At 49.5% G+C, this 128234-nt stretch overlaps 6 protein-coding genes, 1 non-coding gene and 1 pseudogene across 13 annotated transcripts; 5 read left to right on the plus strand and 3 right to left on the minus strand.

The window, feature by feature from the left end:
• Positions 1-28740: 28740 nt before the first annotated feature.
• On the plus strand, positions 28741-31259 carry B3GNT3 (UDP-GlcNAc:betaGal beta-1,3-N-acetylglucosaminyltransferase 3). The gene is given in 3 exon segments (XM_066361071.1): positions 28741-29307; positions 30718-30757; positions 30760-31259. Coding segments are annotated over 3 exon segments (1107 nt in total).
• A 3436-nt stretch (positions 31260-34695) lies between these two features.
• Positions 34696-36582, minus strand: INSL3 (insulin like 3). Its single transcript, XM_066361072.1, has 2 exons — positions 36393-36582; positions 34696-34901 (listed from the first exon to the last, which is right to left on the minus strand). The coding sequence occupies exons 1-2, from the start codon at positions 36580-36582 to the stop codon at positions 34696-34698; spliced, it is 396 nt and encodes a 131-aa protein (XP_066217169.1).
• Positions 36583-39205: 2623 nt separating this feature from the next.
• Positions 39206-55213, minus strand: JAK3 (Janus kinase 3). Of its 4 annotated transcripts, XM_066349658.1 has the most exons (25): positions 55119-55209; positions 53556-53688; positions 52595-52791; positions 52037-52160; positions 51588-51699; positions 51272-51417; positions 50559-50853; positions 49854-49976; positions 49615-49772; positions 49080-49191; positions 48301-48487; positions 47616-47743; positions 47256-47387; positions 46605-46689; positions 45801-45928; positions 44980-45112; positions 44748-44899; positions 44480-44630; positions 43412-43551; positions 43151-43340; positions 42644-42768; positions 42216-42388; positions 41624-41741; positions 41001-41111; positions 39206-39802 (listed from the first exon to the last, which is right to left on the minus strand). In XM_066349658.1, exons 3-25 carry the CDS (start codon positions 52776-52778, stop codon positions 39695-39697), a joined length of 3315 nt encoding a protein of 1104 aa, XP_066205755.1. In that variant the 5' UTR covers positions 52779-52791; positions 53556-53688; positions 55119-55209; the 3' UTR covers positions 39206-39694. The 4 variants fall into 4 exon arrangements, with proteins under 4 accessions (XP_066205755.1, XP_066205782.1, XP_066205765.1 ...); XM_066349685.1 differs by lacking the exon at positions 53556-53688 and having other exon boundaries at positions 52069-52160; positions 55119-55213; XM_066349668.1 differs by lacking the exon at positions 53556-53688 and having other exon boundaries at positions 55119-55207.
• Positions 55214-69335: 14122 nt separating this feature from the next.
• RPL18A (ribosomal protein L18a) lies at positions 69336-72578 on the plus strand. 2 transcript variants are annotated; one of them, XM_066349697.1, is made up of 5 exons: positions 69336-69472; positions 70705-70884; positions 71452-71581; positions 72156-72265; positions 72421-72578. In XM_066349697.1, the coding sequence occupies exons 1-5, from the start codon at positions 69455-69457 to the stop codon at positions 72511-72513; spliced, it is 531 nt and encodes a 176-aa protein (XP_066205794.1). In that variant the 5' UTR covers positions 69336-69454; the 3' UTR covers positions 72514-72578. The 2 variants fall into 2 exon arrangements, with proteins under 2 accessions (XP_066205794.1, XP_066205802.1); XM_066349705.1 differs by lacking the exon at positions 69336-69472 and adding an exon at positions 69481-69605.
• On the plus strand, positions 71919-72050 carry LOC136389790 (small nucleolar RNA SNORA68). The gene has a single exon (XR_010748362.1). It is a non-coding gene; the product is annotated as a small nucleolar RNA SNORA68 (small nucleolar RNA).
• Positions 72579-79351: 6773 nt separating the features above from the next.
• Positions 79352-95298, plus strand: SLC5A5 (solute carrier family 5 member 5). 3 transcript variants are annotated; one of them, XM_066350226.1, is made up of 15 exons: positions 79352-80033; positions 80824-80889; positions 81212-81263; positions 81437-81504; positions 84088-84242; positions 84682-84822; positions 84902-85031; positions 85870-86054; positions 86790-86902; positions 86980-87050; positions 87465-87551; positions 87630-87823; positions 91807-91937; positions 92606-92721; positions 94281-95298. In XM_066350226.1, exons 1-15 carry the CDS (start codon positions 79677-79679, stop codon positions 94449-94451), a joined length of 2037 nt encoding a protein of 678 aa, XP_066206323.1. In that variant the 5' UTR covers positions 79352-79676; the 3' UTR covers positions 94452-95298. The 3 variants fall into 3 exon arrangements, with proteins under 3 accessions (XP_066206323.1, XP_066206325.1, XP_066206329.1); XM_066350228.1 differs by having other exon boundaries at positions 85966-86054; XM_066350232.1 differs by lacking the exon at positions 84682-84822.
• Positions 95299-106986: 11688 nt separating this feature from the next.
• On the minus strand, positions 106987-108647 carry LOC136389267 (heterogeneous nuclear ribonucleoprotein A3 pseudogene; annotated as a pseudogene).
• Positions 108648-115151: 6504 nt separating this feature from the next.
• CCDC124 (coiled-coil domain containing 124) lies at positions 115152-126721 on the plus strand. Its single transcript, XM_066361073.1, has 5 exons — positions 115152-115221; positions 123031-123200; positions 125440-125629; positions 126079-126193; positions 126285-126721. Exons 2-5 carry the CDS (start codon positions 123042-123044, stop codon positions 126490-126492), a joined length of 672 nt encoding a protein of 223 aa, XP_066217170.1. The 5' UTR covers positions 115152-115221; positions 123031-123041; the 3' UTR covers positions 126493-126721.
• Positions 126722-128234: the final 1513 nt, after the last annotated feature.

A 128234-nucleotide genomic window follows, 5' to 3' on the forward strand; every position in this document is an offset into this window, starting at 1 on the left:
GAGCACCTACTATGTGCCAGGCAGTAAGGACCCAACTGTGAGCATGTGGAAGCCCATGGAAGCCGTGGGTTTAGAGCCTGCTTAGTGGCTGTGTGACTTGGAGCAAGTGACTTGACCTCCCTGAGCCTCAGTTTCCTCATCTGTAACCTACCTCACTGGGTGGCTTAGGGAGGTCACACACTTTGATAAGAACCTGGTGCAGAGGAAGCGCCTCAACAGTGCTGTTAGCTTTCTTTGATGGGAACTAGGGGTAGGGGTGGGCTTCAGTGTGGGTAGCTAAGAAGCAGCCTGATGGGGACCCACAAAGGCATGGTGACCAGCATACAGTAGTGAGGAGCACATCTGAGCTCAGTGGAAAGTCCTGGGTCCTGCTGGGCATGGGAGGACCCTGTGTGCATGACCCTGCAGCTAGGCAGATCCCAGGGACAAGCTGGGGCCAAATGGAGCTCTGGAAGCAGGAAGCAGGGTTTGGCCTGTACTCTCTGATCTCCTACCCTGTCTTCCAAAGAGAGAAGGGTGTTCTGGCTGTGCCTCAGTTTCCTCATCTGTGAAGTAGGGGGAAGTCCTCTGATTGGAAGAGGTCCAGGAGGTGTCCTCAGTTCAGTGCAGTCACCACTGCTTGTGTGGAGGGCAGATACACCAGTCATTGCATTAAATGGGGCGGTTCAGTCAATGACTGCTTTAGCACACACACTTTTCCTGCCTAGACCAGCATGTTGGAGCCTTCCCCTTTGCAGGGTCTTAGCCCCATCGAGGAACTAGAATAAAAAATCTGATCCTGGCCCTGGCTGGTTGACTCAGTGGTAGAGCATCAGCCCAGTATGTGGATGTCCCGGGTTCAGTTCCCAGTCAGGACACACAGGATAAGCAACCATCTGCTTCTCCACCTCTCCTCGTCTCCCTTTTTTCTCTTTCTCTCTCACTTCTCCTATGGCTCGATTGGTTTGAGCACTACAGCCCAGGAGTTGTGGATGACTCTGTGGAGCCTCTGCCTCAGGCACTAAAAATAGCTCAGTTGCAAGAATGGCTCCAGATAGGCAGAACATTGGCCCCAGACCAGGGTTGACAGGTGGATCCCTGTCAGGGCACATGCAGGAGTCTGTCTCTCTATCTCCCCTCCTCTCACTTGGAAGAGAAGAAAATAAAATAAAGTCTGATCCTATGGGTGTTTTCCCTCCATCCCAAGTCGGCACACGTGTGTGTGTGTGTGTGTGTGTGTGTGTGTGTGTGTGTGTGTCTGCTCAGTGGCTTCAATCCTACAAAATGGTTCCTTTGCTGGTCCTGTGTGGCTGAGTGGCTGGAGTGCCATCTCCATATCACAGGCTCCTGCATGAGGGGACACTCAGTCACCACCTCCTAATGGCTTTAATTTGCTTTCTTTAGGTCACAAGAGAGGTTGTTAGGTTAGGTAGCTAATTAGACATGAGCTGGGACAGGCGAAGCAGGGAAGGGAATTGCCCCCATGCATTCCCGCACATCTGCAGGGTCTAGGTGAACCTTGAAGTCGGAACAGGCCTCACCACACCTAGACTGGTGGTTCCGAGATTCCTGAAATGGTATCAGCCACATAGCAGTACAATGAAGACAAGTAAATGAAAGGGAGAAGCTGGAAAGGGAAAAAAAGAAAAAGGGGGAAAAAACGGGAATGGAAAAATTCAGGAAGTAAAAGCCTATAAACACCTAAATTCTATAACTAATCAAGGCACTCATTCTTGCGAGTGAGTTGCCTGCTAAGGCCTTTCTGAATATATTCCTGCACGGTTCATAAACCCTTGCTTTGCTTGCTATACTTTATCTCCTAATTGAATTCTTTTTCTCAGGTGAGAAAAGAATTGAGATTCGTCATTTCACCAGTAACAGTAGGTATCATTTAAAACAAGGCATTTCCCAAGTGTGGCCTTTTAACCGCCTGGCCATCCAAAGCTGGAGTGACATGGGCCTTGGGATGCCCATTTAACTTGCCAACCCAAGGCGGGTAGGCTAGCATTTTATGATACCCTGGTCTCCCATGGCCAAGAAGTTCAAAACCTCACAATGGGGCACAAAGTCACTGCCAGGGGCCACCCCAGTTAGTGAGTGGCCTAGTTGGGACTTTTTTTTTTTAGAGAGAGAGAGAGAGAGACACACACACACACAAGAAGGGAGAGTGCTACAACTCGTAGTTGTAGCACTTTAGTTGTTCTTTTTTTTTTTTTTTTTTTTCTGATGCTGGAAACGGGGAGGCAGTCAGACAGACTCCCGCATGCGCCCGACCGGGATCCACCCAGCACGCCCACCAGGGGGCGATGCTCTGCCCATCCGGGGCATCGCTCTGTCCTGACCAGAGCCACTCTAGCGCCTGGGGCAGAGGCCAAGGAGCCATCCCCAGTGCCCCGGCCATCTTCTGCTCCAATGGAGCCTCGGCTGCAGGAAGGGAAGAGAGAGACAGAGGAAGGAGAGGGGGAAGGGTGGAGAAGCAGATAGGCGCCTCTCCTGTGTGCCCTGGCCGGGAATCGAACCCCAGACTTCCGCACGCCAGGCTGACGCTCTACCACTGAGCCAACCGGCCAGGGCCTTTAGTTGTTCATTGATTGCTTCTCATATGTGCCTTGACTGGGGAGCTCCAGCTGAGCCAGTGACCCCTTGCTCAGGCCCGTGACCTTGGTCTCAAGCCAGCAACCTTGGGCTTCAAGCCAGCAACTATGGTGTCATGTCTGTGATCCCAAGCTCAAGCCGGAGACCCCACACTCAAACCCTTAATCAAGTCAGCAACCTTAGGGTTTCAGGCCTGGGTCCTCAGTGTCCCAAGTCAATGCTCTATCCACTGCCTGGTCAGACAGGACTTTTGTTTTTATTTTCATTAAGGTGAAATTTACATAACAAAATCATTTTCAATGAACAATTCCATAGCATTTATCACATTCACAATACTGTGCAGCCATCACCTTGATAAAGACTAACTGGAACTTTAAGCAAACAATCAATCTGAGGAGTCTATGGGAGGAGCTAGGTCTTCTGGAAGTTCTTGTACTCTATGTAATCACGAGAATCCTCCATGCTAGAACCCTACAGGAAGAACTCTGTTTATAATCAAGCTTTATGGTTCTAACTTCCCCTTCTCTTAACTTCCTTTTCCCTTATATAAATATTCTGCCATCCTGGCACAAAAGCCAGAATATGCACTTGGTTTGCCATGCCTGTATGCTTTGGGTTACAACCCTTTTCTTTTCCCCAAATAAATACTTTGGTGATTAAATACCTGGTGTGTTTGAGCCATGTTTTGTTCATCATTCGTCAGTTGATGGATACTTGGGTTTCTTCTACCTTTTAGTGATGGTGATAGCATTGCTATGAACATGTGGTAAGGTGCCAAAGAACTGTAAAACTTAGTATTGGCAACGCCATTTTAAAGAGGAAAAATCAGGTTTCTTGCCCCTTTTTTTCTGTGGAGAATGGAGAGAGAAGAATGTGGGAGCTTCCTGGCTTATAAGGACAACTGGGTCATCTAGTCATAGTTTAACTATAGTTCTCTGGAAGGATAAAACTTACCTGAAAACTTCCTCTTCCCCATCCTTAAGATCCTTTAGGAGACAATGTTTACATATCTTAATTAAAAATTCCTACACCATTCTAACTCTTCCTCCCCTCCTGGAGTCCTGAGAGTGACGTATACCTCTAGACAAAGGGATCACGAGACCACTCCCCTTGCTTGAAAAGCCTTCATTCTGTAACATTTTATAGGCTTTCTAAAATCATCCCTCTTGAAATCCTTTGTATGTATAAAAACTTGTAAACTAAACAAGCAGAGACTAGCTTATGAGGCTTCCTAATAAGCTAGCCCCAACACTTTTAGCAAAGGTAATTTCATTTAGCCTCTCTCCTTACCCTAAGCTAACCATTTCATTGTGGCAACAAGGATGGGTGGTAGATACTAGATTTGCCGGGTATGTAAAACAATTATCACTACTGTGTTATCTTGTGGTCTTGATGTAAGGATGCTTTTTCCTTTTAATAGATCCTATTGTTATAAAGTACTGACCTTAATCCACAGGTTACATAAAAACACCAAGTCCAAATGAATTTTTGAGGAATTATTAATTAGCTGGCTAGCTACACGGGGCACGATCCCAAATCATGTAGGTCCTCTTATCATTCTAGACCTTCTTTTATTCAAAATCAAGTACTGGTTGGGGTGGGTAAGGGGGGAGCATGGTACAATAGTCAATTACTAACAAGCTTACAACATCTGTCTATAGGATCTATTAAAAGCAAAAAGCATTCTTACACATCAAGATAACACAGTAGTGATAATTGTTTTACATACTCGGCAAAGACATTCCCAAATCTTCTAGTGTCTACCCCCCCATTCCCTGTCGCCACAATGAAATGGTTAGCTTAGGATAAGGAGAGAGGCCAAATGAAAATACCTTTGCTAAAAGCTAAAAATACCCACTTGTTTAGTTTACAAGTTTTTATACATATAAAGGATTTCAAAAGGAATGATTATTAGAAAGCATATAAAATGTTACAGAATGCAGGTTTTTCAAGCAAGGGGAGTGGGTTCGTGATCCCTTTGTCTAGAGGTAAACATCACTCTCAGGACTCCAGGAGGGGAGGATGAGTCAGAGTGTAGGAATTCTTAATTAAGGTACATATGTTATAAAGTATATTGCCTTAATTCCATGGGTTACATAGAGACACCAAGGCAGGATACAGAAAAAATTTTAGGAGGAGCTTTATTAATAAGCCAGCTACATATGACTTACATGGGGTATAGCTAACCCAAATAGTGCAGCCTCGAATATAGCTCTGAGGCTAGTTATATAGACTTGATCACATAACAGTTTAGAGGAAAAGGAGGCATAGCATGACACAATAGTCAATTACTAACAAGCTTACAACATTTAGCTAAAAGATCTATTAAAAGGAAAACATTTCTACATATCAAAACTTACAAGGTAACACAATAGTGATAAGTTGTTTTACATATTAACACAGTAGAGAGATAAATGTTGTTTTACATATCAAAGACATTTCCAAATCTTCTAGGGTCGTTGCCACAACAGTGAAAAGTTTTAGCTTAGGATAGAAAAAAGGAAGTCACCTTTGCTAAAAGTATTGAGGCTAGCTTTAGTTTACAAGTTTTATACTGTAAAGCCAGTAGCCACGGCCACCATCACAGCCACCTGACCTATTCAGGTTCACATTTGGTTTGGACAGATGGTAATGAAACAACGGAGCCAAGAACTGGTGGGCCATTATCTTTAATCCTAGCTTGCACTCGGTGGGCAAGAAATACACACAGTGGGAAAACACTTCCCTTTCCATTCAGGGCTCCCAAAGCCACTGACGTTGTTATAAAGTATTGCACCCCAGATTCTGAAAGGCACAGTACCTCATTTCATTGAGTTCACATAGAGACACCCAGTACAGATAAGTTTTTGGGTTTTTTTTTTTTTTATTTCTTACAGAGACAGAGAGTGAGTCAGAGAGAGGGATAGACAGGGACAGACAGACAGGAATGGAGAGAGATAAGAAGCATCAATCATTAGTTTTTCATTGCGCATTGCAACACCTTAGTTGTTCATTGATTGCTTTCTCATATGTGCCTTGACCGCGGGCCTTCAGCAGACCGAGTAACACCTTGCTGGAGCCAGTGACCTTGGGTTCAAGCTGGTGGGCTTTTCCTCAAACCAGATGAGCCCGCACTCAAGATGGCGACCTCAGGGTCTCGAACCCGGGTCCTCTGCATCCCAGTCCGACGCTCTATCCACTGCGCCACTGCCTGGTCAGGCTAGGCAAGTTTTGAAGAGTTTTATTAAAAGAGGAAATTTAGGCCTGACCTGTGGTGGCACAGTGGATAAAGCGTCGATCTGGAAATGCTGAGGTCGCCGGTTCAAAACCCTGGGCTTGCCTGGTCAAAGCACATATGGGAGTTGATGCTTCCAGCTCCTCCCCCCTTCTCTCTCTGTCTCTCTTGTCTGTCTCTCTCTCTCCCTCTCTCTCTCCTCTCTAAAAATGAATTTAAAAAAATAAAATAAAAAACTTAAAAAAAAAAAGAGGAAATTTATTAAATATGCCAGCCGCATATAGCTTACACAGGACAGCAGTCCCAAATTGTGTGTCTCTATAATAGTCTAGGGGCTGGTTATATACCCTTAATTATACATGGGCAGGGAAAAAGTCTGGCATCACAGCATAAGTTTATAACCTTTGTTTTCACCTACACAGGTTTGGGAAAAGGATGAAAGGGGGGATGGGACACAATTTATTAGCAAGTCCATAACATTTGTCTATAGGATTGGCAAAAAGACATTTCTACACATTAAAACTTACAAGGTGGCCCTGGCTGGTTGGCTCAGTGGTAGAGTGTCAGCCTGGTGTGCAAGAGTCCCGGGTTCGATTCCCAGCCAGGGCACACAGGAGAAGCGCCCATCTGCTTCTCCACCCCTCCCCCTCTCCTTCCTTCCTGTCTCTCTCTTCCTCTCCCGCAGCCAAGGCTCCATTGGAACAAAGTTGGCCCGGGCGCTGAGGATGGCTCTGTGGCCTCTGCCTCAGGCACTAGAATGGCTCTGGTTGCAGCAGAGCAACGCCTCAGATGGGCAGAGCATCGCCCTCTGGTGGGTGTGCCAGGTGGATCAGGAGTCAGGCGCATGCAGGAGTCTGTCTGACTGCCTCCCCATTTCCATAAAAATAAAAAAAACTTACAAGGTGTAAAGCCAGCAGCCAGGGCCACTATCACAGCAGCCTCCTGGCCCATGCAGGTTCGCATTGGATTCGGACAGTCGGTAAAGAAACAACGGAGCCACAAACTGGTGGGCCATCATTTTTAATTCTAGCTTGCACCCGGCGGGCAAGTAAAAAATACACACTGGGCTCCAAAACCCACTCACATTCATTGCTCACAAAGCTACTGACTTATCCGAGTTTCCTAGAATCAAAGGTTTCTAGCTCACCAGACTTATTCACCTCTGTTCCCCAACTCCTTCCTTCTCCCCGCACAAACTCTGTATAAACTGGCTTCTCACTTAACACTCCGCCATCTTGGCTGCTTCTCCTGGCCTCCTCCACGTGGCCTTCCTCTGCTCTCTGCTCTGCTCTCTCCTCTAATGTTAATCTCAGGAGCCAAGAGCACAAGCTCCCATTCTGCCCCTGCTTTATAGTGTAGATTCAAAACCTTTAATCCAATATACAAAATAGGGAAGTCTCTAATACAAAGTCACTTCTCTGAGGCATGATGGGATTGTACCACCCCACATCAAAAAGGGTGGGAAAGGCTTAATCCCAAAACCAAGCCCCAAACTACAAAGATCCTGCCTGCCCACAGAGTCACACATTAATATCACCTGGACAACGGCCTCCACGTGGGCAGCGTCATCTTTAACAAAGTGAGCATAATATATTTTATCTGCCCAACACAAGGTAACACAATGGTAAAAATGTCACTTTACGTATTAAAAGACATTCCTATATTTTCTAATGTTCATTTGTTATTCCTTTGTTCAGAGATACATACATAACTACATGCTTTTGGGAGGGGAGAGGTAGTTTCCATGGGAACAAATGCCTGTAAATTGCCTATCAATATAAGAAAAGCTTTAATTTAATCTTTCTCTTCCTGCACCTGGCTATTCACTCGCTTCCTTATAGGTGTGTGTGTGGGACGGAAGTCAGAGAATTCAAATCTCCTTCCCCTCTGCATTTACAATACAATGCTATCGGCCATCTTGTTTTTATTCTAATCACACAAGTACAAAGATCATTTGTAAAAATCTCTCTGCACGCCTAGCCCAAATTAATAAAATGTTCTTTAAGCTTCCTAAAATATTAATATTAATTTTACAGCTTTTGGTTACTTACAACAACTTATCCAAACTTCCTAGAATCAAAAGTTTGTACCTCACCAGCCCTGTTCACCTCTGTAAAGCCAGTAGGCACAGCCACCATCACAGCAGCCTGGCCCATGCAGGTTTACATTGGATCCAGACAGTCGGTAAAGAAACAACGGAGCCAAAAACTGATGGGCCATCATCTTTAATCCTAGCTTGCACCCGGCAGGCAAGTAAAAACACACACTGGGCTCCAAAACCCACTCACATTCAGTGCTCACTAAGCTACTGACTTATCCGAGTTTCCTAGAATCAAAGGTTTCTAGCTCACCAGACTTATTCACCTCTGTACCTGTTGGGCAGATAAAATGTATTATGCTCACTTTGTTAAAGATGGTGCTGCCCACGTGAGGCCGTCGCCCAGGTGATATTAATGTGTGACTCTGTGGGCAGGCAGGATCTTTGTAGTTTGGGGCTTGGTTTTGGGATTAAGCCTTTCCCACCCTGTTTGATGTGGGGTGGTACAATCCAATCATGCCTCAGAGAAGTGACTTTGTATTAGAGACTTCCCTGTTTTGTATATTGGATTAAGGGTTTGAATCTACACTATAAAATGGGATGGAGCGGGAGCTTGTGCTCTTGGTTCCTGAGATTATCATTAGAAGAGGGAGCAGAGGAGAGCAGAGGAAGGCCACGTGGAGTAGGCCAGGAGAAGCAGCCAAGATGGCGGAGTGCTGAGTGAGATGCCAGTTTGTGTAGAGTTTGTATCTGGGATAAGGAAGGAGATGGAGAACTGAGGAGAATAAGGCTGGTGAGCTAGAAACCTTTGATTCTAGAAAACTCGGATAAGTCAGTGGCTTTGTGAGCACTGAGTGTGACTGGGTTTTGGAGCCCAGTGTGTATTTTTACTTGCCCGCCGGGTGCAAGCTAGGATTAAAGGCTATGGCCCACCAGTTTTTGGCTCCATGGTTTCTTTACCGACTGTCCGAATCCAATGCGAACCTGCATAGGCCAGGCGGCTGCTGTGATAGTGGCCCTGGCCGTGGCTTCTGGCTTTACAGTACCCCATCTCCTTCCTTCTCCCTGCAAAAACTGGCCTCTCACTCAACACTCCGCCATCTTGGCTGCTTCTCCTGGCCTCCTCCACGTGGCCTCTCTCTGCTCTCTGCTGCTAATCTCAGGAACCAAGAGAGCAAGCTCCCGTTCTACACCCATTTTATAGTGTAGAAATCAAAACCTTTAATCCAATATACAAAATAAGGAAGTCGCCTGACCTGTGGTGGCGCAGTGGATAAAGTGTCGACCTGGAAATGCTGAGGTCGCCGGTTCGAAACCCTGGGCTTGCCTGGTCAAGGCACATATGGGAGTTGATGCTTCCAGCTCCTCCCCCCGTCTCTTTCTCCTCTCTCTCTGTCTCTCCCTCTCTCTCTCCTCTCTAAAATGAATAAGAAAATAAATAAATAAAAATAAAATAAAAACAAAATAAGGAAGTCTCTGATACAAAGTCACTTATCTGAGGCATAATTGGATTGTACCACCCCACATCAAAAAGGGTGGGAAAGGCTTGGTCCTAAAACCAAGCTCCAGGCTACAAGGATTCTGCCTGCCCACAACACATATTAATATCACCTGGGTGACGGGCCTCTACGTGGGCAGTGCCATCTTTAACAAAGTGAGCATAATATATTTTATCTGCCCAACAATCTCTGTTCCCCATCTCCTTCTCTCTGCACAAACTGGCTTCTCCTTCAGCACTCTGACATCTTGGCTGCTTCTCCTCTTCTCCATGTGGCCTTTCTCTGCTCTCCTCCAGCATGGGCCCCTCTGCCTCATTTTATAGTGTAGAAATTGAAATCTTTAATCCAATATACAAACAAGGAAGTCTCTGATACAAAGTCATTTATCTGAGGCATAATGGGATTCCTCATGAGAGTGCACCACCCCCTATCATGCAGCAGTCAAGGGTGTGAGGAAAAGCTTAGTCTTAAAACTAAGCCTTAGACTGTAACAACCCTGCCTGCTTACAGCCTGTCCCCCATACCCAATGCAAACTATAAGCAAGCAAACATATATATTATATTTACAAACTTATTTGACCAACAGGAGTGGCCTCATGATCCCTTTGTCTAGAGGTATACGTCACTCTCAGGGCTCAAGGAGGGGAGGAAGAGCTGGAATCAGTGTAGGATATGTAAACATTGTCTCCTAAAGGATCTTATTGAAGGGGAAGAGGAGGTTTTCAGATAACATTTATCTTCTTTGTTGTCTAGCAAGTAGTGGCCTTAGTCCTTCCAGAGAACTATAGTTAAATTATGACTAGATGACTCAATTGTCCTTGTAAGCCAGGAAGCTCCTGCATTCTTCTTCCTCCATTCTCCACAGAAAGGAAGGGGCAAGAAGCCTGACTTTTCTTCTGTAAAATGGCGTTGCCAATACTAAGTTTTGCAGTTCTTTGGCACATTATCACACATAAACATTCTTTTCTAAAGGCTTTTAAGAAAAGAGAAGTGGAAAAAAAAGAAAAGAAAAGAGAAGTGAAGGGATTCTTAGATAAGTTCTATCTTCCTTGCTCTGTAGTTAATTTATGACTTATCTTGTGGTAAGGTGCCAAAGAACTGTAAAACTTAGTATTGGCAATGCCATTTTAAAGAGGAAAAGTCTGGCCGAACAGGCAGTGTTGCAGTGGATTGAGCATTAGCCTGGGATGCTGAGGACCCAGGTTCGAAACCCTGATGTCACTAGCTTCAGTGCAGGCTCATTCGGCTTGAGCATAGGCTCACCAGCTTGAGTGCAGGGTCACCACTTGAGCGTGGGATCATAGACATGACCTCATGATCACTGGCTTAGGCCCAAGTTCGCTGGCTTGAGCAAGGGGTTACTCAGTCTGCTGTAGCCCGCTGGCCAAGGCACATATGAGAAAGCAATCAATGAACAACTAAGGTGCTGCAACAAAGAATTATTGCTAAAAAAAAAAGAAAAAAAAGAATTATTGCTTCTCACCTGACCAGGTGGTGGCGCAGTGGATAGAGCATTGTACTGGAATGCAGAGGACCCAGGTTCAAGACCCCAAGGTTGCCAGCTTGAGTGCAGGCTCATCTGGTTTGAGAAAAGCTCACTAGCTTAGACCCAAAGTCGCTGACTCGAGCAAGGGGTTACTCAGTCTGCTGAAGGCCCGTGGTCAAGGCACATATGAGAAAGCAATCAGTGAACAACTAAGGTTTAACAACAAAAAACTGATGATTGATGCTTCTCATCTCTCTTCGTTCCTGTCTGTCTGTCCCTATCTATCCCTCTCTCTGACTCTGTCTCTGTAAAAAATAAAAATAAATAACAGCCCTGGCCGGTTGACTCAGCAGTAGAGCGTTGGCCTGGCGTGCAGGAGTCCCAGGTTCGATTCCCGGCCAGGGCACACAGGAGAAGTGCCCATCTGCTTCTCCACCTCTCCCTCTCTCCTTCCTCTCTGTCTCTCTCTTCCTCTCCCACAGCCGAGGCTCCATTGGAGCAAAGATGGCCCGGGCGCTGAGGATGGTTCTGAAGCCTCTGCCTCAGGTGCTAGAATGACCCTGGATGCAACAGAGCAACGCCCCAGAGGGGCAGAGCATCGCCCCCTGGTGGGTGTGCTGGGTGGATCCCGGTTGAGTGCATGCGGAGTCTGTCTGACTGCCTCCCCGTTGCTGGCTTCGGAAAAATACAGAAAAAAAAAAAAAAAACAGACAAAATTTACATACCACCCTACACTGATTTTAACTCTCCCTCCCTTCCTGAAATCCTGAGATTACTTATACCTCTTGGCAAAGGAGGGGAGATACACACTAAAAAGTTTATGAATGTCTTTGATATATAAAACAACACACTATTGTGTTACCTTGAAAGTTTTAACGTTTTTTGTTTGTTTGTTTGTTTTAATTTTATTTATTTATTTTTTTTACAGAAACAGAGAGTGAGTCAGAGAGAGGGATAGACAGGGACAGACAGACAGGAACAGAGAGAGATGAGAAGCATCAATCATTAGTTTTTCATTGCGCGTTGCAACACCCTAGCTGTTCATCGACTGCTCTCTCATACGTGCCTTGACCGTGGGCCTCCAGCAGACCGAGCAACCCCCTGCTGGAGCCAGTGACATTGGGTTCAAGCTGATGGGCTCTTGCTCAAACCAGATGAGCCAACGCTAAAGCTGGCGACCTTGGAGTCTCGAACCTGGGTCCTCTGCATCCCAGTCCGACGCTCTATCCACTGCACCACCGCCTGGTCAGGCAGTTTTAACGTTTTTTATAGATTCCCTAGACAAATGTTATAATTGTGTCAGAATTTCATGCTCCCCCTCAACCCCAACCTGTATGTGGTCAAGGGTATATAACCAGTCTCAGAGTTTTATTCGGCACTGCATGATTTGGGTCAGCTATACCCCATGTTAGTCATATGCAGCTGGCTTAATAAATCTCCTCCTAAAAATTCATTTGGCCTTGATGTCTCTAAGTAAACCCGCAGAAGTAAGGTACAGTACTTTACAACAATCTGACCCAGTTGTTCCTGCAATCCAGGAAGCTCCTGCATTCTTCTCCCTTCATTCTCCACAAAAAGGAGGGGGCAAGAAGCCTGATCTTTCCTCATTAAAATGGTGTTGCCAATACTAAGTTTTACAGTTCTTTGGCACCTTATCACTGTGATAGGGGTTTAGGGTTGTGTATGGGACCTCAGTATTGTGTATAGAGAGTTGGACATAAAGAGGAACTTTAAACTTGCTTTTGGTAGCTGCTTAGAGTAGAAAATTCCCAATAGTCTGTACAAGGAAGTTAAGCATTAAACGGAGCTTGCCTGTGGCAGTAGCTTAGTGTGAAAAATTTTTACAAGCCCAACTAGTTAGATATCTTGACTTACATCTTGCCTACAGAAGCAGGATATAGTTTTATGCTTAAGCCTTGCAGCAATTGCAGCTTTAGAACAAAGAATGCTTTCTACCGAAATGTCAAGAATGTTGTGCAGGCCCTGGCCGGTTGGCTCAGTGGTAGAGCGTCGGCCTGGCGTGCAGGAGTCCTGGGTTCGATTCCCGGCCAGGGCACACAGGAGAAGCACCCATCTGCTTCTCCATCCCTCTCCCTCTCCTTCCTCTCTGTCTCTCTCTTTCCCTTCTGCAGCCAGGGGTCCATTGGAGCAAAGGTGGCTCGGGCGCTGGAGGTGGCTCTATGGCCTCTGCCTCAAGCACTAGAATGGCTTTGGTTGCAACAGAGCAACGCCCCAGATGGGCAGAGCATTGCCCCCTGGTGGGTATGCCAGGTGGATCCCGGTTGGGCACAGTGGGAATCTGTCTGACTGCCTCCCCGTTTCCAACTTAAGAAAAATACCAAAAAAAAAACCACCCCAAAACAAACAAACAAACAAAAAAGAATGTTGTGCATACATGTTGTAATAACTATGACTTTGTGATTTATCCCCTTAAATACTGCTCTCTCCCTAGGCTCGGGGCTGTTAGCTGTTTCCCTGTGTGAATTCTCAGCTAGCAGTCACTGGCCAGCTAATAAAGGCTGTTGGTCAAATAAGTTTGTAAATATGATATATAGCCCTGGCCGGTTGGCTCAGCAGTAGAGCATCGGCCTGGCGTGCGGGGGACCCAGGTTCGATTCCCGGCCAGGGCACATAGGAGAAGCGCCCATTTGCTTCTCCACACCCCCCCTCCTTCCTCTCTGTCTCTCTCTTCCCCTCCCGCAGCCAAGGCTCCATTGGAGCAAAGATGGCCCGGGCGCTGGGGATGGCTCCTTGGCCTCTGCCCCAGGTGCTAGAGTGGCTCTGGTCGCGGCAGAGCGACGCCCCGGAGGGGCAGAGCATCGCCCCCTGGTGGGCAGAGCGTCGCCCCTGGTGGGCATGCCGGGTGGATCCCGGTCGGGCGCATGCGGGAGTCTGTCTGACTGTCTCTCCCCGTTTCCAGCTTCAGAAAAATACAGAAAAAAAAATGATATATATGTTTGCTCGCTTATAGTTTGCATTGGGATTTTGGGACATAGGAATGGATGTCATCATGCTCTCGGAGCAGAGATGGAAATGTTGACTGCCATTGCCACATGCTTGGGACAGTGTAATACCTGCCAGGATGGCAGGGATGAGGGGGGTGGCTAGGCCCCATGTGTGTGGACTGATTCCTGGACTAAGACCAGAGTGGGCACTGGCTCTTTTGTTGGATGAACTTACAGATTTTGGACAATGTGAAATACCCTGATGGGGGTAAGAGGTGGCTTTGCTGGAGGCCCTCCCCCTGCCCCCAGGAAGCTTTTCAAACTGCTAGAAAGAAGGCTGAGGACATTTTGTGCTTTTGGCAAAGTGCTCAGAAACTGGTGAAATGTACCTTTGTAACGGACAGTCTGTAAGCAGGCAGGGTTGTTATACCCTAAGGCTTAGTTTTAAGACTAAGCCTTCCCCACCCTAAGTGACTTTGTATCAGAGACTTCCTTGTTTGTATATTGGATTAAAGGTTTTGATTTCTACACTATAAAATGGAGCAGACCAGGAGCTTGCTCTCTCTCAGTTCCTGAGATTAGCATTAGAGGAGAGAGTAGAGAAAGAAGAGCAGAGAAAGGCCATGTAGAGGAGAAGAGAAGCAGCCAAGATCACGGAGTGCTAAAGGAGAAGCCAGTTTGTGCAGAGAGAAGCAGTTGGGGAACAGAGGTAAGGCTGGTGAGGTAGAAACCTTTGATTCTAGGAAACTCGAGTAAGTCATTGGCTTTGGGAGCCCTGAATGGAAAGGGAAGTGTTTTCCCACTGTGTGTATTTCTTGCCTGCCAGGTACAAACTAGGATTAAAGCTAATGGCCCACCAGTTCTTGGCTCCATTGTTTCATTACCGTCTGTCCGAATCTAATGTGAACCTGCATGGGCCAGGTAGCTGTGATGGTGGCTGTGGCCACTGGCTTTACATTTGGCATAGTCTGTGGTAGGATTCGGAATTCGGTATGGAGCCACCACCGCCTTTGAGCGGTGGAGTAGAGGACTAGCTGCTGTTATGGTTCCCCATGGCTGTCCTTTTGGGGGCCGTACGTTGGCTGACTTTTACAGCCATGTGTGAGGAAACTGAGAGCTCTGTGGAAGAGGCTTCCCAGGACCTGCAAACCGAGCAGTGGAAGGAGCTGGAGCAAACGTGGGAGAAACAGATGCCAACCCTGGAGCTGGAGCAAGCACCGGAGAAGGAGGCCAACCAGGTTCATGAAATTCGCCTGGAAATGGAACAGCCATTGGAGAAGGAATCACAGGTTCATGAGTTGCAATTTGCCCTGGATATTGTGGGAAGCCAGCAGTGGCAGGAGGCTGGGGCTGAGGCCAAGGCTGAGGCCGGGCCTGGGGATGCAAGGCCAGCAGCAGGAGCTGATATTTTCAGTTCCTCTTTGGAGGATGAGGAGAATCAAGCTGGAGTTGCAATCTGCAGTCTCCAGAACATGAGAGCCCAGCAGCAAGGAGTACCTGCTATGCCCCTGGTAGGTCTGCAATTTTGGGACATAGGGATGAATGCCATCATGCTCTCCGGAGCAGAGATGGAAATGCTGACTGCCATTGCCACGTGCTCCTCCTTGGGACCGTGTAAGACCTGCCAGGACGGCAGGGATGAGGAGGGTGGCTGAGGCCCCAATGTGCGTGGACTGATTCCTGGATGTAGTGGAATAACCCATTGCATGGCCTTGGATGGGAACACAGCCAACAAGAAAAGAATGTTTTGGCCCTGGTGTGCAGAGGTCCCAGGTTCGATTCCCGGCCAGGGCACACAGGAGAGGCGCCCATCTGCTTCTCCACCCCTCCCCCTCTCCTTCCCCTCTGTCTCTCTCTTCCCCTCCCGCAGCGAGGCTCCACTGGAGCAAAGATGGTCCGGGCGCTGGGGATGGCTCCTTGGCCTCTGCCTCAGGCGCTAGAGTGGCTCTGGTCGCAACAGAGCGACGCCCCAGAGGGGCAGAGCATCGACCCCTGGTGGGCAGAGCGTCGCCCCCTGGTGGGCGTGCCGGGTGGATCCCGGTCGGGTGCATGAGGGAGTCTGTCTGACTGTCTCTCCCTGTTCCAGCTTTGGAAAAATACAAACAAACAAAAAAAAAAGTAAAAAAAAAGAAAAAAGAAAAGAATGTTTTGCCAAGAGAATTGTTTTGTGACTTGAAGGCGGGTCACTGAAACAGGTCTATGTGACTGAAGGCAGTTGCTGGGCTTTTCTCAGTAAAACATTCTCATAAGATTTCTGTACTTTCCAAGGTTATCCCTTTAAGATAAGGAGAGGAATGTTATGGGATCCATAGAAGCAATGGCAATTAATGCCTTCTGATATTGTGTTGTTACTAAGCTATCTTGCAGGTGCACTCCATGTATCTTTAAGTAAATGTTACACTTGATGTTATATCAATTTCTTAGTAAACAAGCTTTTTGAAGTCTTGTGAATAAAATTAGGACACAGTGTGAACTTGGGGCCATTTGCCTGAGCGAGCGGTGGTCCTTTGCTAGTCCTTGATGATTTCGTCTGCTGATCTCTCTCTCTGCGCCCCGACTCACAACAACACCTGGACTATGACCAGAGTGAACACTGGCTTCTTTGTTGGATGGACTTATGGATTTTGGACAATGTGAAATATCCTGATGGGGGTTAGGGGGCGGCTTTGCTGGAAGCACTCCCCTGCTCCAGGAAGCTTTTCCCATGGCTAGAAAGAAGTCAGAAGATATTTTGTGCTTCTGGCAAAGTGCTCAGAGACTGGTGAAGTGTATCTTTGTAATTGTTGAAATTGTATGATTTGTCATGTTGTTGTAATTTGTGTAATGTGCCTAATTTCCTTGTGCAGGAATACCTGTGCTTTAGATTGTGAAGCAAACAAAAGGGGTGGACTGTGGCTCAAATAAGTTTGTAAATATGATATATAGGTTTGCTCGCTTATAGTTTGCATTGGGTATGGGGACAGGCTGTAAACAGGCAGGGTTGATATACCCTAAGGCTTAGTTTTAAGACTAAGCCTTTCCCACCCTAAGTGACTTTGTATCAGAGACTTCCTTGTTTGTATATTGGATTAAAGGTTTTGATTTCTACACTATAAAATGGGGCAGATTGGGAACTTGCTCTCTCTCGGTACCTGAGATTAGTATTAGAGGAGAGAGAAGAGAAAGGAGAGCAGAGAAAGGCCATGTGGAGGGGAGGAGAAGCAGCCAAGATGGAGTAGTGCTGAAGAAGAAGCCAGTTTGTGCAGAGTTTGTGCAGAGAGGAGATGGGTAACAGAGGTGAATGAGACTGGTGAGGTTAGAAACCTTTGATTCTAGGAAACTCGAATAAGACAGTGGCTCTGGGAGCACTGAATGGAAAGGGAAGTGTTTTCCCACTGTGTGTATTTCTTGCCCGCTGGGTGCAAGCTAAGATTAAAGCTAATGGGGATAAAGTGTCGACCTGGAACGCTGAGGTTGCCGGTTCGAAACCCTGGGCTTGCCTGGTCAAGGCACATATGGGAGTTGATGCTTCCTGCTCCTCCCCCCTTCTCTCTCTGTCTCTCTCCTCTCTCTCTCTCTCTTCCTCTCTCCTTTCTAAAATGAATAAATAAAATTTTTAAAAAATAAATAAATTGTTTTAAAGAGGAAAAGTCAGCCTGACCATCCGGTGGCACAGTGGATAGAGCATCGGACTGGGGTGCAGAGGAACCAGGTTCGAGACCTTGAGGTTGCCAGCTTGAGCATGGGCTCATCTGGTTTAAGCAAAGCTCACCAGCTTGGACCCAAGGTCGCTGGCTCGAGCAAGGGGTTACTCGGTCTGCTGAAGGCCCATGGTTAAGGCACATATGAGAAAGCAATCAATGAATAACTAAGATGTCGCAACCACGAGCCTACAGCAGGCCTTGGGTCCACTGCGCCACCGCAGGTCAGGTCCTGACTTTTCCTCTTTAAAATGGCATTGCAAATACTAAGTTTTACAGTTCTTTGATACCTTATCACAATATCATATTTACAAACTTATTTGACCAACATTCCACCCCTTTGCTTGCTTCACAATCTGAAGCACAGATATTTGTAAAGCCGGTAGCCCTTGCTCGAGCCAGCAACCTTGGGTCCAAGGTGGTGAGCTTTTGCTCAAACCAGATAGACCCGTGTTCAAGCTGGCTACCTCAGGGTCTCGAACCTGGGTCCTTCGCATCCCAGTCTGATGCTCTATCCACTGCACCACCGCCTGGTCAGGCTAGTCTGATTTCTTATTTGGTAACTGTCTTTTCCATCCTTGGAGCTCTGGGATCTTGCAGGTTTGCCCAGAGGGTTCCTTTTTGATCACCTACCTAAATTTAGGCCATGCTGCAGCTCAGGAAGGTGTTGTAGAGGCTTTCTATTCCTTTTTTTTTTTCATTCCTTTTTTTTTTTAGTGAGAGAGAGAAGACAGACAGGAAGAGAGAGAAATGAGAAGCATCAATTCTTTGATGCATCACCTTAGTTGTTCATTGATTGCTCTCTCATATGTGCCTTGACTCGGGGGCTCTAGCTGAGCCGGTGACCCCTTGCTCAAGCCAGTGACCTTGGGCTCAAGCCAGCAACCTTGAGCTTCAAGCCAGTGACTTTTGGGCACAAGCCAGTGATCATGGATGGGGTCATATCTATGATCCTGCACTCAATCCAGCGACCCCTCACTCAAGCTGGCAAACTTGGGGTTTCAAACCTGGGACCTCAGCATCCCAGGTCAATGCTCTATCCACCATGCCACCCATGGTCAAGCATCAGTTCATTTTTTTTTAATGTCCACACAAAGATTTTGTACATTTGTACACAAATGTTCATAACCACATTACGTATTAACAACAGGCCCAAATGGGAAATAATCCAAATGTCTATCAGTGGATGAATGAATAAAAAATATTGTATATTCATACAATGGAATATAGTCCAGCAATCAAAAGAAACTACTGATACATGTGTGGATGGATCTCCATGCATTATATACTAAGTGAAGGAAACCAAGTTCAATTGGTTTACATACTGCTTAATTCCATTAAATTTCATTTTGGAAAGGTAAAACTAGAGTAACAGAAAATAGATCAATGACTGCTGTTGAAGATGAGGCTGAGCACAAAGAGCCTTGAGAAATGTTAAGGGGGGGGTGATAGACTCGTTCTGTGTCATGGTAGTGGTTACACCATGGATTAGTCAATACAAATAGAACTGCCTACGACGCATAAAATTCATTGTGCAGTGTGGAGAGAAAGTAGGTCTACAGCTGTGAGCAGGCAAAACACAGGTTTTTCTTTTTAAATTTTTTTAAAGAATTTTTATTTATTGATTTTAGAGAGTATGAGAGAGAAAGGGGGGAGAAGTGGGAAGCATCAACTCACAGTTGCTTCTCATATGTGCCTTGACCAGGCAAGCGAAGGGGTTTGAATGAGCAACCCCAGTGTTCCAGGTTGGTGCCCTATCCACTGCACCACTATACTCAGGCTCTTTTTTTTTTTTTTTTTTTTTACAGAGACAGAGAGAGGGATAGACAGGGATGGAGAGATAAGAAGCATCAATCATTAGTTTTTTGTAGCGCATTGTAACACCTTAGTTGTTCATTGATTGCTTTCTCATATGTGCCTTGACCGCGGGCCTTCAGCAGACCGAGTAACCCCTTGCTAGAGCCAGTGACCAAGGTGGTGAGGTTTCTTTTTTTAATTAATTTTAATGGCGTGACATTGATAAACCAGGGTACATATATGTTCAGAGAAAACATGTCTAGGTTATTTTGACATTTAATTATGCTGCATTCCCATCACCCAAAGTCCAATTGTCTTCCATCACCTTCTAACTGGTTTTCTTTGTGCCCTCCCTCCCCAACCCCCTCCCTCTCCTCGCCCCCCACCCCATAAACCCCACATTCTTGTCTATGTCTCTGAGTCTCATTTTTATGTCCCACCTATGTATGGAATCATATAGTTCTTAGTTTTTTCTAATTTACTTATTTTGCTCAGTATAATGTTATCAAGTTCCATCCATTTTGTTGTAAATGATCTGATGTCATCATTTCTTATGGCTGAGTAGTATTCCATAGTATATATGTACCAAAGCTTTTTATTCCACTCGTCCACTAACGGACACTTGGGCTGTTTCCAGATCTTCGCTATTGTGAACAATGCTGCCATAAACATGGGGGTGCATTTCTTCTTTTCAAACAGTGCTATGGTGTTCTTGGGGTATAGTCCTAAAAGTGGGATAGCTGGGTCAAAAGGCAATTCAATTTTTAATTTTTTGAGGAATCTCCATACTGTTTTCCACAGTGGTTGCACCAGTCTGCATTCCCACCAACAGTGCAGGAGGGTTCCTTTTTCTCCACATCCTCGCCAGCACTTATTCTGTGTTGTTTTGTTGATGAGCACCATTCTGACTGGTGTAAGGTGGTATCTCATTGTGGTTTTAATTTGCATTTCTCTAATGATTAGTGATGTTGAGCATTTTTTCATATGCCTATTGGCCATCTGTATGTCCTCTTTGAAGAAGTGTCTATTCATTTCTTTCGCCCATTTTTTGATTGGATTGTTTGTCTTCCTGGTATTGAGTTTTACAAGTTCTTTATAAATTTTGGTTATTAACCCCTTATCAGACGTATTGTCAAATATAGTCTTCCATTGCCTGACCAGGTGGTGGCGCAATGGATAGAGCGTCGGACTGGGATGTCGAGGACCCAGGTTTGAGACCCCGAGGTCGCCAGCTTGAGTGCGGGCTCATCTGGTTTGAGCAAAAGCTCACCAGCTTGGACCCAAGGTCACTGGCTCGAGCAAGGGGTTACTCGGTCTGCTGAAGGCCTGCGATCAAGGCATATATGAGAGAGCAATCAATGAACAGCTAATGTGTCGCAGTGCACAATGAAAAACTGATTGATTCTTCTCATCTCTCTGTTCCTGTCTGTCTGCCCCTGTCTATCCCTCTCTCTGACTCTCTGTCTCTGTAAAAAAAAAAAAAAAAAGTCTCCCATTGTGTAGTTTGTCTTTTTATTCTGTTCTTATTGTCTTTAGCTGCACAAAAGCTTTTTAGTTTGATATAGTCCCATTTGTTTATCCTGTCTTTTATTTCACTTGCTGCGGAGATAAATTGGCAAATATATTGCTGTGAGAGATCTCAGAGAGCTTACTGCCTGTCTTTTCTTCTAAGATGCTTATGGTTTCACGGCTTACATTTAAGTCTTTTATCCATTTTGAGTTTATTTTTGTGAATGGTATAAGTTGGTGGTCTAGTTTCATTTTTTTGCAGGTAGCTGTCCAATTTTCCCAACACCATTTGTTGAAGAGGCTGTCTTTACTCCAATGTATCCTCTTACCTCCTTTGTCAAGTATCAGTTGTCCATAAAAGTGTGCATTTATTTCTGGGTTCTCAGTTCTGTTCCATTGATCTATATGCCTGTTCTTATGCCAGTACCAGGCTTTTTGGAGTACAATGGCCTTGTAGTATAACTTGATATCTGGAAGTGTGATATCTCCCACTTTCTTCTTCCTTTTCAAGATTGCTGAGGCTATTCGTGGTCCCTTTTGGTTCCATATAAATTTTTGGAATATGTGTTCTATATCGTTGAAGTAAGTCATTGGTATTTTAATCAGTATTGCATTGAATTTATAAATTACTTTGGGTAATATAGACATTTTAATGATGTTTATTCTTCCTAACCATGAGCACGGTATATGCTTCCACTTGTTTGTATCTTCCCTGATTTCTTTTGTCACTGTTTTATAATTTTCCGAGTACAAGTCTTTAATCTTCCTGGTTAAATTTATTCCTAGGTACTTTATTTTTTTTGGTTGCAATGGTGAAGGGGATTGCTTCCTTAATTTCTCTTTCTGACAGTTCATTGTTAGTGTATAAAAATGCCTCTGATTTCTGAGTATTAATTTTATATCCTGCCACCTTGCTGAATTCATTTAACAGGTCCAATAGTTTTTTGACTGAGACTTTAGGGTTTTCTATATACAATATCATATCATCTGCAAATAATGATAGTTTTACTTCTTCTTTTCCAATTTGGTTGCCTTTTATTTCTTTTTCTAGGTGATGAGGTGGTTTTTTTTTGTTGTTGTTGTTGTTTGTATTTTTCTGAAGCTGGAAACGGGGAGAGACAGTCAGACAGACTCCCGTATGCGCCCGACCGGGATCCACCCGGCACGCCCACCAGGGGCGAAGCTCTGCCCACCAGGGGGCGATGCTCTGCCCCTCTGGGGTGTCGCTCTGCTGCGACCAGAGCCACTCTAGCGCCTGGGGCAGAGGCCAAGGAGCCATCCCCAGCGCCCGGGCCATCTTTGCTCCAATGGAGCCTCGGCTGCGGGAGGGGAAGAGAGAGACAGAGAGGAAGGAGGGGGGGGGTGGAGAAGCAAATGGGCGCTTCTCCTATGTGCCCTGGCCGGGAATCAAACCCGGTTCCCCCGCACGCCAGGCCGACGCTCTACCACTGAGCCAACTGGCCAGGGCCTCTAGGTGATGAGTTTTTGCTCAAACCAGATGAGCCTGCGCTCAAGCTGAAGACCTCAGGGTCTCGAACCTGGGTCCTCGGCATCCCAGTCTGACACTCTATCTATTGCGCCACCACCTGATCAGGCTTTTGTATTTTTTTGAAGTTAGAAGTGGGGAGGCAGTCAAACAGACTGACTGGGATCCACCCGGCATGCCCACCAGGGGGCGATGCTCTGCCCATCTGGGGCATTGCTCTGATGCGACCAGAACCATGAGGTGGTTCTAGCACCTGAGGTGGAAGCCATGGAGCCAACTTTGCTCCAATGGAGCCTTGGCTGCAGGAGGGGAAGAGAGAAATAGACAGAAATGAGAAGGGGAGGGGAGAGAGGGGGGAGAAGCAGATGGGCACTTCTTCTATATGCCCTAGCCGGGAATCGAACCTGGGACTTCCACACACCAGGTCAATGCTCTACCACTGAGCCAATTGACCAGAGCCTAGATCAGGCTCTTTTCTTTTTATTTTACAGAGACAGAGAGTCAGAGAGAGGGATAGATAGGGACAGACTGACAGGAACGGAGAGATATAAGCATCAATCATTAGTTTTTCATTGCAACACCTTAGTTGTTCATTGATTGCTTTCTCATATGTGCCTTGACCGCAGGCCTTCAGCAGACCGAGTAACCCCTTGCACAAGCCAGAGACCTTGGGTCCAAGCTGGTGAGCTTTACTCAAACCAGATGAGCCCGCGCTCAAGCTGGTGACTCAAGGTCTCGAACCTGGGTCCTCTGCATCCCAGCCCGACACTCTATTCGTTGCGCCACCACCTGGTCAAGCTGATTGCTTTCTCATATGTGCCTTGACTGCAGGCCTTCAGCAGACCGAGTGACCCCTTGCTCGAGCCAGCAACCTTGGGCTCAAGCTGGTGAGCTTTGCTCAAACCAGATGAGCCCGCACTCAAGCTGGCGACTTTGGGGTCTCGAACCTGGGTCCTCCGCATCCCAGTCCTATGCTCTATCCACTGCACAAGCACCTGGTCAGGCTCGGTCAGGCTCATTTTTAATTTTTATTTATTAACTTTACAGAGAGAGAGAAGGGAAAGAGAGAGAGAGACATTGAATTGTTTTTCCACTTATTTATGCATTTATTGGTTGATTCTTGTATGTGCCCTGACCGGGGATTGAACCTGCAACCTTGGCATATCGGGATGAAACTCTAACCTGTTTACTACTTATTTACTGTTGTATTATTTTCTATATGAACAACTGTGAACCTACTCCTGCCCCACCTTTAGATAAAGTATATCCCAAGTTTTTTAGAAAAACTTTTTAGTATACTGTAAATTATACTTTAGTGTGTGAAAAGTGTGCTGTAATCAAAAGGCTAGTAAAATGATGGAATAAAACAGATTCTGGAAACAGACCCAGTATGTAAGGATTCCTAACATAATAAGTATTTAAAGCTTGACCTGTGGTGGCACAGTGGATAAAGCGTCGACCTGGAATGCTGAGGTCCCCGGTTCAGAACCCGGGGCTTGCCCAGTCAAGGCACATATGGAAGTTGATGCTTCCTGCTCTTCCCCCCTTCTCTCTCTCTCCCCTCTCTCTAAAAATGAATAAATAAAAATCTAAAAAAAATTTTTTTAATCATTAAAGAACATATAAATTTTTGTATAACTGGTTCATTCATTTAACCAAACTCATTGAGTGCCAAGCCATGGTACTGTTTTAGGAACTGGAGATACAAGCTAACAAAATGGAGAAAATTTCCTTCCTTCATAATGCTTGTATTCTTGTTGTGAAGAGACCATGAATACAATAAATAAATAAATAATATAGTAACTTATGAAATGGTAAATTCAATAGAAATCATTAAAAACAGAGTAAGGACAGTAGAGGATGCAATTTTGATATTGGGAAAACTAGGTTGGGAGATAAAATACCTTTCTACAGTTTAAATCTTAATACAAAATAAAATCTGGTCTGATCAGGTGGTGGCACGGTGGATAGGGCATCAACCTGGGACACTGAGTACCCAGGTTCAAAACCTCAAAATCATTGACTTGAGTGCGGGCTCACCAGCTTGAGTGCGGGCTCTTTGGCTTGAGCATGGAATCATAGACATGACCCCAAGGTCGCTGGCTTGAGCCCAAGGTCACTGGCTCACTGGCTCAGCTGAAACCCCCTGGTCAAGGCACATATGAGAAGCAATCAAAATGAACAACTAAAGTGCTACAACAAGTTGATGCTTCTCATCTCTCTCTCTTCCTGCCTGTCCCCCCATCTCTCTCTCTCACTAAATAATAATAATAAATTCTGAACAGATGTTTTATTTAAATGTAAAAATATATTCAAAACATAGAAGAGGAAATTTTGGTAAATACATTAAAATCACAAGTAGAGAAAGACTTTCTACATATGACACAAAAGACAAATCAAACACAAAAATATAAACATTTGATTGCATAAAGATTATTAACTTCTATATAGTGAAAAGCTAGACAACCTGAAAAATAATTATACTATATGTAATACAAAAGGATCAATATATTTAACTTTTCAATCCAATGACAGATATAAACATCCCAATTTGAAATGGGCATAGGTGGTTTGTAAATGATGAAATACAAGTGCTGTGAAAAAATATAAGCAAAAGTATGTCAATATGCATTAGAACAAATATATTTGTTAATATTAAAACTATCAGTGAGAGCTAGCATAGGAGAGAAAAAATGTATGCTTTTGCATCTTGATGTGGAGAGGGATATCGATATTGATAGCCTCACTAGCATTCCTTTTGACACAGAATTTCCATTTTTTAGAATTTATCATAAGGAAATAGTAATATATAGATATTTGGTCTTAAAGGTGTTCATCATTTCTTATTGAACTTATTGGGGTGACATTGATTAATAAAATTATTTAGATTTCAGGTGTACAATTCTATAGTACATCATCTATATATTGTCTTATGTGTTCACTACCCCTCATCAAGTCCCCTTCCATCACCATTTATCACCCCTTCACCCTCCAGTTTATTCTTTTGACACATTTGGAAGTTCATAGCCTCATCCCAAAATAATTTGCCTTTTTAGATCTCCCAGACCTGCCTCTTAGAAGTGGAATCTCTGGGACTGGGAGCCATGCCAGGGTTGCCACAGCAACAAGACAAGCTCTGTGCCACCTGCAGGCGGGTCCACAACTGCTCAGGCTCCACCAGCTCATATCTACCTCAGGGCCTTTGCATCTGTTGTTCCCTCCCCTGGGACACCTTCCCCCAAACCTTAGCCATGCTGGCTCCTCCACATATCACACCCCAGCTTAAATGCCATCCAGTCTGACCTGTGGTGTTGCAGTGGATAAAGCAACGACCTGGAATGCTGAGGTCGCTGGTTTGAAACCCTGCACTTGCCTGGTCAAGGCACATATGGGAGTTGATGCTTCCTGCTCCTCCCCATTCTCTCTCTCTCCTCTCTACAATGAATAAATTAAGAAAAATGTTTTAATGTCATCCAGACCTCAAAATCCAAACCTGCCACCAGACTCCATTTTCTCCCTTGGCTTTTGTCACCTCGTATCATTTCATTGAGGGTTTTTGTTTTGTTTTGTTTTGGTTTAGTTTGGTTTTAGAGAAAGAGAGAGAGGAAGTGGAGGAGAGAGATGAAAAGCATCAACTCATAATTACTTCACTTAAGTTGTCCATTGATTGCTTCTCATATGTGCCTTGGCCTGAGGAGGGGGAGAGGCTCCGGTTTAGCCAGTGACCTTAAGATCATGTCAACGATCCTATGCTCAAGCTAGAGACCTCAGGGTTTTCGAACCAGGACCTCAGCGTCCCTGATCGATTCTCTATTCACTGTGTCACCACTAGTCAGGCTCCTTAAGGTTTTTTTTTTTGTTTTTGTTTTTGTTTTGTTTTGGTGGGTTTTTTTTACAGAGATTGAGAGAGAGTCAGACAGGGACAGACAGACAGAAATGGAGAGATGAGAAGCATCGATCATTAGTTTTTCGTTGCGCATTGCGACACCTTATTTGTTTATTGATTGCTTTCTCATATGTGCCTTGACCGCAGGCCTTCAGCAGACCGAGTAACCCCTTGCTCGAGCCAGCGACCTTGGGTCCAAGCTGGTGAGCTATTGCTCAAACCAGATGAGCCTGTGCTCAAGCTGGCAACCTCAGGGTCTCGAACCTGGGTCCTCTGCATCCCAGTCCGAGGCTCTATCCATTGTGCCACTGCCTGGTCAGGCTCCTTGAGGTTTTTATCAGTGTTTGTCTCCCCTCTTGAAGGTGTGGATTCTGTAGTGGCAGAAACATTTAGGTACCCTGTGCAATTCACCATTATGTTCCCAGCTCCCAGGAGATGGTGTAGAGGCACACAATTAATATTGGTTTCAATGAATGAATATATAAATTCATCCTGAAAGTCAGTATTTTTTCAGACGCTGAGGCAGCATTCATTCATTCATCATCTACTCCATATACTTTTTCTGAACACCCACTGTATATAACAAGCACTGTTCTGGGAGCTGGGAATAAAACGGTCAGCATGACAAGTCACTTGGAGCTAAAGTTCTGGAAAAGGAGATAGATAAGAAACAGTACATTTAAAACATTTTATTATATAATTTAGGAGGTGGAAAGTGCTGTGGAAGAAAGAAAAGGTAGAATGGGTGGGAATCAGTGAGATGGTGTGGAGGTCTCTCTGAGAAGGGGACATCTGAACAAAGACAGGAAGAAAGAGAGCTGTATACGAATCTCGGAAAAGCAGGCCAGGCAGAGGGGATGCCTCTGCGGTGGTCCTGAGGCAGGACAGTGCCCATCAATTTTGAGGTCAAAATCCCTAAAACACTTTTCGATGGGGTTCATTCCCCTCATTTTAGATGGAGACTCAAGAGGTCCAATTTCTTTCCCAAGGTCACAGAACAAGACCTGTGGGGTGGGAACTGAGACCCATTTCTGAGAGACCTCTAGTCCTTAGCTGGGCAGGGTGCAGAGACAGCGATGGGCACACTGGGGAAATGGCCTCGTGGATTGAGGAGGCAGACCTGTCCCCAGCACGGCACCAATTTGCAGCTCTGGATGGAAAAAGGAAGCCTCTTCCTTGCTTGCTCCCAGGCAATAGCTGGGTGGGGTTACTTGGGGCAGGAGGAGTCCACCAGAACCCCTGGTTACCCCACACTGTTCCAGGCCCCAGTGGGGAGAACGAGGTGACCCCAGACCAGCACGGACATCCTGAGGCAGGCTAAGGTAAGTGCTGAGATTCACACATTCATTCAGCACTCATTGAATGCCTGGTGCTGAGAGCTTCCTTCACACCTGCACAGCCCTGTGAGTTGGGAACTGTTCACATGCCCCCTTTATAGCTGAGGAGACCGAGGCCCGGGGTGTATAAGGCACACAGCCAGGAAGTGATGGAGTCGGTATTTAAATCCAGAAGTTGGGCTCCAGAGTCTTCACTCCTCTGGGGTTAGCCTATAAGTGTTTGCTGAATGAGTAAATCCTGTCTTGTGCCTACTCCAACCCTTCATGGTTCACTGGAAAAATAGATCCTCAAATTTAAAGCTAAAAACAGCACAGACACCACCTTCAGAGACAAAAGGACATCAAGGGAGTCCAGGGAAGCCTGGGAAAGGGATCTAGAAGAGAGAACAAGGGCTCTGCCTAGATATGAGGAGGGAAAGCTTCCAGGAGGAAAAGACATTAGAGCTGGGGTTCTAAAGTTTGAATAAGAGTTTGCAAGAGAGAAACTTAATAAAAATATTATTCATAAATGTATTCATTCAAACACTCCCTGCTTCCCCTATGTGTCTGCCTCATGCTGGTTGATACCTGGATCCCCAGTCTTGGGAAGGGAAAGCCAGACACAGACATACCTATGGGATCAAGACTGAGCCAGAGTGGGAGATAGGGCTAGAGGTACCAGACAGGGAACCAGGATTCTTCCTGAGAGGTCAAAGGGAGCTTCCTAGAAAATAGCTTCTTTGAGGTGAGTTTAAAGGAGGAATAGGAGTTTGCCAAAGAAGATAGCTCTGTTTGATACATGCTGGGCCTGAGGAGTCTAGAAGGAGCCAGGGGCCATGCTCAAGTCATAGGATCATAAAAAATAAGAATGGGTGATGGTTTTATTAGAATCCTATATCTCAGAGCTTCCTAAGGGGCAGGTGAGAAGGAAAGCAGGCAGGACCCCAGCAACTTTTGGCTGATAAAAAGGGGGTTCTCTGCCTCTTTCTGGAAGGCTCCTGGGCAGGGACATAAGGAGGACCAGGTTGGATATGGGGTTGGGGGCTCTGGTTGGCATTTCCGTGCCTCAGTTTCCTTTGTAAATATCTGTCAGAGTCAGCCTGGGTGGGGTGCTGGAGGAGGTGGGATGTAGGGGACTAGCTGGGGGTGAATTTCAATATGTTACCAACCTGAGCATCTGTATGCTGCAACAAGCTGTTGGGGTCCACAGGTGGCTAAGGAAAAATGCTTGGTCCATCTGGGCTCTTCAGTGAGTGTTATTCTCCCCAGGAGCCAACCCCTTGGACCAATCCCAAACCCAGGAGACCAGGATGAGGTGTCCCTGGTCCTTGTGGACAACGGTGGGCTTGGCTATGGTCCTCTGTACCTTCACTCTCCTCTTCCTTAGTGTGTACATGTCACCACCACCCTGCAGGGGCCTGAAAGAGCTGCTGGGCACCCCCACGTCTCTGACCTGGCCCCCTCCACCCACCCTCCCCTCCCCCACCCCCTGCCTGGCAAGCACTTCAGTGACCAAGCTGCCAGACTTCACACGGCAGCCACCGCATGTGCGCAACTTCCTGATGCACAAACACTGCCGCGACTTCCCGCTGCTGCAGGACGTGCCCCTGAGCAAGTGCACCCAGCTGGTCTTTCTGCCCCTGGTCATCAAGTCGTCACCCCGCAATTACGAGCGCCGGGAGATTGTGCGGCGCACTTGGGGCCACCAACGGAAGGTGCGGGGCGTCCACCTGCGCCGTCTTCTCCTGGTGGGGACAGCCCCAGAACCGCAGGAGGCCCAAAAGGTCAACCAGCTGCTGGCGATGGAGGCGAGGGTTCATGGTGACATCCTACAGTGGGACTTCCATGACTCCTTCTTCAATCTCAGGCTCAAGCAGGTGGGTTGGCGGGGAATTACCCGATCAAGGCCACCTGTCCTTCCTGCCTAGATCTCCACTATCTCTTCTGAGGGTCCCAAGGGGACCAGCAGACCCCCCCCCCTCACCCCACCCCACCTCCTTCTACTGTCTTTATGGGGTCTGAAGTCCTTTTTCTCTAGGGGAAGAAGGGAGAAAACGTAGGCTGGACAGAGGTCACAGGCCTGACTATAGGGGCCTGATGACCTAGGTTGAAATTCAGTCTCTGTGTTGCCCTTGATGATGGTTCACCTCTCTGTGCCTCAGCTTCCTCATCAGGGAGCTGGATGTTAATTGAATTCACCCATCTCTGAGGGTGAAGGATTCCATGAGAAGATATTTAGAAGGCACCTAGACCAATTCCAGGTGCTCACATAACATTGGCAATAGGGTGGGGGAGGGGGGCCCTGAACAGAACACATTCTGCTTATTTGGTCTGGTTCTGTCTTCTCATGAGGCCCAGTCTATGAGGTGAGTACTCGATAAAGATGTTTTTGATGGACAAGAACCTGTGAGAGGCAGAGAAAATCCACAAGCAGAGGAGAAATTGGAGGCTCCTAAGACCCATCCAGGTCGAGGGGTAGGTAAAGCAAGCTGCGTAGAGACCCAGTGGGGTGCCTGCTTCTAGTAGGTACTGACAGGTCTAGGTTCAAGACCTCAAGGGGCTACTTTTGTGTTATCTGACCTTGCTTAAGGCACGGACTCTGGACAGCCTCCATTTCCTCATCTGTGAATGGGATTAAAGACCATGCCTGCCTCCTCTGTTTGCATTAGAGATTCAAAAAGCAGGGCAGGCCCTGAGAACAGTACCTGGCAGGTAGCAAAGGTTATTATGGAGAAACTGAAGCCAAAGCAAGCAGAGAGCCAGGACCCTTTAACATGCCACATTCTTAGCGCAAAACACCAAAGCACATGGTAAATATCAATGACAAAAGTGAGTCTAGTCCCTATGAGGCATTAAGCCCACGATGGATGCTGGGAACATGACACAGGTAGGAGACACAGGCCCCACCCAGGGGGAGCCCAGAGTCTGGCGGAGGAGGTAGATGTGCAATGACAACCACACAAGTAATTATATAACAGCAGTGTTCGGCCGGACAGAGTGGGAAGGAACAGCAATAAGTGTAAATGAGACAACATTCTTGGCACTTTACAAAACATCATCTCTAAATCTCCAATAATCCTGCAAACAGGCCGAGAAATAATGCATGAATGGGAAGTTGGACTCTGAGGCACAGAGAGGAATGGTTGGTTGCTGAGGGCCTTGATCCCAGGCTCAGTTGACTGGGGGACATATCCACACCTGGGCTCAATGGGCTGGGGGGACCAACAGGGACCTGAGGCTGATCGTCCTACCCCTTAAGCCCACATGCTCTGTCCACCCACCTGCAGATGCTCCTCCTACAGTGGCAGGAAACTCGGTGCACCAATGCATCAACAGGGATGATGATGTCTTTGCACACACAGACAACATGGTCTCCTACCTGCAGGGCCACAACCCTGACCACCACCTCTTTGTGGGGCACCTGATCCACAATGTGGGCCCCATCCGTGTCTCCTGGAGCAAGTACTATGTGCCAAAGATAGTGACACAGGATGAGCACTGCCCTCCCTACTGTGGAGGTGGTGGCTTCCTGCTGTCTCGCTTCCCGGCTGCTGCCCTGCGCCGGGCTGCTCACACCCAAGACCTCTTCCCCATCGATGAGGTCTTTCTGGGCATGTGCCTGAAGCAGGAGGGCCTGAAGCCCAGCTTGCACACTGGTATCCGCACCGCTGGCATTTGGGCTCCCTCAGCTCGTTTGTCCTCTTTTGACCCCTGCTTCTACCGGGAGCTGCTGCTGGTGCACCGCTTCTTACCATATGAGATGTTGCTCATGTGGGATTCACTAAGCCGGCCCAACCTCATCTGTGGCAAGCAGATGCAGACCTTCTGAGTTGGTGTCAGGGCCCCTAGCCTCTAAGCTCCTGTCTCCACTCCCCCATAGAAAGGGGTAAGTAACATCTTCCTCCCTGGAAGCTGAGACCTTTGTCCTCCTAGAACACAGGGGATTGCCAAGGAGGGTTTGAGGAGTGAATATTTTGTGGCAAATACCAACATATCCTTCAAAACTTCCCCCAGTGCTGCTTAGACCATGTCCATCATCCTCCCTAGACTCTCACTGGAGGGCCTATCTCTTTCTGCAGCAGCTACTGACAAAAGCACTTCTACTAGGCTTCCAGCTGCTGCTGCTGCTTCCAGCCCATTTGAGTCAATGTCCCATATCCCAACTCCAGCCTTGATCATGGGCTGAACCCTAACCAATGGCCATCTTCTCATTAGCAGTGGACCTGCAGTGATTTAATCGTAGGTGAGTTCTGGCCATGGTTCAAGACCAATTGGGGGCCCTGGCCGGTTGGCCCAGTGGTAGAGTGTCGGCCTGGCGTGCAGGAGTCCCAGGTTCGATTCCCGGCCAGGGCACACAGGAGAAGCGCCCATCTGCTTCTCCACCCCTCCCCCTTTCCTTCCTCTCTGTCTCTCTCTTCCCCTCCCGCATCCAAGGCTCCATTGGAGCAAAAGATGGCCCACCCCAGGAGCTAGAGTGGCTCTGGTCGTGACAGAGCGACGCCCCAGATGGGCAGAGCATCGCCCCCTGGTGGGCGTGCCGGGTGGATCCCAGTCGGGCGCATGCGGGAGTCTGTCTGACTGCCTCCCCGTTTCCAGCTTCAGAAAAATACAAAAAAAAAAAAAAAAAAAAAAAAAAAAAAAAAAAAAAAAAGACCAATTGGAAATTCCTATGTTCACATGCAGCTAAAGCAAGAAGCATTTTTCAGCCAGGGAAAGGGGTTTAGTTACTGACCCCTTCTGGGTCTTTTTTTTTCTTTTTTAAAAATTTGTATTTATTGATTTCAAGAGAGATAGGAGGGAGAGAGAGAAATAAGAAAGCACTAATTTGTTGTTCCACTTGTTTATGTACTCCTTGGTTGATTCTTGTATGTGTCCTGACCAGGGATCAAACCCACAATTTTGCCATATTGGAACAATGCTGTAAAGAACTGAGCTACCACGCCAGGACTCCCTCAGATGGTCTTGGACCCCTCAGATGGTAGGAAGGCCAGAGAAGCCCCCTTCCTGCCTATAGTATTAAGGGCTCTAATGGTGGGAACATTGGGCTGAGGAAGGAGGCAGCTGCCAGGGGTCTCAAACTCAACTCAGCATGTGGGCCACAGAGCAAGATCACAGCCGTTAGGCGGCCGCACTAGGTCTACAAAAGGCAACTGTTACGCAACACCTTTCAGTGTCACAAAACGACCAGAAACTGTAGTTCGTGGATTAGTCTGCGGGCCGCAAAAAATTGTTCGGCAGGCCGCATGCGGCCCACGGGCCGCAAGTTTGAGAACTCTGTAAGTTAGACCATGCAGACTCGGTGTCTGGAGTCCCAGGCAGGACCTAGCCCCCACACCTAGGGATCCTCAAGAACTCAGGGAACCATATTGGAACTAGCAAGTCTTCCCTGGGCCCAAGGCCAATACACACACACACACACACCCCAGTACCCAGAGAAGGAGGAGGTTCAGGTTCCTGGGTGGCCCTGAGCTGTGGGGATCCAGGATTGGCCCCACCTTGTGTGTCTGATTAGGGAGATCCTAGCAAACTGATGAACCCAGCCCTGCTGTCCCTGAATGGGTGCCTGGGATCTGGGCCTCATAGGCACTGGGGTAGAGGCAGGGGCACCTCAGGCAGCAGAGTGCAGGCTGGGAAGTGGGTCCTCATGGAATAAAATGTTTTGTGAAGAACTGGATTTCTTTCCTTTTTTTTAATAAGTTTTAACTCAAACTAATCTACATTGATTTGTAAAAGTCTCATTTCCAGTAGAAAATATACACCAGAAGACAAAGTAAGGCTGCAGGAGTCTTGATCATGACAATCTGACTTTACCCCATCCCTGTTCATACGCCATGGCTCCCAGTTGCCCTCAGCGTAAACCCCCAAGACTGGTTCTCACTGCCAGCTTGAGGGCAGGCACAGGAGAGAGGGGCACAAGATGAGTCTGCTCCTGTATGCATGGGACACTGTGTCCACCTCAGCCTCCTGCTTCTGGCAAGTCTCCCAACACCACCCAACCTCCTCTCCTCCCTGGCTCACTTCTTCGCACTAGGACTGTGGCTCTGGTGTCCTCTGTCCTGCCTCCTCTTCCTTCTTTAAGCATTTATTGTTACCTATAGGTGTGCTGCACACCTTGCCCTATACTCTTTCCCAGCCCCATGGGAAGGGTCAGCAGATATGGGCCCACCTTATAGGAAGGAGGTTATATCATACAAGTCCCATCTTGTTATTGTTGTTGTTGTTTGTTTGTTTGTTTTTTACAGAGAGAGAGAGAGTCAGAGAGAGGGACAGACAGACAGGAACAGAGTGAGATGAGAAGCATCAATTATTAGTTTTTTGTTGCAACACCTTAGTTGTTCATTGATTGCTTTCTCATATGTGCCTTGACTGCGGGCCTTCAGCAGACCGAGTGACCCCTTGCTCAAGCCAGCGACCTTGGATCCAAGCTGGTGAGCTTTTGCTCAGACCAGATGAGCCTGCGCTCAAGCTGGCGACCTCGGGATCTCAAACCTGGGTCTTCCGCATCCCAGTCCGACGCTCCATCCACTGTGCCACCGCCTGGTCAGGCACAAGTCCCATCTCAAGATGAAGGGAGGATGCAAGTGAAAAGTATAGTCAAAGTTGGATCAATAAGCATCCACTGTGACTTGTTCAGATATTTGTGTGTGTGTATGTGCACCATTAAGTGGCATTAAACAACATTAAGGCCCTTCAAGGGGTCTTAACTTGGATCTGAATCCTGCATTTGACCATTCCCTCCCTGTCTGACCTTGGCAAGCAGCCATCTCCCTAGGCCTCAGTTTCTCCACTTTGTATTGTGATAACTCAAATTGTTATCAAGCTCCTAGAAGTGGTGAGTCCGTGAGTGCCAGGGGCCAAGCCAACACAAGGGTTTACCAAGCTTATCCCTTTTTCTTGAGAAAATGCAAAAAGCTGCTTTGAATTCTGCAGGAGTTTTATTTATTTACTACTGGGGAGACAAGACAAGGTGTCACAAATGCAGAGAAGGTGACGATGGTGCCTGGGGCTCCCTGGAGGTGAGACATTTGGCCCTTAGTATCTGGTGTTGCCACAAAACCAAGGGTCCTCCAAGCAAGAGTGTGGGTTTTTTTCCCCAAGTTGGCTCCACAAAAGACAAATGACCTGGGATAGGTGGTGAGTTCCTGTCCCAGGAGGTAACCAACAGTGTCCTCCTAGATATGGGTTTGATGCTGCTGTGTGGCGTCAGGAGTACACCAGACCAGACCTTCTGTCTTTGGCTCCTCCAGGCCATACCCCAGGAGGGCTCAGTGGGGACAAAAGGTCAGCAGGTCTTGCCATGTGCAGCCACTGAGGCAGCAGTGGCGGGCAGGGTTGGTGGCAGTTGCCCGGCGGTGATGGTGATGATGAGAGGCCTGGGGCAGGAGCTGTGGGTCAAGTACCAGCATGGGGTCCCCGTTGGCCACCAGATCATGGAGGAGATGTCGTCCTTCCAGCCATTGCAGCAGCTCACCTGGAGATAGAGTTCAGCATAGATGGGGGACCCCAGAATACCCCCATTCTGTGAGCCCACCCCTACATGCTCACATCCCACTGAATGCCCCACCAAACACTCTTCATTCACACATAAAGTGAGTACTTATTGAGTGCCTACTGTATACTGGGCACATTTAATCACCCATCCAGGTGTGTACACTTTTTAAAAATTTTATTTATTTATTTATTTTTAGATTTTATTTATTCATTTTGGAGAAGAGAAAGAGAGAGAGAGAGAAGGGGGAAGGAGCAGAAAGCATAAACTCCCATACGTGCCTTGACCAGGCAAGAGTGGGGTTTCGAACTGGTGACCTCAGCATTCCAGGTTGACAATTTATCCACTGCGCCACCACAGGTCAGCCCAGGTGTGTGCACTTTTTTTTTTTAATTAATTTTTTTTTTTTTTTGTATTTTTCTGAAGTTGGAAACGGGGAGGCAGTCAGACAGACTCCCGCATGCGCCCGACCGGGATCCATCCAGCATGCCCACCAGGGGGCGATGCTCTGCCCATCCGGGGTGTCACTCTGCCGCAATCAGAGCCATTCTAGCGCCTGAGGCAGAGGCCACAGAGCCATCCTCAGCACCCGGGCAAACTTTGCTCCAATGGAGCCTTGGCTGCAGGAGGGGAAGAGAGAGACAGAGAGGAAGGAGAGGGGGAGGGGTGGAGAAGCAGATGGGCGCTTCTCCTGTGTGCCCTGGCCGGGAATCGAACCTGGGACTTCTGCACGCCAGGCCGACACTCTACCACTGAGCCAACCAGCCAGGGCCTAGGTGTGTGCACTCTTAATCCACACCCACACTCAAGTCCTTAGCAGTGCACATTCCCATGTGCCACCTCTCACATGGACACATGGACACTTCACAGAGCAGACGACAGCAAAAGTGACATATGCCATTTTCATGTGCATGAATATGTACACAGTGGGTTCACATGGACACATACACACATCCCCGGATGAGCAAACATAGGTACATGCCCTCAAACCCTCTCCCAGTCCCCCCTCACCTGCCATGCTTGCCTCTGCACACCTATCTGCACCAAGGTCACACAGATGCATGAATGCAGGACACACGTGTGACATATGTGCACACAAACCTGTTTCGTCCCCTCGGCACCAGGGAGGAGGAGAGAGAGCACTGGCCTCCCGGAGCACAATTTAAGGGAGCACCAAAACTCAACAATCAAAATCAATCTATTTTAATGCAGTACTTTAAAAAATCCAAATTAATGCAAAACTGCATGAAGATCAATGTACCGAAACGGTAAAGGCAGCAAGACTGCCTCCTTGCGCTAGGTCTTGCATGGGTTCCTACAGGGCAGGGAAGGCATCCTCTATGTACTTGCACACAGCATGCAGCTGGCAGGTGGATCCCTGGCAAAACGCCCGCGGCCTGGACGCCCACCTGCTCCCTGTGCACCCGTCCCACTTAGAGACCCAGGAACACAGTTCCAGCCTGCCCCACTCACGGTCGCTGCCAGCCACTGGCCTCCTGGTCTCGGGGGACCAGCGTGGGCCCCCACACACTCGCACCAGTGCTCGAACAAAGTGGTGGCCACACAGCTTCTCTGGCACCTCCAGGGTGGGGGCGCGGCCCAGCGCTAGTCCCAGGGCAGAGCCCAGCAGCACCAGTGCCCAGGGGAAATGGCGGGGGTCCATGGTGGCAGAAGGTGCTGGAACCCAAAGGGCATCCCCCTTATAGGCTCTCAGCCCGCCGCAGCTGGGGACCTTGGAAGAAGGAGGAAGCACGTGAGAGGGCCCAAGGAGAGGGTCGAGGGCAGGGTCAGGGCCAGTTCAGTGTAAGCCTGATGCTGTTTTCATAATGACTTAATTAAGCTTTGATTATGGAGGCAACCACCTCACTGATAGCAATTTCCAAAAACATATGTTTGCCCAGCAACAGGATGAGTGCCAGGCGACCTTCCCCCATGAGGCTTTCTATGTTTTAGAGATCTTGGTTGATTTTGTAACTGATCATTTGGGCCACTTGCTTTTTCTCTTTCACTCTTTAAATTACCACTCTCACGTTTTAAATCTACCAATAAAGGATGAGTCTGCAAAACCCAAGGCCTCCAATCCTCAATGCCAATCAAAGCAGAACCCCAGACTTGAGCACGTTCTCTCTACCCCCACCTCACTGTGTGGCCTCAAGTACGCTGTGTCATTTACAGATGCTAAAAGAAATCAACTTTTATTTTTTTTCAACGTTCCCTGGTACTTATTGTGTCTTGTAATCACAATAAGAAACATAGGGGCTGGCGCAGCCACAACTTTGGTTATTGATAGGCTAAGATGGACGCAGTAAGGGTCTCTCTCAATGGGCCAGGGCTTTGGATGCACTTCCCTCAGGTAGACCACTGGCTAAGGAGTCTTTATTATTAACCTTTTAAAAGAAGTGAAATAGGTAAACTGAGAACTAATAATTTCACAGGGTGTTGGGGAGTGGCATTTAGCCAACGGAGACCAGGGACTTCCAGAATCTTGTTGTTATTAATGTACCCATGAGGAAACTGGGGCTCAGAGAGGGAACCCCACACTTGCTCAAGGCTGGACCCAGGGGCTGGGGGTACTGACCAGTTCTGCCTCTCTCACATTAGGGCCCCCTTGAGCTGGGCAGAGACTGGGAGACCCAGAACAAAGGTGACTATTTGCTCACCACCTACTGGGTGCCAGCCAGGTGTCCAGGAGGCCTTATGACCATGTTTTATCAAGAATGAAAACTAAGGCAGAGAGTCTGAACTGAAAAACTGGTCTTGCTCAAGCTTAGAGTAACCCTTCACCAAAGCAGGCAGCTTTTCCTGGGCTGAGAGATCTCTTTGTCTCTCTCTCCTGCTCTCTTTTCCTCCCTTCCTGCATAACTTTGTCACTTTCTCTGTCACTCTCCATCTTTCCAGCAGCCCTGAGGAGCACACAGGGGACCAGCTTGGCCCTTCTGATGTTGAACCCCTCCCCATAGCCTATCCCTCCCAACGGGACCTTGCTCTCTAACCCCTGCAGAACAGCCTGTTCCATCCACCCACCAAAAGCCTGTAATCAGCTCCCCAGGACAGAGCCAAGGCCAGCAGCTGGGACTGGGGAGAGGGCTTCTGTCCTTCGTTGTCCCAATCAATGCCCCATCCTGCTGCCTCTCCTCCTGTGGCTTGTCTTGAGGCCCCCACTGTGCCCACCAGGGGTCTCTATCCCCCAGCCCTAAGCACATTTCTCCCCAGCTTGCTCTCCTCACAAGGTTCCCCATCACTGAAGTACAGCAACAAACCATCCCTTCTACTGAACTCTTTATTCAACAAACAGCCCAGAGTCCCCTCTGTGCTCACCCTAGTCCAGCCCCCATGGAGCCTCCATGTCAGAGGAGGCAGAGCTGGACAGTCACCACCCCAGCCCTATGGTCAGAAGGACGTACAGGGCTTGCTGGGAGTGGTGAGAGCACACCAAGGAATGCTGCAGACGTAATAGCTGGGGTTTTGAGTGATGAATGTTTTCCAGGACAACTAAATGGCAGAAAAGTCTTGCAGGCAGGTGAGGTGTGATGGGGCTTAAACTGCATGAGCCTCCAGAAGATGGCTGCACAGCCACGGGGATAGCACTATGGAACTGGGACCCAGAGAGTGGAATCAACTTGCCTACTGTCACACACAAATAAGTGGCAGAACCATGACTCCAATAAACTCTGTACTCTGAGCCTCCTTACTCTCGCTATGCCATTCCCTCTACCAAGAATGCCTTTCCCTCCCTCAACTGATGAAAAGCTCCTGTCAAGTTCCAGGGTCATCAATGTGTAACCCCCTGGTAAAGACAGAAAGGGACCTGGCATACAGGTGGGGGAATAAGCCTTAGCATACAGTTAGGGTAGACTAGGACCCCAGCCTCCCCTGGCCCTTCATACAATCCCAGTCACACTTGCTCCCAAAAAAAGTTAATTTCCAACTAGAGTGGCTGCTCTTGTCCTTGGCTTCCTCCAGTGAGAGCAGGATGGGAGAACAGAAGCCTGAGATTGTATATTTATTTATTTATTTATTGTATTTTTCCGAAGCTGGAAATGGGGAGAGACAGACAGACTCCCGCATGCACCAGACCGGGATCCACCCAGCACGCCCACCAGGGGAGACGCTCTGCCCACCAGGGGGCGATGCTCTGCCCCTCTGGGGCGTCGCTCTGCCGCGACCAGAGCCACTCTAGTGCCTGGGGCAGAGGCCAAGGAGCCATCCCCAGCGCCTGGGCCATCTTTGCTCCAATGGAGCCTTGGCTGCGGGAGGGGAATAGAGAGACAGAGAGGAAGGGGGGGGGGGTGGAGAAGCAGATGGGTGCTTCTCCTATGTGCCCTGGCCGGGAATCGAACCCAGGTCCCCCGCACGCCAGGCCGACGCTCTACCTCTGAGCCAACCGGCCAGGGCGAGATTGTATATTTAAAGGTATACAACATCCCTGCTGGAAATGAAATAGGAAGACATCCTCAGAGGATGGGATGATGGGAGGAGCTTAAATGTGGTCCCTTGGAGGCAAGGCTCAGGGGGCCCTATCCAGGCAGCTGTCTTGAATCTACAAGTTCCAAAGGCCATGAAACTGCTGTTGCTTCACAAGCCAGGGATGCCCCCCAAATGCAATGTCATTTGACTCATGGGTGTCTCCATGAAGCAGGAGGCCTAGAGAGGAGCAGCTTCCCAAACGAATTCATAGAACCCAGAGGTCTGTGTGCAGGAGATGTAAAAATGACAGTGAGTGGGGGTTTCCTTCCAGACACACTGGGAAAGTGTGCATCTCATGCCTCTGGATGCTACCCCTGGCTGCCACTCCACAGTGCATCCAGCTGGGGACCCAAGGTGCTGAAGGACGGCCGGTCTTGTGGGCTGGGAGCCCAGCACAGCTTCATGAGCTCATGAACCTGACGGGATGGGAGGAGACAACAGGGTCACATGGGAATAGAAGGAAAGACATGAATTTGTTCACTGTTTTAAGGTATAGACTCCATCCCCCCCCCTGCTCCAAAGCCTCCCATGGCTCCTTATGTGTCTTAAACAAAATCTCACCCCCTCCCCTGCCTCACTCCCTCCGTTACCTCCTTCCTCATTCCATGTAGCTACATTATTTGAATGCATCAAGCTCATTTCCACCCTGGGTCTTTATAGCTGCTGTGTCCTCCACTGAGAAAGCCCTCTGCCAGCTCTCTCCATGGGTGAGCTCTTCCTCCAGAATCACTCCAAGAAGCCCTCCCTGACTACCCCTCCCCCCTCACTTCCCCCATTCATATCCTTCCTACCAGTATGTTCTGGTTAGCTTCTGCTGGTTAGGGGAAGACCGTGTTTAGTCCCCAGCACTAGCACATAGTTGGCGCTCCGTGAATGTTTGTGGCCTGAGCGAATTACTTTTTTTTTTTAATTTTTTTACCATGCAATGAAACTTTTATTAACATTTTGAACAGGTTTAGCTATTACTGAAGTGGTGATTTCTAAACTTAAATTGGGGCAGATAGCTAGAATGCAGAGTAATGCCATCACTGGGCACTACGAAAGCGCGAATTACTTTTTGAATGACGAGCCACATGGCAGAAACTTCCACAACAGTTGTGATGATAAACCATAAGAGTCCACCATTTTATTGAGCACCCACTGTATCCTGGGCTCTGCGCTGAGCATGGGGGTGGGTGTTAATTCCTCTGATCTTCTTCCTCTCTATAAGGTGCTATTATTTCCATTTTGGATATGGGTAAACTGTAGCTCTAAAAATGTTCAGTCTCGGCCTGACCTGTGGTGGCGCAGTGGATAAAGCGTCGACCTGGAAATACTGAGGTTGCCGGTTCGAAACCCTGGGCTTGCCTGGTCAAGGCACATATGGGAGTTGATGCTTCCAGCTCCTCCCCCCCTTCTCTCTCTCTGTCTCTCCTCTCTCCCTCTCCCTCTGTCTCTCCTCTCCTCTCTAAAATGAATAAATTAAAAAAAATAAAAAATAAAAAATAAAAATGTTCAGTCTCACACCCCAGCAGGACCTCTCAACCAGGAGACCACGGGATGGACTCAGAGGAGTCAGCTGGCCTGCCCAAGATCCCAAGGTGGGAAACTGCCTCAGTCCCTCCAAGCGCTCACCTCACCAGGGCAGGCTGGAGGTGCAGGCAGCCTCTGGCCCTCTGCCAGCAGATCCAGGAGGCGGCAGAGGGCGGGAACATCTCGCTCACATCCCATCATCCGCAGGAACTCCTAGAGCCAAGGGGGAATGCCCATAGTGGGGGGGGGGGGAGCACTCCGTGATGGAGGGGAAGGTCCCAGCCGGTGATTAGAGGGGTAAGCCATAGTGAAAAGAGGAAGGGGCCCACACCCATGGCTCAGTTGATTCGAGAATGTCTGCCCCAGGTGCTGAGGATGGCTCCATAGAGCCTCTGCCTCAGGCGCTAAAAAATAGTTTGGTCAGGAGAGACCCCAGATGGGCAGATCATCGGCCCTAGACAAGGGTTGCTATGTGGATCCTGGTGGGGCCACATGCAGGAGGTGGTCTCTGTATTACCCCTACTCTCACTTAAAAAAAGAAAAAAAAAAGAAGGGGCTCAACTGTGGTGGGGTGAAGGGAGGGTCCTCTGTAATGGAGGACAGAGGGGTCATCTGATGGAGAGGGAGGGGTCCTCTGTGATGGAGGATGCTGCCTGTACGGATGGGTCAGCCATAGCCAAGGGGTGGGGGGTGGAGGGTGCTAGGGAGCCAGGATGTTAACTCACAGCAGACGGGCTGCAACTCTTATCGCTGTAGGTGAACAGCTCATAAAGAACGACCCCAAAGCTCCAGACATCGGACTGGCGCGAGAAGATGTTGTCTGAAAGGGATTCCGGGGCGTACCTGGAGGGGACAGGGCTGCCTTGTGATGGAAGCGCCGGGCAGAGGACAGAGAATGAACAACCTTCTGCTAGGGAAGCTGTACAGGGCAGGTGGGACTATGAGGTCAGACTCCAGCTCTCGGGTCTCAGTTTCCCTGGTGGGATGGGGGTGATTCTGTGGCTAGCCCGACAGGACCTGCTTGGGAATGGGGGTTCACAGCTGCGGGCTGAGGAGGAGCCAGTACGGAGTGGGAGGGACGAGGCTAGGGCGAGCCCAGGGCAGTAAGGAGGAAGGGGTCAGTCAGAACAGTGAGAGCAGATAGGGGAGAGAAGCAGACGGCCAGGGTGGAGCTCAGGGCGTAGATGCAATTGTGCGGCGGGGCCAGTCGAGGGCGGATCTGAGTGTCGGGAGAGGAGGAGCCATGACACTGGGAGAAGGGGTTTGGCTGGAGAGAGGCCAAGGAAATGGGGAGGCGGGGAGGGGCCGGGTCCCCACCAGAAGATGGGGCTTTGGCCCGGCTGGCGGACAACGTAATAGTCTTTGTCGAGTGGCAGCAGCTTGGCAAGGCCGAAGTCAGCGATCTTGACATGCGTCTCGCTCTCTACCAGAATATTACGCGATGCTAGGTCGCGGTGCACACAGCGACAGGAACCCAGGTACTCCATGCCCTGCGGGCGCACACGTGGTACAGACCCCAGGATGACTCAGCAGGTGCCCTGAGCCTGATTTTGAATCCAGCCTCAAACTCGACCCCAACCCAGACGCAAGCCTAACGGCACCACTGCCCCATCTTGCTCTAGTCCTGACCTTAGACCTGACCCGGACCCCAAACATCAACCTTCAACTTTCCTCTGACTCCACGCAGACTCCCACCCAAGGCTAGTCAGCTAGGCCCCGCACGTCCCGGGCCTTCCACCCCGCACCTTGCAGATCTGCGAGGCGTAGAGGAGCAGGCGGCCGACACCAATGCGAGCGCGGTGCCGCTGAAGGAAGTCACGCAGGCAGCCGCTGGGCAAGTATTCCATGACCAGCCGCAGGCTCTGGCGGCCTAGGAGGCAGGGGAGGCGGAGACGTCACCAAGGGGCCCAGCTCTGTCTACTCTACTCCCTATTCTTTCTCCAGTTCAGAGTGGGACCTTGGATTCTTCCCGGACTTAGTATCGCTTTCTATAGAATGGGAAGGAAACAACACTTACCGGTGATGTGTCTTGTGTACTTTCTGTTACACACTGATTCATTGACACCCCATAATGATCCATTTATCAGGTGAAAAAATTGAAACGCTGAAAGAAATCACCCTCCCAAGGTTGGCCTACTCCTAAGGGATAGAGCTGGATAAATAATACCGTCCATAGGGCCTACTGCTGTTCACAGACAACCCCAAAGTGGTCCTGTAGGAGGATGAGGATAAGGGATTTGGGAGGGGTGTACCTGGGCCATAGCTGACACCACGGTACTTGACAATGAAGTCGCTGTGCATGGCTTTGAGGATCTGGATCTCCCGCTGGAAGTCCCTCTGCTGTTCTGGCCCGCTGTGCTGCAGCTGCTTCACTGCCACCAGGGCTCCTGTGTTGTCTCCCAGCGGGTCATAGCGGCAGAGTTCCACACTGCCAAAGTTGCCCTGAAGGACAGCAGGGATGGTGTCCACATGCCTGGGTGCCACCCTGCCCACCGCAGCTCTGTCCACCTCACCTTGCCCAGCTGTGAAATGTACTTGAGGTGTCTCTCCTCAAAGATGGTAGGGTCCTGGCAGGCATAGAGCTGGGCACCATTCCACAGCCCATCACGGGGCGCCAGGGCACCAGGTGTGGGGTCCGAGAGGAGCTCATAATCTGGGGGCCATAGACAGTGAGTGTGCAGCACAGGGGTCAGGAATCTTTTTGGCTGAGAGAGCCTTGAATGCCACATATTTTAAAATGTAATTTCGTGAGAGCCATACAACGACCTCTGTACATTACGCATTATCCAATAAAAAATTTGGTGCTGTCCCGGAGGACAGCTGTGATTGGCTCCAGCCACCCGCAACCATGAAAATGAGCAGTAGGAAATGAATGGATTTTATTACATGAGAATGTTTTATATTAACATTATTTTTTTTAATTAAAGATTTGTCTGTGAGCCAGGTGCAGCCATCAAAAGAGCCACATCTGGCTCACGAGCCATAGGTGCAGCACATCAGGCCTTAAGCTGACTTGCTGTGTGACCTCAATCTGCATGCTTACCCTATTTGTGCATTATGGCAGGACAACTGCAAACCAAAGGGTACTTTGAGGGGCTGAAAAAGGTGCCCTCTGGGTCACGGCAGTGCACACCCTGTGCAACTGCACATGGCTATGGAGACTGAGGAGCCTTCCCAGATTCCACTGCTATGAGCTGCGGTCACATAACTGAGTTCAGGTTGATGGGGGAAGATGTGCTGGGTACCCCTTTAGGCCTGGCCCATGGAAACCTAGCATGGGACCCTCCACCCTCTTTCTCTTGCCTGCAGATTATCCAACAGAGACCTAAGGCCAGGGGATGGATTGAGCCACAATGGGAGAGGTGCCTATTGACCCGAACACCCTCACTGAAGGAGAACTAAACTCCATCATAGTCATCTTTGAGCTCGGGGACCTGTTTGTTACAGCAGCTGTCAAGGCCATGCTGACTATTACAGTCACCAACACTCCAATTCTGTTAGGCACACAGGTTGGACTCTGCTCCCACTGGGCCCAATACCACATGCAGGCCCTGCCCACCCTTCCTGGCCCCAAGGAGCACCTGATGTAATAAGGTTGTTCAGGTCACGGATGACAGCACGAAAGGAGGGCCTATGGCTGGGCTCATAGGCCATGCACTGTTTGATAAGCAGGGCCAGCTCCATCCACTTGGGGGCAGGCAGCTGCTGCCGTTCCTCATAAAACTGAAGCTTCTGAGGGTGGGAAGAGAAGCTGGTCACCCTCTGTACACCCTCAGAAGGCCTTCCCAGGCCCACCCACCCTCTCCAAGCTGGACTTTAGTCCACTCCTTCTGTCAAAGGAACTCTGACCTTGGCAGGATCCAGAGCACTAATTGGCATTGTGACACCACTGAACACCTCCCAGACTGTGGCACCGAAGCCCCACTTGTCAGCTTCCAAGGCAAGTGTGCGGGCTTCCTGGAGACATTCAGGTGCCACCCAGGGGATCCTGTCAGTGAGCACTGGGTGGGGTAGAGATGGTATCAGGGATCACTTCCTTGCCCCACCAGGTCCCTCCTCCCTCCAGCCCCTCTATACTTACTCTCCAGGCTCAGCACAGTGGGACTGACACCAGGATCACTCAGCTTGATGAAGGGTGGGCTCACGTCGTCCCCCTCCCGAGCCAGGAGCACCTTTCGGGCTGAGACATTGCCATGCAGGAGGCCTTTGTCCTCCTAAGTGGGCCGGGCATAAGGAAGTGCCAGGGAGGGTTTGATTAGTAAATATGCTGGCTGGTGAACTACACACCCTTCAAAGCCCACCTGGCACTGCTCGGACCACATCCAGAATCTTCCCTAGATTACTGGCAGCCTGTCTGGCCTCCTCTAACCCACTCCCTAACTATGTCCTTCCCTCTTCTCAAATACTGCTCTACCATGTGGCTTACCGAGCCTGGCAAAGGTCCTCAGCCTGGCATTCAAGGCCTTTTGAAATCCAGCCCTTGATCATTCTTCTCATGAGCCCTCTTCCATGCCCCACCCTAGTCTCCTGCCAGCTGAACTGCCTGATGCACCCAGACATGGAACATACTCTCAGCTAGCTATAAGTCTTTGCCAAGACTGTCCTCTCAGCCCAACGTGCCCTCCTTTTCTCCCCAGGATGAACTACTGCTCAACTTTGAAGGCCCTAGCTCTTTGGGAAGATTTCCCTTGCCTAGCCTCATTGCTCACTGCTTCCCAGTATCTACAGATTACCAGCAATTCCCTTCTGCTCTTACAAATCTAAGCCTGTACATATGCTCTTCCCTCAGTCTAAATGCTCTCCCCTTGCACCCTTGTCAAACTACTTTTCATACTACAGAGCCCACATCAATTGCCCCTTCTCTCTGTGAATGAAGAATGGTGCAGGCAGAAGAGAACTCACCAGATAGTTCAGGGCATAGGCCAGCTGTTTGATCACCTGCAGCTTCCAGCTGGCAGGAACCAGATGGCCACACTTGCGTAGATATGTGTCCAGTGCTCCCAGGTGTACAAATTCCTGTACCATGATGCCTGGTGGCAGCATAGGGAGGGACGGGGTTGAGAGGTAGAGTCATGAGAACTCTCTGCTCTGACTGTTCCCTTCCCTGAACCTCCATTCTTGCCCTACTCACCTCTGTACCACTCCACCTCCTACCTCAGAAGCATGCCTGAAATGCCTGGAAGGTTCTGAATTCTCTCTGTATCTCACTTCTAGCTCTTTGCTTATTTTTGTGTCTTTTGCCTGAAACACTCCTCTTCTTCCTCTTCCCTAATTCTGACTTATCCTCACCTCCACAGAGCTATTGCCTGACCTCCAAGCTGTGTCAGTGGCCTCTGACCATCCCTAGTGCCCTGTGCTGTCTGCATCACACATAGTGTTATATCACCTTGCCAGCCTGTCACGTTCTCTGCTGTGCACCCAACTCATTACACATATGGGGCTAAATTAAATGGGTGAAATGGAGGCTTGAAGAGACAATGTGGCCCTTACTAAATTGTAGAGGGGGTACACAGTAAAGTGAAATTGGAACCCAGATCTGGCTTGAGATAATTCTGGGGGCTGGGTATTGGCTGGAGCATAGAATTGCTGCCCAAGGAGTGATGATTAAGGGGCATATGTACAGCGATGACCTGTCTGTGTATTTCTAAGGCCGCCATGGACAGGCTCAGTGAGGCAGAGCAGGGGTGCAGCCCGGGGGCCTCTTACTGTCTTCGGCCATGCACACGCCATGAAGCAACACGAGATGCTGGTATGACACTTGGCTCATCAAGCTTGCCGCTTCCAGGAATGACTGGGGAGGCCAGGAGAGAGAGAAGATACATGGGTTCCTCCCACTCCAGCATCCAGCCAGAGACCCCACAAACATTCTGCTCATACACAGCCTGAGGAGGAGGCCTGGCCCCAACCTCCTCTGGCCCTGGAGCCCACTATGAGTGCACATAGCACTCTGTATCATAATTTTCTCATGGCGGCTATAAATGCCCACTATAGTCTACCTTGAGTCTCACAGATAACGGGAGATTTGGGGCTGAGGAAGGCTGAAGCCTTCCCCGCTGTGGCCCAGCCCCTTAGATGCCTTCATCTATATCACTCCCTTATCCTTTGCTCACTCCTCTCTGGCACACTGGCTTCCTCACTGTTCCTTAAACATACCATGCTCAGTCCTGCCTCAGGACCCTTGCACTGGCTGTTCCCACAATCTGGTATACTCTTTCCATTTGCATCTCTATTCCTTGACCCTTCTGTACTTCATTTGGAGATGTTGTGGCTACATTTTTGTGCTTTTAAATGTCTCTGACTCCACCACTCTCTCTCCAGTCAGCTCTGACCCCAAAGGCCTGGTCTCCACCTGCTCACCTCCATGCAGTTCTTATGTTTAGCATCCAACACTTTGAGCAGCACCTCTGTCTCCCGAGGCTCCCCCTCTACAGCCTCATGGCGACAGCCCCGGTAAATCTTCGTGAAGGATCCGTGACCCAGGTTCTCATGCTGGAGGGTGAGGGAACAACAGAAGAGGCCAGTAAGGGGGTTCCTGTGGGATTCTAACTCCCCACCCTGTCCTGAGCAAGGAACAGGCACTGGAACCAATTTACAGTTGATGCACCAGAAATAGGTTAAATCACATGCCTGAGGCCACACAGCAGAGGTGGATGTAGACTAAGTCTCTGGACACCAGCTGAGGTCCCCACTGAACCCCCATTCCCTAAGTCCCCTTACCCACTCCAGGCTATCGGCAGGGATCTTGTGAAATGTCATCTGACTTAGCTGGCATCCGGAATGGGGCTGAACAGGGGATGATGTGGGTGGACTGCAACCACTCCGGACTACAATCAAATTGGACTTTTCTATGAGGATGAGGTAAAGAGAAAACTGAGGTCAAAAATAAAAAAAAGCCCTCAAAGATTTGATTAGTCCTTGTCTTAGTTTGGGGACTTCCCTGGAAGTTGACCCTGAGATAAGGACTCCAGGGCACATAATTTACTTGAAAGGAGACTCCAGGTAGCCCCCGAGGTGGGGATTGCAGGGGCGGGGGGAGTAAGAGAGAGGTAAGGAACCCTGCAGGGGGCTCCAATGAGCAACTAGCGTTATGGGCAACCTGGTCTCAGTATTGCTAGGGGTTCTGGGAGACTCAGAACTCACACCTCAGAGTTGTTCCATTCCAGGGCTTTGAGAGTGAAATTCACCCAGAGGAAAAGGCAAGAGATCAAGAGAGACTAAGTGCTAGTGGCATCCTTAGATTCAGATTCCGGATTCAGCTAGGCAGTACTCTATCTCACAAGCAAATAAATTAACTTCTGTTCCCAAACCACTTTGACCTGCACTTTCTACAGCTTGTCATACAAGAACTCTGACAAACAGAATGACAGGGCCCCAGATCAACTGCTCAGCTCAGTGGGCTCACCTTTGGGTCTCGGAGTGCAGCAGAAGGTGAGATTCAGTGCAACACCATCTACATGCAGGTCATCATCCCAGCAGGCTGTCAGGACCTCTCGAAGACTGCTGTGGGATCGGCCAAGGCCAGCCAGGGAGAAGGTTCCTGTGGGGTCGCACCGGATGAGGCAGCCCTTGTAATCAGGGCCCAGGGGAGTCTGCAAGGAGGAGTGGTCCCTGAATGGGAGTAAGCAGCACCTTCTCCCTTGCTCCCTCTTCCTTGAGTACCACAGGCCTCATTTTGATCTCCAAGCCTTTGACATATCCTGTTTACCTCCATGGGGAATGTTTATCCTTCCCTTCTTCAGGAAGCAAATGTTTGGCATAGTGGCACAGGTGGTGGCACAGTGGATAGAGGACAGAGGTTCAAAACCCTGAGGTTGCTGGCTTGAGCACAGGCTCATCCGGCTTGAGTGCCGGCTCACCAGCTTGAGTGTGGGGTCGCTGACTTGAGCGTGGGATCATAGATATGAAGGTCGCTGGCTTGAGCAACAGGACACCGGCTCAGCTGGAGCTCCCCCTCCCCCTTTAAGGCACATATTAGAAAGTAATCATTGAATGACTAAAGTGCCACAACTATGAGCTGATGCTTCTCATCTCCATTCCTGTCTGTCTGCCCCTGTCTGTCTGTCTATCTCTTTATACAAAAAAAAGGAAAGCAAATGTACATGCATCTTTCAAGTCTCAACTCAAATTTCACCTTCTCCAGGAAGCCCTCCCTGCCCTCCTGGCTCTTAGTGGTAGACCAACCTGGACACAGATAGTGAGGAGAAAACTGTCGAAATCCTGGGGGCTGCGGCGGAGAACGTAGGAGCCAGGAAGGGAGCCCCCAGTCTTGAGCTTGTTGATAGCAAAATCCAGGCTTGGAGAAGGTGGGAGGGAACCGAGATTCCAAGACAAAGAGATGGAGACAGAGAAACCAAGCCAGGTCTGGTTTCTAATTCTGGTCTCTCCAAAGCCATGGGACCCTCACCAGATAACATTTTCTCCCTCACCCATATATAAAATGGGCCAAAAGATAGGTTTCTACCTAGGAGATTAAACAAGAAGAAATGGCCCTAGGGCCCTAGTTGTCACGGGAAGGGACACTGCTAACCTGGGCACCAGAAGGGAGACCCCAGTCTCTTTGAGCACCAATTATGCACCAGCCACTGTTCAAGCACATAACCCCTTGTCCAAGACTCCTGGGAGGTGAGGACACTGAGGCACCAAGAAGGAGAGTGACCAGGATTTGGACCAGGGTGGATCTGGCTGCCAAGGGTGAGCATGTGAGGCTGGTCCTTACGTGATGGGGCCATGGCACTGCTGCGCCACCTCCTCCAGCAGCCGCGGCGGTGCCACCTCCTTGCAGAAGTAGTGCTGGGAGTCAGTAGTCAGGCGGAAGTAGCCGTCCACAAGCGCCACGAAGGACAACGCGGCTGGCAGCCCTGGAAACTCAGCCTCCTGCAAGCGGCCATGTTAGCGCTTGCTAACTGTGGTCCCCGCCATCGAGTAAGTTGGGAGAAGAGAGGGTCCAACACCCACCAGGATCTGGTTGTCTGTCCTGGTGATGGTGACCAGGCGATGCTCCCCAGCCGGGCCAACACGTGGGGCCTGCTTGATGCTGATGTCCACGATTTCTGGAAAGTCGCAGAAAGGCTGGAAGACCTGGGAGAGAGGAGCAGGACTAAGGGTGGGGTCCGCTTCCTCAGAGCTCCCAGACCCTCTTGGAAGCCTGGACCCTACCAATCCAAGACCATGAGCCTCACCCCTCTCAGCCTGGACCAGTCCATTCCTCTCCCATCTCGCTCTGGCCAAGCCCCACCTCTTCTCTCAATCCCACCCCTCTCAATCCCTCCTGGTCCAGCCCCAAATTTCTTCCACCCTACTCCTGCCAAAGCCCTCCTCCCCTCAGCGGGTTCCTTCCCCGGGCCTCTTCCTTACTTAGCTCTATCTTCCCGACTCTCTTAGGCCAGTAGGAAGCCCGCCCCCTCTCTTAGTTCTGCCACTTTTCCGTACTATCAGCCCTGTCTGAGCTCCGCCCGCCCAACCTGTCCACTCCCACTCAGCACCGCCCATTTTTTCATTCCCGCCCCCTCGCTCAGCCCCACCTCTCACTTGGGAAGCCACAACCTGAGCCCTTCCAGTCTTTCCCCCTCATTCGGCCCCGCCCCAAGAGCGCTACCCACTTTCTGCCCCTCCTCCTAGTCCCCGCCCCTACCGTTGGCCCCACCCAGTATCAGCTTGCACCTCCTGTGCTCCTGGACTCCAGGTAATGCCGCTACCACCAGCTACACGGAGCAACCCCGACGCATCCTGATCACCAGCAGCCCCGGGGAGGCCCACGAGGAAGGTCTCGGTGGCCCTGCCCGGGTCCAGTCTCTCTAGGTCCATGATGTACTTGACCATGAGTGAGTGTCTGTCAGCCTGGCAGGCGGTCACGCGGCTCAGGGCCTGGCGCACCCTCCTCCGGATGCGTCTCCGAGTAACGAAACTCAGGCCCTGGATCAGGTCGCGCAGGCCCGGGGGCAGGCAGGTCTTGTAGCTGCGATTGGGGGAAGTGGTCGCTAAGTATGGGGAGGAGTCACTCACTGCAGGGACTGACAGGGACACACACCAACCGAGGTTTTAGTGGAGGGGCTGTAGTATGGCTTCCCGGGGGCGGGGCATAAGGCACTTAACGGAGACACGCTCAGGGACACGCATAGGGGCAGGGCCTCAGTTTGGCAAGGGCCATTGGGGCCCACAGGACAGACAAGGACACAGGCAGGCCTTTTAGGGGCAGGAGACAGGGCCCTGCAGCCTCAGTGGGGTGTATGACTGGGTTGAGAGGCCTGGGTCACATGGACCCACTGCAGACTTGTAGGTAGGGAACTCGGGGGTTCCTGAGCTCTGGGATGCCCTGGTAGAGTCTTGTTTGCTTACTCCCAGGTAGCCAGGCACCACAGCCTGGAGGTCCTCACCTGACAGTCTTCAGCAGTTCCTCTGGCTGCTGGGCCTGTTCACAAGCCATCTGGGCCAGGTCCAGCACAGCCAGGCTGAGACATTCGTCCTGCTCCTTGAGCCCAAGACCCACGAGGAGGCGGCCACTCACCAGGTCATCGCGGTGCTGGGGGCCAGTCATAGACCAACTGTGAGCCAAGAAGTCGCCCTGTGGACCCCCATCCCTGGGCTGACCCCCATTCCTTGGGTTGCAATAGGGACGGTCAGCCGAGGCCAACCCTGAGGTTGCTCTGTGGACCCCCCCAGCCCTGGGCCAAACCCCACACAGACCCCTACCTGAGCAAATAGGTGCTCCAGGGCTGGCAGGTCAAGGATGGCACTGGCCAAGTCCTTTCGAAGCCCAAAGCGGTGACATTTCTCTAGCCCAAACCAGTTGGGGAAGTAATAGCTGTGCAGGGGAGAAAAGAACCCTCCCTGGATGGAGTACGGGGTAGGGGGTAATATGGAGGGATAGAGGACTGCCAAGACCTCACAGAGCCCACGATATGCCAATGAAATGCTGTGACCTTGGACAAGCCACCTACTCTTTCTGGTCTCAGTTTCCTTATCTGTGAAATAAGCCGTGATCACACCCTCCCTGGAACACCCACTGGGAGGTACAGGGAGATGATACATTTTAAGATCACTGTTTTAAACTCCCTTTTCCTAAGCCCTCAGCAAAAGGCATCCCATTCTGGTATCCTCTAGCTCACAACGGCAGGGGTGGGGTGGGGAGTACTTCCTACCGGAGCCTGTAGACGAGGACCTGGGTGCCCACCTCCTCCACGGAGAAGATGTGGCTTGGGGGAAACCAGCAGGACAGGTCCTCCAGGGCCAGAGCAAAGAGGGAGTGGTAAACCGGCAGGATGCCTGAGGGGATGCCTCTGTCAGCTGGTCTCTTCATTGGTCATCTTCAGCCCCCACACAGTTCCACAGGGCTTTGTCACCTTTAGCTTTGATACTGTGTCCTACCCCTGCTCACATATACTCCAGGGCTCCCCATTGCCTCAGGAGAGAAGCCACACACCCACCCATCTTCTCAGGGCTCCCTACCCTTCTCCCCAGAACACCTCTTTCCACTATACACTCTACCTGGAGGGATGATCTGCTGTTTTCCCTCCTGTGCTATCACACCTCTGAATCTTTGCACATGCCATTGCCTTTGCACCCTCCCTCCTTACCAAACTCCTACTCATCCCTTAAAGCCTCAGGTCCAGTGCTGACCCAGGTTAGCAGCTATTCTAGCTCCCAATCCAGGCCCCCACCCCTATCCAATCCTCTGAGCACTGTAAGGACCCACTCACCACTGGCTTTAGCAGCCTGAACACACAGCTCTTCAGCCAAGTGATCGCCAAAGGAGAAGGATAGGCGCTGAGGGGGCCTAGGGCCCCGAGGGGGCAGCAGCACATGCAAGGCACCAGCCTCTGAAGACGAGAGGCTGCAGGAGCGCTGAGGGATCAGAGGCATCTCCTCACTCGGGGGCGCCATGAGTGCAGCCTGCCTGGACAGAGAGAGGTAGCCCCTCAGTTCTGGGCAGAGGAGACAAGACTACAAAGCTCCTGGATTGGGAAGGGGTGGGGGTGGGGTGGATTGGAGGAGTAACAGTGATATTGCTGGGTGAAGTAGGGACTCAGCTGGAGAAAAAGAAGAGAGGGATTAGAGGTACACAAAGAAAAAAAGATGGAGAGAGACAGAGAGGGAGAGAGGGTTCTAAGTGTGCAAAGAGAAGCCACAAACCTCCAGGTGAGGGCTGTGCAGCAGGCTGGAAGATACCCTGCACCCAGATTTCTGTGAACTCACACCAAACACTCTTCTTGGTGCCCCAGGCAGATAGATATCTCCAGTCAATCTGCAGCCTCTACACTTAGCCCCTAGCCCAGCCCATCACCCAGGAAGGCAGGAGCAATTAATCATAGATGAACAGATTTGCCAACCAGGAGGCAGATGGGTACTGGCTTTTGCATGTAGGGCTTTACAGCAGTAAGGGTGTCCAGCACTCTCTGTTGGTGGCACTCCCTGTTGGGGGCGAGCAGTATTCAAGCACTTTGGGCTAGAAGCTTCTGCATCTTACATAATTTGTGCTCTGGGGGCAGACCCAGTCTGTTGACTGCCAACAGGGGTCTCTGTCTGTCTCCCCAATTCCCCTCCACCACCATCTCTATCTCCATCATTGAGCCCCCCCCCCCAGAGCGTCTCAGGGCCCCCAGAGAAGGAAGCCCAGGAGGAAAATGCCTCGTTTATTCACAGCATTTGACACATGCTAACCTCCAGCTCTTTCTCAAGGGTCACTCCTGGAGAACCCCAGAGCTCAGTGTCCCTGGCTGAGCAGGGCAAGGGCTTGGCCTTTGAATCCAGTGAGAGCGAGCACGGGAGGTGGACAAGAGCCTCTTCACCTGACCTGAATTAAGAAGATAAAAAGAAAATGCTGGGTAAAAAACTATGATACAAAGTAATAGTAGGGGGTGGGAGGGGACAGCAGTAATGCATTTTTAATGCACTCAGAATATAAACCTGGCCTGACCAGGCAGTGGCACAGTGGATAGAGTGTCGGACAGGGACTCAGTGGACCCAGGTTCGAAACCCGAGTTCGTCGGCTTGAGCGTGGACTCATCTGGTTTGAGCAAGGCTCACCCACCAGCTTGAGCCCAAGGTCACTGGCTTGAGCAATGGGTCACTCAGTCTGCTGTAGCCCCCCCCCCCCCCCGCCCCGTCAAGGCACATATGAGAAAGCAATCAATGAATAACTAAGGTGCCACAACTAAGAATTGATGCTTTTTATCTCTCTCCCTTCCTGTCTGCCTGTCCCCATCTGTCCCTCTCACTGTCTCTGTCATTAAAAAAAAAAAGAATATAAACCTGGGGCTGTGGTAGGGAAGGCCCCAGGCCTCAGCATGTCCTGGTCATGTGACCCTAACAGGGGTCCCACCACTGGGGCTCAACTCTCAGTTCTGTGAAATGGGCTGACTCCTGACCTGCTTCAGTGAGGTGGTTCTCTGAGCCCTCTCAGAAGTGTCAACACATTTAATCTACAGTAACTGACCCAATCCTTGGCGATATGCCCAGCAAGCACTTGACAAATGCCAGCTAACCAGACAAGAAGATCCCTCAGCAAGGTGGTTTAGTGGTTACTCTCAGGGAGGGAGAGTGTGGTAGGGAGAGAACTTTCCCCTAGGGACACCTCTGTCATCAACTCCCAGTCCAATAATAGAAACATTCACAGCTTCAGGAGCCCAGAGATCCCTGTCACTCCCCACAGAGAGGACCACTGTCCTATTTCTAATAGTCAAACTGATCTTACCCATTTTGCACTTTTATGTAAACAGAATCACAAAGCACATCTTCTGTTTAAATAAACCTTAAGAAAACATGATTGTTTAAATTCTGAAAGTAAAAAAAGGAGAAGTCAGAGGTAAAACCCTAGGTTTTGGAGCCAAGAAAAATGCCCTTATGTTAACACCAACATTCGCACATCCCATAAAGGCTGGCCGCCCTGTGCTCTGGCCCGGGGGCTGGGAGGATCTGGGCTGGGAACCGTTTCCCCAAGGGTGCTGAGCTCCCCTAGGCAGGTCACAGTGATTTATTCAGTCGTAAGAGCTGTGCATGTAAAAGCTCATTTTGGTCCAAAGCTAAGGCCCAGAGACCTAAGTGTTTTGCCAGAGGCCACACAGCCAGCCATTTGAGCTCATGTCTGTCTAGCAGCTTCCTTGGAGGCCTGGAAGGCAAACCTGCCTTTGCTATCACAGTTCTCGCTCACCGCCTTGACATCCTCAGACAATACTCCACCCTCCCTGTGCCTGGCCTGAGCCATGTGGCACCACCAGCTCTTACCTGGCAGGTAGGGACCCTGGGCCAAAAACAGGAGGCCAGAACCGGGTGGCAGTGAAAGGAAAGTCCCACTGGGCTCTTTCCTGTGTGTGGGCCCCTCTGTTTCCTGAGTGGCTGTCACTTACCGAAAGTCATGGCCTTGTGGGGGATGGGGGCGGGGAGGTGAGAGGGCCTAGCTAGGGAGAGGCAGAAAGATCCGGAAGTTTACATTACACAGCAGCAGCCCTGTTCAGACAGGCTGCTGGCGACCCCACACCCAACAGCTGACAGCACAGAGGAGGGCTTAGGTCAGAGGTCCCCAAACTACGGCCCGCGGGCCACATGCGGCCCCCTGAGGCCATTTATCCGGCCCTCGCAGCACTTCCGGAAGGGGCACCTCTTTCATTGGTGGTCAGTGAGAGGAGCATAGTTCCCATTGAAATACTGGTCAGTTTGTTGATTTAAATTTACTTGTTCTTTATTTTAAATATTGTATTTGTTCCCGTTTTGTTTTTTACTTTAAAATAAGATATGTGCAGTGTGCATAGGGATTTGTTCATAGTTTTTTTTTTATAGTCCAGCCCTCCAACGGTCTGAGGGACAGTGAACTGGCCCCCTGTGTAAAAAGTTTGGGGACCCCTGGCTTAGGTGACACAGCAGTCTCAGCGAGCTCTGGACTCTCTGCGGGACCCTAGCAAAATCCCGGATCCCCAGGCCTCAGTTTACCCATCTGTGGCATGTGTGGGTTGGGCATACAAAGGAACTGTTGGAATCCATGGGAGTCCGAAAGACCTGAGTAACAGGCTTTATTGAAAGGAAGAAAGGAATCCTGCTGGGCACTTCTCCCGGGGAGGAGAGCAGAGCGCTGGTTACAGACTAGGGGCGAGTTACATAGTGTTTGGGAGAGCCTGAGGGGATACTGAGGCAAAAGTCCTGGTATGTCCGGAATGCTCCTCCTTGGGGGGCTTCAAGCATGTGGGTGTTGAATCAAAAGTCCTGGTATGTCCGGAGCCCCTCCTTGGGGTGGCTTGTCAGCTTTTTGGAATTCCTCTGTCTCAGGGGCGATAGTCCAGTAAGGGTGAGATCTGACAGATAAGTGGAACATCAAGAGGGCAGTTTGGAATACACATATCTATCAGGAACTACTATAATTTTACACCTAGGGAAGAAAGCTGGGCTGAATCTGCCCTGGAAGGAAGTCATGAAGTTGACCCAAAGGTGAAGTTCTCCTTTCAGGCATTTCTCCCAGGAGACCCTGGGAGGGGCAGAGGTGCCCCTCTGTGCATGGTAGGTACCATATGCCCAGCCTTAGCAACAGTGCAACCAGGCCAGTGGGTCTGCCTGAGGGCACACTTCACCATCTGTCTGGCAGGGAGGCAATAAATTATTCCGGAGAGCAAAGAAAACCAGCCAACAGGACAGGCATACAGACTAGCTCAGTGGGACTCTGTGTAAAGGCCAGGACCCTTCCAGCTGGGATCTGAGGCAGGACTACAGAGCTCTCCTGGCCTAGAGCACACAAGGACAAAAGCCCTGAGGTGGAATGAGTTAAAGCAGTTTAATAAACAGAGGAGGCTGACAGGGCAGGAAGAGGTGAGGAGGGAAGAGGACAAAAGGTCCACAGCAGGGACAGGGTCTGATTGTTTTTTTTTTAACACCCCTGAGGCTATCATGAATGGAGGAAGCAGGAGACCAAGGCAGCATCCTAATGAGACCGGGGCCAGTGTCCTTCATAGGATATGAACCCCAGAAAGAAATCTGAGGAGAAATTTTAGAAGACTTTTATCTCTGTAATCCCATCACAAATCCTGGCCCCCAAATAGCTTGGGTATGCACTGAGCAAACTAGTGTGTTACAAGTGTGTTAGGTTTGCTCGCTTGCACTTTGCATAATTGGCGCATGAGCACGGGGCAGCGCCATTGTTGTAAGGTACCAAAAAGCTGCAAATTAATATTGATATTCTAGGAGGAAAAGGTCAGGCTTTCCTGTTCTTTCCTTGGAAAATAGAAGGAAAGGAATGTAAAAGTCTCCTGACTTACAAGGATGACTAGGGTTATTTGGTTTTAAATTCTCCGAAAGGATTGAGGTTAACTGAGAAACTTCTTCTCTTTCAATAGGAGGCAGAATTTACATATCACCTTGCATTGATTGTAGTTCCTCCCTTTCCTGGGATATTGAGAGTAAAATACCTCTAAGCTAGTGAGGGAAGAGGAACCCTGAAAGATTTGTAAATGTCTTTGATTGTATTACCTTGAAAGTCTTAATGTTTCTGTGTATCCCCTAAATGAATGTTATGATCTTGTTAATGATTGTGTCATACTGTCATGCTCTCCTCCACCCATGTATAAATGTTAGAATCCGGCCCTGGCCGGTTGGCTCAGCGGTAGAGCGTCGGCCTGGCGTGCGGGGGACCCGGGTTCGATTCCCGGCCAGGGCACATAGGAGAAGCGCCCATTTGCTTCTCCACCCCTCCCCCTCTCCTTCCTCTCTGTCTCTCTCTTCCCCTCCCACAGCCAAGGCTCCATTGGAGCAAAGATGGCCCGGGCGCGCTGGGGATGGCTCCTTGGCCTCTGCCCCAGGCGCTAGAGTGGCTCTGGTCTTGGCAGAGCAACGCCCTGGAGGGGCAGAGCATCGCCCCCTGGTGGGCATTCCAGGTGGATCCTGGTCGGGCGCATGCGGGAGTCTATCTGACTGTCTCTCCCCGTTTCCAGCTTCAGAAAAATTACAAAAAAAAAAAAAAAAAAGAAAAGAAATGTGGTTGTTTTCTTTTTAAAAAAAAAAAAAAAAGTAAAATTTCCTCCTTTAATAAAACTCTTCAAAATTGATCTGGACAGGGTGTCTCTACGTGGACTCGATGAAGTGAGGTATGGTCCTTTCAGAATCTGGGGTGCAGTACTTTATAACACCATGTGTGTATAGTCTATGTAAGAATGTGTGTGCTTCCCTCAGGGCGGCAGATTGGAAATTGCAGATTGTCTGCCTGCTTGGGAGGGGCCATTGTTTGCGGGAGAAGGGTATTTTTCCCCCAGCCGGTTTTGCTGGGGAGTCTAGAGAGAGAGGGAAGCTGTTTTCCCTGCCTGCTTGCTCATCGCCATTACAAGACTCTAATAAACAGAATGGCCCATCATTTTTGGTTCCACAGTTCCTTTACCGTCTGCCCGAATCCAGTGTGAACCTGCATGGCCATGGCCACCAGCCTTACATCTGGTGCAGCCGGCAGGATTCAGGTCAGGTTGGTATGGAGCCACCAACACTCTTGAAGGGTTAGAGGAGTGGTTGCAGTTCTTCAGCATGTGGTTCCCCGTGGCTGTCCTTTTGGGGGCCTTGGACTGGATGTTTTTTACAGCCCTGCAAGAGGAAATTGAGGGCTCTGCACGAGAGGCTGCCCAAGGTTGAGAGTTTCAGGGTGAGCTGCAGACCAAGCAGCAACAACAACATGAGCTGGAATCGTCACTGGAGAAAGATCTTGTCCCAGTAGAGCCCAAGCTCTACGTCAGTCGGGTGTTCCTGATTCGACTTCCCCGTGCAGTGGGACACTCCTGTTTATCAGCAGGCTGGCAGCCTCTTCGAGACTACTCCTGAGGCGGCTATGAGGATTCTACCAATCATTGCTGACACTAATTGCCACCAGAGGAAAAGCACGAGACCGGCACACAGAGTTAGTTGCAAGAATCACATAGGCAATTTATATATTACTCACAAATCCTTTTGGTGTGCCTGGGTACAGCTTAAGGGGACCCCGTTGGCATGCTTCTCTCGGCTGTCTTTGGTCAGAGCAGTGTGGAGACAGTCCACATTCACGCTGGAGTCTGGGCGACTACTGCAGGAGGGCCCACTCAGCTTTAGTACCTTTTTTGGCCAACGCCTTCTAACAGGTGTCAATCTACAGGATTATCACCTCAAACCACCTTTTTAGGAGTTCCTCACAGGGAACCCCTTTTATATTAATCTACTGAAATGTTACATCAAACCACTTTCTAAGATGTTCCTAGGGAAGCTTCCAATTTATGTTAACTTACAAAGTTATGACATCAAGCCACTTCTTACCTATATATAACTTCACACACACACTAACTGGGTCCTGCTCAAAAGTCAGAGTCTGTTTATCACATCTGCACCCACTATATTAATTCCTATCCAGATGGCATAACTTTATTTAATTTCCTTAATTATTTTAAATATTATATCTTAATTACTTCTATATATCTTCCATATTTTTTCATATTTTTTTATTTCTATATATTTAATTACTATAACATTATATTACTACAACATTCCACCCCATGATCCTTGCAAGATATGCTTGCAGGGATCATTAGAAAACTATTTTTTATTCCTTTTTAAACATATATTACAAATAGGATTACATACTTTTAATTCAAATACAATCAAAACAAACAGGCATATAAGTATTATTATTTCCTTAATTCCCGTCCATATAGACATAAAGGTATGAATACCTTGTTCAATATAATATACTGGATTTATAATATACTGGATTTAATAAATTCCATGTTGGTTTACAACTCAGTATTGAAAATATAGATCCTATAGTCCAGGGGTCGGGAACCTATGGCTTGTGAGTCAGATGTGGCTCTTTTAATGGCTGCATCTGACTCGCAGACAAATCTTTAATAAAAAAATAATAATGTTAAAAATATAAAACATTCTCATGTATTACAATCCATTCATTTCCTACCGCTCATGTTCATGGTTGCGGGTGGCTGGAGCCAATCACAGCTGTCCTCCGGGACATCAAATTTTTATTGGATAATGTGTAAGGTACACAGGTCATTGTGAGGTCAGGAAGTAAACTTCCCTCCTTTTAATCAAGTAGTCAGCTAGCTAGTTGCAGAAACCCTTTTGATGAAGTAGATGGCTAAAAGAAAAAAAGATTAAGAGTATTGTACTTTTCAGCAGGAATGGACAGAGGAATTCGCCTTTGTGGAGAGAGCAGGTTCTGCAGTGTGTCTAATATGCAATGATAAAATTGCATCGATGAAACGGTCAAATATAAAGCGGCACTTGGACACACACCATACTACATTTGCAGCAAAATATCCAGTGGGGGACAGCAGGTAGAAAGCTACTGTGCAGAGTGCAAGCTAGTCAGCAGCAACTCTGTTTGGACCCAACACGGTGACTGGAATTTGGCTATCTTTGCTGGTGCTTTAGCAATTGTGAGAAACGAAAAGCCATTCACAGATGGGGAGTATGCCAAAACATTCATGCTTGATGTTGCCAATGAACTTCTTGACAACTTTTCGGATAAAGACAAGATAATCAAACGAATAAAAGACATGCCTCTGTTGGCAAGAACTGTTCACGATCATACATCATGATGGCAAATCAAATTGAGGCAACACAAGTGAAGGACATAAATGCAGCACCATTCTTTTCTCTGGCTTTGGATGAGTCAACAGACGTAAGCCATTTATCCCAGTTCAGTGTGATTGCAAGGTATGCTGTCGGTGACACAATATGTGAGGAAAGTCTTGCTGTTTTGCCTATGAAAGAGACAACAAGAGGGGAGAATTTATTCAAGTCTTTCACTGAGTTCGCTAAAGAAAAAAATCTACCAATGGAACTTATTTCCGTGTGTACTGATGGTGCTCCGTGCATGGTGGGGAAAAACAGGATTCATAGTGCTTCTTCATGAACAAGAAAAGAGACCCATCCTAAAGTTTCACTGCATCCTACATCAGGAAGCACTTTGTGTTCAGATGTGTGGCAAGCAGCTTAGTGAGGTGATGTCGCTGGTCATTCGGGTGGTCAACTTTATTGTTACCCAAGCTTTAAATGATCGCCAGTTTAAAACACTGCTGGATGAAGTTGGGAATAATTATCCTAGTCTGCTTCTGCACAGCAATGTGCGTTGGTTGTCAAGAGGGAAGGTGCTCAGCTGTTTTGTGGCTTGTCTGAGCGAAATCCAGACTTTTCTTGAAATGAAAAACATCAAGCACCCTGAGTTAGCTAACATTGAGTGGCTCCTGAAGTTCTACTATCTCATGGACATGACTGAACATCTGAACCAGCTCAATGTGAAAAAGCAAGGCGTTGGAAATACAGTCTTATCCCTTCAACAAGCAGTGTTTGCATTTGAAAACAAGCTGGAACTCTTTTTTTTTTTTTAATTTTATTTATTCATTTTTAAAGAGGAGAGAGAGAGAGAGAGAGACAGAGAGAGAGAGACAGAGAGAGAGAAGGGGAGAGGAGCTGGAAGCATCAACTCCCATATGTGCCTTGACCAGGCAAGCCCAGGGTTTCGAACCGGTGACCTCAGCATTTCCAGGTCAACGCTTTATTCACTGCGCCACCACAGGTCAGGCAAGCTGGAACTCTTCATCGACATTGAAATAGGTCATTTACTACACTTTGAAAAACTGGGAGAGTTTAAAGATGCATGCATAGCAAGTGACCATGCTCAACATTTTGATCTCCAGCAGCTAGCGGGCTTCACATCTAATCTCCTGCAGTCAGTCAAAGTGTGCTTTAGAGAATTTCGTGAGTGCACTCATCTTTTTAAGTTCATCACCCATCCACACAAGTGTGCAGTGGACAGCGCTGAGCTGAGTTACATCCCGGTGTCTCTGTCAGAGATTTTTTTTTTTTCATTTCGAAGAGGAGAGAGAGAGAGAGAGAGAGAGAAGGTGGGAGGAGCAGGAAGCATCAACTTCCATATGTGCCTTGACCAGGCAAGCCCGGGGTTTCAAACTGGCAACCTCAGCATTCCGTGGACCCTTTATCCACTGTGCCACCACAGGTCAGGCTCTGTCAGAGATTTTGAGCTACAAGCTGCTGACCTGAAGGCCTCAGACATGTGGGTGAATAAGTTCAAGTCACTGAATGAAGATTTGGAAAGACTTGCATGACAGCAAGCAGAGTTAGCGAGCAAATACAAGCGGGGAGAAATGAAAAAACTTCAACCCGGGACCAGCTGATTGTCAAACTTGGAACCCGCTTCCCGTCACATACCACACACTGCAGCATGTGAGTATTGCTGTACTGACAATGTTTGGCTCTACGTATGCATGTGAGCAGTCTTTCTCACATCTAAAGAATGTTAAGACCAACCTATGATCACGTTTAATGGATGGACATCTCAACGCCTGCATGAAGCTTAACCTCACCACGTATCAACCAGACTACAAAGCCATCAGCAAAACCATGCAGCACCAGAAGTCACATTAATGGTAAAAAGTACTTTATTCATCATTGGTTAGCAATAGCATAACAACGTTATTAAAAAGAATTCAGCCTGACCAGGCAGTGGCACAGTGGGTAGAGCATCGGACTGGGATGCAGAGGACCCAGGTTTGAGACCCTGAGGTCGCCAGCTTGAGCGTGGGCTCATCTGGTTTGAGCAAAAACCTACCAGCTTGAACCCAAAGTCGCTGGCTCCAGCAAGGGGTTACTCGGTCTGCTGAAGGCCTGCGGTCAAGGCACATATGAGAAAGCAATCAATGAACAACTAAGGTGTTGCAACGCACAATGAAAACCTAATGATTGCCTGACCTGTGGTGGCGCAGTGGATAAAGCGTCGACCTGGAAATGCTGAGGTCGCTGGTTCGAAACCCTGGGCTTGCCTGGTCAAGGCACATATGGGAGTTGATGCTTCCAGCTCCTCCCCCCTGTCTCTCTCTCCTCTCTCTCTCTGTCTTTCTCTCCCTCTCTCTCTTCTCTCTAAAATGAATAAATAAAATAAAAAATACTGTGCCTTCTGTTTCATGAGTTGATTTAAAGCTTTAAAAAAAAAAAAAAAAAAAAAAAAAAAAAAAAAAGAAAACCTAATGATTGATGCTTCTCATCTCTCTCTGTTTCTGTCTGTCTGTCCCTGTCTATCCCTCTCTCTGGCTCTCTCTCTCTCTGTTTCTGTAAAAAAAAAAAAATTAATTAATTAAAATAAAAAGAATTCAGAGACTTATTGTACTTTAAAAGTGTTGGTCTTACATAAAATGCACACATTTATTTGTATTTATGGCTTTAACAGAATTATATTTTAAAATATGTGGCATTCATGGCTCTCTCAGCCAAAAAGGTTCCTGACCTCTGCTTTATACACTATGCCACCACAGGTAAGGCTTTTTAAACTCAGTATTTTTTTTAAAATTTCACTTAAAATAGGCAAAGAATTTGAATAGACATTTCTCCAAAGATGATATACATATGGCCAATAAGCACATAAAAAGATGCCCAACATCATTAGTCATCAAGGAAAACGAAAATCAAAACCACAAGAAGATACCACTTCCCACCTACTTAGGGGTAAAGTACTATATACTCCTAGCTTAAAAATTTAAAAAATGAGTCATGCCTGACCAGGCAGTGGCGCAGTGGATAGAGCATCGAACTGGGATGCAGAGGACCCAAGTTTGAGACCCCGAGGCTGCCAGCTTGAGCGCGGGCTCATCTGGTTTGAGCAAAAGCTCACCAGCTTGGACCCAAGGTCGCTGGCTTGAGCTAGGGGTTACTCAGTCTGCTGAAGGCCTGTGGTCAAGGCACATATGAGAAAGCAATCAAAGTCATAAATAGGGGATTTAACTTTTGCTTCATATCCTTCCAAGGGTAAGAGTTAAAGGGATCAGAAATAAGCATTCTTAGCAAGAATAAGCCTGTCTTATGAACTTTTTGCTTTGTCCTTCCAAGGAATGTAGGAAGTTGTTTTGCAGGTAGGTTCCCAAGGACTCAAGATGCCAGTGCCCTGGAGACAAAGTTAAAGAACACCAGTAAGGCCACTTGCTCATGTCAAGCAAGCATTTTGGAGGGCATTCCTGCATGCCAAATCCTGACCACCTGCATTCTACTACGTGATTAATTGCATGCTCAATAATTAACTACTAACCTCCCCAAAACTATATAAACCAGCCAGTCAGCTTTTTATTTTTATTTTTTGGCAGAGACAGAGAGAGTCAGAGAGAGGGACAGACAGACAGGAAGGGAGAGAGATGAGAAACATTAATTCTTTTTTTAAAATTTTTAAAAATTTTATTTATTTGTTTTTAGAGAGGAAAGAGAGAGAGAGAGACAGAGAGGGAGAGAGAGGAGAGACAGAGAGAGAGGAGGGGGGAGGAGCTGGAAGCATCAACTCCCATATGTGCCTTACCAGGCAAGCCCAGGGTTTCAAACCAGCGACCTCAGCATTTCCAGGTTGACGTTTTACTCACTGCGCCACCACAGGTCAGGCCGGGAAACATCCATTCTTCATTGCGGCTCCTTAGTTGTTCATTGATTGATTTCTCATATGTGTCTTGACCGGGAGGCTATAGCAGACTGAGTGACCCCTTGCTCGAGCCAGATGAGCCCACGCTCAAGCTGGCAACCTCAGGGTCTCGAACATGGGTCCTCCACATCCCAGTCCGATGCTCTACCCACTGTGCAACCACCTGGTCAGGCAGTTTAGTTTTTTTTTTTTTTTTTTTTTTTATCAAGTGAGAGGCAGGGAGGCGGAGAGACAGATTTCCGCATGCACGCTGACCAGGATCCACCAGCAACACCCCACCCCCTTGTCTGGAGCTGATGTTCTGCCTATCTGCTGGCAACCAAGCTATTTTATTTCCTGAGGTGAGGCCTTGGAGCTATTCTCAGTGCCCGGAGCCAACTTGCTTATTCAAGCCATGGCTACAGGAGGGGAAGAGAGAGGGAGGGGGAGAGAGCGAGAAGGGAGGGAGGAGTGGAGAAGCAGATGGTCGATTCTCCTGTGTGCCCTGACCAGGAATTGAACCTGGGACTTCCACATGCCAGTCAACGTTCTACTGCTGAGCCAACCAGCCAGGGCCAGCTGAGACTGTTAAGGCAGTTTTTCTGACCCAACTACTCTGCCTTCTCAAGTTCCTGGCAATCTTCATTAAAGACACTTTTTTATTTTTTTGAGAGAGAGATGAGAAGCTTCAACTAGTAGTTGTGTCACTTTAGTTGTTCACTGATTGCTTCTCATACCTGACTTGCCAGGGTTGGGGGGCTCCAGGTGAGCCAGTGACCCCTCCCCCAAGCCACCAACCTTTGGGCTCAAGCCTGTGACCCTGTGCTTAGGCTGGTGAGCCAGTGCTCAAGCCGGGGTCCTCAGCATCCCAGGTGGACGCTCTATCCACTGCGCCACCATCAGTCCAGTTAAAGATGTTCTTAAACCTACTTGGTCACTGTTTCTTGTGAACTGGCAAAAAAAGGGTGACAGGCAACACAAACCCCAGCTTGTTCCATATCAAAAGAACCCAATCAAAAAAGTGAAGCGGCCTGACCTGTGGTGGCGCAGTAGATAAAGCGTCGACCTGGAAATGCTGAGGTCGCCGGTTCGAAACCCTGGGCTTGTCTGGTCAAGGCACATATGGGAGTTAATGCTTCCTGCTCCTCCCCCCTTCTCTCTCTCCTCTCTCTCTCTCTCCCTCTCTCTCTCCTTTCTAAAATGAATAAATTAAATAAAAATTTTTAAAAAATTAAAAAAAAAAAAGTGAAGCGGCCTGACCAGGTGGTGGCGCAGTGGATAGAGCATCGGACTCGGATGCCGAGGACCCAGGTTCGAGACCCTGAGGATGCCAGCTTGAGCGCAGGCTCATCTGGTTTGAGCAAAAGCTCACCAGCTTGAACCCAACGTCGCTGGCTTGAGCAAGGGGTCACTCGGTCTGCTGAATGCCCACGGTCAAGGCACATATGAGAAAGCAATCAATGAACAACTAAGGTGTCGCAATGTGCAACGAAAAACTAATGATTGATGCTTCTCATCTCTCCGTTCCTGTCTGTCTGTCCCTGTCTATCCCTCTCTCTGTCTCTGTAAAAAAAATAAAAATAAAAAAGAAAGTGAAGTAGAGGGATTTTAAAAAAATTATATTAAAGAAACTGAAAAGATAACTCACAGAATGAAAAAAAGTTTGCAAGTCATGTATCTGACAAGAAACTATAGCTACAGAATACATAAAGAACTCTTAAACTCAATATTTTTGTGTGTGTGTGTGACAGAGAGAGACAGAGAGAAGGTCAGACAGGAATGGAGAAAGATGAGAAGCATCAATTCTTCGTTGTGGCATCTTAACTGTTCACTGATTACTTTTCTCATATGTGCCTTGACCGGGGATATAGCAGACTGAGTCACCCCTTGCTCAAGCCAGAGACCTTGGGCTTAAGCTGGTGAGCCTTGCTCAAACCAGATGAACCCGCGCTCAAGCTGGCGACCTCGGGATTTTGAACCTGGGTCCTCCGCGACCCAGTCTGACGCTCTATCCACTGTGCCATCGCCTGGTCAAGCTCAATACTTTTTTCTTTTGAAAAAGTTTATTTGTTGATTCTAGAGAAGAGAGAGAAAGGTGGAGAGTGAGAGTGAGAAGTATCAACTCTAGTTGCTTCACTTTAGTTGGTCACTGACTGCTTGTCATATGCACCTTGACCCGGCAAGCCCAGGGCTTTGAACTGACGACCTCAGCGTTCCAGGTCACACTGTGCCATCACCTGGTCAGGCTAATTATTTAATTTTAAAAAATGCAGCATGACCTGTGGTGGTGTTATAAAGCACCGTACCCCAGATTCTGAAAGGCACCGTACCTCACTCTATCGGGTTTACGTAGAGACACCCAGTCCAGATGAATTTTGAAGAGTTTTATTAAAGGAGGAGACTTATTAAATATGCCGGCTGCATATGGCTGACACAGTACAGCAGACCCAATCGTGTGCAAACCAAATATTTCAGGGGCTGTTTATATACCTTTGATCACACATGGGCGGGGGGAGAGTGTGACATGGCACAAGCTGACAACATTTGTTTAGGGGATATACAGAAACATTAAGACTTTCAAGGTAACACAATCAAAGATATTTACAATCTTTCAGGGTTCATCTTCCCTCACTAGCCTAGAGGTATTTTACTCTCAAGATTCCAGGAAGGGGAAGGAACTACAATCAATGTAAGGTGGTATATAAATTCTGCCTCCTATTGAAAGAGAAGTTTCTCGGTTAACCTTTATTTTAGATTTAAAACTAAATGACCCATTGTTCTTGCAAGCTAGAAACTTCTACATTCTTCTCCCTCCCTTCCCCACAGGAAGGACGGGACAGGAAAACCTAATCTTTCCTACTAGAATATCAATATTAATTTTTCAGCTTTTTGGCACCTTATAACAGTGGCACAATGGATAAGCCACTGACCTGGAAAGCATTCGACCATGAATGCTGAGGTCACTTTCAAAACCTGGGGATGCCAGGTCAAGGCACATGAGAAGCAACTACTATGAGTTGATGCTTCCTGTTTCTCACACCCCTTTCTCTCTCTCTCTCTCTCTCTAAAATCAAATTTAGAAAATAAAATGCTATCTGGTCTTAGCTGTCACCTCCTCCAAGAGCTCTTCCATCCCCCCAAATAAATCTTTCCATTTGCCCTCTGTAAAGCCAGTAGCCACAGCCACCATCACAGTCACCTGGCCCATGCAGGTTCACATTTGATTTGGACAGATGGTAATGAAACAACGGAGCCAAGAACTGGTGGGCCATTAGCTTTAATCCTAGCTTGCACCCGGCAGGCTAGAAATACACACAGTGGGAAAACACTTCCCTTTCCATTCAAGGCTCCCAAAGCCACTGACTTATCCAAGTTTACTAGACAAAGGTTTCTAGCTCACCAGCCTTATTCACCTCTGTTCCCCATCTCCTTCTCTCTGCACAAACTGGCTTCTCCTTCAGCACTCTGCCATCTTGGCTGCTTCTCCTCTCCTCCACTTGGTCTGTCTCTGCTCTCTCCTCTAATGCTAATCTCAGGGACTGAGAGAGCAAGCTCCTGGTCTGCCCCATTTTATGGTGTAGAAATCAAAACCTTTAATTCAATATACAAACAAGGAAGTCTCTGATACAAAGTCACTTATCTGAGGCATAATGGGATTCCTCATGAGAGTGCACCACCCCACATCATGCAACAGTCAAGGGTGTGGGGAAAAGCTTAATTCTTAAAACTAAGCCTTAGGCTGTAACAACCCTGCCTGCTTACAGCCTGTCCCCCACACCCAATGCAAACTAAAAGTGAGCAAACATATACATCATATTTACAAACTTATTTGACCAACACCCGCTTTTTTCTTTTTCTTCATTCTGAAATCGTTGTTTGCAGTTGTCCTTTTCCATCTTTAGTCTCTCCTCCCGAAGAGCCTCTTTTTGCCTGAGACCCTCAAAGGTGGGGACTGTACCTAGATCAGTTCCCCCTCCCTACAATGCCCCAGGTTCTGTACTGGAGGCAAGCAGATGGGTTTTGATTTCTATTGGGAAACACAAACCAGATCCCCATAATATAATAATAAACAGTCCAGCGCTTAGCAGATGTTAAGTGCTTTTTAATTACTCTGTGGCACTGACCTGTGGTGGCGCAGTGGGTAAAGCGTCGACCTGGAAGTGCTGAAGTCGCCGGTTCAAAACCCTGGGCTTGCCTGGTCAAGGCACATATGGGAGTTGATGCTTCCGGCTCCTCCCCCCCCCCCCCCCTTCTCTCTCTGTCTCTCCCTCTCCTCTCTGAATAATTACTCTGTGGCGTTGTTTTTTTTTTTTTTTGTATTTCTCTGAAGCTGGAAACGGGGAGAGACAGTCAGACAGACTCCCGCATGCGCCCGACCGGGATCCACCGGGCACGCCCACCAGGGAGCGACGCTCCGGCCCTCCGGGGGGTCGCTCCGCCGCGACCAGAGTCACTTTAGCGCCCGGGGCAGAGGCCAAGGAGCCATCCCCAGCGCCCGGGTCATCCTTGCTCCAGTGGAGCCTTGGCTGCGGGAGGGGAAGAGAGAGACAGAGAGGAAGGAGGGGAGCGGGGTGGAGAAGCAGATGGGCGCCTCTCCCATGTGCCCTGGCCGGGAATCGAACCCGGGTCCCCCGCACGCCAGGGCCACTCTGTGGCGTTTTATGTGGGTTATCGCATCTAATTATTGTCACATTTCTAGGAGAAAAACAGTATTATTCCCATTTTACAGACAAGAACTCTCAAGTCCGTGGCTTCAGACCTACATAAACACACCTCCCGGAAAAGCGCCGGTATGGTATCATAAACACCGTACCCACCCCAGATACCGTTCTATTTACACATAAGCTTTCCCCAGGGAAAAATAACCGCTAAAACCAGCCACAGGTCCTCTCAAAGTGTCCGCCACTTCCGGCGTGCAGCGCGCGCCAACGTTCCCTTACGGCCGGGGCGGAACCGGAAGATCTATCCGCGATGCCTCTTGGGAGTTGTAGGCTAGACATGAAGGGAGGCGGGGCTGCAAAGTGGTTGATGTAACTGAAGAAACAGAGCTTGTTGAGCGCGGCTTTTAGAAGGCGGGACTTCCGGCAACAAAGTCCTGGTGAGCGGCTTCACGAGAGCAGTCACTTCCTTTTGTGGGTGGTGGCGGACGCAGTGAGACAGTATGAAGGCCTCGGGCACGGTAAGGCGGCCGCTGAAGGCAGGGGACTAGGGTACGCATCGCGGACCGAAGGGGACCCAGCAGGGAGCTGTGAGCCGCGTCTAGGTTACGCGTTCCCGGCTGGGGCCTGTGCGGTCGTGTGCAGCGCTTCGAGGTACGACCAACATGGCGGCGACTCTGGGCGCCGCGTGGGGAGCCTGGGAAAGGGACATGATGCACGATGTGGATGCTAGCGCTACCATACTTCGCGGAGCCTCCTAATCTTAATTGCTTAATGAACGTGATGGAAGGGAATAGCGTTCCCATTTTTCCCTGTATGGTCGAGAGTAGAAGAAAATTGTTAACCCAAAATGACCAGGATAGTGCGAGCCTTGTCGTTTTGGCAAGTGGTGGGCAAAATCAGAGGGTGCTATGATGCAGAGACGGAAGTGTAGACCTTGAGGAAAAACAGAGTGGTGGGTATGAACAGCTTTCCAGTCTCCGTTTCCACGGTGGGAAAGAGACCGTGTCGGCCCTTTTTTTGGAAAGGTGATCCCGAGGCTGATGTGTCAGATTCTGAGGTGGAAGTGCTAGTTGAGTTTGTGATATTTGGGACTATCTTCTTTTGGTTTTAGTAAAATGATGGCTAGTCTTTTAGGTTGGTGGTTCTTTTTCTACTAGATTACAGACAGACATCTTTGCTTTCGCCTCCGTGTAAGCAGGGAGCTTGTGCTTGGAACCCAGATCTCCTTGGGCATCGGGGATAACTTAGGCAGCTGCAAGTTGCATGGCAGCAGTACAGGGAGTCCTGGGCAGGAGAGGAAACTAGATTCTTGTCCTTTTACTACCTGGAGTGAGCTGTGAGATCCCAGGCTCATCACTGCCTTTGAGCCCCAGAGTGAAAGAGAACTTGGCAAGATGTGAATTGCAGAGATGTTGTGGAGGTGGAAGATTGCTTGATTGTCCTGAGGCTGCAGGTCTAGGCCACCCCTTTTCCCACTGGTATAGAAAGAAAGGGAGAGACAGTGGGACAATGGGGTTGATAGCCCCACCTGGCTTTCTGGAGCTAGGACAAAGGGTATACTGCCCTCACTTTTATGGGGAAAGCTGGACAGGGGCATGACCCACAGTCTTCGATTCCATATGAAAGCACAGAGATGGGACTCTTAACCTCTATCTCTATCCCCCATCCTCTTCACCAGGCTTGGGAAAGAGCGGGACAGCTCCACAGTTGCCTAGGTTCTGATTCCACCACACCCCTGATTCTATTTCAGCTGCGAGAGTACAAGGTGGTAGGGCGCTGCCTGCCCACCCCCAAGTGCCACACACCACCCCTCTACCGCATGCGCATCTTTGCACCTAACCATGTTGTTGCCAAGTCCCGCTTCTGGTACTTTGTGTCTCAACTGAAGAAGATGAAGAAATCTTCAGGGGAAATTGTCTACTGTGGCCAGGTATGGGGTTTCCAAGGCAGAATGGGGACTGGAATGGGATTGCGTGTTTCATGGGGCAGCCCTAGCCCCACAGGGTTACCATAGCCTCTGATCTTGCTCACAGGTGTAGTGCCTTAAACTGGGATGGCATGGGTGTGTCAGTATTCTATTCTTAATGAGAAAGCCCAAGGTCTGGGGATGGTGTGGCTGATGCACTGGGACACTTTGGCCTAGGTCATCGCCTTCCCTGGGCCTCATCTGCAAAGAGAGAAGAGGTGCTGTCACCTGGGCACATTTCCATGGTGGGTGGTGGACTCTGCACAGTGAGGATGCTCTGGGCAGCAGCTGGTTTTCAGCCTCACGGATCCCTAGGGAGTTGTGTTTAGGAGGAGTCAGGATCTGTGTTAGTCCCCATGAGGGAAGTGGCCTATACCCACATTTTTGCCACCTGTGGGTGGCAGGTGTCCTCAAGTGTCTTATGTCAGGGGTTGTCCTTGGAGAGGCAAGGGTAGAGGTATTGGCTCAGTGAAATAGGATCCGGTAGAGGCCCATTACTGTTCTCCACTCAGCCAGTCTCTTCCTTGGCAGGTGTTTGAAAAATCCCCTCTTCGGGTGAAGAACTTTGGTATCTGGCTGCGCTACGACTCCCGCAGTGGCACCCACAACATGTATCGGGAATACCGGGACCTGACCACTGCAGGCGCCGTCACCCAGTGCTGTAAGCTGCCATGTCTCCCAGCCAGGTCCTTTTAGAATCAGTGTTGACAGTTCAGTCTGGCACCTCCCCAGACTGAGGCACTACAAGTGCAAGAGGCTTTTGGAGGTTGGAGGGTAGGTCTCAGGGATGTTGATGTGGAATGGGGGGGGGGGTGCTTCGGGGACAGGTGTACAGAGGATATCCCAGGTACAGGAACCTGGCAGCAAGTGGACTGTTGGGGTCAACCTTTGGTGTAGGCACAGCTCCCACCCATAATCACGTCCAGCCCCTGTCCAGTGCTGAGACCTGTAGTAGCCCAAGGTGCTCCTAGAGTGAGCTAGCTGCCAGGGCCGAAACTCAGGCACCTAAACCCAAGAACTGTTGTTTGTTGTAGCAGCAGTTTAAACAGAGGTGCTGACAGCAAGTGAATCTCGTCGCCTTTGGGGACTGTGGCTGTGCCCCTCAAAGTGAATTGGGAGGTTCTACATTCTTGGTGTCAAGATACTTTGGGCTCCCAGGCAGGTAACTGATGGGAGTTTTGAGGAACACCCAGAGTCTAATGCATGTTCACCCTGCCCCCTCCTGCTCCCTGCAGACCGAGACATGGGGGCCCGACATCGTGCCCGCGCCCACTCAATCCAGATCATGAAGGTGGAGGAGATTGCAGCCAGCAAGTGCCGCCGACCAGCAGTCAAGCAGTTCCATGTGAGTGCACTGGAGCCCCTGCTGAGCTGAGGGAGGCTCCCCTAAGCATTGGGTCTGACGCAGGAGTCTGGTGGGGAGTGTCCACACCTTGGTAGATGTTTTGAAGGGCAAGGTTAAGAGGCTTTCACCCTCTCACCTGCCTCTCTTTGTCATAGGACTCCAAGATCAAGTTCCCACTGCCTCACCGGGTCCTTCGTCGCCAGCACAAGCCACGCTTCACCACCAAGAGGCCCAACACCTTCTTTTAGATGCAGGACCTCTCAGTCCCCTGGTCTGCTCAAATAAACACCTTGGGAAAACTAGGGTGCTCAAACACATTTGTTTTCTTTGCACACCCTACAGAACTCAAGAGGGTGCAGCCAAGCTATGAGTTCTCTGCTCTGGGAGAAGTCTTCCCCAAGTGGGGCCCAAGTAGTGAACTCTCCAGAAGATGGGGTCCCAGGATATTGAGGGTCTCACTCCCAAGCTGCCCTGCCCACTCAGTTTCCTGGGGCTTTGTCTAATGAAGAATTGTCGTGGATGGAGTCCTAGTGCAAGAGGGCTGAGTTTCCATCCCTATCAGGCAAGTCTCTGCTGTGAGCTTTGAGGTACCTTGTAGGCCACAAATGTGGCCCCAAATCCGCCCCACTTTCCTTGTTAAACACAGGCCTCCACTTCCCCCATTCTGGTGGTGAGATGTGACAGCCAGACCCTGAGGCAATCAGGACAGTGGGGCTGGTTGGGCTTCTAGGACTTAGAACCTGGTTATTGGTTCCGAGGTCCTCAGAATAGACATGAGGTGCTGCCCAAGAGGGGCACAAGTTCTGCTTCCCCACTTGGGGCCTCTTGAATGAAGCTGCCTTGATCCTGCCCAGGGTGTTTGAGGACATCTGTCTCCAGGAAACCGCTTGAGACCTGGGACATTCCAGGGTTAAAACTAATCTCACCCTAGCTGTGCCCTCAACTAAGAGGCAGAGGCACAGGCCTTGGAATCATCTGCCCTTCGTGTGTTACCATGAGCCCTCTGAGCATTCGTGTCCAGGCCAGCTACCAGATTTGCTTAGTCAGCTGTGCTTGCGGTGCAAGCACTGGGGGTACAAGCTGGGCAGGACCTACTGTGGATCAGAAAAGAGCTCAAGTACAAAAGCAACAGAAAGCCAGGTCTGGTGTCCTGGGCAGGGAACACAGCTACAGCCCTGCAGGGAGGGGAGTGTGATGAAGGCTGCAGTGGTTACCAGAAACGCAGGTCATTTTAGGCCCACTGTATTGGGAGAGGCCATATTCCCAGAGTTTGCCTTGTGCATGGCCAGCCATTCTCAAGAAAGGCCTCATAGCTGCTTTGTCTCCTGTTTGAACACAGTTAACTCCTCTCACTTCTGGGCATTTGCACTTTGGACTGCTTTCGGTTGCTGGTTTCTCTTCGGTAATGTTTCTTAACCATAAAGCTTCATAGGACTCCATCCCCCAGGAGTCAGTCTTAGGGCAGGAACCACATCTGTCACTGTTCAGAGGTGTGAGTCTGGGACCCAGAAAAGGACATTGATGGCCAAAGAATATCCCTCTACCTGTGTACCACATGGGGTAACATTCCCAGGTTAGTGTTGCGGGGCCAAGTATTTTATTTTTTTTTTATGGAGAGGGATAGATAGGGACAGACAGACTGGAATGGGAAAGGTGAGAAGCATCAATCATCAGTTTTTCATTGCGACACCTTAGTTCATTGATTGCTTTCTCATATGTGCCTTGACCACGGGCCTTCAACAGACTGAGTAACCCCTTGCTCAAGCCAGCGACCTTGGGTCCAAGCTGGTGAGCTTTTCTCAAACCAGATGAGCCGGCGCTCAAGCTGGAGACCTCACAGCCTGACACTCTCCACTGTGCCACTGCCTGGTCGGGCCAAGTAATTTGATTTTGGCACTGCTAAAATGCCCTCTGTAGAGCCTGACCTGCAGTAGCCCAATAAGTAAAAGTGTCGACCTGGAACGCAGAGGTTGCCGGTTCAGAACCCGGGGCTTGCCTAGTCAAGGCACATATGGGAGTTAATGGTTCTGCTCCTCCCCCCCCCCTTCTCTCTAAAAATGAATTAAAAAATAAATACCTTCCATAGATATATCTATCCAGTGCATAGTTTCAACAATATTGAGAAGGGGGCCTAGTTTTTTTTAATTTTTTTTTTTTCTTAACAGAGTCGGAGAGATGAGAAGCATCAATCATTAGTTGTGCATTGTGACACCTTAGTTCATTGATTGCTTTCTCATGTGCCTTGACCGTGGGGGCTACAGCAGACCAAGTAACCCCTTGCTCAAGCCAGCGACCTTGGGGTCTCAAACCTGGGTCCTACGCATCCCAGTCTGACACTATCCACTGCACCACTGCCTGGTCAGGCTGTTTTTCCCCAATCTTAACCAGCACCGGTAGATTAGCCAAGTTTGAGGGCTCAGAAAAAATCACATCTTAGCCTCTTCCTTTGTATACAGTCGTTGCTTTTCTTTCCTCTCTGAATTAAAACCATTTGTATCTCCTTGGCTTATTTCGGGGCTGCTTGTTATTTTTTATTGATTTGTAAAACTTGGTGTACGGGGCAAAATCTTGGAGAAAAATCTCCCCATGTATGTGCAAATATGTGTTTGCCTCTATTGTGGTTTCTAGCAGAAGCTCCTAGTTTCCCCAAATACTTCTCCCTCAGTAATAGGATTCCCATACCTAGGTGATACCCAGAAAATGTTTCCCAGCCTACCTTGCAGTTAGGGGTGGCCATGCAATGGCAGTAGTGGTGTGAGCTACTTCCAAGAAACACCATCCAGTTGGAATATAGCCACAACAGCCATCCTTGGCAATGAGCCACATACAAGGTGGAAAGAGCTTGGGTTCCTGACTGGGGCTGCTAGATCACTCATGATGTGGACCAGAGGTGGGTCCTGATGGCTGTGCCTGGGGCAAGGCACTGCCTACTCTGGGCCCTGGTTTTTCCTATGTAAGGTGGGAATGGTGATTCCTTAGTTCTAGGGGTGGAAAGGCTTCAGATAAAGTATAATAGTTGAGAGTCCAGGATATGCCACCAGGAATGTAGAAATCTGATGCCCACCAGGCACCACATCCCCACCATAGGGCTCCACTGATGCTTCACATTACAGCCTGGGAACCAGTTGTCCCCACCAGCCAAGGGGTGGGATCAACCTTTTTTCTTTTCTTTTTTAGAGACAGAGGGATAGACAGGAACGGAGAGATGAGAAGCATCAATCATTAGTTTTTTTGTTGCGCATTGCGACTCCTTAGTTCATTGATTGCTTTCTCATATGTGCCTTGACCACGGGCCTTCAGCAGACTGAGTAACCCCTTGCTCGAGCCAGCGACCTTGGGTCCAAGCTGGTGAGCTTTTGCTCAAACCAGATGATCCCATGCTCAAGCTGGTGACCTCGGGGTCTCAAACCTGGGTCCTCGGCATCCCAGTCTGACTCTATCCACTGCGCCACTCTGTCCACTGCGCCACTGCCTGGTTAGGCTCAATCTTATTATTGAGGGGCCTTGAACTGAGGACAGTACTATGCCCATCTTCCTAACTTCAACTTCTTCGCCCACCCTGCCATCTGCTCATCCTCTTCCCACTTTGCCCACAGATTCCTCTACCATGTAACCACCCACCTGCCAGTTTCCCACAATCCTTGCTTAGAGCAATAAGTAGGACACCGAACTGAGCCCTCGGTCTCCAGAGGGTGGTTCCAAGACCACCCAGAACAAAGGACACATTTAAGAGGCAATGGGCCCTCCCATGTAGGGCCCGTGAGGCAGGGTGGTACTTGGATTGCTGACACCACTCTGATCTGCCCAGAAATGACAGGACCCTTCCCACGCTTCAGATGCTGAGACATCCCAAGGCCAATTCCTGAGCATGTCCTGGGCAAGGCGGGGAGCCCTGGGAGAGAGAAGCAGAGCTGCTCCTCCCTGACCCACCCTGCATCCAGCTCCTGAGTAAGGACCATCAGGGGCAAGGGCAGGTGCCAAGGCAAGAAAAGTGGGGGACCTAAGAGAGAGAACACAAATCCTGAAATTCAGATGCTTGAAAACCATGAGATCATAGCGTCTTCAAGACTAGACTGCTGGAATCTTCCAGTGACAGCACGAGGGTTAGAAAAGGTTTTGCTGAGTGCAGGCACAAGTTTAAGGTCCCAGAGGATCAAGCTAGAGCCAGAGTAGCTTACAACCTCTCATCCTGATCCCTGCCATACCTACAGGGAGCCATGGGAGCACTGGGGATGCTCGGGCAGCAGGCAGCAGAGGGCAGCAAAAACACAGGTGACACTCCAACATTCCTGCTCCCTCTACTCAGATGTCAGCTTCTGAGTCTTCCCCCTGCCCCTCCTCCCCCATCTACTGGGAGGAATCTTTCCAAGTCATATTCTATGGTCTTACCTGCCCCTCTCCCATTAAGATGCTTCTGCTTCTCCCTAACCTGCTACCTGTCCCCCTCCATGTTTCCTGCCCCCACTCCCCAACCAACACAGTCCTGCCTCCCCCCAGGGCTCCCAACTCTGGACCTCCTCCTCTCACATCCCGGAATTCCACATCCTTCTGAATCCACCCATTTCTCCCTACCCCATTAGGTCTATTATTAGGTACCTCCCACAAGGCCCCACTCATTAGATCCCTCATTTGCTCCAAACTCCGTGGCTCCAAGTGCCCTTGGACAAAAATCCACACACCTTACCAAGGCTCACAGTCCCCAAGTGGCCCTCCCTGCCCAACTCCTTCCCACCTCAAGGCCCTTCCTCCAGCCTGGCTCATTCTCTGCCTATAAGTCTCCACTCACTACCCTAGAGGGTTCTCTACCCAGAGGCCCCACATAAAGTTACCCCCCAGACCATAGTCTTGTCATCCATCAGATTCTGAGGTGGGTATTCATCTGCTGGCTGGGTGAGTGTCCTGATCCTGTGTGCCGGATGGGTCCACTTCGGTACCCAGCGCTTGGTGCAGAGCCCTGCTCACAGTAGGTGCTTGAAGAACTGGCCCAGTCCAGGTGTCAGTCTGTGGCCCCCACAACCACACACACACACAATAGGGTAGGAGGAGTGCAGGCACCAGACAGTACCCCCTCCAAGAACCTCCCTAGGGAGACAGGTCAGATTTGTTGGCGATGGAATCAATTTTCATATGTTTTTATTTCTTTGTGTGGCTTTTCAGGAAGGGATTACCCCCCCCCCCCCCCCACACACACACCCATTTTTCCCTTTTCCCAGCAGGTTTCCCAGGAGGATGCTACGCCCCGGCCTGGAAAAATAATGGAGGTGGAAGGAAGAGGAACTCAGCATCTTCCCCATCCTCCTGGCGTGGAGGGAGGGTGAAAGAGAGTAGGTAGCAGATGCCTGTGTGACAGTGCTGTGTCGCAGCCCTAGGAGAGGGGCAGGCCTGCCCTGCACATTGCATATATTGAGAGAAGAGAGTCCTAGGAGAAACCGTGGCAGGTGGAGGGAATGCTGTACTCAGCTGGATAGCACCTGTATTCTGGAGCCATCAGGGGGCGACATAGGCCGGAGAGGACGGCAGCACCCTAGCATTCTACCCCGGTATTCTTAGATCCCACCTGCTTTCCGAGCTTTTAAAGAGTGAACCAGGACTCAAACCAGAAGTTAGAGCCTCCAAAGCTCCAAAGGGACAGCGTCTGGGTCCCTTGACAGCATGACCCCAGCCAAGGGACTTCCCCTCCTAATTCCTTGATCTCCTCATTTGTGTGATAGGCATGTGCCAGATACTACCTCCCCAGGTAGTCATGGGTCTACCAGTATTTGGGGTCATGGCCACTGACAGCCCTTCCCCGTGACCTTCATTGTACTGTATGCCCAGCACAGGGCATACGTTCTGTGCACGTTAGACAATGAAGCAATGAATGAAAAGGCGCTTAGTTTGTGCCAGGTTTGTGTTATGCTGATTCATTTTTGTTTGTTTGTTTTAATCAAGAGAGAGAGGAAAAGAGAGAGAGAGAGAAAGAAAGGTACAGACATACAGGGACAGACTGACAGTAATGGAGAGAGAGATGAGAAGCATCAATTCTTCGTTGCCACACCTTAGTTGTTCATTGATTGCTTTCTCATAAGTGCCTGCGGGGGGGGCTTCAGCTGAGCCAGTGACCCTTTGCTCAAGCTAGTGACCTTGGGCTCAAGCCAGCAACCATTGGGTCATGTCTATGATGCCATGCTCAAGCCGGTGAGCCCACGCTCAAGCCAGTGAGTGACCTTGGGAATTTGAACCTGAGTCCTCAGTACCCCAGGCCAAAGCTCTATCCACTGTGCCAGTGTCTGGTCAGGCTATGGGGGTTCAATTTATTCCTTTGAGGCAGCGGCTCTTTTATCCCTATTTACAGATGGGTAAACTGAGGCTCAGAAAAAGCAGACCTCCTCCAGTATGTATTTACTCAGGACTTGAATTCCAATGTCTTCCATTCGACTTAGTCTGAGAGTAGGGTTTGGTGATGCACTCCCTCTAGGTTCTAGAGAAACGGGTTCAGTTGGAGAAGGTTTCAAGTGGAACGAGTTTTCCTTCAAGGACCCTGCAGCCTTAAAAGTGAACGCTAGCCTGACCTGTGGTGGTGTAGTGGATAAAACGTTGATCTGGAACTCAGAGGTGGCTGGTTCAAAACCCCAAGCTTGCCTGGTCAAGGCACATGTGGGAGTTGATGCTTCCTGCTCCTCCCATCTTCTCTCTCTCTCTCTCTCTCTCTCTCTCTCTTCCTTCTCCTCTAAAATGAATTTTTAAAAAAGAAAGTGAACCCCAGTCCTTCAGGTGAGTGAGCTCCCATAGCTCAAAGGTATACAACACGGGGAGGGGTTTGAATGCTGTAGTCACCCTCGTAGCTGTGTGGCCTGGGGTGAGTAACATGCCATCTCTGAGCTTCAGTTTCTCCACCAGTCAACGGGAGACATTAGCCGCCCGTGGTCAGAGTAGAGTCCCATGGGAAGCCTCCCACCCCGACCCCCAGCAGCCACTCCCGTGACTGACCCTGTCCAGGGAGGAAAGGGTGCGGATAGGTCTGAGGGCGGAGTTTCGTTGACCCGGTGGGAGCCCAATAAAGCCGCAGCCCACCGCGGTTGGCCGCCCCTTTACGCCCCACCGAGACCTGTCAGCACTGATCGCGGATCCCAAGAAGACAGAGCCTGGTGGCGGATACACGGCTTCACCGGGCAGCCGGACGGCGCGGGAGGCGAGGTGGACCTTCAGACTGACAGCGGAGGCAACCGCGTAGCCGGAGAGGAGAGACAGGAAGGCAGACCGACGCAGCGAGGGCCGCCGGGAACCGAAGGGAACAGGCGTGCGCCTCGCTGTGGAGTCCGAGCATCCTCCCACCCCCACCTAAGTCCTTGCCTCCTCCAGCGCCGCCGACCTCCCTAGCCTCCGTGCGCGGGGTGGGCGGGGTGCTGCGTGGGCCCTGTACCCGCAGGTCATGGCCGCCGTCGGGGCGGGGGAGCGGGCCACCTTCGGAGCCTGGGACTATGCGGTCTTCGCGCTCATGCTCCTCGTGTCCACAGGCATCGGGCTGTGGGTGGGGCTGGCACGGGGCGGGCAGCGCAGCGCTGAGGACTTCTTCACCGGGGGTCGGCGCCTGGCGGCCCTGCCCGTCGGCCTCTCGCTGGCCGCCAGCTTCATGTCAGCTGTGCAGGTGCTGGGTGTCCCTGCTGAGGCCTACCGCTATGGCCTCAAGTTCCTCTGGATGACTGTGGGCCAGCTGCTCAACTCCCTACTCACCGCCGCCTTCTACATGCCAGTCTTCTACCGCCTGGGCCTCACCAGCACCTACCAGGTACCAGGCAGAGGCGGGGAGCCGGACCTGCCTGGCTGGGAACACAGGGACGCGGTGCGGGGAGCCCGGGCTTTGAACTGCTGTACAGGGGGACACAGACGGGCTTCTTGATGTTTTCGTGCCTTCCCCCTCCCCCCCACCATATACAGGAGGGCAGGGTTCTGGGAAGAAGTCCCAGGCAGTGGGACGAGGGACAGGAAGGAGGAAGAGGAGCTTGTGTTCTGGTTCTCTTCGGCTGAAGTCCGCAGGGGGTGGGGCCAGATTCGGTCAAGTTGGCACTCAGGTGTGGATAGGCACACACATGCGGGAGTGTGAGGACTCCTGAGTGTTCGTCGGATGTTTGGCTTGAGATTCCAAACCCGATTTCTCCCCTTTCCCCTGCCTTCGGCAAGGGGCAGGCCTTTGCTCTCAGATTTCCCATATGTCCAGCCTGGCTAATTACAGAACCCTCCTTCAGGCCATGGGTAAAGCGATTAAAATCGCGGCTAATAAAATTGGCCACAGGCAGAACAGGCACAAGTGAGGGGGGACGTGTACATACTTGATGGCTCAATCCTTCTGGGCACATGCCGTGGGTGCAGGCACAGGGATGGCACCTATGCACAGGTGTGTGCAGAGAGGTCGAAATGTGTACGTTTGGCAGAGGCTCCCACTAGCAAGCGTGCAGAGAGCAAAGCTAGCCTCCGGAGGGAGGCCAGAAGCCAAGAGGTCGGGTGAAGGAACCCAGACGTCTTAAGCCCCTGGCTAAGATCTGTCCAGGTGACCACGAGCTCTCGGCTCCTCCTTGCAGTATCTGGAGCTGCGTTTCAGCCGCACTGTGCGTCTCTGTGGGACCCTGCAGTACCTGGTGGCCACAGTGAGTGGCCTGCCTCTGCCCTCTCCCGTAGGGTCCTGCCTTCATCTGCCCCGCCCACAAACCCTCCCCCATCCTTCACGACAGTGCTTTGTGGCTCCCGCTCCCATCAAGCAAGACCCTGCCCAGGCCCTGCCCCTCGTGGCTAGATCTACAGGTTTGGTCCGCCTGCCTCCCACAAGACCTGACGTGACCCCGCCTCCACCTGCATGGCACGGCCCTCCCACCCCCTTTCCTACCCCACCCAACACCTTCTTCCCCCATCTTCAAATTCCTTCCTCACCGGTTACCACTACCATTACCCTACTCACCCTCCCACCTGCAGGTGCTATACACTGGCATCGTGATCTATGCCCCTGCGCTCATCCTGAACCAAGGTAAGAGGAGGGTGTCTGGATGGAGACAAAGGCTTACAGGCTGTACCAAAGAAGGGCGGCCCTCCTAGGAGACACTTGGGAGGGAAGACTCCTGGAGAGAGAAGAGCCCAAGACACTAAAGGCCAAGTTTGTTCCCCACTTAGTAGCCTAATGGGAGTAATCTCCTTGCACAGTGACCAGGCTGGACATCTGGGCATCACTCCTGTCCACCGGAGCCATCTGCACCTTCTACACCACTGTGGTGAGTGACCTCCCCACCCCAAGTGAAGGCTCCATGCCTGCTGGGTGGGGGAGACCCTGGGCTAGCTGTCCACTCCCTAACTTTTCTTTCTCCCATGGAAGCCCAATCCCAGCTGGGCCTGTTTCCTCATCTTTATAATGAAAGAATACTTGAAAGGCCTATTGATTAGAGTCCAGGGATAAGGTAGCTTCAGGCCTGACTGGATCCAGGGGATTACAAAAGTGTCCTTTAGGTCCTTCTCCCATATCTAGGGGTTCTATCAACTCCATGCATCCACCCCTTTGGGCAGAAAGTGAGTTCTTGCCTGACCTGTGGTGGCACAGTGGGTAAAGCGTTGACCTGGAACACTGAGGTTTGAACCCTGGGCTTGCACATATGGGAAGCAACTACGAATTGATGCTTCTCGCTCCCCCAACCCCCACTTTCTCTCTCTCTCCTTTCTCTAAAATGATTTTTTTAGGCCCTGGCCGGTTGGCTCAGCGGTAGAGCGTCGGCCTGGCGTGCGGGGGACCCGGGTTCGATTCCCAGCCAGGGCACATAGAAGAAGCGCCCATTTGCTTCTCCACCCCCCCCTCCTTCCTCTGTCTCTCTCTTCCCCTCCTGCAGCCAAGGCTCCATTGGAGCAAAGATGGCCCGGGCGCTGGGGATGGCTCCTTGGCCTCTGCCCCAGGCGCTGGAGTGGCTCTGGTCCCAGCAGAGCGACGCCCCAGAGGGGCAGAGCATCGTCCCCTGGTGGGCAGAGCATCGCCCCTGGAGGGCGTGCCGGGTGGATCCCGGTCGGGCACATGCGGGAGTCTGTCTGGCTGTCTCTCCCCGTTTCCAGCTTCAGAAAAATACAAAAAAAAAAAAAAATGATTTTTTTAAAAAAAAGAATTTTAGGCCCTGGCCGGTTGGCTCAGTGGTAGAGCATCGGCCTGGCGTGCAGAAGTCCTGGGTTCGATTCCCGGCCAGGGCACACAGGAGAAGCGCCCATCTGCTTCTCCACCCCTCCCCCTCTCCTTCCTCTCTCTCTCTCTCTTCCCCTCCCACAGCCAAGGCTCCATTGGAGCAAAGATGGCCCTGGCGCTGGGGATGGCTCCTTGGCCTCTGCCCCAGGCGCTAGAGTGGCTCTGGTCGGGGGGCAGAGCGACGCCCCCTGGTGGGCGTGCTGGGTGGATCCCGGTGGGGCGCACGCGGGAGTCTGTCTGACTGTCTCTCCCCATTTCTAGCTTCAGAAAAATACAAAAAAAAAAAAAAAAAAAAGAATTTTAAAAAGAAAGTGAGTTCTTATTTCAGGACAGGCTGCTAAAGTACAGAAGGGCTGTTTGGCTGGCTCTGCTCTTGTGTGCAGGATAAACAGAAGTTTGGGGGTTGGGATATTCTTTTTTAATTTTAGCAAGAGAGAGGGACAGATAGCGATGGACAGATAGCAAGGGAGAGAGATGAGAAGCACAAACTCATCTTATAGCACTTTAGTTGTTCATGGATTGCTTTCTCATAGTGCCTTGATGGGGGGGGGGGGAGCTCCAGCCTAGCTAGTGACCCCTTGCTCAAGCCAGTGACCTTGGGCTTCAAGCCAGTGACCTTTGGGCTATAGCCAGCAGCCATGGGGTCATATCTATGATCCCATGCTCAAGCTGGTGAGTCCTCACTCAAGCTGGATGAGCCCAAGCTCAAGCTGGTGACCTCAGAGTTTCGTACCTAGGTCCTCAGTATCCCAGGCAGATGCTCCATCCACTGTGCCACCACCTGGTCAGGCTAAACCTTTTTATTAAATTGATTGATTGATTTGAGAGAGAGAGCATTCATTTGTTATTCCACTTAGTTGCGCATTCATTGATTGCTTCCCATATGTGCCCTGAATGGGGATGGAACCTGTAACCTTGGTGTTATAGGTCAACACTTAGTCTAACCAACTGAGCTAACTGGCCAGGGCTAGGATATTCCAATTGTCTATTCTTGAAGCTGAGAGCAGGGTTGGCCTCACCTGAACCACCTGTGTGGGAAGAAGGGGCCTCAAAGGAAAATCCAGGGGTTGCCATGGGAAAGCAAAGGCATGGAGGCCTAGAGGGGTAAAACCCACAGCTAATAGTAATGGTAGCAACCATCACTCACTCACTCATTGGACACTTATATGTGCCATTCTAAATATTTTTCTCATAGTAACTAACATAAGTCTTACATCACCATAAAGAGGGTACTGTTATAACCTAATTTTTTAAAGATTTTTTTATTTATTAATTTTAGAGAGAGGAGAGAGAGAGAGAGAGAGAGAGAGAGAGAGAAGGAGGGAGGAGCAGGAAGCATCAACTCCCATATGTGCCTTGACCAGGCAAGCCCGGGGTTTTGAACCGGCAACCTCAGTGTTCCAGGTCAACACTTTTACCCACTATGCCACCACAGGTCAGGCTGTTATAACCTCATTTTATAGATAAGGAAACTGAGTCAGGGACAGGCATTGGTCCCAGCTACTGCTAGAGGCCAGGCCAGACTGGCTCCAGCCAGGTATCCCATCAGACCCCTCTTTGCCCCCCTTTGTCCTGTTCTGCAGACCCCAGGCAGGTCCCTGTCTAACCCCCTCTCCCTTTCTGTCACATCCTGCAGGGTGGCATGAAGGCTGTGATCTGGACTGACACGTTCCAGGTTATGGTGATGCTGGCTGGTTTCTGGGTTGTCCTGGCCCGTGGGACCATGCTTGTGGGTGGGCCCAGGCAGGTGATTGATCTTGCCCAGAACCACTCCCGGATCAACCTGATGGAGTGAGTGAAAATATAGAGGGGTTTACTGCAAGGTGATGGAGCTAGCATCCCTTTGCCTTGGGAGGAACCAGCCAATGCCTTCTGCTTCAGAAAGCCCTGCCTGATCTCTGTCCCAGACTTCCCACAGATAGCACCCTGGCTCCCTGTTTCTGTACTCCCAACCCTGATCCCTCCATCTGGCCCAGACATCTTCCTTACCCCACCCCCCAGCCCAGACTGTGAACTGAAGGCTCTCTGAGGTCCCAGCTGGACACAGAAATAATGATTTTGGAATACATATACAGATGCCTCAGTAAACAAATAAATGAATTTTTAATCTGGCTAACTCCTACCCAGACTTCAAAACTTATCCCAAATATTCCCTTAAGGTCTTGGGGATCTTGGGAAGGTGAAGTCAGTGTGGCATCCCACATGGCTGATTTGCCCTGCCTTCATCCAGCTTTGACCCAGACCCACGGAGTCGCTACACATTCTGGACTTTTGTGGTGGGTGGCACGTTGGTGTGGCTCTCAATGTACGGCGTGAACCAAGCCCAGGTGCAGCGCTATGTGGCCTGCCGCACAGAGAAGCAGGCCAAGCTGTGAGTGTTTAGGGTGTCGGGTAGGGGCCTCTCAGGTGCGCTGCCCCCATCCCCAGCTTGAGGTTACACCTCCCCACAGGGCCCTGCTCATCAACCAGCTGGGTCTGTTCCTGATTGTGTCCAGTGCTGCTTGCTGTGGCATCATCATGTTCACATTCTATATGGACTGTGACCCCCTCCTCACAGGGCGTATTTCTGCCCCAGATCAGGTGAGTCTGGTCCAGCATTCTAGGCCACTTCTGTCCCCATCCCTACTCTGATCCTATATATGAATGAATTTCTGGGAGTGAGGGTAGAAAAACTTTCCTAGCAGAGAGAACAGCCTGTGCAAAGGTCCAGAGGCAGGAGAGACCTTAGCTCAGAGGAAGATCTAGAAGGAGTGGGAAAGATGAGGCTGGGAGGCAATGGGGAGCCATGGTGGATGTAAGCAGAAGAGGGGCATATTCAGATCTAGAGTCATAGACTCCTTGAGGGCTATCAAGGAGATGGGACCATGGTTCAGCACAAAGTGATGGTGTTAATAATAATAATGACCAGCTCTCATGTCCAAGCACCAACTCTATGCCACATGTTGTTCCTTTCACAAGGAGTTAGTTTCCCATAAAATTCTTCAACATGTGATGTGGCCAAGGCTATCATGGTGCCCACTTTATAGATAGGTGAACTGAGGCTAGAAGGGGTAGGAGGCAACTGTGTAGTAAGGTCTGTTAACTGCAAGCAAGTCAAGGGCAGTGCCAGGGCCAGGACCCATGCCCAGGCCACTCGCCAGCTGGATCTCTCTACCCATGGGGTTCATAGTGGGCAGCGGCTGCAAGACTATTATTGCATCTCTTGACCTCCCTTGGGATCAGAATCCCAACTGCCTGACAGCAACCTCAGGCAGGGCTGCATCTCTCAGCCTCACTGTCCTCGTCAGTAAAGTGGGGATGACATAGGACCCTGCCTCACTGGGATCCCAGGACTCTGTGCATGGTGTGGGCTCAGTGATGATTATAGGTGCATACAGCTCACCAACAAACACGCACTAAGTGACTTCTGTGAGTCCAGCTGCACTGGGTGCTGGAGACATGCAAGGTGAGGACAGACAGAAGCCCTAGTCTCCGGCTGCTCCTGTCCTGGAGGCTGATCCCCACCTTCCCCCAGTACATGCCCCTGCTCGTGCTCGACATCTTCAAGGACCTGCCTGGAGTCCCTGGGCTCTTTCTGGCCTGTGCCTACAGTGGCACCCTCAGGTGAGCGGCCCTGCTTGCTCACCCAGCCATGTCCCAGCCCCGCAGGGCCTTTTTGTCCCTACCACCCATGACCCTTTGGGATAGAATGCTCTGGACATGTCTACCATTTACAGTTCCTGCTTGGCTCCCCAAACGTAGCTCAGGTGGGTTCTGATTAAGGGCACACTCTGGACACAAGGAATCCAACTATGGAGTCTTTACCTTCTTGGCACCTGGAAGCCACACCTGGCTCCCCTCTCTTCTTTTCTTCTCTCTGTCCTTCTCCTCAAATGTTTGTTGAGCATCTACTATATTCCAAACCTGCTGTCATAAATCCTGGGGCACAACCGTGACCAAGTGGTCTCCACTCCTACCCTCATGGGCCTCACATTCTGGTGGTTTCAAATTTTCCTTGTCTTCTGGCCACAGGCCTGTTCCTGCTGTGACCAGGGTCCCAGGTGGCAGTTCTCTATAAGAACTTGTGTCATTTGTGTCCCTGGTTGTGGGTATCATTGCTCCCATTGGAGGGGGGTGGTCCCAAGTCTGTGGAGTGGGAGTGGGGGATGGATATCTCCTCTAGTCTTGGGGTGGTATCTATCATCCATGCCTCTGCCCTTGAGCTAGGTGGAGTCCTGTCAGGTCAGATGTTGTGGGCAGCTGGGGGCCTTCCCAGCAGGTGGGCCCGAGAGATGGTATGGCGCCATCTCTGGATATGGGCTAAGCACACATACACACCTGCTACCTCATGCCCCCCAGCACTGCATCCACCAGCATCAATGCCATGGCTGCGGTCACTGTGGAGGACCTCATCAAACCCTGGCTGCCCAACCTGGCACCCCAGAGACTTGTAATCATCTCCAAGGGGCTCTGTGAGTTGGTGTGATATGGGTGGGGGGGGGGGCAGGGTAACCTCTCCTCACTGACAGTGCCATTCCTGTCACTATAGCACTCGTATATGGCTCAGCCTGTCTCATGGTAGCGGCTCTCTCTTCACTGCTGGGGGGTGGGGTCCTACAGGTGAGTCCCCCCCCCAACCATGCTTTCTCTTTCCAAGAGGTGGGGCATCTTCTGCCTTGCACTGAGGTTAGAGAGGGTCAGTCACTCTCTGGGTACTATCTGCCACCAGTGGATGCATACTTCCTGCAGCCCCCTGGGTGGAGGGAAGAGGAGGTGGGGGTAGTGGCCTAGGGGCAGGAAGAAACTCCTAGATGTGGGATTGCATCTGCTAGGAGACAAAATAGACATTTTTGCCCTCAACTCAGGGGAGAGAGACAGAAACAGGGTGTCCCCTCCTCTTTAGGGAAACTGAGGTACAGAGGAGTCTTAGTCCTGCATTGGGTTTGTCCAGGTCTTGCTTTCCCAGCAGGTAGACTGAGGCTCAGAGAGGGGGAGAGGCCCTGCTCTCAGTCACTCCCCCACCCACTCCCCCAGGGGTCCTTCACTGTCATGGGCGTCCTCAGCGGCCCCCTCCTGGGAGCCTTCACTCTGGGAATGTTCCTCCCGGCCTGCAACACACCGGTGAGTGGGGGCAGAAGACAGAGGGCCTGGGGAGCAAGGCCAGACTCCCCAGGTCTGCTGATTCCGTTCTGCCCCCAGGGCGTCCTCTCAGGGCTGTTGGCAGGCTTGACGATCTCACTGTGGGTGGCTGTGGGTGCCACTCTGTACCCTCCCAAAGCGGAGTCCATGGGTGTCCTGCCCTCCTCAGCTGCTGGCTGTGCGGGGCCCTCTGCCAATGCCTCTGGCCTCCTGGGCTCGCTCCTCATCACCAGTGCCTCCAGTGGGGCCCCCAGGTGAGTGAGGGAGGCTTGGCATGAAAGAATGTGATCAGGAAGCACCCTTAAACTGACTCTCAAATGCGACGGAGGAGGGAGCAGGGCTTGGGTGGAAGGGAGGAAAGGGCATTCCCAGCTGAGGGATCAGAATCAGAAAATGCAAAGGCCCTGAGGCCAGGTTCAAATGAGTGCACTGACTGTAAGGGCGGTTAGGATGGATTTAATGGGAGGATAAAGGATAAGAGATGAGATCCAGCCAGAGGAATTTGGTATGACTTTTTAAAAAGATTTTACTTATTAATTTTTAGAGAGAGGAGAGAGGGAGGGAGAGAGAGAAGAGTGGCGAGAGGAGCAGGACCATTAGCCTTTAGCAGTACAGTTGCTTCTTTTGTGTGCCTTGACTCGCCTGCCAAGAGCACGGTTTCAAACCTGCGACCTCAGCGTTCCAGGTTGACTCTTTACCCACTGCGCCACCACAGGTCAGGCAATGTCATTTTTATTGTGATATAAATTACAGACCATAAGGCCTGACCTGTGGTGGCGTAGTGGATAAAGCGTCGACCGGGAAATGCTGTGGTCGCCGGTTTGAAACCCTGGGTTTGCCTGGTCAAGGCACATATGGGAGTTGATGCTTCCAGCTCCTCCCCCCTGTCTCTCTCTCTCCTCTCTCTCTCTCTCTGTCTCCTCTCTAAAAAATGAATAAATAAAAAAATAAATAAATAAACTAAAAAAATAAATTACAGACCATAAAATTAGTCATTTAAAAGTGAGTTCTACAGCTCGATGTTCCTGTCTCTCACTCTCTTTCCTTTCTCACTAAAATGCAAAAAAAAAAAAAATTAAAGTGAGTTCTAATATTTGCATGGTTATACAATCATCACGCTATCTAACTCAAGAAATTTTTCATCACTTCTAAAGGAAGCCCTGTACCAATTAGAAATCACTTTCTAGCCTGACCAGGCAGTGGCGCAGTGGATAGAGAGTCGGACTGGGATGCGGAAGATCCAGGTTTGATTCCCCGAGGTCACCAGCTTGAGTGCGGGCTCATCTGGTTTGAGCAAAGCTCAGCAGCTTGGACCTAAGGTCGCTGGCTCGAACAAGGGGTTACTCAGTCTCCTGAAGGCCTGTGGTCAAGGCACATATGAGAAATCAATCAATGAACAACTAAGATGTCACAACGAAAAACTGAAGATTGATGCTTATCATCTCTCTCCATTCCTGTTTCTCCCTATCTATCCTTCTCTCTGTCTCTCTGTCACTGTAAAAAAAAATAAAAAAAGAAAGAAAGAAATCACTTTCTAGTCCCACCCACCCACCCACCCAGCTCCTGACAACCACTAATCCACTTTCTGTCTCTGGATTTGCCTGTTCTGGACATTTCATATAAATGGATTCATACTATGTGTGGCCTTCTCTGTTTGGCTTCTCTTACTCAGCATGTTTTTTTCCCTTAATTTATTGATTTGAGAGAGAGAGGTAGAAAAACATCAGTTTGTTGGTACACTTATTTATTCATTCATTGGTTGATTCTTTATGTGCCTTGCTGGGGATTGAACCAGCAACCTGGTGTATAGGGACAACACTCTATCCCAGTGGTCCCCAACCCCCAGGCCACGGACCGGACCGGTACCGGTCCATGGGCCATTTGGTACCGGTTCACAGAGAAAGAATAAATAACTTACATTATTTCTGTTTTATTTATATTTAAGTCTGAACAATGTGTTTTTTTTTTAAAAGATTTTATTTATTCATTTTAGAGAGGAAGAGAGAGAGAGAGAAGGGGGGAGGAGCAGGAAGCATCAACTCCCACATGTGCCTTGACCAGGCAAGCCCGGGGTTTCGAACCACAACCTCATCATTCCAGGTCGATGCTTTATACACTGTGCCACCATAGGTCAGGCCTGTTTTATTTTTTAAAAATGACCAGATTCCCTCTGTTACATCTGTCTAAGACTCACTCTTGACGCTTGTCTTGTAAGTTCGACAATTATATTTAAAAATACCACATTTTTACGCCGGTCACATAATTTTATTTTGTGCATTTATCCATCCCACCCTAAAGGCCGGTCCGTGAAAATATTTTTTTACATTAAACCGGTCCGTGGCCCAGAAAAGGTTGGGGACCACTGCTCTAACCAACTGAGCTCCCCAGTCAGGGTATCATGATGTTTTCGAGTTTTGTCTGTATATGTTATAGTGCTTGTCAACGCTTCATTCCTCTTTACGGCTGAGTAAAATTTCCTTGTGTGGAATGACCATGTTTTGTTTGTCCATTCATCAGTTGATGGACATTGAGTTGTTTCTCCTTTTTGATGGTTGTGAATAATGCTGCTCTGAACATTTATGTACAAGTTTTGGTGTGGACATATGCTTTTATTTTTCTTGGTCTATAGCTAGGAGTGGAATTGCTGGGTCATATGGTAATTCTATGTTTAACTTTCTGAGAAACCACCAGACTATTCTGCCGCAGCTGTACCATTTTACATTTCCACAGCAGTGTATGAGAGTTCTCATTTCTTCACATCCTCAGCACCACTTGTCATTTTCCTATTGTTAATTCTAGCCATCCTGTGGGTATAAGGTGGTATCTCATTGTGGTTTTGATTTGCATTTCTCTAATGACAAATGAGGTTGAACATCTTCTCATGAGCTTGTTAGCCATATGTACATCTTCTTTGGAGAAATATGTATTTAAATCCTTTGTCCGTTTTATTTTATTTTAGATTTTATTTATTGATTTTAGAGAGAGAGAAAGGAGAGGGGGAATTGAGGAGCATCAACTCGTAGTAGTTGCTTTTCCTATGTTCCTTGACGAGGCAAACCCAGGGTTTTGAACTGGAGACCTCTGCAGTCCAGGTCGACACTTTATCCACTGTGCCACCAAAGGTCAGGCAATGCTTTGCCCATTTAAAAATTGGGCCTTTGCCTGACCAGGCAGTGGTGCAGTGATTAGAGCGTTGGACTGGGATGCGGAGGACCCAGGTTCGAGACCCCGAGGTTGCCAGTTTGACTGCAGGCTCATCTGGTTTGAGCAAAAGCTCACCAGCTTGGACTCAAGGTCGCTGGCTCAAGCAAGGGGTTACTCGGTCTGCTGAAGGCCCACGGTCAAGGCACATATGAGAAAGCAATTAATGAACAGCTAAGGTGTCGCAACGCGCAACGAAAAACTAATGATTGATGCTTCTCAACTCTCCGTTACATGTCTGTCTGTCCCTGTCTATCCCTCTCTCTAACTCTCTGTCTCTGTAAAAAAAAAAAAAAAAAAAAAAAAAAAAATTGGGCCTTTTTATTACTGAGCTGTAACTTATATATTCTTTATATCTTCATATGTTCTGAATACTAGATCCTTATCAAATGTATGATTTGTAAATATTTTCTACCATTCTGTGGGTTGTCTTTTTGTGTGTGTGTTAGTGTTAGGTATTTTAAAAAACAGGAATTTATTGGGGTGACATTGGTTAATAAAACTATACAGGTTTCAAGTGTACAACTCAACAACACATTATCTGCACACTGCATCAGGCACTCACTGCTCCAAATGAAGATTCCTTCTGTCCTCATTCTATGGGTTGTGCTTTTATTCTCTTGATAGTGTCTTTTGATGAACAAAAAAGTTAATTTTGATTAAGTCCAATTTATCTGTGTTTTCTTTGGTTACTTGTGCTTTTGGTGTTATGTCCAAGTAATGATTGCCAAGCCTGAGTCATAAAGATTCACACCTCTATTTTCTTCTAAAAGTTTAATTTTTTTTTTCCCTGAGGACAGTAGACAGCCATGAAGGGTAATGACTAGAGGCAGGAAGTGAACTGAGTAACACTCCCTCTGGTTGTGTGTGGCAAATGCCTGGGGGTAGGGGCCAGATAGCAGGAGAAAAGTACTGGCTACTGCACACACCTGGGTGGCCAAACGGAAGACTTGGCTAGGCTGTGGCAGTAAAGATGAGAGGAAGGGAATCAATTAAGAGTGGCTTTTAGACTCATGCTTACCTCACCCACCCCCAGAATGGACCCCACAATGGACCCTGGTCAACCCACCTTGGCTGACAGCTTCTATGCCATTTCTTATCTTTATTATGGTGCCCTGGGCACATTGAGCACCGTGTTGTGTGGAGCCCTCATCAGCTGCCTGACAGGTAAGCAGGGCTTCTTGCCTCCTCAAAGGTCACCCTGTCCATCCCTCTGGCTCCAGGACCCACTGGGAAGGAAGAAGAGGAAGGATGCTGCCACTGGCCAAGCAGCCCTACTCTGTACCAGACACATCTGCACACTTTATGCCGCGTCCCCTTCAGGACAACCCTGCACCTTGCAGGACTTGTCCGAGTTTGCTAAGGCAGAAATTGAGACATCCCACCCCCAAAGATTCAGTCTTTGCTAGAGAATGTGGGGGTGGGACCACAAGATGCTGTCTTATGTGCTGGGATATCATCTCTGATATCAGAATCTTGGCCACTCCACACCCCTCAGAGAATTCTGAAGCCTGGGGAGAAGTGGAGAGAGATCAAGAGAAATCAACAGTAATAACCATATGTGTTTTTACTTTCTGAGTCTGGACTTGACACTCACCAAGCCTTTACTGAATCTGTCTCTGTGCCATGAACAGAACCACACACTGGACCTCCCACCCATCCACTGATGGGTAGAAGAGAAAACTGAAGCCCAGAGAGGGGCAGAGGCTTGCCAGGGTCCCCCAGTGGGTCATTATCAGAAATGGGATTAGAACCCATCAGAGGTCTCTTTTCCCTTCCCAGTCTCCAGTTCTTGCTGTCCCTCACTAAATAACCCCAATTCTCTCTACCTCCAGGCCCGAACAAGCGCAGTGCTCTTGGCCCTGGTCTGCTGTGGTGGGACCTCACATGGCAGACAGCATCAGTGGCTCCCAAGGAAGAAGTGGCCACCCTGGATGAGAGTTTGGTGAAGGTCAGTCTCAGGGCTGGGCTCCAAGAGTGGGGGGAGGGGCAGTAAAGGAGCTGTGAAATAGCTGGGGGCTCTAGGCATGGCCAGGATTCAGGAGAAGGACATGGTGAGTCACTGTATTTCTCAACTTCTTGTTACCTCCAGTGGAAAGACTCAGTTGGGAGCTGATGTAGCTTCACTGTTTATTGTCCCCTTTAACAAAAACAAAGCAGAAGTTTTTAAGTTTCATTTTCATTGTATCTGTTTTTATACTTACTTCCAATCTTTGGCAAGTGGAACTGGTTTGCCTTTGTGTATTGATATAAAGTCTCTCATGAAAATAAAATTACTGAATTCAAAAGTGAGTCAATGGACAATCTTTAAATTTTATTTATTTATTTATTTTTTACAGAGACAGAGAGTGAGTCAGAGAGAGGAATAGACAGGGACAGACAGACAGGAACAGAGAGATGAGAAGCATCAATCATTAGTTTTTCATTGTGTGTTGCAACACCTTAGTTGTACATTGATTGCTTTCTCATATGTACCTTGACTGTGGGCCTTCAGCAGACCGAGTAACCCCTTGCTGGAGCCAGCGACCTTGGGTTCAAGCTAGTGGGCTTTTCCTCAAACCAGATGAGCCCACACTCAAACTGGCGACCTCGGGGTCTCGAACCCAGGTCCTCTGCATCCCAGTCCGACGCTCTATCCACTGCGTCACCGCTTGGTCAGGCTGGACAATCTTATATAAGAAGTGTGACAGGCTAGACTGACTTCATCCAAAGCCTCGTGGTTGCTATGTGGATGCCTGGAGTTTGGGAAATGCTGAGGGTCTGATTCAGGCCTGCCCCTGTTTTGGGATTCCCTGTTTCATTCCCTCATTTATTTTTTATTTTATTTTATTTTTTAATAAATAAATTTTTATTAATTTTAATGGGGTGACATCAATAAATCAGGGTACATATATTCGAAGAAAACATGTCCAGGTTATCTTCATTCCCTCATTTATTAAGCACTTGCTGTGTACCTAGCCCTGCTCTGGGCTGGAGTCCAAGCCTACTGTTTAGCAGGAGAAGATAAAAGCTAAACTGTGTAATGAGTAGGGGGTGAGAGGGAAGAAAATAAAACAGGCTAGTGTGATGGAAGTGGCTTCCTGGAAGAGGGAACATTGATAGAGCCCAGAATGAGGAGAGGAGGAGCGAAGGAGCCAGTGAAACAAGGGCAGTGTCTGTGGAGGGCACGCAGGTGTAAAGGCCCTGAGGCTAGAACAGCTTTGAGGGGTGGGCGGAATTGGGGAGGAAACATTATTTTTTTGAAGGGGAATAGGCAGAGTCAGAGAGATGGGAAGCAGGCATGAATGCCAGCACTGATGCCTGTACTACAGGTAACATGGGTATGAAGAAGAAAAGTGGATGGAGATTTTGGAGACAGAAGGGATCTAGCTGATGCACTCACTGGACAAGAGGATATTGTGCAACCCTGCCCAGGTTTCATCCACCCAGGCTGTCAGTGCCCCCATCTGGGAGATGAGCTGATACAGAAAAGGGGTCTCTGAAGAGGTCTTTCTTTTCTCCTCCCCCCAGGGGGCTGAGGAACTGTCCTCCACAGCCAAGAGGCCTCCTGACTTCCTGCCCACCAACGAAGACCATCTACTTTTCCTGGGGCAGAAGGAGGAGAATGGAGCCGACTCCAACTCCTGGAACCCTGGCAATGGATGTGAGGATGGTCATGACCTGCGGCAGACAGACCTCTGAGCCTGTGCAGAATTCATTGCCTGGAATGGAACCTCCATGTTCCAATTCCACACTACTAGCCAATCCCAGGCCAGGTGACAATGACCTTGGGCTATGATGGGCTGGGTGGTATTATATGCAAATGACTCAGACTGCATGTTCCCCACCCTAGGTGGAGGTGAAGCCCCACCTCCAGGAGGTCATTTTTATCCAGGCTCTGCTTCCAGCCAGCTGCTAGTCTTAGATGTTGCACTCCTGACGGCTCCCCCAAAATGAGGTCAGATTTTTCCATACGTACAACAAAAACATGTTGGAGTCCATGTTCTGGACAACATGGGAAACCTCCTAGTCTAACATTAGGGTCTGAGAAAGGCTGTAGCTCTTTCTGAGAGGTGTCTGAACATTAGCAAGAATTTTGGAGGTTCTCAGGTCTAGCAGCACCCTCACAAGTTGGGAAATGAGAACTGAAGAGGGACAGGAATTGAGCCAAGGTCACAGAACAAACCAGAGATGCATTGAGAGTGGACACCAGCTTTCTCTCCTTCATGCCTCCCTCCCCCACCCCGTTTTCCTCCCTCTGACCTTGGGAGCAGGATAGGGAGAGGAAGGAGAAATAACATTTCAGCTTTCCTTCTGTGCCTGGCAACTTACCCCATCTTATCCATCAGTGACTGTGAACCCACTTTACAGAGGAAGAAACTGAGGCTCAGTGAGGTTACCTAGTGACTCCAGTCAGGCAGTGACAGCCCTGGGTGCTATATGATGCTGGGGCTCCATTGAGGACACATCACTGCTGTACAGAGTCCAGTCCACTGGGCAAGTGTACATCCCTGACCCTTGGCTGGAGACTTCATCCACAAACATCAAATAAATGTACTCTGAGGCTTTATGTCCTGTGCTCTCTGAGAAAATTATTCTGGCCTCAGATCGCTCAGATCTGAGTGCAAATCTTTGTGTCTCTTGACAAAGGCTGTAAGTGAATAAACTTGAGTATTTAAAGCATCCGAGTGAGGTGACCACTCCCACTTCAGGATGCCTTGTACCTAGAGGTGGATTTAACAGCAGGCGCAGCGGGCATGCGCCCTGGGCCCCAACTTCTGTAGTCCCCGCAAAACCCCAACTTTACACTTTTCTAATGACAACAAATTTGGTTCCATATGTGCAATTTTAACATTAATAGTACATAATATGTTTATTTAAAAATATAGTTAACATGTATTTTTATTTTCCCTGTCTATTTTTTTTTATTTATTTATTTTTGTATTTTCCTGAAGCTGGAAACGGGGAGAGACAGTCAGACAGACTCACGCATGCGCCCGACCGGGATCCACCCGGCATGCCCACCAGGGGCGATGCTCTGCCTACCAGGGGGCAATGCTCTGCCCCTCCGGGGCGTCGCTCTGTCGCGACCAGAGCCACTCCAGCGCCTGGGGCAGAGGCCAAGGAGCCATCCCCAGCGCCCGGGCCATCTTTGCTCCCATGGAGCCTTGGCTGCGGGAGGGGAAGAGAGAGACAGAGAGGAAGGAGGGGGTGGGGGGTGGAGAAGCAAATGGGCGCTTCTCCTATGTGCCCTGGCCGGGAATCGAACCCGGGTCCCCCGCACGCCAGGCCGACGCTCCACCGCTGAGCCAACCGGCCAGGGCCTCCCTGCCTATTTTTTAAGGGGCTCAATCTTTTCTTCTGTTCCCGGGGCCTCAACCAACCTTAATCCACCTCTGCTTGTGCTGTCCTCCCAGGCACACAGCTTCTCTCCCCTCCAGACCCTGTCCTAAAGCATTCCCTTCTTGCTGCGCTTTGCACCTGGGTAGCCTCCAAGATGTCCCTGCTCCAGCCCCTGGGGTCTGTGACCATGAAAGCAGACTGCACTTGCCTCTGCCCATACAGCTGCCTTGGCTCCCATGGTCCCCTGCTCACCTGGCATTTGGAGCCCCTGTACTGGGTTCAACAGAGTTCCCCCCAAAATTCATGTATACTTGGAACCTCAGGATGTGAGCTTATTTAAAAATTAGGTCTTGCCTGACCAGGCAGTGGTACAGTGGATAGAGCATCGGACTGGAATGCGGAAGACCCAGGTTCGAGACCCCGAGGTCGCCGGCTTGAGTGCAGGCTGGCTCGAGCAAGAGGTTGCGTGGTCTGCTGAAGGCCCACGGTCAAGGCACATATGAGAAAGCCATCAATGAACAACTAAGAAGTCGCAACGCGCAACAAGAAACTAATGATTGATGCTTCTCATCTCTCTCCGTTCCTGTCTGTCTGTCCCTGTCTATCTCTGCCTCTGTAAAAAAAAAAAAAAGGTCTTGGCAAACATACTTAGTTAAATTGAGATAAGATCATACTGGGTTAAGATGGGCCCTGAATACAATGACAGTGTCCTTATAAGAAGAGAAGGAGAGACCAGAGACATAGGTATACAGGGAGAAAGCTTCATGTGGCATGAAGGCAGAGATTCAAGTGATGCTATCACAAGCCTTGGAATACCTGGGCCACCAGAAATTAAAGGCAGGGAAGATCCTTGCCTAGAGCCTTCAGAGGGAGCATGGCACTGCCAACCCCTTGATTTTGAACTTCTAGCCTCCAGAACTGCAAGAGAATAAATGTTTCTTGGTTTTAAGCAATGGCAGTGACCAGAAAGTAATACAGTAGCCAGTAGCCCCTCCCCCCCATCCACTGTTTCACTTTCCAAGGTTTCAGTTACCCATGGTCAACTGAGGTCTGAAAACATTACATGGAAAATTCCAGAAATAATTCATAAGTTTTAAATTTCACACAGCTCTGCACAGTGTCATGAAATCTCTACTGTCCTGCTTGTTCTGACCTGGCTATACAAGTTGGATATCTTTAAGTTCTTTTTTTTTTTTTTTTTTTTTTTTTCTGAAGCTGGAAATGGGGAGAGACAGTCAGACAGACTCCCGCATGCGCCCGACCGGGATCCACCCGGCACGCCCACCAGGGCGACGCTCTGCCCACCAGGGGGCGATGCTCTGCCCATCCTGGGCGTCGCCATGTTGCGACCAGAGCCACTCTAGCGCCTGAGGCAGAGGCCACAGAGCCATCCCCAGCGCCCGGGCCATTTTTGCTCCAATGGAGCCTTGGCTGCGGGAGGGGAAGAGAGAGACAGAGAGGAAAGCGCGGCGGAGGGGTGGAGAAGCAAATGGGCGCTTCTCCTGTGTGCCCTGGCCGGGAATCGAACCCGGGTCCTCCTTTAAGTTCTTTTTCATGCCTAATTGCTTTGGCTGGAACTTCCAATATTATGTTGATAGAAATTTTAAAAAAATCAGACATTCACGGCCCTGGCCGGTTGGCTCAGTGGTAGAGCGTCAGCCTGGTGTGCAGAAGTCCTGGGTTCGATTCCAGGCCAGGGCACACAGGAGAAGCGCCCATCTGCTTCTCCACCCCTCCCCCTCTCCTTCCTCTCTGTCTCTCTCTTCCCCTCTCGCAGCCAAGGCTCCATTGGAGCAAAAGATGGCCCGGGCGCTGGGGATGGCTCCTTGGCCTCTGCCCCAGGCGCTAGAGTGGCTCTGGTCGCGACAGAGTGATGCCCCAGATGGGCAGAGCATCGCCCCCTGGTGGGCGTGCCGGGTGGATTCCGGTCGGGCGCATGAGGGAGTCTGTCTGACTGCCTCCCCGTTTCCAGCTTCAGAAAAATACAAAAAAAAAAATACAAAATACAAAATACAAAAAATACAAACAAAAAAAATCAGACCTTTTTTTTTTAATTTTAATTTTTTAAAGATTTTATTTATTCATTATAGAGAGGGGAGGGGGGGGGAGCAGGAAGCATCAACTCCCATATGTGCCTTGACCAGGCAAACCCAGGGTTTTGAACCAGCAACCTCAGCGTTTCCAGGTTGACACTTTATCTACTGCACCACCACAGGTCAGGCCAAATCAGACATTCTTGACTTTAGATCCTAACTCACTGGATGCCAGTCCAGTAGCACCCTCCCCCAGTTGTGACAACCAAAAATGCCCAATGCCCAGACATTGCCCAGTGTCCTCTGGGGGTAAAACCGCCCCTGAGTGAGAGCCACTGGTTTATGCCTATACATGTAACACCATGTCTTGACTCCGATAGCTTTATGGTAAGATCTTTCAGCATTATCCAAGACCAGGAACTCTGAGCCTTTGAATGATGCTGCCTGACCCTGGCCCGAGGAAATGGGCAGATGTGTATAGGAACACACTGGAATTCAGAAAAAGCCAAGGGATAGAGGTTGAAAAAAGAAAAAGAAAGAAAGGGAAAAAAAAAATTCATGTGTTCATCTCAAGAGCCTGAAATATAGGACATGGTGCTTTTAGGAGACTGCAAATCAGGTGACGATAAAAAATAATTCACTGGGGTTGGGGTACTACAGAGGACTCCAAGCTTTTTTTTGTTTTGTTTTGTTTTTTTGTGGCAGAGACAGAGAGAGTCAGAGAGAGGGACAGACAGACAGGAAGGGAGAGAAATGAGAAACATCAATTCTTCGTGCGGTTCCTTAGTTATCCATTGATTGATTTCTCATATGTGCCTTGATGGGGGGGGGGGCTATAGCAGACTGAGTGACCCCTTGTTTGAGCCAGCAACCTTGGGCTCAAGCTGGTGAGCTTTTCTCAAATCAGATGAGCCCACGCTCAAGCTGGCGACCTCAGGGTCTCAAACCTGGGTCTTCCATGTCCCAGTCCGACGCTCTATCCACTGCGCCACCGCCTGGTCAGGCCAAAAGGAAGTTTCTAAACATTTTTTAAAAAATTTTTATTTATTTGTTTATTTTTTACAGAGACAGAGAGTGAGTCAGAGAGAGGGACAGACAGGGACAGACAGACAGAAACGGAGAGAGATGAGAAGTATCAATCATTAGTTTTTTTTGTTTGTTTTGTTTTTTGCATACCCATCACCCCAATCATTAGTTTTTCATTGCGCATTGCAACACCTTAGTTGTTCATTGATTGCTTTCTCATATGTGCCTTGACCGCCGGCCTTCAGCAGACCCAGTAACCCCTTGCTGGAGCCAGCAACCTTGGGTTCAAGCTGGTGGGCTTTTCCTCAAACCAGATGAGCTTGCACTCAAGCTGGCGACCTTGGGGTCTCGAACCTGGGTCCTCTGCATCCCAGTCCGACACTCTATTCACTGCGCCACCGCCCGGTCAGGCTATTTATACATTATTATTAACTGAAGTCTACAGTTTACATTAGGATTCACTCTGTGTTGTATATTCTGTAGGTTTCGACAAATGCATATATCATTTGTCCACCATTACCCTATCATATGAAATAGTTTTACTGCCAAAATAAAATAGTTTTGGCCCTGGCCGGTTGGCTCAGTGGTAGAGCATCGGCCTGGCGTGCAGGTGTCCCAGGTTTGATTCCCGGCCAGGGCACACAGGAGAAGCGCCCATCTGCTTCTCCACCCCTCCTTCTCTCCTTCCTCTCTGTCTCTCTCTTCCCCTCCCGCAGCCGAGGCTCCATTGGAGCAAAGTTGGCCCGGGTGCTGAGGATGGCTCTGTGGCCTCTGCCTCAGGCACTAGAATGGCTCTGGTTGCAACAGAGCGACACCCCAGATGGGCAGAGCATCGCCCCCTGGTGGGTGTGCCAGGTGGATCCCGGTCGGGCGCATGTGGGAGTCTGTCTGACTGCCTCCCTGTTTCCAACTTCAGAAAAATACAAAATAATAATAATAATAAATTAATTAATTAACTTGTTGCCTTGGCCAGCACTTGAATATTAAGCATTATTATTATTATTATTATTATTATTATTTTTAGCGAGAAGAGAGAGAAAGAGACAGACAGACAGGAAGGGAGAGAGATGAGAAGCATCAACTCAGTTGCGGTACCTTAGTTGTTCATTGATTGCTTTATCATATGTGTCTTGACTGGGGGGCTCCAACCAAGCCAGTAAACCCTTGCTCAAGCCAGCGACCATGGAGTCATGTCTATAATCCCATGCTTAAGCCAGTGATCAAGTGCTCAAGCTGGTGAGCCTGTGCTCAAGCTGGATGAGCCCACGCCCAGCAACCTCGGGAGTTTCAAACCTGGGTCTTCAGTGTCCCAGGTTGACACTCTATCCACTGCACCACCTCCTGATCAGGCTTAAACAATGAATATTAACTATGATTGTGGGAATCCCTGCCTCATATGTTATCTCGGGTTTCAACATCCAACACAATGTAGATAGTTCCTTTTTTTAAAAAAATATTTATTTATTTATTTTTTACAGAGACAGTGAGTCAGAGAGAGGGATAGACAGGGACAGACAGACAGGAACAGAGAGAGATGAGAAGCATCAACCATTAGTTTTTTGTTGCACATTGCAACACTTTAATTATTCATTGATTGCTTTCTCATATGTGCCTTGACTGCAGGCCTTCAGCAGACCCAAGTAACCCCTTGCTGGAGCCAGTGACCTTGGGTTCAAGCTGGTGGGCTTTTGCTCAAACCAGATGAGCCCACGCTCAAGCTGGAGACCTCGAGGTCTCGAACCTGGATCGTCTGCATCCCAGTCCGACGCTCTATCCACAGCGCCACCACCTGGTCAGGCTTGATAGTTCTTTTATTGCAATCTTTGATCAGACTGATTTCTTCCTATTTCCCATTTACTAAGAACTTAAAATTGGGGAGTGCTTGCTGAACGTTGTTTGATGTTTTCCAGTACACTGAGATAGCATTTGGAATTTTTTTCCTTTCATCTCTTTATTGAATAAAGGAGGCTTTTTGATGCTAAATGTCCCCTGCCTCCTTGGAATAAAACCCTGCATACCCCTGGTATAATGTACTTTAAAGCACAGCTGAACTCAATTTGCTAATATTTTCGTTAGCATCTTTGCATGCACACAGGCCCCTGACCCTTTCCTGGCATGTCCTTACCCTGCAGCTGAGCTGATTCCTGCAGGGTGTGTGTGGGGGTTCTGCTCAGAACATCTGCAGGAGCTCAACCAAGTGACTTCAACTTAGCCCCTCCAAAGCCCCCCCACCCTTGCCTCCTTATTCTACCATTTTCTACACCCCATTCCTGCTCCCCCATCCTGTTGACTTATTCTTCTAAATGGGAGGAGCCAGCCACACAGCTCCTCTCTCTCTCTCTCTCTCTCTCTCTCTCTCTCTCTCACACACACACACACACACACACACACACACACTCAGGGCTGTGGGCTTGTTCAGTTTCCCCTGCTGATCTTGGTATCCACAGCTGAAGCCAGGACAGAGGTCACAAATTCTTGTTCCTTTGGACTGTGGGATAGTTATTAAGGAGTCAGACTGAGCAGAACACAAGACTTGGCAGGATGGAAGGAAGTTTCCATTAGTAAGCACCTATTACTTCCTCCTCACAACTTGTGTCAGCTTCAGGCCCCTCTGGCTCCAGGCACACCTGGGGCACAGCAGTGCAAGGATGAAGGATCTAGCCTACATCCTCTCCTCATTGCGGTCAATTCAGGTCTCAGACTGGGGCTAGGATCTGGGGTTCCCCTAAACCAGCAGCTCCTCAGGAGGCAGTTCACCTAACACCACCTCATCTACTAGTATAGAACCCTGATGAAAAGCTGTGCATCCTGCCTGACCTATGGTGGCACAGTGGATAAAGGGTCAACCTGGAACACTGAGGTCGCAGGTTCAAAACCAGTCAAGGCACAAACAGGAAGCAACTACTATGAGATGATGCTTCCTGCTCCCCCCACGTCTCTCTCTCATCTCTCTAAAAATCCATAAAATCTAAAAAAAAAAGAGAAAGAACTTGTAGCCAGTCTGTGTCATCCACATCACTTTCTCTAAACCCCTGGCAATGGGTCATGCAAAGAGTAAATCAAACCCATGGTTACCCCAGCAATGAAGAGCCCCAACATCATGAAAAAAAAAGATCTAGAGAGGAGAAATTTTTCCCTTTTACCTTTTTTTTTTTTGTATTTTTCTTAAGTTGGAAACGGAGAGGCAGTCAGACAGACTCCCGCATGTGCCCAACCGGGATCCACCAGGCATGTGGACCAGAGGGTGATGCTCTGCCCATCTGGGGCATCGCTCTGCCGCAATCAGAGCCATTCTAGTGCCTGAGGCAGAGGCCACAGAGCCATTCGCAGCGCCCGGGCCAATTTTGCTCCAATGGAGCCTCGGCTGTGGGAGGGGAAGAAAGAGACAGAGAGGAAGGAGAGGGGGAGGGGTGCAGAAGCAGATGGGTGCTTCTCCTGTGTGCCCTGGCCGGGAATCGAACCCGGGACTCCTGCATGCCAGGCCGACGCTCTACCACTGAGCCAACCGGCCAGGGGCTCCTTTTTACTTTTCATTTATTTATTTATTTATTTATTTATTTATTTATTTTATTTTTTTATCAGCTTTTTTTTTTTTTTTTTTTTTGTATTTTTCTGAAGCTGGAAACGGGGAGAGACAGTCAGACAGACTCCCGCATGCGCCCGACCAGGATCCACCCGGCACGCCCACCAAGGGGCGACACTCTGCCCACCAGGGGGTGATGCTCTGCCCCTCCAGGGCCTCGTCGCTCTGTCACGACCAGAGCCACTCTAGCACCTGGGACAGAGGCCAAGGAGCCATACCCAGCGCCCGGGCCATCTGCTCCAATGGAGCCTCGGCTGCGGGAGGGGAAGAGAGAGACAGAGAGAAAGGAGAGGGGGAGGGGTGGAGAAGCAGATGGGCGCTTCTCCTGTGTGCCCTGGCCGGGAATCGAACCCGGGACTTCTGCACGCCAGGCCGACGCTCTACCACTGAGCCAACTGGCCAGGGCTTTTTTTTTTTAAAGATTTTATTTATTCATTATAGAGAGGGGGGAGAGAGAGAGAGAGAGAGAGAGAGAGAGAGAAGGGGGAGGAGCAGGAAGCATCAACTCCTATATGTGCCTTGACCAGGCAAGCCCAGGGTTTTGAACCGGCAACCTCAGTGTTTCCAGGTTGACGCTTTATCCACTGCACCACCACAGGTCAGGCCTCCTTTTTACTTTTTAAATGATTATTTACATTGCTCTGAAATTTAATTTTTTAAAGCAAGAGTAAATCATAGAAATATTTTCTGGATAGTAATTATAAACCTTATTAATCTTTTAATTTTTAAAAATGTGGCATTTTGGCCCTGGCCGGTTGGCTCAGTGGTAGAGCATCAGCCTGGTGTGCAGGAGTCCCGGGTTCGATTCCCAGCCAGGGCACACAGAAGCACCCATCTGCTTCTCCACCCCTCCCCCTCTCCTTCCTCTCTGTCTCTCTCTTCCCCTCCCGCAGCCAAGGCTCCATTGGAGCAAAGTTGGCCCGGGTGCTGAGGATGGCTCCGTGGCCTCTGCCTCAGGCACTAGAATGGCTCTGGTTGCAACAGAGTGATGCCCCAGATGGGCAGAGCATCGCCCCCTGGTGGGCATGCCGGGTGGATCCTGGTCAGGCGCATGCAGGAGTCTGTCAGAGTGCCTCCCCGTTTCCAACTTCAGAAAATTTTAAAAAAATAAAAATAAATAAACAAAAATGTGGCATTTTGGCCTTGGCCGGTTGGCTCAGCGGCAGAGCGTCGGTCTGGCATGTGGAAGTTCCAGGTTTGATTCCTGGCCAGGGCACACAGGAGAAGTGCCCATCTGCTTCTCCACCCTTTCCCCCCTCCTTTCTCTCTACAGTGGTACCTTGAGATAGGAACAGACCAACATACAAATTTTTTTTTTCATACAAATTTTTTTTTAAGATACGAGCTGCAACTCGGTCTGTATTTTTGTTCGAGATCTGAGCGAAATTCCGAGATACGAAGTGATTTGGGAAGCTGCTGCTAGTTGGCGCGTTGGCGCATAGGTCCAGTATCGGCAGTTTGATATATGAGTTGACTGACTTACGAGCTCAGTTACGGAACGAATTAAATTCATATCTCAAGATACCACTGTATCTCCCTCTTCCCCTCCTGCAGCAAAGGCTCCATTGGAACAAGGCTGGCTTGGACATTGAGGATGGTTCCATGGCCTCTGCCTCAGGCGCTAAAATGGCTCCAATTGCAGCAGAGCAACACCCCAGGGGGCCGTGCATCGCCCCCTGGTGGGCATGCGGGGTGGATCCCAGATGGGTGCATGCGGGAGTCTGTCTGTCTGCCACCCCACCCTCCTTCTCACTTCGGAAAAATACACACACACACACACACAAAAATAAATAAATAAATAAAAATGTGGCGTTTCTTGTGACCTTTTTTTTTTTCCTTTTAAATCACACATTACGTTTGAAAAGCCAGATTATTCTGGAAAGCTTGTTATGAAAATCTGGAACCCCCCACAGTTCCCATGTGTTACAAAATCAAGAAAAACATCAACACAGTTGTGAGAGAGATAGGAAAGGTGTTAGGAAATGGGGAGGTTTGAATGAAGCCAAGCATCTTATCTGGACAAGCCTCTTTCTTATCCACTCCCAGCACCTGTTGGTCCCCGTATCCTGTTCAGTCGGACTGAATCAGCCCCTCTGTCTCCCCTTTCTAAAAAAAATTTTTTTTTTTTTCTGTATTTTTCTGAAGCTGGAAACGGGGAGAGACAGTCAGACAGACTCCCGCATGCGCCCGACCGGGATCCACCCGGCACGCCCACCAGGGGCTACGCTCTGCCCACCAGGGGCGTCGCTCTGTCGCGTGACCAGAGCCACTCTAGCGCCTGGGGCAGAGGCCAAGGAGCCGTCCCCAGCGCCCGGGCCATCTTTGCTCCAATGGAGCCTCGGCTGCAGGAGGGGAAGAGAGAGACAGAGAGGAAGGAGGGGCGGGGGGTGGAGAAGCAGATGGGCGCCTCTCCTGTGTGCCCTGGCCGGGAATCGAACCTGGGTCTCCTGCTCGCCAGGCCGACGCTCTACCGCTGAGCCAACCGGCCAGGGCCTCTGTCTCCCCTTTCAATGCTCTGGCCTCTACCCTGCCCCCCAACTCCTGAGGAATCTAACATTCAGCCTGCTTCCCCAGCTCACACACCCTCCATAGCTCCTTACTGCTCTCAGAACAAAATCAATCTGGTAACAGGAAGCCAGATCTGATACCCTGATCCTCATCCCCATACCCAATGAGATGACAGGGACTCTGGACTTAGTCTGTTGCAGCAGAGTTTGAATTCTGACCTTACTGTTCACCAGTTAAACCCAGACAGCTCCATCACTTTTGCTTCAGTTCCCTGGAGCATGGAGTCCATGAGAATGGGTGTGTCCTTGGAAGTGGATGGTTCTGGGTGCTGTAAAAGCACTGCCCTTGACGGCAGGCATTATCAGGGTGACTGCTAGCTCTGAGGGTCCCCAACCTGGGGTTGCTGATGGAGGCCCATGTTTGATGTAGGGAAAGAGGCACTCAGATTAGCTGTTAATGGACAAAGTGAAAACATACTTGAGGTGCAAGAGCTGCCGGGAGCCCACAGATTGCATCTACTGGGGAAAAGGGTCAACTCCGGAAAGCAAACAGTGGCTTTGTGTTCCCAAGAGGCCTGGCCACATATATATTAACATCTGGTCCCCACCCCAGCCCAACCAGCTGCTGCCATCTGCACAAAGGTTCAGGGTGTTTGCTGAATTCAGTCCTTGCTTAAACATTTGTTTTCAAGACAAGACGAATGCAGAGGCCCCATGCCCTTGAGTCAGGGTCCGAGTCCACAGCTAGGGCAGAAAAGAAGAGACACACATATGGGGCTGCATATGGTTGGACTTGAGGGCTTCTCTCAAAGTCTGAGAGAAGACATCCTGCAGTGGCCAGGTGTCCTGAAGTGGGAGAGTGTGCCCTGCTCAGAGCATGGGCTATAGACTCAGATTCTCCAGCCCTCACCACAGAAGGAAAGGAAGCACTGACACACACTACAACATAAATGAACCTCGAAAACATCCTGCTTGGTGAAAGGAGCCACACGGAAAGTCACAAAGTGTGTAATTCCATTTATACAAAATGTCCAGAACAGGCAATTCACAGAGACAGAAAGTGGACTGGTGGTTACCAGGGGTTGTGGGAGGGGAATAGTGAGTGACTGCTAATGGGGATAGGGTCTCCTTTTGGGGTGATGCAAATGTTTGGGAACTAGATAGATGTGATGGTTGCACAACATCATGAATGCATTAAGTGGCTGAATTGTACATTTTAATTGGTTAATTTAATATCATGTGAATTTCACCTCAATCAACAATAATAAATAAATAATCTAATACTAAAGGAATCCCAGCCACTATGGAAAACAGTATTGAAGTTCCTCAAAAAATTAAACACAGGGCCCTGACCGGTTTGCTCAGTGGTAGAGCATCGGCCTGGCGTGCAGAAGTCCCAGGTTTGATTCCCGGCCAGGGCACACAGGAGAGGGGCCCATCTGCTTCTCCACCCCTCCCCCTCTCCTTCCTCTCTGTCTCTCTCTTCCCCTCCCGCAGCGAGGCTCCATTGGAGCAAAGATGGCCCGGGCGCTGGGGATGGCTCCTTGGCCTCTGCCCCAGGCGCTAGAGTGGCTCTGGTCTCGACAGAGCGACGCCCCGGAGGGCATCGCCCCCTGCTGGGCGTGCCAGGTGGATCCCGGTCGGGCGCATGCGGGAGTCTGTCTGTCTATCCCCGTTTCCAGCTTCAGAAAAATACAAAAAAATAAAAATAAAAAATTAAACACAGGATTAACATATGCTCCAGTAATACATTTCTGGTTTTGTTTTTTTTTTGAAAAGTTAAAAATTCCTTAATTTTTTTCTTATTTTTATTAATTTTAATGCAGTGACATTGATAAATCAGGGTACATATGTTTTGAGAAAACATCTCCAGATTATTTTGACATTTGATTATGTTGCATACCCCTCACCCAAAGTCAAATTGTCTTCTGTCACCTTCTATCTGGTTTTCTTTGTGCCCCTCTCTTCTCCCTCAACCCCCCAAAATTCCTTAATTTTTTATTCCTGGTACCACCACCACAATTTACAGGGCAATATACCTGATATAATGAAAAGAAAAAAAAAAAAGGCAAAGCTACAACAGATAAAAGACCTCAGGAATGTACATCTAATTGACACTACATTGCATTTATCAAGAGCTGCACTTCTTGCAAACTGTGGCTATGACAGTCCTGAACAAGAGTTTCCTGTTTAAGCTGCAGTAACCTTTCTATGGATCATAGTTCCTTCTGAGGCAGATTTGTACAGTTCCTCTAATGCATTTGAGACGACAGTCTCTAAGTAACCTGCAGCTTTCCTGACAACTCCTTGCTCTCTCCTGCTAAGAACTGTAGCCCTTTTCTTGAATTTTTAGAACCTTCTACCATATCCACCACTTTTGCCACCACCAGATCCATAACCACCACCATAGGGACTGCCCAAGCTTCTTCCACCAAAACTGCCCCCTTTCATGGGTCCATAATTTGATTGCTGTTGTCCACTGTAATTTCCAAAATCATTATAGTTCCCACCACCATAGTTACTGTCAAAATCCCCCCCTTCATTGTAACCATTGAATCCACCACCACCACCACATCCACCACCTTGGTTTCCATATCCTGGTCTACCACCACCACCATAGCCTCCTCTACTACTATAACCAGGACCACCACCATAGTTTCCACCATCACCTCCAAATCCATTATATCTATATATCCATTATCACCTCCTCCATAACTGCCTCTACCATAGCCTCCCCTTCCACTGAAGTTTCCACCACAGCCAAAATTACCTCCACCACCTCCAAAGTTTCCTCTACAACCCATAAAGTTGCCAGATCCACTTCCACGGCCTCTTTATGATTCAGCAGCCTGCATTTCTTGTTTAGAAAGGGCCTTTTCACTTCACAATTATGCCCATTAATAGTGTGGTATTTTTGAACAACAATTTTATAAACTGTATCATGATCATCAAATGTTACAAACGCAAATCCTCTTTATTTCCCACTCTGCCTGTCTCCCATAACTTCTATGGTTTCAATCTTGCCATACTTTTCAAAGTAGTCTCTCAAATTATATTCTTCTGTATCTTCTTTAATACCACCAACAAAAATCATCTTCACTGGTTAGATGGGCACCAGGCTTTACAGAATCCTCTCCAGAAACAGTTCTCTTTGTTTCCACTACACGCCCATAAAAGTTGTGTGGTCGCGCACACATCGCTGCATCTACTTCTTCAACACAAGAGTAAGTCACAAAACCAAATCCCTGGGAAGGTTTTGTTTGAGGGTCTCTCATCACCACACAATCTGTGAGTGTGCCCCATTTCTCAAAATGTTCTCTTAAACTGTCATCTATAGTTTCTTCCTTTTTTTTTTTTTTTTTTTGTATTTTCCCGAAGTTAGAAGAGGGGAGGCAGAGAGACAGACTCTCACATGAGCCCTACCAGGATCCACCCGGCATGCCCACTAGGGGGCGATGATCTGCCCATCTGAGGCATTGCTCCACTTGACTGGAGCCATTCTAGTGCCTGAGGCAGAGGCCATGGAGCCGTCCTCAGCATCTGGGCCAACTTTGCTCCAATGGAGCCTTAGCTGCAGGAGGGGAAGAGAGAGAGAGAGAGAGAGAGAAAGGAGAGGGGGAAGGGTGGAGAAGCAGATGGGCGCTTCTCCTGTGTGCCCTAACCAAGAATCGAACCTGGGACTTCCACACACCAGACCGATGCTCTACCTCTGAGCCAGCCAGCCAGGGCCATGATCTGTAGTTTCAAAACTCAGACCACCAATAAACAGTTTTCTCAACTGTTCTGGTTCCTTCAGATCATGGCCATCCTCCCCCTGGCAGCAGTGGCTACAGCTGGAGCCAGGTTGGGGAAGACTGGGCAGTGGTTTTACCTCCATTTTGACACCAGACTCACCTCTTCCAATTTGAGTTCAATACGGGACCCAGAGGAAGAGGCGGATCATTTCTGGTTGTTTTTTTTTTTTTTTTCAGAGAGAGAGAGGGATAGACAGGGACAGACAGGAACGGAGAGAGATGAGAAGCACCAATCATTAGTTTTTCATTGCGCGTTGCAACACCTTAGTTGTTCATTGATTGCTTTCTCATATGTGCCTTGACCGCGGGCCTTCAGCAGACTGAGTAACCCCTTGCTGGAGCCAGCAACCTTGGGTTCAAGCTGGTGGGCTTTTTGCTCAAACCAGATGAGCCTGTGCTCAATCTGGCGACCTTGGGGTCTCGAACCTGGGTCCTCTGCATCCCAGTCCAATGCTCAATCCACTGCGCCACCACCTGGTCAGGTCATTTCTGGGTTTTTACCCAGAAGAATTTAAAGCAAATATTAAAAACATTTTAGCACACTTATCTTCATAGTGGCGTTATTCAGAATAGCCAAAAGGTGGAAGCAATCCAAGTATCCACTAACAGATGAATGGATAAACAAAATGTGTATATTCACACAGTGGGATATCTTTCAGCTTTAAAAGAAAGGAAATTCTGCCTGACCTGTGGTGGTGCAGTGGATAAAGCATTGACCTGGAATGCTGAGGTTGCCGGTTCAAAACTCTGGGCTTGCCCGGTCAAGGCACATATGGGAGCTGAAGCTTCCTGCTCCTCCCCCCTTCTTTCTCTCTCTCTCTCTCCTCTAAAAAAATGAATAAATAGCCTGACCTGTGATGGCGCAGTGGCTAAAGCGTCAACTTGGAAATGCTGAGGTCGCCAGTTTGAAACCCTGGGCTTGCCTGGTCAAGGCACATATGGGAATTGATGCTTCCAGCTCCTCCTCCCTGCCTCTCTCTCCTCTCTCTCTCTCTCTCTCTCTCTCTCTCTCTCTCCCTCTCTCCTCTCTAAAATGAATAAATAAAATAAAATTTTAAAAAAATGAATAAATAAAAAAAAAACTTTAAAAGAAAGGAAATTCTGACACCTGCTACAACATTGATAAAGCTTGAGGACATTATGCTCATAGAACATTTAGCCAGTCACAAAATAACAAATACTGTATGATTCCACTTATACAAGACCCTAGAAGAATCAGATGTATCAAGACAGAAAGTAGAATTATGGGCACCAGGGGACAGGGGAGAAGGATGTGAAGTTAGTGTTTAATGGAGACAGAATTTCAGTTTGGAAGATGAAAAGTGAATGTACTATACTTAATGTTGCTGAACTGTGCACTTAACATGGTTAAAATGCTGAAAACTACCTGGCCTGTGGTGGTGCAGTGGATAAAGCATCAACCTGGCATGCTGAGGTCACTGGTTCGAGTTGATAATTCTCGCTCCCCCACCCCTCTCTCCTCTCTCTGTAGAATCAATAAATAAAATCTTTAAAAAATATAACACTATTAGCCTGACCAGGTGGTGGCACAGTGGATAGAGTGTCAACCTGGGATGCTGAGGACCCAGGTTTGAAACCTCGAGGTCTCTGGCTTGAGTATGGGCTCACTAGCTTGAGCGCAGGGTTGCCAGTTTGAGCATGGGATTATCGACATGACCCCATGGTCGCTGGCTTGAGCCCAAAAGTCACTGGCTCGGCTGGAGCCCCGGGTCAAGGCACATATGAGGAAGCAATCAATGAAAAAGTAAAGTACTGTAACTACGAAATGCTGCTGCTCTTCTCTCCCTTCCTGTCTGTCCTCTCTCTCTTTTGTAAAAATAGAAACAAAAAAGTAACCCCACTCAAGTTGCTCCTTTTTCTCTATAAAGTAACAGTCCTCACCTTGGCTTTTGGACTTGCCTATGGTTTTTGCTATAGCTTGCTTGTACTGAATTGCAATTCTCTGCTATTCCCAAATACACCAATTTTGCTGGTAAAATAAGTAGCTATTTTATTCCTTAGAACATTATGCCTGACCTGGTGGTGATGCAGTGGATAAAGCATTGGCCTGGGATGCTGAGGACCCAGGTTTGAAACCCTGAGGTTGCCAGCTTGAGCGTGGGCTCATCCAGCTTAAACACAGGGTCACTGGCTTCATTGTGAGATCACAGACATGATCCCATGGTCATTGGCTTGAGTCCACTGGTCACTGGCTCTGCTGGAGGCCCCCCCCCCATCAAGGCACATATGAGAAAGCAATCAATGAACAACTAAGGTGTTCCAATTATGAGTTGATGCTTCTCATCTCTCTCCCTTCCTGTCTGTCTGTCCCTGTCTCTCTCTCGCTTAAAAAAAAAGAAATAAAAAAGAACAACATTGCTTGGTGTCCTGAGTGTGAACCAGAGAAGACTTCTGAAAACTCCAAGGGCCTGACCTGTGGTGGCACAGTGGATAAAGCATCGACCTGGAAATGCTGAGGTCGCCGGTTCGAAACCCTGGGCTTGCCTGGTCAAGGCACATATGGGAGTTGATGCTTCCAGCTCCTCCCCCCCTTCTCTCTCTCTCTCTCTCTCTCTCTCTCTCTCTCTCTCTCTCTCTCTCTCTCTCCTCTCTCTCCCTCTCTGTCTCTCTCCTCTCTAAAATGAATAAATAAATAAAAAAATAGAAAAAAAAATTAAAAAAAAAAAAAAAGAAAACTCCAAGGCTGGTGAACAAACAGGTGCTGGTAATTATTTTTATTTTTTGATTTTTTTTTACAGAGACAGAGAGAGAGTCAGAGAGAGGGATAGATAGGGACAGACAGGAACGGAGAGAGATGAGAAGCATCAATCATTAGTTTTTCATTGCGCATTGCAACACCTTAGTTGTTCATTGATTGCTTTCTCATATGTGCCTTGACCGTGGGGCTACATTAGACCAGGAAACCTCTTGCTCAAGCCAGCGACCTTGGGTCCAAGTTGGTGAGCTTTTAAAAGCTCAAACCAGATGAGCCTGCGCTCAAGTTGGCAACCTCGGGGTCTCAAACCTGGGTCCTCCACATCCCAGTCCAACGCTTTACCCACTGTGCTACCTGGTCAGGCTATTTATTACTATTATTATTATTTTTTTTTACAGAGACAGAGAGTGAGTCAGAGAGGGATAGACAGGGACAGACAGGAACGAAGAGAGATGAGAAGCATCAATCATTAGTTTTTCATTGCGTGTTGTAACACCTTAGTTGTTCATTGATTGCCCTCTCAAATGTGCCTTGACTGCGGGCCTTCAGAAGACCGAGTAACCCCTTGCTGGAGCCAGTGACCTTGGGTTCAAGCTGGTGGGCTTTTGCTCAAACCAGATAAGCCTGTGCTCAAGCTGGCGAGCTCGGGGTCTCGAACCTGGGTCCTCTGCATCCCAGTCCGATGCTCTATCTACTGCGCCACCGCCTAGTTAGGCTTTTATTATTTTTTTAAAATAAGTTTTTGCTATATTTTTAAAAAATTCATTTCAGAGAGGAGAGTGAGAGAGTAAGAAAGGGGAAAGGAACAGGAAGCATCAACTCCCATATGTGTCTTGTCCAGGGTTTTGAACTGGTGACCTCAGTGTTCCAGTTCGATGCTTTATCCACGGCGCCACCACAGGTCAGGCTGCTAGATTTTTTTTTTAAATTGAGATGAAGGGAGGCAGGGAGGCAGAGAGACAGATTCCTGCATGTGCCCTGATAGGGATCCACCCAACAAGCCCCCTACAGGGTGATGTTCTGCCCACCTCAGGCTGCTGCTCCGTTGCTCAGCAACCAAACTATTTCAGCACCTGAGGCAGGCCATGGAGCCATCCTCAGCACCCAGGGCCAACTTGCTCGAGCCATTCAAGTCATGGCTGCAGGAAAGGAAGAGAGACAGTGAGAGAGAGAGAAGGGGGAAGGGTGGAGAAGCAGATAGCTGCTTCTCTTATGTGCCCTGACTAAAATTGAACCCGGGACTTCCACATGTCCAGCCAACGCTCTACTGCTCAGCCAACCAGCCAGGGCCTAGATTTTTTTTTTTTTTATATTTTATTTATTGAGTTTACAGAGAGAGGAGGGGGTGTCGCAAAAAAGCATTAATTCATAGTTGCTTCACTTCAGTTGTTCATTGACTGCTTGTCATATGTACCTTGACCAGGCAAGTGCAGGGCTTCAAACTGGCGACCTCACCATTCCAGGTTGACCCTCCATCCACTGTGCCACCACAGGCAAAGGCAACCATAGTGTTTTAAACTTAATTGTGGAATTGTCATCTCATCACTTCTTTTGTATGATACTCATTAAAAGCAAGTTGATAAGTCCAGTCAAGTTCAAGGAAAGGGATTCAAGATGCAAATACTGGGACCCTTGATACTTAAATTGAGAATGTGAGCATCTAAGAGCTGTAGATTGCCAGACCAATAGAAGACAAGAGTCCTCAGGACTGGGTGTTGTGCCCAGAGTTGGGGTGCCTGGCAGTAGGCGGAAGTAACCTTGCAGGAGTCTAGCTCATCTCAGAATGATTCACTCAACCTGCAGCCTTCAGTTATGTCAATATGAAGTAACAGGCTCCCTGCCCCCTGGAAGGTGTGACAAGCCTCTTTAATTTTTTATTTTATTTTTAAACCTAAATTTTTATTTTATTTTAAAACCTAGCTCTCGGCCTGACCTGTGGTGGTGCAGTGGATAGAGCATTGACTTGGAACACTGAAGTCGCCGGTTCAAAACCCTGGGCTTGCCCAGTCAAGGCACATATGGGAGTTGATGCTTCCTGCTCTTCCCCCTTCTCTCTCTCTCTCTTCTCTAAAATGAATAAATAAAAATAATTAAAAAAAAACACAAAACCTAGCTCTTGTCCAGTGTAAGGTTAATTAGGTATTGCCTTTATCACCCCCCCCCACCCCCATAGTGAACAACAATAAATGTTTATGCTAAGCCCCTTCTTCTTGGTGACAGACACCATTCCAGTTGAACAGGCTCCATCCTCCACACATCACAACCGTGAGAAAGACAGAGAACATGTTACCAAGTGGATAAAGTATGTTAATGTTATGGAAATAAAAAAGAGGGCTGGGGATGGAGCACCAACTACTCAGGAGGTCAGGGAGGTCTTTCTCAGGAAGGGGTATTTGAGCCAAGTCCTGAAGGAAGTAAAGGAGCTAGCCAGGGGAAATGCTGGCTGGGGGCAGAGAGAACAATGCAGATGAATTCCCTGAGGCAGGACAGCCTGGCAATTTGGAGAAAGGAGGCCTGTGTGGCTGGAGTTGAGGGAGAATGGGGAAGAGGAGGGTGAAGAGGTAGGGAGGTGGCAGGAGCAGGAAGTGGGGACTCATGCGAGGCTTTAAGAGTAGAGAGGTCCAAGGTTTGACGTAGGTCCCAGCAGTGTCACTGGGGTTGGACTCTGGTTAAGTCAGACTCTTGTAAACTGCCCTCCAAGTTCACCTCCTGCTTCTCCCCAAGGCCAAGCCATGTAACTATCCTCAGATAACAAGGATAAATGCCCCCCAAACCTTTTAAATAAAATAATAAAGTAAATAATATTGCAAGAGAGTAGGGTTGAACAGTAATGCAGGAGGGGCCGGCGAGAAATTTGTATTGCTCGCGGGTACATTTTGGCAAAATTCAATTCTTGGTTTCTCTGAGCCTCAGTTTCCCCACCTGGACGGCGCGGTGTTAATTTTTCTGCCCCCTTCTCCTGCCTCCTCCCTTCTCAGCTTCGCAAAAGGACGGCAGAAAATGTGAGCTAAGTGAACGCTGAAAAAGCCCCAACAGAGAGCGAAGGGCTCAAGAGGATTCTTCCCGGTGTACTGGACCTACAGACTGCGCGTTGAACGTGGGCTCCGCGCTACCTGCCGACCGGCCACTCCCGGCTGCCACCGACGTACCACAGGTGAAGTACAGGCTGCCGTCTTTCCTCCAGGCAGCCGACGTCTTGATAAAGGCAAGGTTTCAAATGGTCTCTACCCGCCCCTCCTGGATCGCAGATATCTAAGTGAACATGGAGAGTGAGGTCTCATAAAATATACGTTTCTTGAAAAAATGAAATCGATGATAACTTTGGCTTGGGCCGGAGACCGGGCCAGCATTTACTTTACCAAGATGGCGACAGTTCGAGTACGTAATCGGCGCGCGCCGCCAGGGCCTCAGCGCGCAAGCCCCGCGGTGACATTACGGAGGTGCGACCTGGCGGGCGCTGGGGGTAGGAGGTAGGAGCGGCCGCGGCGCGGGTGGATCCCGGGCTCGGTTGGCGGGGTGCGGGTGGGCCCGGTGGGCGGCTCGGCCTGGTACCATCCCCCGGGAAGGCTAGAGGTGTGGTGCTCGGAGATGGGGGCACTTTCGGCGCCCAGTCTCCACGGCTCTCTCTGGGGCTGTGCTCATTTCCTAGAGCGCGCGACTGAGACTGGGTAGCGTTGTGTTCGAGGCCACCTCGCTCCGGTCCTGCCCCTGAGCAGCTTCCACGGACGCCCCTACCTTCTTGCAGTGGGATCAGGGCTAGAGAGATAGACGATGGATTGGGAGAACCCAGGAGGGAGAGCAGGAGAGCTTCTGGAGGAGGAAGCGCTGAGCTTCATCTATTCTCTTCCACATCCAAGCAACCATGTGGGTCTTAATTCCCACATAAGTGTACCCCCTGTCTAGCTATAGCCACTCCCCAGATTCCTGCTTGAGTTCCCTGCTTCTGACTCACCAACCCCAGAGGGTTCAGACCTTCAGATCTGCACGTCCAGGCTCTAACATCCTCTGCACCCTCCCATCACCTTGGAGTATAAATCTATCTTCCCAGCCTGCCTCCCCCACACTCTTGGGGGCTTGGGTTTTCTCTCTCCTTTACATCTTAGATGTCCCATCCACCCCCAGGCACACACACCTCCAGGCTGGGTCAGAAGCCCCCTCCAGGCTTCCCCAGCATCCTACAGGTCCCTATTACAGCTCTGATCTCGAGTTGTCGCTTTTATTGTTTTTCTCCCAGCCACCCCAGTAGTCTCATGTGGGCAGAAAGCCCATTGGTTCCATCTCTTTCGCCAGCGTCCCATAAGTATTAGGTGGTTAGTGCATGTTTACTGAATGACAAAGTGAATGACTTCACCAGGGAAGAAAAGCTGCGAAAAGCTGTCTTAGTCTGCTCAGGCTGCTGTAACATACCACAGACTGGGTAGCTTAAACAACAGACATTTATTAGCTCTCAGTTCTGAAGGCGAGAAGTCCAAGATCGAGGTGCCAGTTCAGTTTCTGGTGCAGGCTCTTTCTGACTTGCAGACGGCCACCTTCTCATTGTGTCCTCACATGGTACAGAGAGTAAATAAACTCTAGTGTCTTTTCTTCATATGGGGCACCAGCCCTATTAGCTTAGGGCCTCACCTTAGGACCTCATTTAAATTTTTTTTTCCTTTTTTTTTTCTTTTTCTTTATTATTATTATTATTTTTATTATTCATTTTAGAGAGGAGAGGGAGAGACAGAGGGAGAGAGAGAGAGAGGAGAGACAGAGAGAGAGAAGGGGGGAGGAGCTGGAAGCATCAACTCCCATATGTGCCTTGACCAGGCAAGCCCAGGGTTTCGAACCGACGACCTCAGCATTTCCAGGTCGACGCTTTATCCACTGCGCCACCACAGGTCAGGCCCCTTTTCCTTTTTTCTTTTCTTTTCTTTTCTTTTTTTTGTATTTTTCCGAAGCTGGAAACGGGGAGAGACAGTCAGACTCCCGCATGCGCTGGACAGGGATCCACCCTGCAGGCCCACTAGGGGCGACGCTCTGCCCACCAGGGGGCGATGCTCTGCCCCTCCGGGACGTCGCTCTGCCACGACCAGAGCCACTCTAGCACCTGGGGCAGAGGCCAAGGAGCCATCCCCAGCGCCTGGGCCATCTTTGCTCCAATGGAGCCTTGGCTGCGGGAGGGGAAGAGAGAGACAGAGAGGAAGGAAGGGGGGGGGGGTGGAGAAGCAAATGGGCGCGTCTCCTATGTGCCCTGGCTGGGAATCGAACCCGGGTCCCCCGCACGCCAGGCCGACGCTCTACCGCTGAGCCAATCGGCAGGGCCCCTTTTCCTTTTCTGAAGTTGGAAACCGGGAGGCAGTCAGACAGACTCCCACATGCGCCTGACCGGGATCCACCTGGCACACCCACCAGGGGGCGATGCTCTGCCCATCTTGGGGTGTCGCTCTGCCGCAATCAGCCATTCTAGCACCTGAGGCAGAGGCCACAGAGCCCTCCTCAGCGCCCCGGCAAACTGCTCCAAAGGAGCTTTGGCTGCGGGAGGGGAAGAGACAGAGAGAGAGGAAGGAGAGGGGGAGGGGTGGAGAAGCAGATGGGCGCCTCTCCTGTGTGCCCTGGCCGGGAATCGAACCCCGGACTCCTGCACGCCAGGCCGATGCTCTACCACTGAGCCAACTGGCCAAGGCTCTTAGGACCTCATTTAAATTTTATTTTTTTGACAGAGTCAGAGAGTGGGACAGACTGGGACAGACAGAAAGGGAGAGAGATTAGAAGCATCAGTTATTTGTTATGACACCTTAGTTGTTCATTGATTGCTTTCTCATATGTGCCTTGATGGAGGGAGGTGTAGAGCAGAATGAGTGACCCCTTGCTCAAGCCAGCAACCTTGGGCTCAAACCAGTGACTACGGGGTCACATCTATGATCCCACGCTCAAGCCAGCAACCCCGCACTCAAGTCAGCGCACCTGCGCTGAAGCTGGTGACCTCGAGGTTTCGAACCTGGGTCCTCTGCATCCCAGTTCGCCGCTCTTATCCACTGCCTGGTCAGGCTCATTTAATCTTTTATCACCTCCTCATTGGTCCTGTCTCCAAATACAGTTGCAGTTAGGATTAGGGCTTCAACATAAGAATTTTGGAGAGACACAAACATTTAATCCTAGGTTACCAGCTTGAAGAGAGGGTCAAAAAGTCCTGTCAGACCTTGGGTTGGAGATAGGGATTGTGAGCAGTGGAATGTGGGAGAAGAAAATGCTGGGGCAGAGTCACTGTAAGTGGGAAGGATTCTCATAGGCAGAGGGGATGGGGGAAGGTGTATCAGATAAGGGCAAAGCAAGAGCAGAGACTCAGAGGCTAGAGGGGGAGATGAATGGGAAGAACAGTGAGAAACTGAGTTTGGACACAACACAGCCTTAAGTAAATACTGGGAGAACCTTGGATATCAACAGTTGTTCATTCATTTGCTCTAAACATTTATTGAGAGAAAAAAAAATATTTTAAAAATTTTTCATTTTATTTTTTTGTTTGTTTGTTTTTGTTTTTTTGTTTTTACAGAGAAAGTCAGAGAGAGGGATAGACAGGGACAGACAGATAGGAAAGGAGAGATGAGAAGCATCAATCATTAGTTTTTCGTTGTGCAGTGACACCTTAGTTGTTCATTGATTGCTTTCTCATATGTGCCTTGACCGCGGGCCTTCAGCAGACCGAGTAACCCCTTGCTTGAGCCAGTGACCTTGGGTCCAAGTTGGTGAGCTTTTGCTCAAACTATTAGATGAGCCTTCGCTCAAGCTGGCGCCCTCGGGGTCTCGAACCTGGGTCCTCCGCATCCCAGTCCGACGCTCTATCCACTGCGCCACCGCATGGTCAGGCAAAAATTTTTATTTTATTTTTTGACAGAGACAGAGAGTCAGAGAGAGGGACAGATAAGGGACAGACAGGAAAGGAGAGAGATGAGAAGCATCAGTTCTTCAATGCAGCTCCTTAATTGTTCAGTGATTGCTTTCTCATATGTGCCTTGACCGGGGGGCTACAACAGAGTGAGTGACCCCTTGCTCAAGCCAGCAACCTTGGGCTCAAACCAGCGACCTTTGGCCTTCAAGCCAGCAACCTTTGGGCTTAAGCTAGCAACCATGGGGTCACATCTATGATCCCATGCTCAAGCCAGCAACCTTGCGCTCATGCTGGTGAGCCTGTGATCAAGCCAGATGAGCTCGCGCTCAAGCCAGCGACCTCAGATTTCGAACCTGGGTCCTCCATGTCCCAGTCTGATGCTCTATCCACTGTGCCATTGCCTGCTTAGGCAGAAAAAAAATATTGAGCAAATGAATGAGGGCACTGGGGACACAGCAGTGACCAAGTTAGTCCCAGCCTGGTGAGGAAGATAGACATTTGTCAATCATTTAAATGAACATAAAGCAACCCAGACAAGGACCTCAAAGAAAAGTTTGTGGTCTGAGAGTCAGGGATATCTCAGGGAAGGCTTCTCAAAGGCAGCAACCTCTGAGTTGGGTCCTGAAGTTTAAATATGAGTTACTGGGTAAAAAGGGGAACAATGAGCAGCCAAATGGAGAGCATAGCAAGTGCAAAGGCCCTGAGGTGGGAGCCTGCTTGGTATGTTTGAAAAGTAGCAAAGAGGCTGGTGTGGCTGCTGCTGAATGAGTAAAGGGAAAATGGAGAGAGTAAGAGGTGAGGAATTTCCTTATCTGTAACTTGGACAGTGACCCCCCCTTCTTGATGCTCTCCTGGGGAAGGTGGGAAGGGGTTTCTGTTGTAGATGCTCAGTAATGAATGCTGAATTTAGTGTGGGAAGGGACTAGAATCACCCCCACATCTCAAATAAGGAAACTGGGGCTTGAAGAGAGCACATTAGTTATGATTACAGAGCAAGGATTCAACCCCAAGATTCCTGGATCCACTGATCCCCAGTCTGTTCTGTTCTTAATGGGGTTTGCTTTTCAGTCTCAGTCTGGAGGGACTGGCATTCTGTATGTCAAGTGAGGGGCCCCAGTGGCTTCAGAGTCGTGCTCTGTGATGATGTTCCCTGAGGAGCCAGCCAGGACCCTGGGGTGTGGCAATGGTTAAGAGTATGGAGTTAGGCCCTGGCCAGTTGGCTCAGTGGTAGAGCATCGGCCTGGCGTGCAAGAGTCCCAGGTTCGATTCCCGGCCAGGGCACACAGGAGAAGCGCCCATCTGCTTCTCCACCTCTCCCCCTCTCCCCCTCTCCTTCCTCTCTGTCTCTCTCTTCCCCTCCTGCAGCCAAGGCTCCATTGGAGAAAAGTTGGCCCGGGCGCTGAGGATGGCTCTATGGCCTCTACCTCAGGTGCTAGAATGGCTCTGGTTGCAACAGAGCAATGCCCCAGATGGGCAGAGCATCACCCCCTGGTGGGCATGCTGGGTAGATCTCGGTCGGGCGCATGTGGGAGTCTGTCTGACTGCCTCCTCGTTTCTAGCTTCGGAAAAATACAAAAAAAAAAAAAAAGAGTATGGAGTTAGCCTGACCAGGCTGTGGCGCAGTGGATAGAGCATCGGACTGGGATGTGGAAGGACCCAGGTTCGAGACCCCGAGGTCGCCAGCTTGAGCGTGGGCTCATCTGGTTTGAGCAAGGCTCCAAGGTCGCTGGCTCAAGCAAGGGGTTACTCGGTCTGCTGAAGGCCTGTGGTCAAGGCACATATGAGAAAGCAATCAATGAACAACTAAGGTGTCACAACGCGCAATGAAAAACTAATGATTGATGCTTCTCATCTCTCCATTCCTGTCTGTCTGTCCCTATTTATCCCCCTCTCTGACTCTCTCTCTGTGTCTCTGTAAAAAAAAAAAAAAAAAAAAAAAATGGAGATAGGACCAAGGGGCTGGGCCTGGGTTGGAATATGGGCCCCTCTACTAACCCTATGCGTTGCCCTGAGCCTGTCACTTAACCTCTCAAAGCCTTAGATTTCTCATCTGAAAATGAGGACCTGGCCAGGTACTTCAGCTCCCCACCTTAGAATGGGAATAAGGACAGCCCCATGTTTTTGGCTTCTGGGCATTGTTTGAGTTGGTCCATATACAGTGCTTAGTGGAGGATGCCTTTGCTGCTGCTGGGAGGTGAAATGATTTAGAACATGCCTTCATCGAGAACCTCCAGCGCTGCCTGTTGCATCATCATAATTCCCTCAGTGTTACGTGCCACTGTGTGACAGCAGAGGGGCTTTGGAAGAACCTAATTGGAAGATGTTCCTGCCCTGCTCAAAGCTGCCTTATAACTCCCCGAGGACTGGGCATAGCCTCATTCTTGCCATAGTGCCTTTGCGTATGTTGTGCTCTTCACCCAGAATTTTCATCCCTTCATTCTCACAGGGCTGTCTCTAAACCCACCTGGTCTCAGCTCAGGTGCCACCCACCAGAGTGGGGAGAATTCACTGAGATGCAGCCTGTAAAGCACTTAGCTCCGTGTGCACAACTGCAAGCAGAAGCTGATACTAGTTTCCAGTGGGGCTCAGAGATCAGAGCTCCCTCCCTCACCAGTTACATAGCTGGGGGGTTGGAATCAGAGTCTGCCTGGTGGCTGAGTAAGGATGATCCCACATTCTCTCCCCTTTATTTTTGAATGCTGGGCCTGTTTCTTCAAGGTTCAGTGAGGGGTAAGCTGGAGTTGTTCAGGTGGGAGAATGACTCAAGAGAGAGGTGCATCCGCTCATTTCCCAAATGAAGAAAACTGAAGCCTAGAACGCATGTGCCCTGGGCTGCACAGCACCTGGAGGTATTTCTGTTAATTTCTCAGCCTCACAGTATTTCCTTTCTCATGCGAAAAGCAGAGTCCAGGCTCAGCTCTGTGCGGCCTGGCTAGGTACCTTGGCTTCCCTGCCTTAGAGTGGGAATAAGAACAGTCCCCATGCCTGACCAGTGGTAGTGCAATGGATAGAGTATTGACTGGGACAAGGTCCCAGGTTCAAAACTACAAGGTCGCCGGCTTGAGTGCAGGCTCACCAGCTTGAGTGCGGGGTCACTGGCCTGAATGTGGGATCATCACTGGTTTGAGCTCAAAAATTGCCGGCTTGAGCTCAAGGTCACTGGCTTAGCTAGAGTTGCCCGCCCCCATCAAGGCACATTTGAGAAACAATCAATGAACAACTAAAGTGGATGCAACTACAAGTTGATGCTTCTTGTCTCTCCCTTCCTGTCTCTGTCTCTCACTGAAAAAAAAATTTTTTTCCTCCACGTTTACGGTTTGGAGTGTTCATTGAATTGATCCATATAAAGTGGTTAGTGGAGGGCTGGGCACAAGGAGGGTAGCACCTACCACTGGTGCATGTTGTCATTTCCCCAGCACCCACATGGGACTCACACAGACGAGGTGCCCACTGGACTGCACCTTCATGATGTTACATCTCCCAGTTGTGTGAACCCAGGCTGGATTGTGGGTTGCAGTTACCCAGGGTGAGAGGGACCCAACCTCAGGGCTGTGGGACCCAGGAACAGAGGCCTCAAAGATGTCAGAGTAGGAGCGGCCACACACAGACTAGCCTGCAGGGGTCCACAGCAGCATGACCCATAAGTCATTGGATGGAAGGATAAACAAAATGTGGTACATACACACAAGGAATATTACTCAGCCATAAAAAGGAACGAAGCACTAACACATTACACAATGCAGATGGACTTTGACAATATCAGCTGAGAGAAGCCAGACACAAAAGGCCACATGTGTGATTCCATCTATATGAAATGTCCAGAACAGGCAAATCCACAGCGATAGAAAGCAGATTATTGGTTACCAGGGACTGGGGAAGGGATGGATTCAGGGTGACAGAAGTATTCTGGAACTAGATAGAGCTGATGGTTGTATAACATTGTGAATGTTTGAAATGGCACTGAATTGTACATTATAAATGGTTCATTTTGTGTTATGCAAATTTCACCTTAATGCATATTTAATATATATATATATTTAAAGTTATTGATTTTTAGGGAGAGAGAAGAGGGGAGAGAGAGAAACATCAATTTGTTGTTCTACTTATATTTATGCACTCATGGGTTGACTCCCATATGTACTCTGACTAGGGATCAAACCCGTAACCTTGGCATATCGGGATGACGCTCCCAACCAACTAAGCTACCTAGCCAGGGCAATACATTTTTTTTGGGGGGGGGGGCTCATCCGGGATCAGGGCACTACATTTTAAAAAAAGAGATCACTAAGTCTGAGCCCTTGTTTTACAAACAAGGTCGCTGAGGCCCCATGGGGGTTCTGGCTGTCTAGGAGTGATTCAAGGGGTACTGGGGATGGATATCCCCTGCTCACTGGTCCACACCCTTCTCCCACAGCCTGCTGAGGGATGCCCAAGAAGTTCCAGGGTGAGAACACCAAGTCAGCAGCAGCCCGGGCACGGAGGGCTGAGGCCAAGGCAGCAGCTGATGCCCGGAAGCACAAAGAGCTGGAGGATGCCTACTGGAAGGATGAGGATAAACACGTCATGAGGAAGGAGCAGCGCAAGGTGGGGGGGCCTGGGCTGCTGCGCCTGTGACTGATGCAGGCAATCATGGTAGAAGGTGGTAGGAGGCCTCTGGGGTGTGGCCCAAAGGGCAAGGAGGCACTAGACCTGGAGCAAGGGCAGGGAGGGAGGCAGAGGCAACAGCTCTGGGGTGGCCAGGACTTGGCACATTTGCGGAATAGAAAGGTAGTCACCACCCTCCATGGGCTTGTTTCTCTCCTTCATGTGATGCCAGGGTGAGGTTATACTGGCAGTTCTTCCCCCAGGGGGTGGGGGTGGTTTTACACTCGGGGGACACTTGGCAACATCTGGAGACATTTTTGGTTGTCACAACTGGTTGGGGGAAGGTGCTTCTGGCATCTGGTGGGTCAAGGCCAGGCATGTTGCTCATCACCGTACAGTGTTCAGGATAGGCCCCCAGCAAAGGTTGAGGCAGCCGAGACATCAGCAGTACCAAGGCTGGGAAATGCTAGAATAGACCCCATTTTTGACCTGCTGAGGGGCCTGCAGGATCTCCCAGGTGTTTATAAAAACACAGAAGAGAGGACAGGGATGGCTGAGTATCCTTCCACGTGGCCCCAGTGCCAAGTACACAATAGGCGCTTAATTGGTGGTTAGGAAATGTTTGAGGGCTAATGCTAACCTGCTCAGCCCAGTAGATGGCACCAGAGACCTACATAGCAGGACACTACTGGTTCTTGGGCTGGTCAGACCTGAGGATGCATTGGTGACTCAGGGCAGAGAACAGAGGTTACCTCCATTGGAAAATTGATCAAGAGTGTGGAAAATAGCAGCGGTAAAGCGCAGTCCCTGCACGCCCAGATCACGGGGTGCCTGGCACTTCTGAGAGTTTTCCCATTGTCTCTCCGTGCAGGACTAGATCCTGCCTTGTTATTGGCAGACATTAAATGTTTCTGGTTTCTTCCTCATCCCCCTGGCTATGCTGCATTGGATTTGTGGAGGTCTTTAAATTTCCTTTTTGGGCCTGACCTGTGGTGGCCCAGTGGATAAAGCGTCGACCTGGAAATGCTGAGGTCGCCGGTTCAAAGCCCTGGGCTTGCCTGGTCAAGGCACATATGGGAGTTGATGCTTCCTGCTCCTCCCCCCCCCCCACCTCGCCTCTTTAAAAAAAAAACAAAAAATAACATTTCCTTTTTGATTGTCAACATTTTGTAACATAGAAAAGTTGAAAACCCAAAAGGAAAATCAGTGTCTGCCAAAGATTCGGACAGAAAAGTGAAACCTTTTGATAGTCTCAGCCCTAGGAGCCCTCTCCAGTCTTCATTTTGAGTTTTGGAGTCATCCTCATCCTCCAGATGAGGAAACTGAGGCTCAGAACAAAGTGGTTCTGCCTAATGTACCTAAGCACAGGAGTGCTAGCCCTTGACCTTTAAATCTGCCCACTGATCCTTTTGTGCCATGCAGGCAGGATGGAGGCTTAGTGGGTGTCATCAGGCACATCAACCCCTCTCCTGGGACATAGTTCAGTCATGGGACATTGCAGGCAAGGACCATCCCGGAGGAATAGGAGGCAGATAGCAGAGTGTAAACAGTGGATAGACGGTGGAGGTGCCTGCAGTGCAGAGCCTAGCCGATGGCCACACTGCACTACAAGTGAATGAGAACCTCCCCTGGAGCTGTGGAGGAGCAGTGGCCAAGGATGAGTTCTGTATGCCAGATGTTCCCTTGTTCCACTGACATCTGGGTCTCCCTTGGGAGCCAAGGTGGGATCAGTTCCGGCTCTTGCAATGCTACGCTCAGGTCAAGGTCTCCAGACCCTCTGTGGCTCCTGTTGCCTTTGGAATCCAATACTAACTGATCCCCATGCCCTTGGGACTCCTGAGCTGCCCCTCCCACCTCTTTTCCCTCCACATTTCCATCCCCACTCAGACTTACCCACACCAATATCTGTGCTTCTCTGACATGTGGTTCCTGCCTCAGGCCCTTTAAACCTGCCATTCACACTGCTCTTCTGCCTCCCAGCTTTCCTGCTGGCTGGCTCCTTCTCTGGCCCAGGTGTCGCTTTATCCTTCCAGACCCACCCACCCACCTGTATTGGCGAAGATTCCCCTGTTCCCATCATCATATATGTTGGCCCACTGTGCTCTCAGCCATGTCCCCTGAACCCAGCACAGGGTCTAGCACTCAGCAGGGCCTCAGTCCACGTTGGTCGAGATGGAAACCTGGGCCCCATAGTGGTAGGCTGGGGTCCATCCCTGACCCCCCCCCCCCATCGCCCTAGGAGGAGAAGGAGAAGCGGCGCCAGGAGCAGCTGGAGCGCAAAAAGGAGACCCAGCGCCTGCTGGAGGAGGAGGACTCGAAGCTCAAGGGCGGCAAGGCCACCCGGGTGACTGTGCCCAGCAAAGTTACCCGGGCCCAGATTGAGGAGACGCTCCGCCGAGACCATCAGCCCAAGGAAGCCCCAGAACCAGGTATGGCAGGGCCCCCTCTGGAGCTGCCCTCTTACCCACTAAAAGAACAGGCAGTGGACTGCCCCCTGGTCTGAATCCAGAGCCCCTCCTTACCCCAAGAAGGGTGGGCGGGCGGCGGCCATCCTGGCAGGCCTGCTCTGAGCACAGTCAGCACAGGCACATACAACTTGTGTACTTGCGCTCCCCACCCCGCCCCGGGTGTGGGGGGGTGTTGTCCAAGGCTGAGGAGACAGCAGCCACGTATGGGTCTCCTCCATGTGCCCAGCTCCAGGGAAGTTAGGAGGGCAGAGGGTTGGGCACTGGGAGGGCAGGACCACCCCATAGGTTGGTCCTGGGAGGGTTTTCCAGCTTAAGTCATGTTTCTGCCATCATTCTCCCTACACTTCTTCCTGCACTGTGTCGCTCTCTGTCTCTGCATGTGTCTTTGTCACCCGGCTGCCCCTCCGCAGCTGAGAAAGCCAAGAGCCACTTGGAGGTGCCGCTGGAGGAAAACGTGAACCGAAGGGTGTTGGAGGAGGGCAGTGTGGAGGCCCGTACCATCGAGGAAGCCATCGCTGTGCTCAGGTAGTGGGGCGAGGCTGGACCTTGGGAGGTGGGGTGGGAGTTTGAATCAGGGTAGGGCTGCGCCCCACTGAAGTCCAGTGCCCTCCTGCAGTGTGGCAGAGGAGAGCGGAGACAGGCACCCGGAGCGCCGCATGCGGGCTGCCTTCACTGCCTTTGAGGAGGAACAGCTGCCTAGGCTCAAGCAAGAGAACCCCAACATGCGGCTGTCACAGCTGAAGCAGCTGCTCAAGAAGGAGTGGCTGCGCTCACCAGACAACCCCATGAACCAGCGGGCCATGCCCTTCAACACCCCCAAGTGAGCCCTGAACTGAGGGAGCTGCCTCACAGGCGGTCGTGACCCTGCATGCCCTCTCACTGGGTCAGCTCCCAGGGTTAGAGAGAGGTCCAGACCAGCACGTGTCTTGGGGGCTAACTGGCATCATCAGCCATGCTTCCCACCAAGGGTACCTGCTCCAAGGACACCACCTCCTTCCCGCCTGCAGTCCCAGGCTCAGTGCTCAATAAAGGTGGCCGGTGAGGCGGTGTGCACTTGAAGTCTCCTGAGGTGGGTAGGTGGGTAGGGGGTGGGGAAATGAGGGCTGGAGTGATGGGGAAAATACCCACCACAGCCAGAGATGATACGCCAGTAAGGCTCCTATTGCAGCAAGCTACTGGAGTTGTGCCCGGCTCCTAGGGCGCCCCCGCCTGGCTGCTACTTGTCCAGTGAGGAACCTGTACTGCCATTCCTGATCCTTGATCAGGAGTCCTGCAAAGGCTCCACTCAGAGTTTGAGGTACTGGCTCCAGGTCATTTCAGGGGATGAACCAGAGAAGAGTGGAAGTGAGTTGTTGGCATCCAGAGAATCTGGTTCAGTGTCAGTGGCCAGGTCACATGCTGTGCTTAGGGTCAGGAAATGCTGACTGCTTTGCTATTGTTCCAACATGGGAGGCATCTGAGTTGAGTCATGGGCAGACTTTCCAGTAGAGGGTTTCTTCAGAGTTGACTTTAGTGGGAGACGAGTCAGATTCCATTACAGTGGCAGGACATTCACTGGGCAGGCAAAGGCCTGGAGACTGGAGCAAGCAGGTGGATCTGGGTAGTAATAAGTGTCCCTTCGAAGGTCACATGTCTGGGAAGGGCTAGCTGAGATCTGAACCTGGTTCTTGCTTCCAAGTGTTTAGTTGCCCTTAGGGAACTGGCAGAGAGGAGGGCAACTGGGAAATAGGCCCACATGTGTGGAACAGGGTCTAAGCCAGGGGTCTCAAACTCAACTCAGCATGTGGGCCGCAGAGCAAGATCACAGCCGTTCGGCGGGCCGCACTAGGTCTACAAAAGGCAACTGTTACGTAACACTTTTCTCACTGCAGTTGAAAACAAAAAAAAATCAGTACAACAAGCACAATCGTACATGCAGTTTACTCAGTGTCACAAAACGACCAGAAACTGTAGTTCGCATCACAATTGCTGTTAACTAAGCTAATATCTAGCTAGGATGCTAGAGAAATGAAAAATACAAGTAGGCCCCTAGGCTTACTTAATTTTATCCAAAATATTTTGAACTTCGTGGATTAGTCTGCGGGCCGCACAAAATTGTTCGGCGGGCCGCGAGTTTGAGACCCCTGGTCTAAGCATTTACCAGGTCACTGCTATGGCTTCCACTAAAGTGACACTCTGCACCAAGAAGGCTGCCCTTGAGGCCTCCTTCCCCTGTTCTTCCCACTCTTAACCCCCCTCTCAGCTCCAGCCCTTCCTGCTTCCTTGCTTTCAGCTTCTCCCACACAGCAGGCTTGTTCCCCCTCAGGGCCTATGTCTTGTTGGTTCTTCCTGCTAAGAAGGCTGTTCTCTCAAGTCTCAGATGCAGATCCTCACAGATATCCCCAACTGTGGAGTCAGGGCTGGGCATGAGGGGGCCAATTCTGGGCAGAGGTAGGGAGATAGAAGGCTTCATAGAGGGAGGACTTTGAAGGATGCATAGGAGTTCACACAGACAAGATACAGAAAAGGCCATAGGAGCCACATGTGCAAAGGCCTGGAGGTCACAACACTTCTGTTTGAGGGGTGC

The sequence above is a fragment of the Saccopteryx leptura genome, chromosome 1 (genome assembly GCF_036850995.1).
Source record: "Saccopteryx leptura isolate mSacLep1 chromosome 1, mSacLep1_pri_phased_curated, whole genome shotgun sequence".
In the NCBI taxonomy this organism is placed as follows: Eukaryota; Metazoa; Chordata; class Mammalia; order Chiroptera; family Emballonuridae; genus Saccopteryx; species Saccopteryx leptura.

Excerpts from the sequence above, each read along its gene's own strand:
- INSL3 (XM_066361072.1), bottom strand. The coding sequence starts at position 36,582 with ATGGACCCCCGCCATTTCCCCTGGGCACTGGTGCTGCTGGGCTCTGCC. Across the intron at positions 34,902-36,392 it reads GCCAGTGGCTGGCAGCGACC|GTGAGCTGCTGCAATGGCTG; the intron begins GTGAGTGGGGCA and ends CTCTATCTCCAG.
- JAK3 (XM_066349658.1), bottom strand. The coding sequence starts at position 52,778 with ATGGCGCCCCCGAGTGAGGAGATGCCTCTGATCCCTCAGCGCTCCTGC. Across the intron at positions 49,977-50,558 it reads GGAGTCCAGGAGCACAGGAG|GTCTTCCAGCCTTTCTGCGA; the intron begins GTGCAAGCTGAT and ends CCTCTCTCCCAG. Across the intron at positions 44,631-44,747 it reads GTGCTCTGGATCCTGCCAAG|AAGCTTCAGTTTTATGAGGA; the intron begins GTCAGAGTTCCT and ends TCCCACCCTCAG.
- RPL18A (XM_066349697.1), top strand. Across the intron at positions 70,885-71,451 it reads AAATTGTCTACTGTGGCCAG|GTGTTTGAAAAATCCCCTCT; the intron begins GTATGGGGTTTC and ends CTTCCTTGGCAG. Across the intron at positions 72,266-72,420 it reads CAGCAGTCAAGCAGTTCCAT|GACTCCAAGATCAAGTTCCC; the intron begins GTGAGTGCACTG and ends TCTTTGTCATAG.
- SLC5A5 (XM_066350226.1), top strand. The coding sequence starts at position 79,677 with ATGGCCGCCGTCGGGGCGGGGGAGCGGGCCACCTTCGGAGCCTGGGAC. Across the intron at positions 81,264-81,436 it reads TGCGCTCATCCTGAACCAAG|TGACCAGGCTGGACATCTGG; the intron begins GTAAGAGGAGGG and ends CTCCTTGCACAG. Across the intron at positions 87,824-91,806 it reads GCCTCCAGTGGGGCCCCCAG|AATGGACCCCACAATGGACC; the intron begins GTGAGTGAGGGA and ends ACCCACCCCCAG.
- CCDC124 (XM_066361073.1), top strand. The coding sequence starts at position 123,042 with ATGCCCAAGAAGTTCCAGGGTGAGAACACCAAGTCAGCAGCAGCCCGG. Across the intron at positions 125,630-126,078 it reads CAAGGAAGCCCCAGAACCAG|CTGAGAAAGCCAAGAGCCAC; the intron begins GTATGGCAGGGC and ends GCCCCTCCGCAG. Across the intron at positions 126,194-126,284 it reads GAAGCCATCGCTGTGCTCAG|TGTGGCAGAGGAGAGCGGAG; the intron begins GTAGTGGGGCGA and ends GCCCTCCTGCAG.